The sequence below is a fragment of the Vicugna pacos genome, chromosome 16 (assembly GCF_048564905.1).
Source record: "Vicugna pacos chromosome 16, VicPac4, whole genome shotgun sequence".
Taxonomy (NCBI): domain Eukaryota; kingdom Metazoa; phylum Chordata; class Mammalia; order Artiodactyla; family Camelidae; genus Vicugna; species Vicugna pacos.
Window position 1 is genome coordinate 62,307,523 of NC_133002.1, and position 131,246 is coordinate 62,438,768.

Consider the following 131,246-nt stretch of genomic DNA (forward strand, 5'->3'; position numbering starts at 1 on the left):
TGACATGTGGGTGGGGGTGACCCGGGGCCTCGCCCGCAGGGGAGCTGCGTGAACCCTGGGGCAGAGCTGACACTCCCAGGATGTGGACACTCCAGGACAGGTCCTGGGAGCCCCAGAAGCTGTCTAGACTTGGGGGTGACTGTGGCAGGCACAGTCATGGGAGGCCTGGCCTCTCCAAGTCCCGGGCCCCCTGACACCTCTGGGCACGCACAGCGGCCACCAGAACCTCACTTAATCTTGAGGCCGCAGATAGAGGCTGGAGGGGAGTTCGGAGGGGGTGGTCCCTGGCTTCAGGAGGAGAGTGGGCGTCCAAGAGGCACAGAAGGCCCGAGTGAAGGCCAAAGAGGGGCAGCCTTAGCCGGATGGGGGCTCACGGTTTTGGACATGTGTGGGTCTTGGAGAGGGGCTCAGGCCAGCGTACAGCCGGGACCACGGCAGCGGGGCCTGGGAAGGCTGCTGAGGCCCGGAGAGCAGCAGGACCCCTGCACACCTGCACATGTTTCTTTTGTAATAAAAATCAAGGCCAGGGAGGGGAGGCGTCAGCAGGTCAGGAGGGAAGGATGCTGACCACCTGGGACGAGGTTCAGAGAGGAAGGCGCCGTCTGCTCCCCGCACCCCCACAGACGTGCACCCACACCTTCATCCCCCGCCCCGAGTGGAACCTGTGGGGTGTGCAGGGGACAGACGCAGGATGTCACTGGAGCCTCCAAGAGCCGGGCCTTCGTGGAGTGCCTGGCGGCCCCTCGTGGCAGCCCCCAGGGCATCCTTGCTCCTCCAATGCTTCCAACCCAACCGGAGACTTGGAGAGGGCGGTGGGCATCCGGGGGCTTCCGGAGGAGGGGTGGGCTGGGCAGTGGCAGCTCCCCTGGGGCCACACAGCTGGCTCCAGGGTGCCGGGAATGGTGCCAGCAGCTGGCTCCCAGAGGCCTTGGCTACGAACTTACACGACTAAAGAGCCCCGCTGGGAGGGAGGCCTCTTGAAGGGTTTTTAAATCTCTGCCTCTGGTAGAATCCGAACCAACTCAGGCTAGGAGAGGAGGGGCCTGGGCTTGGCGCTGCCCCAGTAGGAGGGGTCCACCCCACCCCAGACACGTTTCTGCCAGGCAGCGACCCCGCACCTCTTTGCTTTACTTTAAAAAAATACATTTGCACGCATTTAACAACAAAATAGAACCTAGTATCGGTGAAGATGGGTAGCAACCAAGAGTCCTGCTGTCGGTGGAACCAAGGACCGCCCGCACGCTCCCGCCTGCGCCCTCCGCCTGCGCACCCCCCCCCCCCCCAGCCCGAGGCCTCTGAACGGCAGCGGCAGCAGGAAGCCAGTGCGGCCTCTGCTTAGAAAACTGACTCTGCAAGGGCGTGCAGCTCAGCGGCAGACTGCGTGTTTAGCACGAGGTCCTGGGTTAGCTCCCAGTACCTCCACTGGAAAAACAAAACGAAAAGTTTTTTAAAAAAATTGAATTTGCAGTTAAAAGCCTTCCCACAAAAAGACAGCTCCCGGCCCAGTGACCTCTCCCAACATCTGAGGAGGCAGTAACACTGGCTCCGTACAGACTCCCAGGAAATAGAAGAGGAAGGAGTCATTTCAGCTCATTCGACGGAGCCAGCACCATCCTGAAGCCACGGCCAGACAATTTTCTTATTACCAGAAAATAAAATTACACACTAACATCCTTGATAAACACAGATGCCAAAATCCTTAATAAAATTTTAGCAAATCGAACCCAGAAATATACAAAAAGGATAACATTTCATGACCGAGTGAAACGTATTCCAGGAATTCAAGGCTGGAACAACGACTGAAAACCAGCATAACCCGCCGCAGCAACAGACTAAGGGAGACAAACGCAAAGATCAGCTCTTAAGAAAGAAAAGACGTCCGAAAAAACTCAACACCCATTCGTGATTGAAAAAAAGACCCTCTCAGCAAACTGAGGATGAACAGAAACATTCTCAAATCAATTAAGGGCATCTCTGAAACCCCTGTGGATGACGTCATACTTACTGGTGGAAAATGGAATGCTCTTCCCGCAAAGACTGGGACTAAGGCAGGAGTATCAGCTCTTGCCGCTTCTTCTGAACTTTCTTCTGCAGGTCACAACCCACACGATCAGTCACTGAACAATAAGTAAAAGGCAGACAGCTCGTAAAGGAAGGAACGTCCCTTCTCACAGACTGCACAGTCCTCTTTGTAGGAAAACCTAAAGACTCTACAAACCCAAGGAGAACTAATAAAGGGGCTTAGCAAAGTCATAGGATACAAAACCAATATACAAATACATTAATTGCGTTTCTATAGACTAGCAACGAGCAACTGGAAACAGAAATTTTACAAAATGACCATTGACCATAGCATCAAAAATCATGAAATGCTGTCCCTTACAAAAACATATATAAGATTTGCATACTGGAAAATACCAAACATTGCTGAGACAAATTCAGGAAGACTCGAATAAATGAAGAGATACCCCTTGTTCACGGACAGGAAGATTCAATGTTAAGATGTCTTTTCCCCCCAGATTAATGTATAGATTCAACTGAAATTCGATCAGAATCTTAGGAGGCTTTTTTTAGTAGCAGTTGGCAAACTGATTTTAATATTCAAATAAAAATACAATGAACCTACAATACCAAACATTTTTGGAAAAGAATAAAGTTGAAGTCCCATTACCTGATTCTAAGACTTAGCTGTAAAGCTAGGTAACCAAGAGGCTACACACAGCATCGGCATAAACACGGACAGAGTAGAGTCCAGAGAGAGACATGGCGTTTACGGTCAAAGGTGCTGGAGTAATTCGGTGAAGCAAGGATAGTCTTTTCAGTAAATGATACTGGAGCGACTGAAGGCATCTCCCGCTGTGCCACGTGTGCACCAAGTTAGCGCTCCTGACCATTTTAACAATATTGATTCTTCCAATCCAGGAGCATGGGATAGCTTTCCATTTTTTTAAAGTCTTCTTTCATTTCCTTAATCAGTTTTTTTATAGTTTTCCATGTATAAGCCTTTCACTTCCTTGGTTAGATTTACATGACGGAAAAGTCTGATATTCGGACTTCATCAAAATTAAAAACGTCTGCTCTCTCTGAAAAGCCATTAAGAAAACGGGAGAGCAAGCCACTGAATGGGAGAAAATACTTACAAAATGCGTATCTTTGAAGGACTCATCTCGGAATGTAGAAGTAATTTGTAAAAGTCTATTTTTTAATCACTATATATAAAAATAGATATAAAACAAATTTGTGCTGTACAGCATAGGAAAGTATATTCAATATCTTGTAATAATCTTTAAGGGAAAAAATATGAAAACAAATGTATGTGTGTACATGCATGACTGGGACATTGTGCTGTGCACCAGAAACTGACACATTGTAACTGACCGTACTTTAAAAAAATTATTAAAAAATACAAAAATTTTTAAAAGTCAGTTTTTTTGGGGGGGAGATCATTAGGTCTTTTTTAAAATAATTTTTTGGGGGGGAGGTAATTAGATTTACTTATTTATTCTTGGAGGAAGTACTGGGAATGGAACCCAGGACCTAATGCAGTTATGCATGTGCTGTGCTACTTAAGTTATACCCTCCCCCTAAAAAAGCCAATTTTTAATGAGAGATTGTAACAGGTGATTTATAAAAGAAGACAGCAAAGAACCCATGAAGAGATGCTGACCATCATTAGTTACCAGGGAAACAAAAGCGAAAACCGCAGCAGGGGTGGGGAGGACACAGCACAGCGGTAGCGTGTGCTCAGCGTGCACGAAGTCCTGGGTTCAATCCCCAGTGCCGCCATTAAACAGACAAACCTAGTAACTTCCCCCCTCCAAAAAAAAACCCCCCAAAATAATAAAAATTAAAAAACAAAAGAAAACAAAAAAAAAATCGACGAACCAGAGAGGAGGAGGGTGTAGCTCAGTGGCAGAGCACGCGCTTAGCATGCAGGAGATCCTGGGTTCAATTTCCAGCAACCCTATTAAAAAAACAAACAAACAAAAAAGAAACTAAAAGAAACCCAACGAACAAGAGCCACCTGGTCAGCACGAACCCAGCCCCAAAGCACAATGTTGAGCAGAAGAGCAGCTGCTGGCAGATATATCATCGGCCCTGTGCCTTGAGAGCACGCCTGCCACGGACCTCAGGCGTCCTCTCCACAGTCACTCACGTGTAACCGGGGTAGGAACACCCAGTGCGGGGCAGTGGGTGGCGTGGGGGGCGGGGCGGGCAAGGAAAAGGAAAAGACCCCTGAGGGCCGCGGTCTCCTCTCTCGCCGCCCCCCCCCCACCGTCGTACCTCCTCCCGGCGCTCAGCACAGCCCGTCGCCCTAAGGGCACACCCACCTGCCAGGTCCTCGGTCTCTGCCGACGTCCGCTGCCTTCTGCGTCCCAGCGCCCAGGACGGCGCCTGGCACACAGCAGGGGCTCATGAACATGCGCTGGAGGAATGGATGCAAGTCCTGATTTGTGCTGGGAGCAGCACACGTGATTCATGAGATACCTCCCGTTCTGTTTTTGTGCTGAGCCTTCAAAATCCAATGTCTTCTCGACTGGACGGCACCCCGCTCTGTGCTGGGAGGCTCAGCCCCGGAGCTTCTTAAGAAGGGCCTCGTGGGAGGCAAGCCGCGTCCTCTGGTGCCTGCCCATCTCCTGGAGACCGAGGTTCGCTTTCTAGAAACCCCCAGTATCTTCTCCTTCTGATGACACTGAAATTTCACAACAATGCAACATCGTGGGGTTTTTGAATCCGTTCCTTGGTCTGCAGTTTTTATTGTGCTGGGAGCTTGGCAGCTCTTCCACTATGGAGGTTCTGGGAAGAGCCCTGTACTATTTCTTCACACTGGTCCTCTGTCTCTTTCTGGAACCTCTGTCCCTTGTCAAGCACTAGACCTTCCGCAGAGACCCTCCACCATCCCTCGTCTTCTCTTCCCCGGTTTCTGTCTCTCAGATGTTTGTTCTTTCTTCTGTGAGTTCCTCAACTCATTCTTCCAACCCTTCTATTAAGTTTTAACTTTTTTCAGATACTGTATTTTGGACTCACAAGGACTCTTTCTTGTTCTCCGAAGTGGGTCTCACGGGTGCCTTGCCCCTTCCTGTCCGAGGTGATCCCGGTGCTGAGAGCGTCTCTGTAGCTTTCTCCTGGCCCCCACTCACTGTCCTCCTGTGTCCGCTCTTCCGCTGGCTCTCGGTCTCTCCTACGTCCGAGCGAGGCCCCAGGATGCAGCTTGGTGCCCATGCCATGGGCCTCTGGCTGCACCCTTTTTGATTCCTGTAGCCTGTGAGTGGTTGAGGAAAGCCTCGTAGATCCACACAACAGAATACCAAGTACCCAGCTCTCTGTATTTTCTGCTCAATTCTGCTGTGAACCTGAAACTGCTCTAAAAAATAAAGTATTAATTAAAAGAAAAATTTGCCAAAAAAACCCCCAAAGCAATACCAAGTGCCCAAGGTGCTTAGAGGACCTGTTATTAAGATGGGGAAATGAACGCTTATGTCACCAGCTGCGCTGAGAAAAGCTGGATGCAAAGCTCTGCCAAAAGCAACACACTGCCAACGCATAGTAAAGGGGCCCTGTGACGCCAGCAGCTGCTCCGGCCTCCTTACCTGCAGCCCTGCAGTTTCTGGGCCCTGGCGCTCCCTCCCCAACCCCCGGTCCCTCTGCCCTGGGGTTCTGCCCAGCGCCACTCAGCCTGGCCACTCCTTTCTCGGCCACCTGTCATCTCCCGCCAGAACTTGAGCAGCAGGCAGGCAGGCAGGCAGGCAGGCAGGCACCGGGCCTCGTGGGCAGTACCAGCTCGCAACCCTCGATCAGATGCCTAAACGGAGCCCTGCTGGTGCTCCCTCCGGAGCCCACCGCACAGACAGGCAGAGAGCACCCCCGTACCTTGGGGGAGAAGCAGGCAGACGGCAGCCCTCTCACCCGGGCCTGCCCTGGACCCAAGGGCCGGCACACTTCCAGGGAGTGCGGCCTCCATCGGGACCCCTGGGGACTCGGTGGTGGACCAGCCCCTTCTTCAGTCCACAGGCGTCCTGTGCTCCGTGAGGAGGCCCAGCCCCTCCAGTCCCACTTCCCGCTGTTTATGTCTTATGAATTCACTTATGCACACAGAGGGGGCCCAGCGCAGGGAGGGGCCCTCACCCTATCTGTTCCTCCCCCTCCACTCCCCACTGTGTCCACACATCTCAGGTATGTTCTCCCCACATTTCAAACACTCCACGTGTGTCCTGTCACACCTCTTCCCTCCTGGAACCCAGCTCGGCCTCCCAGTGCCTACCCCAGACTGCTGGGCCTCCACCCAACCCGAACGTACTCAGGAAAACAAGGTCCAGAGAGGGAAGGGCCTTTCTGAAGATCACACAGCCGGGAGGACCCTCCCAGCTGCCCAGATCCACCCCATGTGCATGAAGAACCGGGAGCATCTCTCCGATCCTCACAGCCCCCCAGAGCAGTCCCAGTCCCCCCCTCACAGGCCAGAGTGGCCCAAGATCACAGCCACGGGGAGAGTCGCAGGCACCTACCCAGATGGGTGCTGCCTCTCTCCCAGAGGTGGGGGGAGAGCTGGAGGAGGGGGGCGGGGGGGGAGAAGAGGGGGAATGGGGGACTTAGGGCACCAGCCTCAAAGGCTGCCCTCCCCCAGCACGTGCGAGGACAGTCTTTGCAAGCAGCACCAGACCTTCTGACCTTTGCCTCTGTCCTTTGCCTCCAGCCTGTGCAAAAACCAAGACAGAAAGGCTGCTCTGAGGGCAGGGCTTCAGGAGGCCTGGTAAGAATGGGGGTCTGAGGGCACCCCAGGAGCGCCCTCCTCTGGGGCCTTCAGACAGTGGCAGGGCAGGCATGCGGAGGCCAGGTGACAGAGCAGGAGTTACCTGGGGCATCTCGAGGGCCCTGGGGCCAGCTACAGCTCTGCTCTTGGGGCTGGAGGGCGGGAGAGCTGTGGACGGCGGGGATTACCGGTCCCAATGTCCCCCTGAAGTAGAAGCAGAGTCGGGAGAAGGGCCCCCAAGACAAAGGGCAGCACCTAACAAAAGAGCTGACCCAGCGGGCTGGGAAGGGCACCCCAAGGTGATGGTGGCCCAGATGGTGGTTGACAGCGGAAAGGAGGCCCAGACGGATTCCAGAGAAACGCGACACGGTGAATTAGGATGTGGTGATGCCCTGGAGACCTCAGGAACCCTGCCAGGTGTCTAGTAGGTGGGTGGGCAGGGGAAGTGCGTCCAGGAGGTGGGAGCGGGTCAGGGGAAAGGGATCCCGGTGGGGGCCTGGGCATGTGGCAGTGGAACACAGGGAACTCTCTGAAGAGAGGAAATGGTGGGGGTGCCAGCCTGGAAGCCATAGCCATGAGAGAACTTTCCAGAAGGAGTACTTGACCACGTGTGTCCTGGGAAATTGAAGGCCAGGGAAGATGAGGACCCAAAGTGTCCACAGGGTTTGGTGACCCTGAGGTCACTAGGGGCTGAGCAAGGACTGCTAGGGTGTGCATGTTGAGGGGGGACAGGTGGCAGGTGAGGAAGGGAAGGGGTCCTACAACAGGGGCTGAGACGCTGGCTTCAGACGTGGCGTGGGAGGCGAGGACGTCCTCCTGATGGTGAGTCTGGGAGCAAGAGTCTGGGAAACGACTGAGCGACCCCTTGCAACAGGCCCTTCGGAGGAGGAGCGATGGGGGTGCCAGCCAGCAGGGAACAGGAGGGACGCGTGTAGGTGCTGGATGAAGGGTGCTGAAGGGGGCTTCAGGGAGATGACCCGGGGCAGGCGGAACCCAGGGTTAAAGGGGCACCTCGGGGATCTTTCTTCCCTGCCTGGCCTCGGCTCAGCCAGTGCAGGGCCTTGGCCCCGGACTCCAGTGCAGCCTGCTCTGGCGCGGTGGAAGGGTCACTCCGGAACCACGGTGCGGGGAGGCGGGGAGTGGTCAGTCTTCCCAACAATTGGCGTGGCACCCGGGAAAGAAGCGCTGAGGGCCTGGGAACGCACAGGGAGCGAGACGAAGGGGTGCGGAGCCGCAGCCCCCACCCCCGGCCGCGCGCCCGCCGCGCACCCCACCTGTCCATCCCCGGCTCCTGTCCCCGCCGGGAGCCGCAGTCTGCCGGACGCGGGTCGCCGGGGCGGGGGCTTTGGGGCGGGGTCCACGGGGCAGGAGTCTTCGCGGCCGGAGTCGCAGGTGTCCGGCACAGGGGCGCGAGGAGGGGTCTGCGGCAGGGGCTCCGGGGCCCGGAGTCGCTCCCCGCGGCGCGGCGGGAGGACCGAGGCGCGCAGAGGGGCGGGCGGGGACCCTCGGCCGCCGCTGCCCCGCGGGCCGCCCCCGTCCCCGCCCCCTCCGCCGCCGCCCCCGCCCCCGCCCAGCGTCGCCGCCGGAAACTTTGCGCGGAGCCGGCGCCGACCCTGATCCGGCAGCGCCGCGGAGACGAGCGGCCGCCGGCCCCGGACCGGAGCGCGCGGAGGACGGCGGGGAGCGCGGAGCGGCCGCGAGGGCGCGCGGTGAGCACCTGCGCCCGGCCCCGAGGGCACGTTCCCGGAGCCGACCCGGCAGGGGCAGCCAGGCGGGCGCGGCCCGGGGCCAAAGGCAGGAGCGCGGGACTGGCCGGCGCGGACCCCCGTCGCAGGCGGGCTCCTCGGGCCCTGGCTGTCGCCCCCTCACCTCCGTCGGACATCCCGTTCCCAGCCCCAGGATGCGCCCTTCCGGCTCGGACGGTCCGCCCGGTCGTGCACTGTCGGGAAGGGTGGGGGTCTCAGCGTTTCCTCCGTCTCCTTCCCGGGGAGCGCGTTCCCAGGAGAGAGGTGGGGGTGTCTGTGGCCGCCAGGGCTGTCCTGCTGTCCCTCTCCGCTCCTGACTCTTCCCTCCGGCACCCCACTTTCCCCCCACCGCGGGCGCATACCCAGAACCGCGGAGACACCCCGGAGGCGTGGGGACCTGGACAGTCCTGCTTCCCTCCCGCGGGCTCCTGCTCCCCAAAGCTCCCCAGCAGTATCCTAGTTACCCCGGTTTCCCCGGAGGGGCCTAGGGGCTTCAGCACCCAGCCTGGTCTGCTCACACTTGGCACTTTGACCCGCGGCGCGGTTGGGTCACTGCCCTGGCTGCTCCCTCCTCTGCAGCGGCCTCGACTCCCACTTTTGGACTGGGAAACTGACTGACTGACCCCTGAGGTCTGAGCACCCGCATCCGCAGGGCTATTTTCCATCCTGTAGTGGGGGATGAGGGTTGGTGGGGCAGTGGCACCCTGGCCCACAGCCAGGCCCGCCCTGCCCCCACTCCGTGGGGGGAGGACGCAGGAATCAGGCTTTGTCAACAGCCTATGGCCCCTGATCCCGCGCTGGGGCCGTGACCTTCTGCTACTTGCTCTGGTTTCACAAAAACACCCACCCCGTCCCCTTCGGAGGCTGGGAGGCCTCAACCCCACCCATTCAGATCCTGGGAGGAGCTGGGGTGACCAGTGCCGGCCTTTCCTGGTCCATGGGCCACCCACCCATCCCTTAGGGACCCTCCCCCAGCTCCAGATCTGGGAGATTCCCCCCCCCGCCCCTGGCACCCCGGGGGAAATTGGGCAAACAGCTGAGCTCTGAGCACCCAGGAGAGGTGTGTTCTGCCAGTCAAGGGGCAGAATACGTGCCAGCCCAGCCCTTGTGGGGGAGGGGGTGACTCTTTGGGGGAGGGGGAGGGCTGGGAAGAAGAAGGGAGCTGAGGACTGGGGGAAGGCTCACCCTCAGACACTGGCACCGGGCCTTCTGTCCCCTGTGCTGGGCTCACCTCGCTGGGGTCTCCCTCCAATCCTGGGCTATCTGCGGGCTCAGTCCAGGGCCAAGAGGGTCCAGGTCCTGGAAGGGAGAAGGCTTGGTCCCTGGCCAGTAGTTCCCCACCCCCACCTGCTCTGCTTGCTTGTGCCAGGAGGGTAATAAGGTGGAAACAGGAGCCCTGCTGCCCTGGCCAATGGGTGCCTCAGAACCAGGGCACCCCTGCATCCTGGTTTCAGTCCTCTCATTCATTCCACAAATATTTATCCCCAGGGCTGACAGGCCTCTGGGGTTTCAGTGTCCCCCAGAGAGGGAGCCTGGACACAGGAGTCTGTCCCTCCCTTCAAGTGGCAAAGCTCAGCTCATCTTCTCCTGCATGATGGGGAGGCAGGGAGCCCCACTTCCTGGGAAAACCCAGGCTCTGAGAAGTTAAATTATTTGCCCTTGGTCCCAGGACCAGAACTGGGCCCCACGATGTCAGCCTTTCCTGTGGGGCCAGCCTCACACCTGGGTGCCCAGGGTGGGGACCCCAGAACCTCAGCCTTGCACAGCAGAGAATCCCTCCACACCCCCACGCTCTGCCCACCCCCAATTCAGAGAAGGGTCTAGAACTCCCCTTGCCTGCACTCCCCTGGAAGGCACAGAGGACTCCACGTCTGACCACCTTCAGCCTCTTGTATTGGAGGAGGTGCTGAGGCCCTGACCCCTAGGGACCTGGGGCTAAGGGTGCCTCCAGCCGGGGTACCCAGCCTGTGATCTACAAGTGCTGAGCTGGAGGAGTGGATCTTCAAGGATTGTCAACCCCACCTGCCAGACCAGGCGTGAGAGTAGGGGGTGAAAAAGGTCTGGGAGGGGCAGCGAAGATGGGGCCCAGGGTACCCATCCCTCTCTCTCCTCTATCCCAGGAGTCTACTTCTCCTTGGGGTTCCCAGACTAGCTGACCCCTCACTGGAAGGCAGGCTACCCCAGGTGTGGTCCTGCCCACCCTCTGTGCACCTGGGCTCATTGGCTTCTAACAGCCCCAGAAGGTCGGCAAGGTGAACTCCTACTTTTCGGATGGGAAAGCTGAGGCCCAGCCAGGCTTGCCCTGGCCACCACGCGGATGTGCGGGCTCTGAGGGGCTGACATTTTGCCTTGGAACTACTCACCCAGCTGTCCTTGCAGTCTCATCCTCTGCCCGCGTCCAACTGCAGGGCCTCGGGGCAGGGGAGAACTTATTGGGCAGTGTCCTTCCTCCCCACGTCCCCTGCCTGCCTGCTCCACTCCAGCCAGCCCTCATCCCACTCCCCCAACCCTGCCCCCAGAGCCTCAGGCCACTCAGGCTGCCTGTCCCCCTGAACCGGCCCCTTCCTTGCCCTCCTCGAACAGCTGGGCCAGTGCTCTTTACCTGCTGGCTCAGTGGCCTGGGAGGCAGAGGGCCGAGCAACAGATCCAACTGTTTGATAAGAATCCAGAGATAAGGCCCCTTGGGTGATCCAGGGGCTGGGGACTCCTGAACTGCCCTTTGTCCTTCACCCGCCTGGGGGCTACTCACCCAAGAGACCTCTCCACTCTGGCTTCTCTGCCCCCAGTCTTCTGACAGCTTTGGGACCAGTAAGATTGTGGCTGCCACTAACACAGAGAGGAGGGGCCCCGGGGTGTCAGGGCCCCCAGACAGACAGCCACAGTCCGTGAAAGCCAGCTCCACTCAGGGGAGATGGCACAGCCCCCACGCCCCTGGGCAGGACCCCCAGGCACAGGCCAGACCCTCAACCCATCACTGGCAGAGTGACTACTTCTGGGGTCCCCCCTCTCCCAGCTCCCACTTCATCAGTAGGACCTGGAGGTTCAGAGGGGTGGTTTTAGGGGGGAGCAGGACACCCTGCTGGTCACGATGGTGCCCAGCCAGGCCTCCTCACTCCTGGGGGTCCCTGCACAGACCCTGCTTCTCTGCCACTCAGCAGCCCCCAGAGGAGCGTGCGCCCACGAGGACCTCTTTGTCCTGACGGTGCCACCCCAGCCAGATGTGGGAGGCCGCTGCCCAGAGGCATGCCCCGCCTCCAGCCATGCTGCCCCCACCTGCTGCTGCTGCTGCTGCTGCTGGCCTGGCAGGTGAGCACTGCCCTTAGCCCCCCTGCCCAGCCCCCAGGCTCCTACCAGCCTGCCTGCCCCTCGAGCGATGCCGGTCTGTCCCCTGTTCGCCCACCTGTGCCCCCAGCCACAGGCCCCCTCCGCTCAGGTGATGGACTTCCTGTTTGAGAAGTGGAAGCTCTACGGGGACCAGTGTCTCTACAACCTGAGCCTACTGCCCCCACCCACGGGTGAGCCCCGCCGCCTGCCCCGTCCAGAAGCATTTACTGGGCTCTGGTCATGGGAAAGCCCTGTTCCCCCCTCCCCCCATTTACAGTTGAAGAAACTGAGCCACAGAGAGGTTAGTGACTGGCCCAGGACCACATACCAGGATGTTTAAAAAATGGTAGAACTGACCCAGAATTGCGGTGCTTTGCCACCTCCCCTGCTGCTGGGCGCCCCCAGGTCTGGGCTAGACACCATCTTTGCTCCCGTGGAGCTCGAGGCCCAGTGGGCACACAGTGTTGGGAGGGAGAGGGGGAGGGAGGGAGGTGGGCAGGAGGTGTGAGCCCCAGAGCTGGTGCTGGATCCAGAAGGATGCCCACAGAATCAGGGTTCAGCTTCCCGAGAGGACACTCGGGAGAGGGGAGACCCTGGGTGGAGGCGCAGGGTGTCTGAGGGGACGTGGCTGGGCAGAACTGGGGCTCAGGACCAGGCTGGACGGTCAGAGAGACCTGGGGGCTGCATGCGGGGAGCGACCCTGTCCCCACCTCTGCAGAGCTCGTCTGTAACAGAACGTTTGACAAGTATTCCTGCTGGCCGGACACCCCTCCCAACACCACGGCCAACATCTCCTGCCCCTGGTACCTGCCCTGGCACCGCAAAGGTAACCACAGTGGGGGTGTGGGGGGTCGGCTGAGAGGACCCAGCCCGGGAGTGGGGTGCTGACCACAGCCTTTCCCCCAGTGCAGCACCGCTTCGTCTTCAAGAGGTGTGGGCCCGACGGGCAGTGGGTGCGCGGGCCTCGGGGGCAGCCGTGGCGTAATGCCTCCCAGTGCCAGGTGGATGACGAGGAGCTCGCGGTCCAGGTCAGTTGCGGGCGCGTGCAGCGGGGACGGGCGGGCAGCGCGCACGCGGCCCTGAATGGCGCTGCTATTTGCAGAAGGAGGCGGCCCAGATGTACAGCAGCTTCCAGGTGATGTACACGGTGGGGTACTCCCTCTCCCTGGGGGCCCTGCTCCTGGCCCTGGCCGTCCTGCTGGGCCTCAGGTACGCCCGGCGCCTGGCGCCCCGGGGGTGGGGGCCACAGCGGGCAGGGGCTGACTCGCGGTCCCCGCAGCAAGCTGCACTGTACCCGGAACTACATCCATGTGAACCTGTTCATGTCCTTCGTGCTCAAGGCCAGCTCCGTGCTGGCCATCGACGCGCTGCTCAACACCCGCTACAGCCAGCGGATCGGGGACGACCTCAGCGTGAGCGTCTGGCTGAGTGACGGGGTGAGCGCCCGGGCCCGGCATCCCGACCCCGACCCCAGCCCCGGGTGGCAGGCGGCTGTGAGGCCCGCACTCATACTGTCCCTGTGGCCAGGCGGTGGCCGGCTGCCGGGTGGCCGCGGTGTTCATGCAGTACGGAGTCGTGGCCAACTACTGCTGGCTGCTGGTGGAGGGCCTGTACCTGCACGGCCTGCTGGGCCTCGCCGCCGCCCCCAGGAGGAGCTGCTTCGGCCTTTACCTGGGCATCGGCTGGGGTGAGCGGGCCGGCCAGGGGTGGGTGCAGGCCGGCCAAGGCCGGGGACCACAGCTGTTCTCCCCCGTAGGTGCCCCCATGCTGTTCGTCATCCCCTGGGCGGTGGTCAAGTGTCTGTTCGAGAACATCCAGTGAGTGTGAGCTGCCCGGAGGTCGGGCCGGCTGGGGGCTCGCGGCTCCTGGCCCGTGGGGAGTAGCCGTGCGGCTCAGTGCACGTGGCAGCCAGGGTAGGGGTCTCTGGCCAGAGGCAGTGGGGGGCAGTAAGCAAACCTGATGCCCGGGCTAGAGGTCCCTCCTAATCTTCTCCCTTTCCTGAGGCACTAATTAGATCCCCACCGTCAGGGGGTGTGGGGCTGGGGGGCTGGGGGGCTGGGAGGCTTCCCGACAGGAGCCAGCCCTGCCCTGCAGGTGCTGGACCAGCAACGACAACATGGCCTTCTGGTGGATCCTGCGCTTCCCCGTCTTCCTGGCCATCCTGGTGAGGAAGGGAGGCACCTGCTGGCACTGTGGGGAGGGGGGAGGGTTGGGAGGCTGCTGGAGTTGGGCCCCCAGCCCCTTCTGCCCTCGTTGGCGCTAGGAGACAGCATCCTGCCTGGGTGGACAGGGAGGGAGGCCCTGGCAATGAGCCAGGACACTGGCTAGTGCCCTGGACTTTGGGCCAGGCTTCCCATCCTTGGTGGGCGCCCACCACCCCAGGGCCCCAGGAGCCAGGCCCCACCTGGGCTGCCAGGCCCACCTCCAGGAGGGACAGGCAGGGGGCGGGGGCCGCCCTAAGCTGTGACCTCCACACGCAGATCAACTTCTTCATCTTTATCCGCATTCTTCATGTCCTGGTGGCCAAGCTGCGAGCCCACCAGATGCGCTACACTGACTACAAACTCCGGTGGGTGTGACGGTCAGGCGGCTTGCAGACCCTGAGACGCCTGGGGGCCAGAGCGGGGGTGGGGTCAGGGGTGGGGCATCAGAGCTCTGGGGTGGGGCGGGGCCAAGTGGCTCAGGCTCTGCCCCCACAGGCTGGCCAAGTCCACGCTGACCCTCATCCCCCTGCTGGGGGTCCACGAGGTGGTGTTCGCCTTCGTGACTGACGAGCATGCCCAGGGTGCCCTGCGCTCCACCAAGCTCTTCTTCGACCTCTTCCTCAGCTCCTTCCAGGTGCCTGCCCCCCCATAATGGCCTGACCCCCTGCCTAGCCCAGGCACTGCCCTGACCCCTCCTCTCTCCAGGGCCTGCTGGTGGCTGTCCTCTACTGTTTCCTCAACAAGGAGGTAGGTGGGGGGCTGGGGTCAGAGGGGAGTGGGGATGCCAGGCCCCGCCCCTGCGCCACGAACCCTTCCCGTTCACTTGCACTCAACGGGCTCAGCTGCCTTGATGCTGGGTGACAGGCCTGCCGAGACAGGTCAGCCTCAGCCCATCCTCAGGGTGTAGCATGAGGGGGTCCCCAGACGCCCACAGCCCCCAGCCTTCCACGGTGACAGAGCCCGCCTGGCTCCACACTCAGGGTGCCACAGGGCCCTACGAGGCCAGGAGGTTGGAGGTTGGGGATGCTGGGAGGTGGCACAGGCCGGCCCTGGGACGGGACCCACCCGCCTGCCCGCCCGCCCCAGGTGCAGTCGGAGCTGCTGCGGCGCTGGCACCGCTGGCGCGAGGGCAAAGCCCTGCATGACGAGCGCCACATGGGCGGTGGCCACATGGCCCAGCCTGCCCGCGGGCCCCCCAGCCAGAAGCTGTTGCTCTCAAGGGGTGGTGGCAGCAGCAATGGGACCAGCCAGGACCCCTCTGCAGAGACCTGCTTGGCTGGCGGCCTCCCTGGATTGGCCGAGAGCCCCTTCTGAAGCCCCCTGGATCTCCAGCCGGGGCTGGACTCAGGCGCTCAGGAAGGGAATTGCCGGACAACCCAGAACCAATGCCTGGAGGAGGCTGGAGGCGTGGGAGCCAGACAGTGGTCCCCCTCCATCCACACGTTCCCCGGTGTCGTGGCCTGGGGGACACCTGCTTTGTGCCCAGGGCTGGAGAATGGACCGTGGTGGGGACACTGTTCTGTGAATGCATGCCGTGTCCCCGTGTGTCTCCAATGTTAGAGGAGACGCAGGTCCTCCAATAATAAAGAGCCCCCTGCACACCTGGAGGAGCGCAGGGCTGGAGGAGAGGGGCCACCGGGCCTGGCACCAGGTGAGAAGGGAGCAGTCGTGGACCGGCCTGCACTGGTGTGTTCCCTCGGGACCTCTCCTCGTTGCCCCGTCGTACAGGTACATTGGAGATGGAACCTTGGGTTGTGTGTGAGGGGTGGCCTGCGATGCCCCACCAGCACATGGCGTCCGCACCGGAGCAGGTTCTAGCCACCCTCCCACCCCAGTGCAGGTGGGCTTACCCCCACCCCGGGCCTGGGTGGACGTCCCTGCTTAGACATGCTCCCCAACCCCTGGAGTGTCACCATTCACCAGCAGAGGGACAGGAATGGGGCCGATAATGGAGGGAGGCCACAGACATCACAGCCCCCTACCAACCCCACATGAGCACCGCTGGCCCACCTAGAGCCACAGCCAGGGCTGCAGTCAGGCCCAGCAGGGGCATCACTGGGCAGTCCAGAACCGGATGTCCTCTACCAGCTTCTGCTTCATCCCTGCTCTAGCCACCCCAGCCATGCTGAGGCCACGTAGCCGGCTGCAGTGGGGGGGGGTGGACCCCTGAAACTGAAACTGTCCAAGTGAAGGCACAGCCCGACACAGCCCCACCTCACAAGGTGACTGCCGCCCTTGCTGCACCAGGCATGTGTGGAAGGGCAGCTGTGCACAGCGAGGGTGCCGTCCACACGTGGCGCGTGGGTGCCCCGCTCGGCAGGCCGTGAGGGCCTCTTACTGGGGAAGCACTGAGTGCCGGACGCAGGAGCCAGGCAGTGCGCTGGGTGGGGACCCCCATTGCCTGGGGTGCTCTCTGACTCCAAGCTGCCCTCTGCGGGACAGTGTGTCTGACACAGAGGGTGGAGGCACGTGCAGGGCGGGAGCCCAGCGCTGACTGGTCGCCTCTCTGGAGCCCCGCCCGGGACAGTGCCGGATGCCTGCTGGGGGCGTGCATGGAGAGGAGAGGACCAGGACAGCCATCGAAGGAGGAAGGGGCCGCAGGAGCCTCGAACACAAGCCCAACAGGCCAGCCAGGTGTCCCTGCTCCGAGGAGCTGGTGGGTGGTGATGGCAGGGCCCTGGAGGAGGGGGTGTCCACGGCCACGTGGGCTGGAGCAGCTCAAGTGGAGCCAGGCTAACTGGAGCAAATGAAAGGACAGGAGGCCTCTTGGGAAAGGTAAATAGAATTACTCACCTGCCAGGCACTGGGGCCTTCAGAGGGGCCCTCATCCCATGTTCACTGCAGACCCAGATGGGGCAGGTGGGGCGGGAGGCATTAGGGGAGACTGGGCTCTCCTGTGGCCAGGACAGCCCCGCGGGGCCTCCAGGTGGGATGTGTGCGGTATTGCTGTGACTGGTGGGGGCTGCGGGGCAGAGAGGCCAGCAGCTGGCTGCACCTCTGAGCTTGAGGCTTCAGGCCACTTCTTGTCCCAGACCCCCCAGGCTCCGACATTCCTCTGAGCCCCTGCCCACAGGGGCACCCCTGCCAGCCCTCCACCCCCAGCAGCCTTGTGGGCACAAGCTAGCACAGGAGGGCACCAGGTCTCCTTCACGCAGGCTGAGCTCAGGGCTGGTGACTGCCTTGGGGGGGGGTGACGCTCACCTAGGGGACTCCTGACTGCCCTCCCCATCCCAATTCCCTCTGCCCTTGTCCTCCTTCACCCTGTCCCTGTCCCCGAGGGAACTGGAGCAGGCCGGTGGAGTCAGGGGTGGAGGCTGAGGCTGGCAGGGGCTGGGCTCAGCCAGCCAATAAACACTGGCTCTGAGCAGGTGGGGTGAAGGGGGTGTGGGTGGGGGAGCCCACCATCCACCTCAGGGCCCAGCGCCCTCACAGTATCACTCTCCATCCAGAAAGGCAACAGCCCAGGCCCTCTGCCCCTCCCCCACCGCTGCTTCCCTTCCCACTTCCACCCCAGGCCTTGCCGCGGGCCCCTCCCCGAAAGAACGCATGGAGCTGCCTAGCACGCGTGTGTGCCCGTGCGCCCCCAGACACATGCTATTAAAATGAGTGTGGAGACCAAAGAGGAGGAAAACACAGACTGCAATAAACAGAGACCAAACCTAGCAGAGCGGAGGGGCCTCCCCAGACAGCAGCTGCGTGCCAGGCAGGGTGGCACTCCCACCGCGGGGAGGGGCCTCAAGCAGGGCAGGGGGTTACAGGAGACACGCCCTCGAGGGGATCGCAGCAACTGAACATGCCCGGAGACTTAGAAGACCTGGTGGAGCGTTCAGGACTTAGTACACAGGAAACCAAACAAATCAGAAGAGAGAACAGTAACTCCGAAGAAAACACAAAGTTGGGGAGAAAAGAAAAACCAAACACAGTTTACCACACGGCTCAGCTCTAGAGATGCCACGATGTAAGTACTCAACACCAACTCAGTGAGAGGACCGTCCAGAGCAGTGGCGCGTGGCGGGAGCACACGCGTGGAGCAGGGGAGAGGAGGATGACACGGGAAGATTGAGAGGCAGCCGTTCACGCACGCTATTTAGACACAGAAATTCAAACCAAAGACTCGGCGGAAAGTGGCCGCCTCCAGGTGCGGGGCGGGAGAAGGCGAGGGCTGCAACCCGCTGACCTCTCTGAGCTGCCCGTCCTCCTCTGGGCGCCCAGGAGCCAGAGCGACCCCCCTGCATCCTCAGCCTCCGCACCTCCCTCAGTTCACGGAAACGCCGGGGATGGGGAGCCTGTCAGCTCTGCCAGGACGCGGCCAGCCCAGCCCAGCACTTGGGAAACCCCATCTTCAAGTTCCCAGGGGCGTCAGTCACAACTGGAAGGAAAACGCGGGGAGAGCTAGTGGGGCTGAGACTTCAGAGACATCGAGCAGATGCAGGCAGCGCGCTTGGCCTTTCCAGCCTGAGTCCCTGCCCTGAGCGGACTATTATCCTAGACACTAGGGGACGGTGGACTGGGTATTAGCTGCCACCAGGGAACTGCCCTTCGTGCTCAACACCCGTGGATGTGCGCAAAGTACGTGTTCAGTATTTAATGAACTCAAATTGTGATAAAAATAAAAGCTTAAGAATCAGAAGGTTAGTCTCTTTCAGGTCACTGATTCTTCATTTGTAAGATCAGGGTAATAAAAATTTCCCATAGTTGTCAGCAGTGAACGAAAGCAGTGACGTGTGCACCGTGCAGCGTGGGATGTGATGGAGGAGTGGGTACTCCACCCCCGAGGGCCCCGGGCTGCAGAGCGACACACCACCTCCAGGACCTCCGCCTCCCACCGCCCCCCAGGAGGCCCAGGCCCCCGGCACCCCAACCTCCCCGCCCTCCCTGCATGAAGGGAAGGGTTCCGTCTCCGCCCCAGCACAGCCTAGTTACCCACGTTCCCTGCTCCAGGGTGTTCGCAGCCAAGACCCCAGGCCTGGAGCCTCTGTCTCACAGAAGTCTAAGTTGGCAGGGACAGCGGGAGTGACGAGGCCTTGAGGGGTGTCCTGTGGGCCCACTCACTCCAGGGTAAGGCCCAGGCTTAGAGCAACCACCACCAGTGCATGAGGCCAGGGAGGGTGGCAGGGGAGATCAGATGCAGGGGCCCACTGTGGCCCAAAGGGAGCTGAGGGCAGGCGCCCCACTCCCGCCTTCCGGCCCCAAAGGACAGGGGAATAACCCTGAGAGGATCTGGAGCAAAGTCAGGTGGACTTTTAACTAACGCCTCAAGGTATCAGACATTTCCCAGGGCGCTGCCAGGGGCCCGAGACCTTTCCAGGGAGGGTCCTCTGAGCACTGCAGCCCACACCCTCACCTTACAGACGGGGAAACCGAGATGGGACAGCCTGTGACACGCCTGAGGGCTCACAGCAAGGCCAGGATGGCGACCACCACAGTGCAGACGTCCAGGTCCCCAAGGTCTCATGGGCTGAGGGCCCTGCTCGCATACTACAGGGTGGCTGACGGTGGCAGCGGGGCAGCCACCCAGGAGGCAGCCACCAACCTCCACTTGAGGAGACAGGTGTGGAGACTCGGCAACTTGCACAAGGCTGCACCAGCAGCAGTGGCCAGGCCGGGCATAGCTCCCCCACCCTCTAGATGGGGTCTCATTCTCACAGGACCTCTGCTGGCCGGCGGCCCCATCCTCAGTGGTCGAGGACATGCTGCCTAGGGGAAACAGGCACTGGTGTAGTCACGCAGCCTGTGACACAGCCCTGGCCTGCCCACTCCATCCCAGCCACAGACAGTCGGGGGCGGGGGTCAGCTGCTCAAGTGACCTGCCGAGCAGGCACTCAAGCCCCCAGCAGGACGCCCCACAGGTCCCCAGGGAGCACACAGGTCTGTGTGGCTACAGGAACTTGGCTCTGGGCCCGGCACCAGGCCACAGCTGCTGTTACCACGGGAACCATCCTTCCTGCCTGCCCGCCTGTCCCCGGGGACCCCAACCCCCAGGAGAAGAGGTTTCCCAGAGCTGCCCGTAGGGCCGCTGGAGCCCCAGAATACTCCAGGGAAAGGGTGCTCCTGAAACAACTTCTGGTGGCTTGTCTCTGGCCCCCAGGGTGTGCCCAGGTCTGAAGGTTGATATACCTGGGGCTCTGGTTCCTGGCAGCCCCTCTTCAATACCTGGACAGCGGAGCAGCCACCCCCGAGGGCCCAGGGCTGCAGAGCGACACATCACCCCCAGGGCCTCCACCTCCACTGCCCACCGCCCCCCCGGAAGCCCGAGCCCCCGGCAAGGCCCAAGGAGCAGACGCAAGTTCTGGGCCTTGACCATGACCTTGGATTTCCCGTCCTGCGTGGACAGCCGGGACAGGGGCCTCACCACTGCCAAGAGGCCGAACCAATGCCATCTCGCCTTTATTCACTGGTCCTCAGGTTCCAGTCACAGACACTTGGATTTGCAGGGCACAGGAAGAACAAGTGGCCCTGAAAATCCTCCCAGCTCACTGTACGGAGCAGGACACACTGGGCGGCCTCACCAGCTCAGGGCAGCCCCATGCCCTTCCCAAGGTGGGGCCGGGCCTGGCTGCCCAGGACCCTTGGAGGAGGTGCCTAGCAGTGTCCCCGGCTGGGAGATCTGGTGCCATCCGGAAGCTGACACAGGGAAGGAAGGGGCCCGGCTGGACAGGGTCTGGGGGGGCCAGATGCTCCCTGCGTCCAGGCCAGAGAAGCAGCAAGGGTCAGTGGGGAACCCACGTGGGGCTCGGGTGGGATAGCCCTTGTCCTGTCTCCTGGACGCCTCAGGGACAAACCCAGCCCACTCCCACCAGCACAGAAGACAACAGAGGCCCCTTCATCTCCTTCCTGATCCTACAAGTGGCCAGGGGTAGGGGGTAGGGGCAGGGAAAGGTGGTGGGAAAGGGGAGGGAGCTCAGGGTCAAGGTCCTGGGGGGCAGGCAGGGCCAGGCAGCTCCAAAGATGCAGCCAGGCCCAGGGGAGGGCAGGGGCTGGCAAGGCCAAGCTCTCCTAGTGACAGGGGCAGCTTGAGATCCCCCAAGAGAAAAGGAGGGGGCTTGGGGAGGAGGGGAAGGCCTCGGCCGTCAATCTTGCCTGTCCTGGTCCTGGGGTTTTCAGCCCACTGGGAGCAAGGCCTCCTCCCCTCCCAGGAGCTGGGCCCACAGGAGAGGAGGTCCCGGCAGCAGGCGGCACCCAGATCTCCCAGAGGCCAGGGGAGGGCCCGGCGCTCTAGGACTTCTTGGCGTCCTGCGTGTTCCGGCGCTTCAGGTCGCTCAGGTCGATGGGCTTGAAGGCTGCCGGGCAACAGAGTGCTCAGCGGTGGCCGCAGGTGGGGAGACAGGGTCCCCCCTCGTCGTGCCCCTGCCTCTGAACGTCCTGGGACCCAGCCCACTCCCAAGCCCTGCCCCTGGCCGGGCCTCTCCCTCCTAGGCCGGCCCCCCCACTCACTCTTCAGGCTGGGGTTAGGGACCTTCTCCACGTACTCCTCCACCAGGCCCCGCTCGCTGCCTGACATCTGGCTGCGCAGGTCTCGCTCCACACCCTGCCAGGCTGCGGGAAGCAGGGCAGTCAGAGCCCCCAGCCCATCAGGCCGACGGCCCAGTCCTACCTGTCCCTCTTCTCAGAGAGGCCCTGCAGCCCCTGCCCGCTCTTGACCTAAAGTTGCCCGCTGCACATCCCCGGTCCCTCGGCGAGCCCTGCCTGGACCTCACCCCTTGCAGCCACGTGACCCCGTGGCACCGTGACCAGTGCTGCCGTCACAGAGGCACGGGTGACCCACTGGGGAACAGCACATCTTCCTCTAGGCCAGCCCACATCTTTCCCGCCTCCTCCACCCACCACGTCCCGGCACAAAGGTCATGCACACGTGCTCACACACTCCAGCCATGCCGCTTCTGGGACAGCCCCGGGTCTCCCCATCTGTCTTCCGCGTGGCCCCCCTCCCTGCACAAACATGAAAGGCTGAGAACGCCACCTCCTCCGGAGTGCTGGCTGCCAGACCCCCAGGACCAGGAATGGGTCTCCTCACCAGACAGTCCCACCCAGGCCCGGAAGGCTGGGGGGAGAGTGAGGGTGGCGCCCGCGCACCTTCGTAGATGAAGCGCACATTCTCCTCATGGGCTGGGGTGAAGATCTCGCTGCTGCTGGGGGGGGAGCGGGGGCTGCTGTTCCTCTTGCCGTTGTAGACAACTCTGGAGACAGGGGAGCTGGGGGAGCCCAGCCCGTCAGGGGAGAGGGGAGCGGGGAGCGGGGGGCGGCCCCACCCCCAGGCCACTCCGCTGCCTGAGACTCACCTGGTCATCGCTGGGGTGTCTGATCCTCCTGCTCCGCTGCCGGATGCCCTCGGCCTCTGGAAGGGGAAGTCCCACGACACAGGAGTGGGACGGAGGTCACCCTCTCCAGAGGGGCTGCCTCCTCCCTTTAGCTGTGCCCTCCCTGCCCCTCCCAGGGGACTGGGTCCAGCCACAACCCAGCTGGCTCAGGGTGTGGCAGGGTCAGCTTGATGGGGCCGGGGGGTGGCGATGCAGGACCCGGAGCGGCCTGGACTCTGGACGGCCCCCGCACTTGGACCACTGCTGCTCAGGGAGCACCTTCCCCGGGGTGGGGCAGCTCTGCTGACACTCCCGGTCCCCGAGGCCCAGAACAGCCTTCCCGGCGGAGCGTGAGTCTGCGGGGAAGGCGGCAGTCGTCCGGTGCCCTCGCAGCCTGCAGGGCCTGGCTGTTGTTTCCACCAAGCCTGTTTCTCACCTGTAACATGGGGTGTGCTTCCCAGCGGGAAGCAGCCCAGCAGAGCCTGCCCAGCTTCCTGGTCCCCGAGGCTGTGGTGTGACAGGAGGGCTGGGGGAGGGCTGTGAGCCGGGAGGAAGCCGCCAGGCCCAACAGAGTGGCGGAGACCCCAGGATGCATTCTGTTTACAGCCTCTGAGCCCAGGGAACTCTACAGCCCTGGATGGGGCTCTATTTTTAGGCTTACAAACTGGCCACCTGGCCAGCTTTCCCTCTCTGGCTGAGGACACACACCACAGGGTGAGGACGCTGGCTGCAGAGGCCCAACCCCAGGCCCGGCCTTGCCCCAGAGCTGGGCACCCCAGGTGCTCCAGGTGTGGGGATCCTGCGAACGGCCTCTGGGCACAAGCACCTCGGCCACCCACCCCAGGAACGCCGGGCCCCCAGACTGCCCAGAGCAGGTAGCCACAGCCCCTCCCGAAGGCCAGGAGACCGACACATGGTGGGGACTTCCTCACCGGCAACCTCGGCGTTTAAACACCTGCACAGGTAAACGCAGCGCTCGGACCGAGGTAAGAACAACAAAAAAGCGTAAACGCAGCTTCCTGGAGGCACATGTAGCCCTGTGCCCCTCCCAGGCTAGGGGCCCAGCTCCTTGCAAAGGGACTTCTCCTTTCTTGGCTTGGGGAGTTTCGCTGCCCATGGTTCCCCTGCCCAGGCGCCAGCCCCACAAACACCAGAGTACAGAGGGAAAGCCCTGGGGACACCCATCTCGTGGGGCTGCCAGCAGTGCGGTGAGGCAGGAAGCTCCAATTACGCAACAGGAGGGAGGCGCCCGGAGGACCTATGCTGGGCGGCCCCTCCTCACGGCCAGGCTCCCTGCCGTCCTGCAGCCTGTCCTCTGGGACCTGGGCGGCCACTCTTTCAGGGCACCCACCTTCTCAGCCTTGCCCACGCTGGGGCCTCTCCTCCCAGGGCAGCCTCTGCTTCCGCCTGCTCTGGCCATAGCCTCCAGGGGCTGCCTGCGTTCCCGGCTCAGCTTCAGGCCCAGGCCAAGCCCGGCGGTCGGCGCCCTGTCTGCACAGCGGCTCTGTGGCTCGCCGGTAGCCTCACTGGCCCCCCTCGGCCCGTGCAGTCCCAAGACCTGCGCCCTGGGCCCCTGGAGCACTTGGTCTCCACGCTGGGCACCTGCCCCGCTGCCGCCGGCTGGGCTTCCCAACCAGACCAGGAGCTAGCTGAGCTCACACCAGCTCCAGACCTAGGTGGACGCCAGGCTGGAGCTTGTTAACTGCCAGTAGAGTTGGGCCGTCCCCAGAGGCGAGTGTGCCCCGCAGGCTGTAAGCTGTGGAGTGGGGCACTTGTCACTCAGCGCCCGCCCAGTGGATGTGCTACATCAGGTAAGGGGCTGCTGGTACCCCAGAGAGTGGGCCGGGAAGCATCTTGGCCAGGTGCCGGACACCCACAGGTTCTCATGTCCTCAGGACTTGAGAAACAAGTAAAATGACTTTTTAAAAACCCACCGGCAACCTCGACGGGGGAGCTCACACTCAACCAGGCCCAACTTCACAGGCCCGTGTCCTACCAGCCTGTCCTGGACACGAGGAACCTCCAAGCCCTCTGTCTTCTGCCTCCACAGGCCATTCTCCCCAGGATCTCGTGCTGGCCCTGCCCTGACCCTTACGAGACCTAGGGACACCGAGGCTTCTCCTGACCGTACCAGCTTCCTGAGAAGCCGGGCCTGCTGCTCCCCTGGGACAGAGGTACAGGAGGCTGTGCTCGCTCACTCTCATCACCTCCTGGGGCTCCTTTAAGGAGCCAGGCCCCTCATGCTGACCCCTAATAAATACACAGGCCTCAAGAGAGCCATTCCAGTCCTAGGCATGTGGCCGCCAAGAGGTGCACAGGAGCGCCAAGAGGAGTAGCACTCATCAGTGGCCAGAGGGAAGAGACCCGAAAGGGTTGCACACACTGGGCCCACTTCTGCCACGGAAGGTGACAGGGTGAGCACGAGCCTTGGCAACAGCGGGTGACCAGGCCACTAACACTGAGCAAAGGGAGTGGCCCAAAAGGACTGAAGACAGAAGCTCAGGGACTCGCGGCTGCGGGACGTGGTGGACGAGGGCCGAGCCACAGAGAGTACAGGGAGGGAGAACGAGGTGGGGAGAAGTCCACGGGGGCAGCTGGAGTCGAGGAAGACCTGGATGGCGAAGGGACACTGGACCGGCATGACAAAACCCCCACTGACCTAGCATGAGCAGTCTCAGTGGAGCGAGGGGAGGAAGTGGGACCCTCAGCTAACGGCCTGTCTGCCACGGTGGGCCGGGAGGGGAGGCCCGAGGCCTGGGCCGACCGGGCGCGTCTGGCCAAGCGCAAGGAAACCTGAGCATGTTTGCCACCAGGGGAACGCGCTGAGTGGCGCCAGGACAGAGTCAGGCACGGGGGGGGGCAGGTGACCAGTGGGCTGGGGAGCACGGCACGCCTGGAAAAGTGCCCGGGACACCTAAACAGGCCCAGTGGCCTCGAGGGCCCCGCTGGGAGCTCCGAGTCTGGAAGGATGGTGACTACTGCTCACACCCGCGTTACAGCCCACCTGGCCGGCTTCCCAAACATCTCCCGCCCCGTTTTCCGTCCAGTTTTCGCTCACAATAATCACCAGACACATTTCCTCAAGACTGGACCAGCTCGAGCCTCAGCACTCACACTGCAGCCCGTCAGCTCTAAAAAATTTTCTCATACTTTAATGGCTTTGAGATTGGGTTGCGCCCGGCAATCACTAGCACAGAGGTTAATGGTGCTCTTCCATTCTTAGAGGACCACGGTGCGTCACTGCTGTATCAGATCTGAGAAGGCAACGACCATCTCCCCTCGGCCCACAGAGCCCAAGCCGGAAGCCCAGAGACCTCCCTCCCAGAGCCTCTCCCGTTACTCCATCCCATTCCCAGCCACCCCCGCCCCTCCCCCCGAGCCGGGACAGCCTCCTGCACTATCCTCCTCCCTCCCTGAGACACGTGATGCCAGCACCATCTTTCCCACACCTCCTCCCCACCCAGACACTATCCGGGCCTTCTGCTATCAAGCCCTCAGTCTGGCCACAACCTGTTCATCCGGTGTCACCAGCTACTGGGTCCCCAGCCCACGCCAAATACAGCCTATGCCACAGAGCCATCTTGCCATCTCTGTTGCTGCCAGCACCATGGAAAACCGCACATCGCCCTACAGTGTTGTCCACGGCTGCCCAGCCCACAGCGCCAAGCGGGCTGCACGCTTGGCACACGGCAGGGTGAGAACCACTCTGTGGCTGGAGATCACCCAGCCCTGCTCTGTCTGTCGCCCCCAGGTGAGTCTCTTCCCTCCCTGGGCCTTGGAGTCTTCATCTGAGCCAAAGTAGCCCCCGAGAATGTCCACCAGGCCCTTCAGTTCAACAGGCATCCAAGCACAGCCACATGGGACCACCACCTCCAAGGCCTCTGTGGCTGCTTATCCAACAAGACAGTGGACAGGGCAGTTGCAGAAAGAACGTGTCATCTAACTGGGCACTTCTGGGAATGAAAGGGATGCTGCTGATTATGGAGCGTGAGCCAGGACAGCTCTGGGCAGGCCGAATGCAGAGACAGCCCACTTGGGGCTGATGGAAACCCGCAAAACTACAGGGCACAGTGAAGGGGCAGCAGGGCCATCAGCCACAGCAAACACCTGCCAGAGGCTTACTGTGGAGCAGCCACTGTGCTGGGCCAGGGAGGACCCTGACAACCCCCATTCTGAACGCTCGGTGGGTGCAACAACCTGCCACCCAGCAGGGTGGGGTCTGGACCCCAAGGGACCCTCAGCCTCTGGGCTTCCAGGGCCACTGCAGTCAGGGCCAGGCCAGGATGGCTCGGGTGGCATGACCACCCCAGAGCCTGCCTCTGTCCTTGCCTGCACCCCTGGCAGGCCCCTGGAGCCCTGGCATCCTTGTGGCTCTGCTCAGACACAGGGAGAGAGCCTTCCTGGGTGGATCTACATAGCACCTTGCTCTTCCATGGGAACAGAGGGCTTAGAGACCTCCTGGGAGGAGGCAGGGTGTGGGGGGACCTGAGGCCCAGTCTGCGGATCTCATCTCGAACTCTTTCCCCACACAGAGCCGTACACCTAAGGACAGGCGGTGAGGTGATACTCTGTTGTCTGGAGAAGTAACAAAGGATATTCCAGAGTTAGAATCAATGATGCAACAGAGACCATTCTGTGTTTCTTTAGAACTTTTGATCCACACTCAGATTTTCTCTGACCCCACTTCTCCTCCATACTCAGTGTCTCTGGGGCTCTCCACAGCCCAGTTTCTGCCCATGAGACTTCTAGAAAATAATCTACCACCCCAGCAGGCGCCAGGAGGATAAGCACTGGACTAGATGCCACATGGGCCTGGTGGTCCCCTGAAGACCCCAAGGCAACGCCTCTAAGCACTGCGCCACCCCCTCGCCCTCCTTCCTGGGAGAAGTCGCAGCTCCCCTGTTGTTACAGACCCAAGTGCCTCACCCCCTCCCACGGCCAGCCCTTCCACTCACCCCAAATCAAGCCTGTCTTCAGGACTCAACTCCGGCACCCTTCCCTCCCCACCTCTACCGCTCTCTAAAAGCTCTGGACACTCCTGGCGGACACCTCCGGCCCTTTGCTCAAGAAGTCCTGTCTGCCCAAAACGACCCCCGGGGGTCCCGCTAACCACCACCTTCTCTGGGAAGTCTCCCTGGGGAGACGGAGAGCACGACTTCTGCACCACCGCGGTACCTGAAGCTTCTGAACCGGAGGTCTGCGGCCGCGCCCCGCGGCAGGCCCCAGCCCACCTCGGCAGCCCCCGGGAACCGCGAGCTCCCCGAGGGCGGGCAGCCTCCCACCCCCTTTCCGCCCGGCACCGGGCACCGCCCCGCCTGGTGGGAGGCCGGGGGCGCGGGACGGGCGGGACGGCGGCGGAGGGCGCGCTGCGGGGGCCCGGCCGGCTGCGCCCCGGGGTCGGAAAGCACCGTCTGGGATGCTCCCCGGAAGGCGGGGCGGCGGCAGCCTCAGGGGCTGAGAAGGACAGGCCCGCGGCCTCTCCAGGCCCGCGCCCGGCGGGCCGGCCCCGCCCCTCCGCCGCGGCGGGCCGGGCGCCCCGGGACCCCGCCCGGGGCCCTCCCCTCGCGGCCTCCGCGCCTGGGCGGGTCCTGGCCGCGCCCGCCCAGCCCCGCCCCGCCCCGCCGCCGCCGCCGCCGCCGCCGCCGCCGCCGCCTCACCTCGCCCTCTCGGCCGCCGCCGCTGCCAGGGGCCCGGCCGGAAGTGACGCGCGCCGCCGCGCGCGCGCACGCGCACGGCCACGTGACCGCCGCCGCGCGGGGGCTGCGCGAGGGCGGGGACTGAGCGCCGGGGACTGAGCGCCGGGGCCTGGGTCCGCGAGGTCTGCGGCCTGGGTCCGCGAGGTCTGCGGCCTCCGGAAGCCGGGGATGGCGGAGACCGGCTCCTGGGGCAGCGGGGATCTAAGGGGTCGGGGCCGGCGTGGTCGGGGTCTCGGGGCGGACAAGGCGGGGAGGCAGCGGGGTCGACGGACGGCGAGGACCGGGGGTCGGGAGCCGCGGGACCCCGAGACCAGAGTGGACGACCAAGTCCACTGACCACCGGAAGCAGCGGGAGCCGGAGGACTGGGGCGGGCCGGTCCCCAGTAATCAGGCCATCACCACGGGCTTGGGGATCACGTTTATTGAAAAAGTAAAAAGTATCACAATAAAAAATCCACCTGGAGAAAAAGCCAGGCCAGAGGTGTGGGAGGAGCAGGGGTTGTGCCCAGGTTTGGGGTCGCGCGGCCAGCCTGGTCGGCTCCCAGCCGGGCTGGCCCGGCACTCCTGGCACGTCGGGGAGGTGGGCACCTGACTTGTGTGTGTGAGGAGGAGGGGCTGGGCCCTGGAAGGGCGGGGCTGGGCTCAGTCCATCTTAGTCCCTTTGAAGAGCTCCACCAAGTCCTTGAAGTCAGGGTCAATGAGGTCCGAGGGCAGGTCACCATCATCGTTGGCAGCTTCTCTGTCTGCCCCCAGGGAAATGAGGTACCTGGGGTGCAAAGGGTGGCCCTGGTTGCAGAGCGGGTGACCTGGAGGATGTTCACTCCTACCCCAGGGTAGCAGGCTGGGGTCCTGAGGTCCACCTGTTTTTTATTTTTCCAGGTGGGGTGAAGAGGAAAAAACCGGACCCTTTGGAAACTACGGCTGACTTTTGCAGTCTGCTCTGGGGAGGGCAACAGGGCAGAAAGGAGATTCTAGAAACCCTTAGGATTCTAAGCTCCACTACCAGGGCCACGTTTTGGGAGACTACATCCTGGAGGCCACCCTCTCACCTGGCTATATCAGGGTACCCGTCGCTGCAGGCGATGTGCAGGGCCGTCCAGCCCGTCTCGTCACGCTGGTGAATGTCAGCCCCGTATTTGACCAGCAACTTGACACACTCCAGGTTTCCAGAGAGCACCGCTTCATGAAGGGCAGCCAGGCCTGGGCAGGGTAGGAGGGGTCAAGGCTGAGGCCTTCCTCTGCTGCCCCAAAGACCCTCACTGGCCTCGTAGGCACTCACCTGAGGGGTAGATGGTGTCCAGGGAGACTTTCCGAGTCCTGATGAAGCGCCCCACCTGCTCCAGGTCACCCTGGCGGATGTGGTCCAAGAACAGGACATCATTAGGGAAGTGCACACTTCTATTGGCCAAGAGCCTCCGGCGCCGCTGCCGTGGGCTGTAGCGGGCATAGCGGGCTGTTCTGCTGGGCATCCTGGTGGCTATGGCGTGGGCTGCCCCTTCGGGGACCCTACTGCTGGGGGGAGGCAGGTCCCCAGTCCGGATCAGACCTGCCAAGGGCAGGCTCTTCTGGCTGACGATGACCTGCAGTGCAGCCACCGCAGGGCTCCTGTGCTCCCTCTGGCCCGGGGGCTTCCCACTTATATAGGGCCCTCAGAGCTATATAAAGCTGCGCAGTCATGCTCGCACCCGAAGGGCTGAAACTGAGCCGCCCCAGCCCTGCCCTCAGGATCATGTTAAGTGGTTCATCTTTCAGCCCACCTGTCGCTGTGCCCGGCCAAAGGGGTCAGATCCTTCCTGGCCACCGCTCCCTGCCCACAGCTGGACCTAGAAGGTGCCTGACAGAGGGCAGGAGAGGTGCTGGAAGGGCAGGGCCATTAGGAAGGCACACAGGTACCAAGGTCATCAGGGGCGGGGGTCTCCCATGGTCCCAGGGACTTGCAGGCGGTGCGTGATGCATGGTGAGCACAGCTGCCTCTCCCTCCTGCAGGGCGATGGGGCCGCCCACACCTAGGAAGCCCAGGGTCCTGGCCGTGCCACCCATCCCCTTGCCACTTGTCACCTTCCATCTGGCTTGCATCACTCATGGGGCAGTTTTCCCAAATGCCCATTAGGGACCCTCTGCAGCCCCCTCCCCGCCCAATGCCCTGTCCCCCATGCTCCCCACCCCCTCCATTTCTTCTGTTTCCAGTCTGGCTGCTTCCTGGCAAGAATACACTTGCTCACCCTTAAGGTGGCATCTAGTTGGCTCCGCAAGGACTCAGTGCTGTGTGCCCTCTGCCCCTGGCCCAGTGCAGACTTCCCTGCAGGAGTGTGACCAGTGGAATTTTAAGACATCCCAGCAGGCTGGGCCAGTGCTGGCTGTCTTCACCACAGCAGCCAAGGTCAGAGGTGGGGCTTCAGCTTCAGTGAGAAAGCAGAGCCGGTGGGGGGACACACACCCGGGCGCAAAGCTGGGCCTGCGGGGTCAGCACAGCCCTGCAGAATCCGAAGCTTGCTGTCTGTCAAGATCGAGGTGTTGGCGGGTAGCCCTTCCCAGGGACCACTGGCTTCAGGTCCACCTCGGGCTCCTGGGGCAGGTCCTTGACGTTCTCCAGTTTGTTGGCCCATCCCTGTCCTGCCTTCGAGCTCATGTGGTGTTTTCCTTGTGTGGCCGTCTATGTCCAGGTTTCCCTGTGTAATAAGGACACCAGCCATTAGATTAGGACCCATCCTACTCCAGCATGGCCTCATCTTAGCCTATTACACCTGCAGCGGCTCCACTTCCAAATAAGGTCACACGTTGATGTGCGGGGGTGGGGGTGGGGGTGGTTTAAGGCTTCAACATATGAACACGGGGGACGCAGTTCAACCACTAACACCGCAAGATCCTCTGGGTTGTCTCTGAAGGCCTGGATGTCCGTGACTGACAGAACCCAGCTCAGCCAGTGCTCTACAGGGCGGGGCAGGGGCTTGGTCACCAGGAGCCCTTGGGTCACCAGGAGCCCTTGGGTCACCAGGATGGTCTGGATCCGACAAAATCAAGTCACCAAATACATCCACACCCCAGGTGCAAAGCCTTGGGACCAAATGCTACAGAGGACAGGGCACTGCCCACAGCAGGCTCCCTGCCCCAATGCCCTGATGGGGTTTCTCCGCCTGCCTCGGTGCCACTGAGGTTCCATGGGAACCTCCATCCAGGCCAGGCCCCGGCTTGGCCCCAAGGGAGGGTGTTCCCAGTGGTCCTGCATGTCAGGCTCAGAGCATGGTGCTGGGCGGTGCTACTCCTGGTTACTTGGGTCACTTGGGAGGAGCCGGGTACAGTTTCTTGGGGCTTGTCTGCACGAAGCCCAGAGACACAGTCCACACTGTACACGGAGACAGAACTTTCCTTTGATATGAAGATTGCTTTTTCTGATGGAAACTTGTCTGCCTGCCCAGCTCAGAGGATCAAGTGGAAGAGCCCTGGGTGAAGCTGCCACCAAGGCCTGGCTCTTCCTTCAAATGACAGGCCTCAGGGCAGGGCACGCCGTCAGGGTGGGCCTTCCGGAGACCCCAAGAGACACCCTCCGGTCCATCCTGCCACAGGCGGGCTGAGACAGCTCGGGATTTGGGCTATGGGGTTTCTGTTCAGATATTTGGATCAGAGGAGGGGCAGACACCTGGATGGCACCTGGTGAGGACACGGGGAGCCGGTCCTCAAGCCACAGCCGTGGCCTGCGGGAACTCACTTGGAAACCTCGTGGCCCAAGCCGGCTGCGAACAGTCTAACCTCCCACGGCTGGCGAGGCCTGCTATTCACGGAACCACACCTGTATTCACACAGCCTCGTCCCTGTTCTTCTGCCTGCGGGAACTTGTCAAGTGACCTGGTTTGCATGACGTTAAGGTTTTGCCTTTTGGACAACAGAAGCCACATGGAACATTTAACTCAAAAAGCTTACTTTGAGGAGTGCAAGGGACGCAACTAGCAAAACTCCTCATCCAGCGGAAAGCAAGCCGCGCCGGCTGGAGGGGCGTCGGGTGGGCCCAGCCGCCCTTGGAGGGTCTGATGCACCGGGCCAGCAGCTGCTTTTGAGGCTCCAGGGCAACAGCTTCCTACCACCTGGAGAGAGGAAGTGAAGGTGGGGCCAGCCGGCCGCTAAGCCTTCCATGCCTGCCCCGAGCCTGCAAAGTTACTTTGCTAATCCGCCGGGTTTGGGACTCTTAACCGCCACCGCCCAGCAAACCAGGCTCAGGAATGTGCTAATCAGCTGCCCGGGCAGAAGGGGAAGGTATCGGTGACTCAGCCCCCCTCCCCGGAGCACATGACGGCGCTGCTGCGCGAGGCTGCCAGGTCCCAAGGTTTCTACGCAGAGGGCCAGGCCCCGCACAGCTGGCCTGCCGCGTCTCTGCCCCCGCCGCTGGGCGTAGCCCACCCCCAGCAGCTGCAGCTCCTGACAGCCCAGCTCTCAGTCCACCCTGGGTGCCCTCGTCCAGAGGCCACGTGTGTCTGCCTGGGGAATCCACGCACGTTCTGGAGGGCAGAGCTAACGTCTCCCCAGTGACCGCCTCCCACAGAAACTCCGAGTGCCCAAGCTCACTTTTTCTCCGATACACGCCTTGTGTCGGCAGGACCAAAGCACAGGACACACGGACCCTGGAGCAGACGAGACAGAAACCAGCCCCGGCGCCGGCCACCTGAGAACCAGGGAAGGGAGCCCGGCCACTGCAGGCCAAGCTGGGGCGCAGTGTCCAGACGCTGAGGCGCGGACAAGCCAAGGCTTGGTTGGTGCTGCCCAGGGTGCCAATACCAGGTTCTCGCTGGACACCAGCTGGACACCAGCTGGACACCGCAGGCCCAGGTGAGAGGCAGGAGCAGCCCTGGGGTCTGAGGGTCCGGATGGCCCTGGGGCGGTCAAGGGAGGACACACGGCCCTCTTGCTGAAGACATGGCTGTGCACGGGGGAAATGACACACGCACCTTCCCATGGGCTGAGACCACGTTCACGTAAGTGCCACAGTCAAGTCTGCTGGATGTGGCCCTGCCACCTCCAAGCTCCCAGCAGCATCAGAGCTGGAGGGCCCAGGGATGGGGTAACGTGTACGCTTTCTGCCGCAGGTGACACATCACAGGGATCGATGAAACACGTTGAGGGACAGGCCAGGATCCTTGGATACTCGGCCGTGTTTGCTCTGTCCTCGACCTCCTGGTGGACTGTGTCTCCACCTCTCTCCCCTCCTTTGAGGATGCCATCAACACCCCTTCCAGCCCACCGGCCGCTGCAGACGTGTGTAGACGGAGGGGAAGCCCTGGGCGCTGCTGTCATGACTAGAGGTGGATGCCCCCCTGAGCCCGGCCAGCCCCCCGTGGGCCCCTCATGCTCAGCTCCCTGGGGGCCAAAAGGTGTCACCAATCCCAGCTCAGGTGCCATCAGCCCAACGCTGCAGCCAGACTGACAGCTGAGTCTAACTGTGCTCTTCCCCATGCAGACTGTGTGAGTGAGCGCAGGTCCTAGAAGTCAAGTCATGTTTAAACAACCAGAGCTGCTACTTTAACATGACTGTTTTCAACACGGTGTTCTAGCAATGAGCACAGCGTTCCCGAAGCCCAAGCACCCCTGGTCTCTCCTGAGACTCTGCGGTGGTTCCAGGCAGCAGTGGGAAGGGACCACTCTTGCACGACAGAGCTGCCCACCCTGGCCATCCCGTGTCCTGATGTGGCACGAGGCAGATCGAAGCCATGACCGCTGGACACCCGAGGCGGGCAGTGCTGGTGGTACCCATCACAGGTAAGCTGGCCCATAGGCACCTGGCCAGGGGCAGCCCTGAGCTCCTCTGCTTGGGGACATGCAGGTGCACTTCACCCCAGGCGGTGACTCACGCACCCTTCCATGTTCTAGGAAAGAGGTCTCAACAAAAGCGGCCCCCACCAAGCCTACCCTCCTCTCTAGAAAGTCGGAACTCCGGCCCAACTCCCCACACTGGGAGATCGTAAGGCAGAGGCAACGACAGGCAGAAAATTTCAACTTTATTTGGCCAATGTGTCCAATTCCAACATCGTGGCAGAAGTGCCCGAGGAATGGTCAACGTGTGACTCTGCTCAAGCATCCTCGCCATCTCCCAGCCTGGAGACGGAGGGCCCTGTCCTGCCTGGGCAGCCCTCGGGCCACCCCAGACGTCACAGAGCGGTGAGAACTTGGGCTCGGGGAAGGAGGGGGCCGCCGGGCCTGTCCTAGGGGGGCCCCCGTGACAGACCTGAAGTCTCTGCTTAACCACACGAAGCAGGAGCCTCACTCTGCCCAGGCAACACTGCAGGATGTGAGGGGCCCGCCCAGCCCAGTCCCCACAGGGGACCCCCACACAGGGGACAGGAGTCTCCAGGGAGGCCCGGCCAAGGTGGAACAGACAGCCTGATGTCCAAAAATGTCTAAAAATCCCACAGGTGGAATATTTTTTAAGTGACAGTATAACCCTAACAGCAATAAGACATTGCCAGCGTGAGATTTCAAAACATTTCAGTGAACACTCAGGACAAAACTGTGTACAAAAAAGTACATCACAGTTAAAATAAAAAAAAAAAAAAAAAAAAAAAAAAAAACGGCCCACCAAGACGGGCCGGGCTGGCCTGGAGATAAATCCCTTTCCAAAAATTGAAAAGCGAAGGAAGACGGGTTTAGAGTTACACGTGTTGGGGTGAAGTGTGGCTTCAGAAAAGTTCCCTGCATTTCCGACCGATGCGCCCTCTCCCGGGTGGGTCTGCGGCGCCTGGAGGCCGTGCTACTGGGCGCGCAGCCCCGGGAGGTGACCTGTTCGGGTGCCCAGCTCTGCCTCTCCGCCTTACAGTTCATCTTTCACAGCTTTGTCGTCGTCTTCCTCCAGGTCAGGCTCTTCTGCTTCCTCTAGGTCTTCTAAATCCTGGGAGGCGAGAAGAGGGCAGGAAGCGAAAGTCCAGGCTGAGCCGGCCCTGCAACGGCCCCCGCCCGGCTGCACACACCAGGGACCAGCTGCCTGGGTGCGGGTTCTGCCCATAGGACAGCGTGGAAGCAGAGCCCCGCTGCAGGGCACCCAGGGTCCCAACCCTCACCACCACCCAGTGAGTGAGCACCGGCCGCCCTGAGCAGGAGAGCTGCTGGTGTGTAATATCCACCCCTCCAGCCCCGGAGTCAAGGGGCCAGTGACTGTCCAGCGGCCACAGCAGCACAACCGGCCTGAGGGCTCCCCACCAAACCTGGCAGCCAGAGAAGCCTCCCAGGCAGCTCTGCCCCGTCACGATCCCTGGCACTTCTGAGTGGGCCCTGCGACCCGGAAGGACCATTCCCTCTGCCCACCCCGCCACACCCTCTTGGCCTGGGTGCACTCCTGACATCCCCACAGCTGACCACACACGACACGGCGAACATGTGGGATGAGCCTGGGAAGCCCGGCACTCAGATGCTCCCGAAGCCCTGGTACAGCTGTCCGTCGGCCACACTTACGTCGTCATCCCCGGCCCCATCCTGGCCGCCGCTCTCCAGGAACTTCTTAAAACCGTCCAATGTCCGTTCCCCATTGTAGTCGATGACCTGTTGGGGCAGAGTGATGAGAAGTGGGAAACAGCCCCAGCCCTGCCCGCCCCCCCCAACCCCCGATGGCCACGGCGGCGCACCGTCCGGTCGGCGCTGGCAGGGAAGAACTTGAGCGTGGGGAAGCTGTGCACTTTCACCGCCTCCACCTCGTTGGCCGTGGAGTCCATCTTGGCGATGACGATGCTCTCGTGGTCCTTGTACGTCTCCCCCAGCTTATCCCAGATGGGGGCGAGCTGCTTGCAGTGCCCGCACCACGGGGCGTCTGAGGGAAAGCGGTCTGAGTCTTGCTGGACGGGCGCCCGCCCGGCCGAGCCCTGCAGTGGAGGCCTCACTTACAGAACTCCACAAAGACGTTCTTCTTCTCGTCGAAGGCGACCTCCTCGAAGTTCTTCCCGACCAGCACTTTGACTGGCTGCTTGTCCCAGTCGTCAGGCAGCTCCTGGCTCATCAGGTGGGGCTGGGGGGCAGGCAGAGCAGCAGGGTCAGGGATGTGCAGCTCCACCCAGGCTGCCCTGCCAACACCCGCTGCCCCGTGCACCCCCAGGGCTGGCGGAAGCAAGGGCGCTGTCAGGGCCCCGAGGCCACACCTTGACCTTGCCCTCCAGGAAGCGCTGGCAGAACTCGGCGATCTTCTCCGCGGTCAGCTCGTCCGACTCGGGCTTGTACTTGGTCATCTCCTCCTCCAGCGTGATGAGGCGCACGGCTGGGCTCTCCTCCTTCTTCAGGCCGAAGAACTCTAGGATGCGCTGGTTGTCAGAGTGGTCACTGTCGATGAAGATGAACAGGATCTTGGGGAGAAAAGGCAAGTTGAGCGGCCCCGAAGCCGAGGGTTCCCTCTGCGCCCACTGCCCCCACCCGAGCCGACCGTCCTCCGGCCCCTCCCAGCAGCCGGGACCCCAGGGACAGGCTACCCCGAGGCAGAGGAAGCCCGGGGCCGAGCCGCCCGCACCTTGCCCTTGAAGCCCTCGGCGGCTTTTCGGAAGTTGCTCAGCGTGGCCTCGTGGTCAGACAGACTCTTCGGCAGGAACAGCAGGATGTGAGTCTTGATCTCGCCTCCAAAGATCTTCGGGGCTGTCTGTTGTCACACAGGTCACTTGGTCTGAGCCACCAACTAAGCTACTGACATAGGCTTTCTCTCGTGACCCCCTGCCTGGACCACAGCGGGGGTTCTGCACATGGGGCCCCAGGGCTGAAGGTCACGCCCCTCTTGCACCCCCCCCACCCCCGCCATCGGGCGCAGGACCAGCAGCAGAGCCACACCTGCTCGGTGAACTCAATGACCAGCGGCAGCTGGTTGTGCTTGATGAAATCCAACAGCTTCTCCTTGGTGACCTCGCCCTCAAAGTCATTCCGGCCTTCGTCGAACTGTGGACAGAGAGGCCTGGGTGCTGAGGCTGTCCGAGAAGCCCCTGGGGCACTAGCAGGCCCCATCTTCCTGCCTGGGATTTCAGAGCAGCATGGGGTGGGACCAACGCGCCTCTGTCCAAAGCAAAGCCTGGTGATGGCTGCAAGGACTCACCCTCCAGGCACCAGGTAACAGGAAAGCCGCCAGGAGAGCCCCCAGGCTCCCCAGGAGCACAAGCAGCCCCTGCCCCCCGCCCCAGACAGGGACCCCACCCCAGCTGGTTCCCAACAAGCCACAAGAGCCCCACGGCCTGGGTGCCAGGGTACACCCTTGTCTCCAGTCCCTAAAACCGGGGCTCCCGAGGTGTGGGCCTCGCCCCCATGGGCCCAAGGCCCTTCCAGGGCAGCTCCAAGGTCAGAGCGGTTTTCACAACCCCGCTCAGAAGGCAGGTGCCCTGTCACGCTCCCCGCCCCCCCGAGAGTGCAGGACGGTGTGTGACATTGCATCACACTGAAGGCAAATGGGAACTCAGCTGTCTCTGTTGAGGCAGACGCTAGAGACCGCCAGAAACCCAAACTTCACTCTACCACTGAAACGTTGTTGTCTAGGAAAAATTAATTTTCATAAAAATTTAGTATTTTTTCCTTGTTATTTTAGAATGAGCAAGTTTATAATTTCTCAGTTCTAACCTCTAACACAACAAACAGACTGGTATGGTCTACAAGGACAGAGGCTCTCTGGGGTCCCCAGGAACCTGGGAGAGTTTCAGAGTCCTCCTCTTCTCTTCCTGGTCACTTCCCACTGCATTTCCCCAAAGTAACTTCCAGAAAAGCAGGTGGCCACGTCCCACCCCACCTCGCGTCACATGAAGCCTGGCACATGGCTCAACCACGACACGTGCTGCTGAGCAGGACGAGACAGAGGGCCGGGCACTGGGGGCCCCAGGGAGCCAAAGCCCAGCAGGCACCACTGGGCCGCAGTCAGAGACACACAGGCCACCGCCCCTCCCCAGAACCGCGGCGCCGCGTGGGACGCGACCCTCCTGGTACTGCTGCCACATCATGCCCCACTCATTGCCGACCTTGGTAAAGAGCGAACGGCTGGCCTTCCCGTATCACGGGACAGCACAGAGGCCCAGGCCCTGGGCAGAGGCCACCCTGCCAGGCTCAGTAACATTCCCAAAAGTCCCCGCACGCACTCTCTAACCCCCCAGCTTCAGAGATGAAAAAATAAAGTAGACACAGAACAAAGACAAGGGACGGTCAGCTGTCACACTGGTGGTGCAACGCCAGAGACCCATGACCCGAGCCGGGACTCACAGCCCCAGTTCAGCTGGTGTCCTGGCCTCGCCACCCGGCCGCAAGATGCAGGGCAGCTGGCTGGAGCCGCGTCCCACTCGGCCAGGCGGCCACACTCGTCCCCTGAAGACCCAGCTCGTTGGAGGACCTGGGCCAGCAGTGAAGGCCGGAACGTGGGGACAGCAGTGGCAGGGCTCCGTCTTCCTCTCGCCCACAGTGCCGTCGGTGCAGCTGCAGCTCCTACTGACCGCCCAGCACAGTGCCCACCGGCTCGGCCGGGCTCCTGCTCGCAGCCGCCTGAGGCAACCTCCCTGTTCCAGCACCACCACCAGAGCCGCCGAGTGGAAGAGGGCACAGCCTACTTACAGGCCCCAGGCCCATGGACACAGAGCAGCGAGGCCGAGAAAGACGCGGCAGTCAGCAGAACAGATGCGCTCCGTGACCAGTTTTCACAGAGCAGGGAACAATCGTTCTGACCTTCAAGGACACATGGTCACCACAGGCATCGATCCCGCGTGACCACCGCCACTCCAGGTCTCAAGGGTAACGGGAAAGACCAAAGCGGACTAAGCTGATCAAAGGGGGTTGGCCAGCTCGGCGGGCCTCAGTCTCCTGCGCCCTCGCCCCAAACTGCAGGGTGCCAGGACCTTCCACTCAGCTCCCTCCAGCCCACGCTGTGGGCCTCTCCTCTGCAGGTGTTAGTCGGCGCTTCCTGTGCACCTCCGGCGACACGAAGGGCTAACTTAGCAACCCTGCACCCTCACGGGCGACGCGAAGACCTCTACTGAGTAGGGAGAATGTGCGTGACGCTTCGAGTCCTCCCAAGGAAGAGGCTGCAGAAATAGCAGGAAGCAAGCCCCCCAGAAGCCAGAGCAGCTGGGGGCCCCCCAGCCCTCGTCCCAGCTTTCCCCCTCAGCCGCTGGAGGCTCAGCACAGTCCTTTCTGCCCACACAAGTTACGACTTTGCTATAACTTTACAGCTACTTTCATCCCAAGGAGACAAAACAGGACAGGAGTCCAGGCCCAGCTGCACCTCCTCCTCCCCCAGCACCCTCACCTCCACCCACACCTGCTAACTGAACCGCATTAATGCCACCACCCAATCCAGGGACAGCTGTGTCCCAAGAGCATGGGTGCTTGGCCGGCCCCAGGCCCCATCTGGTGGCTGAGTTACTGAGAGACCCCAGTGGCCCCGTTGGTACTGCGGTGCACACTCCAGCCCCCGCTGTGTCCCAGAAAGAGTGCAGGGTGGCTAAAAGCCGTGGGGCCCCTTCATGACAAGGAAGAAGAGGTGTGGGCTGGGGTAGCCCATGGGGCGAGGCTCTGCCAACAAGATGGAACACGCCCCAGGAGCTGATCCTGTGGAGCAGGACTGGAGTGACAGCGGCACGGCACCGCCAATGTGACTAATGCCACTGAGTCCCAACCTCGAAAGCTGTTGAAGTGACAGACTTGGTTCCATGTGTCTCACCACGGCTTTTTTCCCCCCAAAAGCTAACACTCCAAAGCAGCTCCATTTCCGTAAAACAGTACCAGACACTGCAAGAGCTGAACAAGGGGTCCACGGCTGAGGGGCTGAAGGCCATTGAGAGGCTCCTACAACCTGACACTGCAAAACGGGCCCTGGTAACAGGCCGGCTGGCGGTCCAGCAGCCAGCGCCACCCGGGCAAGGTCCCCGAAGGCCACTGCACCCCTGCAACGTGGCACCTCGGCCACCCCAAGGGCCACTCACCTTCTTAAAGAGGACCACCCTGTCCTTGTCCAGCTGGTACTTGGAGAACACGTCACCGCTGGACGTGACCCCAAAGGGGATGTCGTCGACGGCCTCTGCTGCCAGCAGGAACTGCTTGGCGGAGTCCGACTCCAAGTCCTGGAGAGAAGGGGAACCAGAGGTGGCCGCTGCGCAACACCAAGGACCCACCCGGTCAGCACAGGGCAGACGGCGGGGCCTGGGCCCCCGCGTGAGGGAGGAAGACCGGGATGGAGCCCCAGAGCCTCTACCTTGAAGAAGCCAATGACGGCCACCTCGCTGGACGCCACCAAGGCCTCGGCAGCAGCCCCGTCAGGCAGGGTGGTGGCGGCGGGGCCTGTGCGCTTCTTCAGCCAGCTCACGATGTCATCGGCCTCTCTGCCAGCTGCACCAACACACGCAGGCCCACCTGAAACCAGGGGTGCGCCCACCCGCCCTGCCCGTCCTCGCCAGAGCTCCCGGCCAAAACCAGAGAGAAACATCCTCCTGCCACGGAACACGGCTGTCCAAAGTCCAGGGCCGAAAGGGCTCCCATGTGTATGTGGGAGACGGCACTCGTGTTTAAAGGAGGAAAAGGCAGGGCCCGCCTCTGGGTAGATCACAGACCATTTCTCTTCTCTCATCTCTCTGCACCTTGTGAGTCTTCCCTGACACCTGAATTCATTAAGCACACTCACTCCCCCCTGGGGGCCCACACTAGGCTTCATCTTCATTAGGGTAGGGTAGGCCGGGCTCCGCCTGCCTTGTGTGCCCGGTTGCTCAGGGGTCCTCGCCCCTCGCGCCTCCTGACCAGGAGGAGGAGATATGGCCCGTGTGCACCACCCAAGCAGGTGTGACGTAAAGGGAGAAGCCTGCTCCTCCTGAGACTGAGGCTCCTTACCCTTCTCCTCTCACGGGGTTGGACCACCTGGTCCGACCTGGAAAGAGCTGCCGAATCTCACACTTAAAAAGAAATTAAGCAAAAGCTGCCTTAGTTACAGCTGGAGTCAGGAAGTGCTACCTCACCTCCAGGACCTCAGTGTCACTGATAGGATGGTGGGAACTATGCACAAGGCCCTTCCACGCCCGAGTGGACACAAGTAAAAGCAGGAGCAGCATTAGCCTCGGGAGGAGACCAGAGCGGCTGACGGCAGAATTAGCAGGACGGGCTGCTCAGGGAACTGGGACGGAGAAGCCACGGAACTGGTTTTCTAGACAAAGATTCTTCTTTTGTCACTGGTACCGACCAGGCTACCCAGGGGCCCAACCTCCAGGAAAGCTGCCTCAGAGGCCCCAAGCAAAGCAGCGGCCAAGGGCTTGTGCTGCAGACGGAGCTGGACTTGAACCCGACCCGGCCTGGCACCCGCTGCTCTCCGCTCAGTGGCCAGAACACCTGAGAGTCAGCAGAGGCTCAGCCTCCCCGTCCTCCCCGTCCATCTTCAGTTGAGCCCCGGCCAGCTCTCTGCACCCACCCCCATGTCCCTCTGCACTCGAGGGGCACAGGAAGGGAGCACTTTCCTCCCAGTGCCTTTGCAGACTGGACTAGACCCAGGGCTCAGTCCAAGGACAGGCTCTCCTCCACGCCTCTGGAAATGAGCCCCCCCACCTCTGTGAACTAAGAAGGGCTGCAGGCGAACCCCTCACCCGCCCACATGGGCAATTAGAGGCAGTGCAGTGCTCACACCTGTGTATTCTTTGGGGGAAGCCGTGTCTCCGTTCTTGAAGAACTTGATGGTCGGGTAGCCTCGGACGCCATACTGCTGGGCCAACTCAGACTCTTCCGTGGCATCGACCTTTGCCAGTCTGATCTCAGAACCTTCTGCCTTCAGTTTCCCAGCTGCTTTGGCATACTCTGGAGCCAGAGCCTTGCAGTGGCCACACCACGGGGCATCTGCAGGAGAAGGCAAGACACTAGGGAGCAGCAGTGAACAGCCCACGGCTCCCCTTCCCTCCTCCTTCGATACTTCCCTCCATAAAAACTTTATCTTTGCACCGCGATAACCCCTCTGAACGCACAGACTGGACTGACAGCTTGGTGCTCTTGGGCAACGTTGGACAGAGAGGCCAGAGAGGACAACCCCCAAGGCCCCTTCCTGCAATGTCGCCATCAGCACAGGAAGGCAAAGTCTCTAATGATTAGTAAGTAACTTCCTATTACCTGCAGGCAATTAGGGCACTCGTACCCCTGGAACCGCCCTTCAGGAACCAGAGAAATTAAGAAGCTAAAGCCGTGGCAGCTGGATACGTGGTGAGAACTGCCAGGAGTCCCTGTCACACATCTGCCACACTGGCCTTGAGACTCATGTCTAAAATGAGTATTTTAGACTCTGGGAAGGGGACTCTAACTCTGAGGTTAGCAGCTGTGCTGGGCCTAAGATTTCCACCCCAGACAATCGGGGCTTAAATGCTTATAAATACAAACAAAGGTTTTGGATTCTGGTGGACAACACTATCAAACAGAAGGTAGCTGTCACAGGTTGAAGGTGGTGTGGGCAGGAGCAGTGCTTTTGGGGGACCGGTCCTGGTGAGCAATTAGGGGGTTAGACCTTTATCTCTGGCAGCTCACACAGTCGACCCTGTTTTTCTTAGGCTAACAGAGGGATTCTGCCATATGGACGTCAAGCACAAAGACACGTCCTGGCTGTCGGCCCTCGGTCACCCTCAGGGTCCAGCTAAGCAGGAGGGATGCCCCGCAAGAGGCGGGCAGCGCAGGAACGCTGACAGCAGGTCTGGGGGCGCTCTCTACTCGAGGATGAGTCTCCCTAGGGGCTAGGAGTCAGTGCGTCCAGGGGTGGCCGGAAGGCTGACAGCCCCGAAGACCTCAAGCCTGGCGGGACCAGGGGAGGAAGAGTGGGGAGGGGCGCCCAGGCCCCTGCGCTCGGCCACCCCACCCCTGCCCCTCCAGCCCCTGTCCCCCGGCCCCCTCTGTCCCCGCTCCGTCCCCACCCCGCGGCAGCGGCGAGGCCCGGCCCGGGCGCCCGGGCGAGCGGGAGGCACTCACAGAACTCCACCAGCAGGTACTTGTGGGCCGCCAGCGCCTCGTCGAAGTTGCCCTTGTTGAGCACCAGGACGTGGTCCTCCTCGTCGGGGGCGCCGGCGCCCGCGCGGGGCAGCGCGGCCAAGACCAGGCAGAGCAGAGCGCGGCGCAGCATGTCGGAACGGGCACGGCGCTTCGGTTGGCGCCGCTGGGACAGCAGGCTTCGAGAGCGCGCGCCGCCAGCCCCACCCTTATAAACCCGGCCACCGCGCGCGTGCCCGCCCTCGCCCGTCCCTGATTGGCTAGCGGGCTCTGGGACCCGCCTCCGCCTTGCCCGTATTGGGCGCCCACACTGAGCCTGGCCCTGGATTCGGAATCGCAATGGGCACCTCCCTCACTCTTGCCCGGGATTGGCCGAGGAGCTCGCGCTCGCACTCTTCCCCGGCCTCTCATTGGCTCCTGGCGGAGAACTTTCTCTCCCTAGACTTGTGACTGGTGACTTTCTCCTACATCTTCCGCAGGTCTGGAATGGCTACTACCTTCGGGGGCCCTGACTCTGCGGCTCCTGATTGGCCGCGACATGCGCGCACCCCGCGCGATCCTTCGTCGAACGTGGCAGTGGGGCGGAGCGCTCACCCTCGGGGGCGGAGCTGCGCCTGCGCCTCGGAAACCCCTCGTGTTGCATTCTGACTGGACCGCGTATCCCCTACTGGCACCGCCCCCCGGCTCGGCGGGCCGGAAGTGGGACTGACGGGTTTCCGGTGCGCGTGAGGCCCGTGCGGCGCCTGCTGGGGCGGCTGAGCTCCCGCGAGGGCGTTGGCCGGTGTCCTCGGCCGACGACTTGGGCATTCCCGGGGGCGGCGGGGAGGGCCGAGGCGGGACGCGACAGGGCCGAGAAAGCTCGGAAAGAGGGCCGCCGGGGCTGGGCTTCCCGCCCGGGGACAGGCCCCAGGGCCGGCACCGTGCCCGCGGGCGCCTTCCCTCCTTCCGGCCTCGGGGACGCGCCCAGGCGCCCGAGTACACGGGCAGTGAGTTTACACACGCCGGGCGTCGGGACAGCACGGGAGAGGGGTGTAGGATGCTGCCTTAATGACTTTTTTATATTGACGTCTCGGAGAACTTTGGATACGTCGGGTTTTATGAAAGTCTGAACGTTTTACTTTTTTAAGTTTTTTTTTTAACGTTGTCTGAATGTTGTTTCTGCCGGGCGGCGTGGCTCCCGACGAAGCATCTCCTCTTCCCCCAGGGCTCAAAGCCTGACCCACCCTACTCCGACCTTGTCCACACTCCTTTCTTCTCCAGTGGTGTTCAGTTCCTCGGTTGCGGAACGCCACCACCACTGATTTGAACACTCATCATCGGCTGAATACTTTCGCAGGAAACAGGGAAACACTCCCACATTAGATGTACACGTTGCCTATGGTAACATCCTGATTTCAGAAACGATAAATTTGTCCGTTGCTCCTCAGGGCATGTTTTCTCATCTCCCAGGTGGTATTCCCTCACCTAGAACGTGAACTCCTATAGGTCGAGAACAGGTTCTCTGCCTCCAGTAGAGCAAGGGCCAGGCAGAAGTGCTTGCTCCGCTGGGATGCCTGTCTGCCTCAGAAGGGTGACTTTACGGGAGCTGGACCATTTCATTGAGGGTGTGGACGTGTCTGTGGCTGCGGCCTCCAACCAGCTCAGTGGGGTCCTGGCCTGGGTGCTGGTCCACTGGACAACAGTGCTTTGTCACCACAGCAGGCACCCTCTGCTCTCTGGGACGAGTGGGGATTGCTTCCATGTCTGTTGCCCTCTGATGTTTCTGTGATTACCATGACCCTGCTTTACAGACCACCATGTGGGGGCTGAGACAAGGGACATTTGAATTATCTGGATTTCTGAGGTACTCAGGAAGTCAGAGTTCAGATGCCTGAATTTGGGGACTTCGGGGATAGAGTGGAAAGCTCTGACACCATCACGTTGACTAGCTTGATGGTTTGGAAGCAGCTGAGCCCCAGAGCACAGGGTAGAATAGTTACAAAGATGAGAATCCTGGGCCGGGGAAACACAGGCCAGAAGCAGAGCAGCAGCGATCTGAGTTGCTGGCTATGGTCAAGCCTAGGCCTCCATGGCTGAAGCCAAAATTGGAACATGCCTTGATGCAGGTTACAACAGGGCCGCTATTCTGCAGCCCAGGTGGGCAGAGACAAGTTGTGGTTCTGTGAGAACCAGGGCCTAAGCAGGCTCTGCCCTGGGCGGGGCACGGTGTTTTGACACCTCGGCTTCACTGACACGCCTTTTTCTCAAGGCACTTACACCTGTCCTGAGTCGCTTTGCACACAGACCCCTGTAGGAACAGCAAAGTGGGGTTCCCAGTCTCCATGGGGTTGGTCAGTAGCTGGGTGAGGTGCAGGAGTGCATGGTGCCCCCAGAACACAGGCTGGTTCACTGAACCTCTCTACAAGCCTCAGCCCTGAGAGGACCCCTGAGAGTCTCCTTATTCCTCAGGCTGCTCACATGCCTTTGGAGGACAGCTCTAGGGAGAGGCCAGTGGAATATGCCCTTGCAGGTCAGGGCTCTCCCGCCCCTGTAGCTGTAGCGTCTCTCTGGACCCAGCACGGTGACCTCAGGACGTCCTCCAGGGGCCTCTCATGCTCAGAGAAGGTGCCCATTAAGTACTGGTTGAACAACTGAGTGATCAAACGTTTTGATAAATACTACTCACGAAAATAGAGTTCTCAGAATAAAACAACTCCCTTTCAACCTGTGGATCAAGCTTGAGGTCTGCAGGGAGTTAATGAGGGGGCTGGTGGACACCCCTGGCTGTGCGTGCCCACTGCGGAGCAGCAGCGGAAACGGAGAGCTGTGCCATGGGCCACGCTGCCTGCACGTGGGTGAGCTGGGGCGCTGGTGAGAACTGGGAGCAGGCGCCGTGGGGAGCGTGGCCCAGAGGGACTGAAGTGGGCCCTGACTGCAGAGCCGAGTGGTGCTGGATACGGAGATTCTCGTAAACTACAGTAACTGCTGGTTAATCACATTAAAGGCCCTGACCTGGTGTCACTGCCACACTCCTCAGTGGAAGAAGGAGCCATCTGGGGGTGGCTGGGGAGGCAGAAGCTGGGGGATGACTGGGAGGCTCGGATGGAGGGAGGGAGTGGAGAGGGAGGGGCGCAGGCAGGGGCTCACCTAGCAGGGAGGCCAGGCCCCAAGCACTGAGCTGTACAGAGGGGTTCAGAAGGGACCAGGAGAATCAGCTCAGACTTGGGACCTGAGAGACACGTCATGCAGGTCCAGCAGGTGCCACCTTGTGTCATCCTTCACCAGGGGAAGAGCCAGAGCAAAGTCCTGGCTGTTGGCAGTGTGCCTGGACAAGCTGGCACTCAGGGCCCGAGTTCACACATCTCACAAAGGCTTGGAAAACCCAAGCACAAAAATAGTAGATCTTTTGGCCCGACAGATCCTCAGAAGGCCCCGGCCCAATAAACCAAAATGCTGTCAACACAGGCTGACCCTGGGTTTGAAGATGTTCACTGGACGTTTCAGGAACTGGACTGGGAGAGGGAGTGGCTGTGCCTGGCTTGGGGCTCCCTCCAAATGTAGGGCTGAGCTTAGTGGGACGGGCCTTGGGCCTTACAGCCCAGAGCTGTGCGGTCTCCCTGCCTGCTCCCATCAGGGGCAGGCCAGTTCTGGGAGAAGCCGGTTGGGGTCTCTACCCTGTGGATTTCAGGACCAGGGACTGTGGCTCTTGGGTTTATGCCTGGGCCAGCTGCTGCAGGAAGTGGCATTTTGTCCTGTCACCCATCACAGGGCCGTCTCCAGAACCCCACAGGGGCCCTGGTAAGGAAGGCCACGGGAGCCCTGTGGGAGCCATATCCTCCTGGCATAGCGCGTCGTCCCCGACATGGGGGCTGGGGGTTGCTTCCTGGTCCGCCCCAGCTGGTGGCAGGCTCCTGGGAGGGCTCACCCTGCCGACAGGCCCTGGGAGGTGTGGTCAGGGCAGGCCCTGCCCTTGCTGCCTAGCCGTGACACTGCTCACCAGCTCAGACCAGAGGGAGGAAATTCCGCAACCAGCATGAAGCTATTAAAGGGGGTTTCCTGAACAGACTGTCTGGAGCTGGAGTTTCCCATGGGCCCTTTCCTGTTTAGGGGCTGGGGAGGTGGCGTCTTACTGGGGGCTCTTGGGGTGGTGCTCAAAGAGGGGGCAACACCGTTCCTGCCACCCTGAGGTCCTAGAGACCCCACTGGTCAGCAGGACCACCTCTGGGGCATGCACGGCACCTGGCAGCCCTTCAGGCCCCCGTACCCCCGCACTCTACTGCTCCTCTGTGCAGCGAGGGTCCCAGTCTCCCAGCCCCTCACCTTGTCAATTCCAGCCTTGGACCCTTGCCCCTGCCCAGCAGTACTGAGTGCTGGGGCTTGGCTGGCCTCCCACGTCACCCTCTCTGCTGGCCCTGCGGCCCATGGCACCAACTTCCCCTCCACACTCCTGCTGGCTTGGAGTCCTTGCTGTGGGATCCTTTGGGACCCAGTCATTCTATTTGTGCCTGAGTCCTGCCTCTTGTGGGGCTCCCAAGCCTCCAGCAAGGATTCCCTTCTCTCGGGTTGGGGGATACTTCCTCCCAGAGACTCAGTGCCCAAGGACGCAGGAGCCCGCCCCGGGCACTGGACGGCCCAGGAGGCTGGGGGCCTGACTGTGCCCTGCACGTCCCCTGCAGGACCTGTGCACAGCCGAAAGGGCGGCACCGGCCTGGTCCGCCTGGTGTGACCAAGGAAGGACTTTAAAGCCATTCTCCTTCAGTCACAGGGGCAGAGACTGCTGCACCCGCCCTGGTCATCCTGCCGTGCCCTGTGCCCCAGGGCAGCAGAGACATAGGGCCCAGCTCCCCCTTCTCCCTCCAGGAGATGAGAGGCACACACCCTGGCTCCTTACGGGGACTTTATTTCCCGGTCAGAAAAGGAGAAGCAGGGACAGGCTCCTGTGTGTTCCAGGCCCGGGCCTGACCGGGGAAGGGACAGGAGGGGAGGACCAGGGGGCGGCTCCAGCTGTGCAAGCTTGGTCCCACAGTTGTCCTGTCTGGGTCCGGGGAGGGCCTGCTGGGGACGGTGGCACCGAGCCTGGGGGCAGAGGCGGCAGGCCGGCGGGCCCAGAGAACGGCACATATGGAGGCAATAAATACTGACAGGCCAGGCACACGACTCCAGGCCGGGAGGCCCAGGTGGGACGAGTAAGGCTCGGCCGCTGGCTGTATCCGCCGAGGGCTCTCTGGTGGGTCTGGGGGCTCTAGGCACTGCCCACTGGGACAGAGAAGGCAGAGGCGTGAGGTCACCCAGCATCCCAGGTGGGACTGGAGGCCACTTAAATTTTGGCAATTTGGCTTTCCCAAGCCCCTGGAGCCGTCCCCGAAGCCCTGGCCGAGGAAAGGGGGTTGGCCAAGCCCTGGCAGGTGGGGAGCAGCAGGGGCACATCCCACACCTTCCTGGGCCTCAGGGACTGCAGACAGGGTGGGGACTGGGGGAGACCACATGCTCATGCAGACACAGGGTTAGAGGTCAGTGACGCCCCCACGGCACACGTTCCACATGTTAAGGCATCATGGTTAGACGGTTACTGACAGTGATGGGTGGACTGACCAGGAGAAGTGAAAGCTGAGAACAACCCCTGCACAAGGCCCTCCATGGTACACCCTACCCCCAAGGTGGGGAGACAGATCGGGAGTCGGGGCAACCATAAAGGCCCAAGGGACCCGAACACCCTGAGACCTCGAAAAAGCCAGGGCCTTGGGGCATGTCAGGATAGTGGGGGAACCTTAAGTAACACAGAAGGGGAGGTGGAGGCCTGGGTTGGAGCCCCCCCCCACAGCACAGGCGGAAGCAGCAACGACACGAGACCACCGAGGAGGCTGGGGCCTGTGGGCTGGGAGGAAGGAGGAGGGACGGGCCGGCAGGAGGCTGCCCCGGGGAATGGTGGCGGTGTGGGCCGGGCCCTGTCAGCACTTTGGTCTGGGGTCGGGAGGGGTGGGGGTAGGGTGGGACACGTCCGTCTGTCCGTCCGTCCGCCCGCCTCCTGGCTGGGGATCAGTCCTTCCACTCCTTCTTGATGGTGAGGTTCCACTCCCAGGACAGGTGGTCTGTCCTGTCATCGTCTGTGAAGCGGGACTTGATGTTGTAGCTGCCGCGAGCCAGCATGCCTTTGGGAGCCTCCTCCATAGGCGTCAGGAACTCATACTCCTCCGCCCGGGGCCCGTAGCTCCCTACCATGTAGTCAGTCTTGTCAACTGCGGTGCCAGGAAGGTGACAGTCAGGAAGCAGGATTGGGCCTTCCCCACAACCGATCCCCAAGTCCCTGGGTGGCCACTCCCCTCCTGGGGCTGGCCCCGCCCTCACTCACTTTTGACGCCTTTCCTGTACGTGTGCTGGATGTACTTCATGCCGGACACGATCTCCCGGTTCACCTGCAAGGAGACACCCCGAGCGGGGCTCAGCCAGGCTCTCCAGCCCCGGCGCCCCACCCCTCCCAAGGCAGCCCAGACCCCCGGCACCTCTCCTTACCCGGAAAGAGATTTTTATCCGGTACTCCACACCCTCCTTCAGCACAAAGGATTGCTTCTTGAAACTCTCCAGATCACCTGCGTTTGAGAAGAACGCCACGCTAAGAGGATGGGCCAGGGAAAGCCACCCAGCCCCAGCCCCAGCCCCAGCCCCAGGTCACTCCAAAGCCAGTGCCTTGCAAGACCACATGGCTGCACTTCCTGTGCTCCACACAAGAGGGCGCCCATGCTCCTAAAAACTATTTTTAGGGGATGCAGCAGGGTGCGCAGCAGCAGTCAGGGACCTTAAGAGTGCCCCTCACCTGTCAGGTCCAGCTCCAGGGGGCCCGGGGCACTGCTACACACCAGAGTCAGGCGGGTCACCACGACGTTGGGGACGTTGGGGTCTGCGGAGTGACAGCAGGTTAGGGCTCCACCAAGCAGGGGAACAGTGGTGGACACCTGGGAAAGCGACAGGTGCCCGTGCAGTGCACCCCGGCTGGGCCCACTCACCGGCGGACACGGCCACGCGGCCCAGTAGGGCCTCCTTGTACTTGCGCAGACTCTCGTCATCCTTGTCCAGCTCCTGGATCTCCTGGATGCTCTTCTGGGCCGGGGGCTTGTAGTTGACCGAATGCTCATCCTCCTCATTCTCAGCTGCAATCTGTGCCAGCTGCTCGGCTGTGGGCTCCTGCTCAGCCATACTCACCTCTAGCTGCGTCTGGGACACCTGTGGGTTGGGTGGCAAGGGCTGTGACAGCCAAGAGAGACCCACAGCGTCTCCCCTTCCCACCCTCTGCAGGTCCTGCCGCCGCCCAAGGGGGCCGTGTTGGATCTGTGCAGGTGACCAAGCCCCGACGTGGGCCCCAGGGGAGGTGCATCTTCTGCAACAGGAAGGCAAGGACAGCCAGAACTTCGCAAGGGGTCCCCACACAGGCTCCTGCGACTCAAGAGGTCACGCTTGCCTCCTTGCCCTGTTCACCTCAGGGGAGTCCACTTCAGGTCCAACACCCAGGACTAAATGGGACCTGCAACCTGCTCCTTGGGAAAAGCAGTGACAGCTCCTCTGTTGCCCAGGAAGCTGCAGCACCCCAGCCCCACCAGGCAGGGTCAGGACCAAGCCCTGCTGCTTGTTCTGAGCTGCCCAGGCCCTCACTCCGAAGGACTCCTCCTGCTAGGCTTCCCTGACCAGCCATGCTCCTTACGACCTGTCCTAGCTGCAACGCAAACCCTCGGTGCAGAACACAGACTGGTTCTGTCTCAGCCTGCAAACACAGGGCTCTCCTGGTGGTCAGATAACAGGGCCAGCCTAAATCCCACAGCTAAGTCCTGAAATAGCAGAAGGACCCTAAGTGTCTGCCAAGCTTATCTCCAATTGTGATGATCTGCCGCCTAGAATTTGAAAATTGCTGCAACCATGTGGTAGCCTCAAGACCCTCCTTCTGGGCCCTGGCCCGAAAGAGCCTGGAGCAGTGCTGTCAAAAGGAGGAGCAGTGCATGGAGCAGCCACTGGGCTTCCTTCACTAAGGTTGACCCTCGCACCGCCACCCCCCCAAAATCCCTGAAAAGTACCTAAAACCTGCTAAGACCCTACCCAACAGTGCGGGAGGCGGGTAAGGGCCACTGGTTGCCTAGAAAGATACTCAATACCTTTGCCCCACAGGTCCAGTCTGGCAACCGGGACATGCGGAAGGTCCAGATTTTACAAAAGGCCACTGGGGACCCGGAGCCGCCCGGCCGCCGCAGCGGGGTGGGGCCGGCCCGCTTTCTCAAGCCTCCCGCAGCTTCCTCTCGAATTCCTCTATAAGGATCACGCCCCAACGCCACCCAAGCGCGGCCGCAGGCGACAGGATCCTCCAAGTGCGATCGCCGCGGCCCGCACTTCCGCACGGCCCGCAATCTGGGCGCGGCGCGCAGGGTGGGGCGCAGGGACCACAAGGCCCAGGAGACGGAGCGTCCGGCCTGGCCCCGGCCACCGCGAAACGGCAAGGAGGGGGCTGCTGGGCACAAGCGGCAACCACAAAGAGGCCTGCACGGCCCCCCGCCCCCGCCCCCGCCCAGTGCCCCCGGCCCCCCGCGCCGCACCCCCGGCCCCGCGCCCCCGCCTCCTGGGCCCGCGCCCCCGTCTCCCGCACCACGGCCCCGCACGTGGGCCCGCCCTAAGCCGGGGCCACCGCCCGCTGTCACTGCCGCCCCCGCCCCGCGCAGATCCCACCGGCTGGGCCGAAGGGCGGGGCGAGCGGGGAGAACAAAGGCGCGGCCACCGCCCCCTCCCCCGCGGCCACCCGCCGGCCCCGCCCGCCGGCCCCGCCGGCCCCGCCGCCCGCGCTCACCGGAGTCTCGACCGCTCCGCTCTCGTGCTCCCTCCCGCACGGAATGACGAACGTAGCCGCCCCGCCCGCGCGCTCCCGGCCCGCCACTTCCGGGGTCAAGCGACTTCCGCTCGCGCTGGACGGGCCGCGAGGGCGCATGCGCGCGGAGGGGCTGCCGGGAGCGCGCTGCCGCCATCTTGCGGGGCTGGCCTCGTGGGTGCGTCCGCGTGGGTGGCACGGCGCGGCAGACGGGGCGCGTGCGGACACCCGTCCGGCTGCGGCTTCTGCGCCTTTTGCCGCCGGCATTTTTCAGTCCCAGGCGACCCAACGGGTCAGCCCGCGAACTCAGGGGGCGGGCAGTGTCATGGTTTCGCTGCGACCCACGCGGAACGCGGGCGCGGCGTGGCATTTCCGCGAGGTGCTGGGACGCGCGTCTGTCGGGCGCGGGCGCGTCCCCGGAAGCAGGCCGCCGTCGCTCCGCGGGGACGAGCGGGCCCGGCCGCCTGGCCTCCCGGAAGTGACTGCCGAACGTTCCGTCGTCCGCGGGTGACGGCCCACGGCGCCCTTCCGGGAGCGGAGTCCGTGCGCCGCGGGCCTTCCCCTTCCACACGGTCAGCGTTCGGCCGCCCTGCCCGGAGCGCCAGCCGCTTCAGGGAGTCTCGGCACTGGGAGCTCCTGGCTGAGATGCCGCCGTCCACGCAGGTTCTCCACCCGCGTGCTCCGACTGTTGGCGGATATCGGACGTCTCGCACACGCTCACCCGGGAGCGCTCTGTAGCGCCATAAGGGGCTCGTGACTCGTGGCCCCCGTGGCCGGCCCAGCCGAAGCCCGCGCTGCCGACACTTGGCCGCCACCCCTCTTTCTCCTTGTGGGGTCCTGGCCCCCAAGTGCTGCACACCAGATGCTGGGCGTGGTGCGCCTCCTGACCTCCACCCGCAGCCCTTGTGAGAACTCGGAAACGGGCCCCTGCCCCCTTCGGTGGCTCTTCAGCCCCAGGAAGGCAGGACCCGTCTGTGTGGCCTGCCTTCAGCGAGTCCGGGTCGAGGCCGCAGTCGTCAGCAGCACACGCGCCTGCAGGTTTTAGGCAGTAGAAAGTAATGTGAAGTCCTGAAGCTTGGTATCTTTGGGAGATGTCTCGGTTTCTGAGGAATAAATGCGATTTTCCTGTGACTAAGAGTCACACTGTCAGCGCTGTGTGAAGGACGTTCAGTCGGCCCAAGGCAGAGCGTTCTCATCTGGTGCTGGGTGTGTGCTTCTGAGGCACCCTGTCCCTGAAAACCAGACCACCAGGGCCGCGCGACCTGCTGCACTGCTGAGTCACTGGCGGAGGAAAAGTCTGCTTTCTGATAACCGTAGGGCTCTTTTAAAATTTCCAAACACCGTTATATTAGTAATCTACTGCTGTGTGAAAACTTACCAGGAATTTAGCTTAAAACGATCAACATTTGTGTGGGAGTCAGGAAGCAGCTCCGCAGGGTGGTTCTGGTTCCGGGCCTCTCCTGAGGTTGTGGTCAAGCTGTGAGCCAGGGCCTGGATCTCTGAAGATCTCCTGGAATTCCAAGCTCGTGCTCGCGCTGGGGGCAGGAGACTCTTTTCCTCGAGGGCTGTTGGCTGGAGGCCTTGATTCCCTGCCACCTGCAGCTCCTGGCCTCTCCATAGGGCTGCGCCCAGTAGGGCAGCTTGCTTTCCCTGAAGTGAGGCCTCAAAAGCAGAAAACGAGCAAGGGAATCAACAAGTACTCGGGATGCAGCCACGGTGGCTCTCACAGCCTAGTGTCAGAAGTGCCATCCCTTCTGCTGGTCACAGATCCTCCCCAGTACAGTGGGCGGGGCCCACCACCTGGCACCGGGATTATGAACCCCAGGGGCCCTAGCTCCTGGCTTCAACAGGTAGCAGCTCGTGGTCGCTCTTGTTTCATCAATGCCTTCATCTCCCAACGCACAGCAACGTTGAAACAAACCTCAGATGTCATGTCCACTGTAAATATTTCAACATGCATTTATTTTGGAAGAAAGGAATCCTTTCAGGGTAAACAACAGCCAGGGTACTGTTATCCCCGCCGCCCCTTGTGGCTTAGGAGACCTCTCCAGACACACTGGCCTGGAGCCCGGATTTATGCTTCTCCTCCCCGTGGGCTGAGCACAGGGTTTCCATGCAGCTGTAGTCTGCTGGGTCCGCGCCGCAGCCTCCTGAAGACTGGACGGCAAGACGGTTGTCAGCCGAGGCTCTCCCACACGCCCCCCGGTTGTTTTGGCAGCTAGTCTCCAACAGCAAGTGTTTCAAGAGGCCCATCTTCTGTGACTTCGAGGGAGCCCACTTGGAAGGACCAGAACTATGCTGCGGCTCTGCTGGGCAAGCCCGTGACTCAGGCCAGGCCAGGTTCCAGGGCAGAGCCTCTGGGCCCAGCAGGAAGGGCCAGTAGGAATCACGGAATTGGCGATGCACGAAACAACAGCCAGTGTTCAGTTCAGGAGTCTCCTGGTGTGTCACCGCTACAAGTAGGGAAAGGGGGGTCACTGACCACTCCAAGGCGGAGTCCCGGAGGTGGCGTCCCAGCACAGCTCCACCCTGTGACAGGGGAGTTGCTGGCTGCCCCAACAGGGCGTCGGGCAGCATCCAGACCCCGGAACAGCTTTCAGCAGCGTGGAGTCAGGCCCTCCGGCAAACAGCCTTCAACTCACTCAGCTCAGTGATATCTTTCTAAGGAATAACGGTTCCCCTGGGGAGGGGGCTTCACTCTCCCCATTTTTCCTTCTGTGCCAGTGACACACACGGCCTGTCAAACTTCTCATCTAAAGCAACACTCTCAGTTTATCACTTGGGACACTCCCAGTCCTACAGTGTACATTACATTTCAGAACAACCAGCATGGAAGCTCATGTTGGCCACTGTGACTCCACTTTGAACTACTTAACCTGTCTGAACAGAGCCTACTTAAGTCCTGTAAGTTTCAAACAAGATGAGCAGAGATCCCAACACAAAAGAAGTGACATCATAACAGACACTCCACCTGCCAATGGGAAGAGAAGCAAAGGGTGTGTGGCTCTTCAGCCGTGTCCCGGCGACCCACAGCCCTCTGCGGGAAAATACCCTTGCCACCCACAGGGCCCCCTAACCTCATCCCACTGTGGCTGCAGCTCAGGGCCCAGCTGAGGGTGAGGCTGGGGTGTGGCTTCTCAATCCGAAGACGGGCTGAAGACCTAGGAGCCCCGCCCTGTGGTGCCAGATGAACCATCCCGTCTCACTCCCTTACCTTCAGAATCTGTAAGCACAATAAAGTATGTTTTACACCGGGTTTTGGAGTAATTTCTTACAGAGCAGTAGGTACCTGGAATACCGGCCAATAAAATTTACAAATAACATTAAAGATCTAACCAGTATTTTCCTTGCTTGTACTGAGTTCTTTTACTTTCTATTTGAATCAGAATCTAGTTAAGCTTTTTATGTTGCATCGATTGTGTGTCTTCATCAGCAAGATCATCCTCTCTGCTCCCTGCAGTGTCCCGTGGGAGGACCAGGGCCACTCCCTGCAGTGCCCTGTGGGAGGACCACGGCCACCACGGCCACTGGTCCTATAGAGTCTACCACAGCCGAGACCAGCTGTTGACACCACACCCCAGTGCTGACACCAAGTCCCTGCCCTCCGTCCTTTCTGTGGGTGCAGGTAGGACCTGTAGGAACTAGACCCCTTGGGATGTGACATGACTCTGCACCACCATGAGGGAGGAAGGATGCTATTTTGAACCTTTTTAGCTAATTAGCAGAGACCGTGAGAGATGGGAGAGCGCAGGATGGGGCGGGGCGGGGGGGGTAGTGCCAAGAAGGTACAACTTGAACCTTAATGGTGTTCTGAAGAAAGATCGGTGGCTGTGCACAAAGGCTTCCTTACAAGGATGTTCACTACAGCACTTTTAGGATATCAAACATCTCCATAGCGGATCTCAAAAGTGTATTACTGCACAGCCCAGGAGCATTTGCACTGTAATTAATATTAACATGTTCATTTAAAAAATCCGTGATGAATTAAATCTTTTCACATGATTTAAATAAAAATACTTAATGACATAGAGCAGCAAGGTAATTTTTGTTTTTTTTACAGCTTGATTGAGGTATAATTTACAAAATCCACCCATTGAGTTCACAATACAGGGGGAGGCTGTAGCTCAATGGTAGAGCATGTGCTTAGCATGCACGAGGTCCTGGGTTCAATCCCTGACACCTCCGTTAGAATAGTAAGTAAGTAAATAAACCTAATTACTCCCACAACAAAACAAAATTTACAGTTCAACTATTTTCCAGTAGATTCGTAGAGGTGCATAATCATCATTCTGACCAAGCTTCCCTTGCACAACTGAGTCAGTGTCCACTGCTGCAGCCACCCCTTCCCCCTCAGACCCTGGCAGCCACTGCCCTGCTTTCCTGCAGCTGTAAGCTGGCCTTTCCTGGGCATTTCGTTTGTGTGGAATCACACAACATGCAATCTGGGGGCCTGTGATATCTGACGTCTTGCCGTCCATCTGCGGTCAGTGCTTTTGTTCCATTTGCTGTGCAAGTGTTGCACATTTTGTTGGTATTCATTTATCAGCTGGACCTTTGGATTCCTTTTTGTCCATTGTGAACAGCGGCATCTGTCTTCGCGTGAACATATGTTCATTTGTCTTGAGTAGATTCCTCACAGTGGAAATCCCCATGTTTTCCAAGGTGGACGTCATTTTACAACCCTGGCAACAAGGTGAGAGGGTTCCAACGGGGCACACCTTTGCCAACACTTGGCATCGTCTGTCTTTTTGATTAAACCTGTCCTAGTGGGTGCGACATGGTGTCTCCTGGGTTAATTTGCATTTTCTTGAAGAGTCTTCTTTGGTAAGGTATCTATTCAAGTCTTTTGTCCATTTTAAAATTTGGTTAGTCGTCCATTGTAAGACGACTAATGGGTCCTGGATAGCAGTCCTTTGTCAGATGTATGGTTTATAAACATCTTCTGTGGCTTGACTTGACTCTTCCTAAAGATGTCTGTTAGAGCAAAACCTTTTATTTTAGTGAAGTTTATAAAAAATTTCTTCATGGCTCATGCTTTTGATGTTGGGTCTAAGAACTATTTACCTAAGGCAAAGCTGCAAAGATTTTCTCCTATTATTTTTACAATTTCAGCTTCCATTTAGGTGTACGCTCCATTTTGAGTTAATCCCTGTGTAAGGCATGAGTTGAGTCAAAGTTCTTCCGCGCGTGTGTAGGGATATCTGATTGTCCCAGCACAGGTGGAAAAGCCTAGTAATTTCCCCCACTGAACTGTCTTGGCACCTCTGTTGAAATTTTATTCGCCATAAACTTCAGGGTTCATTTATAGACTCAACTTTGTTCCTTAATCTATATGTTTATCCTTAACACCACAGTCTCTTGGTTACTGTAGCTTTGTTGTAAGTTTTGAAACCTGTAGTGTGGGTTCTCCAGCTTTAACATTCTTTTCAAAATTGTTTTGGCTATTCTAGGTCCTTTGAATTTCCATAGAAATGTTAAAATCTATTCTCAATTTCTGCAAAAGCATCTATTGATAGGGATTACATTGAATCTGTAGAACAATCTGGGGAGACTTAACATTTTATTGATACTGAGTCTTCCAACCCCAAAGCGTGAGATTTCTATACATCTATTTAATCTTAAATGTCTCCCAGCAATATTTCATAGTTTTCACTCTATGGTCAGGTCTGGCACTTCTATTGTTAAATTTGTTCCTAAGAATTTTATTCTTTTTAGTATTGACATGAATAGAATTTCCTTAATTTCATTTTTGAAGTTCATTCTGAATTTCATTTTGAATTGAATTTTTCATTTTGCTTGATTATTTGTATGTTGACCTTATATTCTGCAACCTTGCTAAACTCGTTTACTAGTTCTTAAAGTTTGTGTGATTCCTTAAGATTTTTTACCTGTAGGATCATGTCATCTATATGAAAATCCCTGGTTTTGCCTTTTCCAAGAAAGGTTTGTGTTAATGTTTTAGAATATATGTGTGTGTATCTCTTTAGAATATATATATATTTGCCAATTTAACGTCTAAAATGATGGCATCATATAATTGTAACTCCTTTTCTTGCAACACTAGAAGAGCGAGCATATTTGTCTTACTTCTTTTGTGAACTGCTTGTTCATGCCCTTGTGTTTCCTACTGTTCGGTTTATCTTGATTTTCTGGTGTTCTTTGGTTTATATAAGCTCTTTAACAGTCCATGTTCAATTTCCCCATCTCAGAACTGTTGTTCCAGTTGGTTTATCCACAGCAGGATCCAGACAGAGTCCACGCCATGCACTTGGACAATGCGCCACTGACAGGTTTTTTCCCTCACACCAATTGCCTGAAACCACACGTGCCACATTTCAATTAAACGCTGAGTATCTGGAGTGAGCCCAGACCCTGCAAGTTGAGGCCTCGGTCCAAGACTGCTCGCATTTCAAACACCAGTCATAAGCTACCCAGATTTTTGCCAGCAAACTACAAATTCAAGGGTTCCCACAACTGCCCCCTCAGGTTCAGCAATTCACTAAAACTCAGAGAACTCAGAAAAACACTTCATCTACAGGTACCCATTTATTATAGAGGACACAACTCTGACACAGCCACACGTGAGACACATGGGACAGGGTGTGGGGTGGGAGGTGTGCGTGGGGCTACCCCGGCCGCAGGCACACAGCAGGAAGTGAAGTTCACCAAAAGTGGTTTCCAGCGGATGCCAGAAACCACCTTAAAAAAGTGTGGGAGAGACTCACTCGCCTAAGCAACCTTGGGAACCAGTACCTTCACTGGGTACCCTGACTCCACACATTCAAGAACCCAGTCCTGCACCCTGGTTAGCGAATGTCTCTCACAGGTGTGGGTCAGCAGCTCTAAGATCAGGTTAGGCGGACACTTAAAGGACTGACGTCGTCTAAGCAGATACCACGTGGACCACGAAAGCCAGGCTTCTCACTGCCAGAGAAAGAATTTACAAATAAGGGGAGGTGAGAGTGAATCCTCGGGAGTTGGGCTGGAATCAGAGACGTCAGTGTGAACTCACAGTTTTTTTAATGTGTATATGCAACTAGATAGGTTCAGAAACAAATACAGAGGTATACACGTGAGTTAGTACGTGTGTTTCCTAGCTCTGTCCTGAGAGGACTCAGCAGTGACAGCAGCTCAGTGGCAGTGAGCACAAGCAACGTCCAGATCTTGGTTGCTAAATCCCAGTCTCCACGAAGTGAGCCAGAGAATAGAAGGTGGGCCTGGAGTCTCCCCTGGGGCCAGAAAGTCAGGAAGTGCTTTTAAGGACATGGCACGTCAAAAGGGCACACGAGGATCCCTAACCGTCGGAGCAGCAGAATAGCAGTCACCAGATTACGTCTCACAGAATCACAGGTCCACAAGTCCATGCCGATACAAATGACTGAGTAAATGGTAGAGAAGGGGCTGCTCTGTCTTAGAAAATAGTTCCAATTAATGTTGAAGGAATGAGGGAAATGTAAAAACTAACCATGAAACACCAGAGTAATAATGACTGCACCACAGGATGCTAAAATTAGCAGGCAAAACTGTGAGAAACAAGTGTTCTCTTAGTCTCAAAGTTTCTCCTCCAACAAATTGATGGATTACCAAGGGGAGAAGTGTAACTGTGCAGTCGAGAAACCTGGCAGCTCCCACCTGAACCACACGCGCAAACTCACACCGCGGGAATCAGACAGACTGCCGTCCGGTGCGCCCGGGAACCCCCATCAGTGATATTCTTGCCGAGAATCCATAGCCCCGGTCTAATCAGACCTGAGTGAGACAATCCCCAACAGGAGCGACCTTCAGAAAGTGTCAAGGTCATAAAACACACAGAGGGCTAAAGCAATGAAAACAGCTGGACACTCTCACGGCCCAGGCCTTCCTTTTCCACGTGGACCAGGAGAAGCGCTCCCCACACAGGCTGCTAGGACAGCCGGCCAGACTTGAGCAAGGCCTGCAGTTCGGGTAACGGTATCGCTGTCAATGTTCACGGCTGACTGTGGAAGAGGATGCCCTTGCTTTTGGAGATACGCATGGGCACGGATGTATGGGTCAAATGGCAGCCTGCTGCAGCCTGCTCTCCATCAGTTCCGGAAAAACAGAGGGTGAAGAGGAATAGGGTCTCACCTGGGGTCTGGGTGAGGAGGGCACCGAATTCTTTGTCCAATTCTCACTTTTTTCTATAAATCTGAATATCAAAATTATAAGACATTCACAGTTAAATGGAGAAAGAGGTGGGTGTTCATATAAATTATTAGGGAAGGTGCTAGCTATGTCCATTTCAGGAATATCACATTATTTTTTATTACTTCTATAAAATTTAAAGAGTACAAAGCAATATAAAGAGATCTTTATATTTTTCTTTGTAAAACTGGAGTCGTGGCACTCACCACATTCAAACAGATCAGTGTGTGGGAAAAGTCCTCCGAACTGCACAGGGAGCAATGTCCTACCCAGGGTAACTGTTATTCAATCCGGACATTTAAAAAAGAAAAACAGGTTATAAAGAAAAGAAATTACAAAGCAAAACCATGATGAGATGCCACTTCGCCCCCCACAGATGGCCAAAATAAAAAAGGCAAAGTGTTGTCAAGAAAGTGGGGAAACTGGAGTCTTTATCACCGCTGGGGTGAACGGAAGAGTGTGTAGCTGCCGTGGGAAGACCCCTGACTCCTCAAAAAATTTAGCTCAGTTGCTCTATGACCCAGCAATCCCACTCCAAGAGAACTGAAAATGCATGTTTACATAACAAACGTGTGCATAGATGCCCACAGCAACATTACCCCAAAAGTCAAAACCAGAAACAGCCTAGGTGTCCATCACCTGGTGAGTGGCTAAACTGTGCGTTAGACAGCCAGCCTAGAATGTTCGGTGAGAAAAAGGCCTGAGTGCTGAGCCTTGACGACATCATGCTGAGTTAATGAGGATGGACCTGGAAGTCGCACACCCTACAGCTCAGTTTGTCTGAAACACCCAGGACAGGCAGGTCCAGAGATGGAAGGCGAGTGGACCAGTGGACGCCAGGGGTCGGGGGAGGAATTGAGGAGGGGCTGCTGGTGACTTTCTTTCTGGGGTGATGAGAATATTCTGGAATTTCAATGTGGGGGTAGATTTGTCACTCTGTGAATATAGTAAAATCACCATGTGCATGGGCAAGCTTTGCAGTGTGTGAATTATACGTCAGTGAAGCTCCCGCTTTTTGAAACCCCTGGAGTAACAAGGGCTCTGTCTGGACAGCGCTGGGAGGGCGGTTCTGTTTATGGCAGCTTCTTTATGCTGATCGGGTGTGTTATTTTCTCAGGTGAAAAGCTAGTTTTCTTAAGAGTATTTCACACTCAACACTCACTGAAACTGAAACACTAAAGCCACTCCAAGCGGCCTTTTCGGTCACTGTTTGTGGCTGTCCCTCACTGACGTCAGTCCCCACGTGCTGGGCCCCAGGCCCTTGTCCCACACCAGGCTGCCCCTCTGGTAGACGCCCCCACAGGGCTTCCCTCGGGGCCCAGCAGAGGCCATCAGTGAGGCCCCAGGTCCTCTGCCTCGTCCACCCAGCCACGCCGGGGCTCTGGCCTGTCCCAGCGTTCTCACCTCAGGACCTTGGTGCTTGCTCTTCTGTCGGTAGCTTTCCCCCAAAGACTTTCGTGGGTCTCTGCCTCCGCCTGGGCACCCTCTGCTCTGTTCTCCTCCACAGCCTTAGCACTTACCCTGACACCTGACGATGGTGCCTGGCACCTGCCCTTTGCTTGCTTCCTCCTGTGACCCGCTCTCCACTAACGACATCCCTCAACGTGTTCCCCCAGCCACTCCTCATGCTGCCCCATGAGCCCCCAAACCCCAGCAGCCACTCCCTCCAAAGACCCAAGCGCCCCACAGGGCTCCCCATCCCAGGGGCCGTCAGTGCCACCACTTCCAGCCCCGGGCCCAGCAGGCCCCAGTCAGATGCTCTCGTCAGCTTCCAGGTGGAACGAACAAGCAGAGCAAGGTGTCCTGCTGCCTCTCCCGACGCCCCAGAAAGCAGTGTCCCACCTGGCACCTGCCTGCCAAGCCCAAGGCCAGCTCCTCAGGGACACCGCCCAGCTCTGCCCAGGTGTGCAACCTCAACCACACCCACTCCTCACAACCACAGCTGCTAAAGCCAAGCGCACAACGACCCCTTCCGGCTGGACCAGCTCCTCTGGCCAAGGGCAGGGATGGCCCATCTTTCCACTCGGTGCCCAGCGCGCCTCGGGCAGCTCAAGCGGCAACCGCCGGCCCTGCAGTGACAGCGCGGTAACCCCTTCCTCACATCCATCCCTTGTGAGGCACCCCAGCCCCCTCCCACACAGGGAAGACGGGAAGCCACTCGAGCTGCAGGCAGTGGCAGCTGCCTAGGGATGAGGCGAGGCCGAGAGCTCCCCGTGTGTCTTGCCTGCTGAGGGCGCCCCTTAGTACAGGCCCCGTCCCGGCCCTCCCCAGTCCCGCCCTGGAACGTGCCTGTGAGCCCGGAACAAGGATCCTCTCTCCAGCCTGGTTTCAGGCAGAACCGAGTAGCAGACAAGCGTGCCCTAGGAGGGGGCGCACAAAGGTGTCTCCGCCCCTCCTGAACCGCAGGGACCGCATGGCTGGGCACATGGTGTAGAGGCAGGTGACGTCACTGCCCTGCTCTACCGTCCCAGAAGGGGTCTGGGCAGGCACCTGTGTCTGCCAGCCCCTGAGGTTCTCTGTAAGTCAAATTAGATTCTGCCACAGCTCCCACCAGCTACGTCACCAAGCGCGGAATTAAAAAAAGGACACCCTGACACCATGCTCCTTCCCTGATGACACAAGACACATGAGACAATTACATTGCAAAGTCACAACTGCTGAATCCAGGTTCCTGAGGACCACAAAGGAACGGCCCAAGCCAGCAGTCAGCAGTCATCTGAAGGCTGGCAGAAACACAGGGTGGCAGAAACACCTCGAAGTACAGGTGACCAGGCGGCTGCGGGCGTAAGACACTGCTCCACGTCCTCCCATGCCCACCCTACCGGGTGGGAAACAAATTAGGGTCTGCGGAACAGAGACGGAAGAGTGGCCACCACCAACCTCCCGCAGCACTAACTCCAACCCCTAGGCCGGGTGCCACACACCCGGCAGGCCTGCTGCCCACATTTCCTCCTCAGGTCTGCCGTGTCCCTCCCACCCCCTGGACTGACACCAGCGCTCCAGCCCAGACGAGGACTCCGATGGGGACGAATTACACAGCTCCAGTTCTACACACATTTCTATTTTATTATGGCAAAGGTGAAAACGCCACCTTCTCCACAACAGCAACCAGTAAAATTTATCCCAAAAATAACTCGGTACAAAACAGGTCTGTTTCAGAATTAAAAAAAAAAAGAAAAAAAAAAAGAAAAAAAAAAAGAAACCTTTACATGAACTTTAAATTCTATTTTAAAACATAAAAGAAACAAATCCATCATTGGCCACGCAGCCCCAGTCTGTCACCCGTCCCTCCAGGGAGCACGGACGAGACATCTGGGTCCTGGTCCATGCACGGATCTGCTGGTCTGTTTAACTGGTGTCCATCTGAAACAGAGGAAGAGAGGCTGTCACCGGAAAGGAGGCCCTCAGACTCAGTGGTAGGCCAGCCCTAACCCAGCCTCCTCAGGGACATACTCTGGCATTGTAGGCGTCCAGCTGGGCATCCAGCTCCTCTGCAGAAAGTTGCTGCTTTGAACTCCGACCGGTGCCTCTGCCTCTGCCCCGGCTGCCTCCACGTGCACCTCTCCGGGCACCGCCGCCACCAAAGCCTCCAGAACCACGGTTTCTAGTCATCCCGCCTCTGTTTACACTAGTAAGGAAAAGGGAATGCGCTCAGATGCCTGGAAAGGCTGCAGGGTGAGCGGACCCCCCACAAGCCAGCCCCGCCACTCACCTCTGTGCAGGTCTCCGCTGCGTGTCAATCTGTGAGGTGACGAGCTGAATGTTCATGGGGCGGCCTGCGCAGGGAACATGAAAGGGCCGCTACCACCAGAGGGCTCTGAGACCACCCGCGCCATGGCACCCACACGAGGGCAGTGGCCTGGAAGCGCCGACGGGAGAAGGAGCCGGCGCCAACACCAACCCCACTAGGGCCCCCTCACTCCTCCGTCCACTTTAGGCGGGTGTCTGTCAGGTGTCCGAGGTGCTCATGAGCAGAAAAGTACCTGTCTTTACGACTACAGCCCCACACTCACAGGTCTGCTATGGTGGTTCTGAGAAGGTTTCACACAAGTGAACCTTCCAGAAGGAGTTGAAGGGGGGAGGGACGGGGCCCACTGGATGGGGGTGCACAGGGGTCGGTCCAGGCGTGCGGACAGCACGAGGTGGCAACGCAGAGGAGACAAGGGGGAGCACAGAGCATCCTCCGGCAGAGGGCCCCTCCTGCAGGGATGGGACCAGCCGACCCCACAACCCAGCCACAGCCCCGCAGCCATCCTGGGTCCACTGCCACACGCACCATCCAGGGGTACGCCATTGTACTGTTTCATAGCTTTTAGCGCATCTGCCTTCCGCTCAAAGTGCACGTCTGCTGTTCCTAAGCTGCGGCCAGAGCGGTCGTAGTGCACAGCTGCCTTCTTCAGAGTCCCGAATTCAGCAAAGAGCTCCTGAGAGTCAGAAAGAACAGCAGTCAGGCAAGCGATTTTCCTCCTGGCAGCCCAGGGACACTCCCTGGGAGTGTGAGCTGCTCTGGGGTGTTTCCCTGGGAGGCAGACATACGTGTGAGGGGCAGGGCCATGGTAGTGGGACCTGGGGGGTGGGATGGGACAGGGCAGACGGGACAGCCATTCCAGGGGCAGCCGGGCCCGAGGGCTCCTGCCGACCTGGGGACCTCCATCTGTACCAGGATGCAAGTATAGGAGCGCAAAGCCCACCAGTGAAGGGCACAAAATTAAATCGCTATCTTCTTCACCAGAGGAAAATTTACAACACACCCAAGGGCTGCGCCAAGAAGCAGCAAAGGCCAAGATCACAGAGCAAGGGACTAACCACTTGTGGACCAGCTCCAAGGGCCCGCTGACTCGGGAGCCCTGACCCAGCCCCTCCCCCAGGGCAGATTCTGGCTCACCTTTCCCTCTCCTCCTACTCAAGCCTGCCGCAAAGTCTGAAGCCAAGCGCTGCCATGGAAACTGCCCTGACCTCAGGCAGGCTGGGAGTTGGAGAGGGAACCCAGAGTGTGGGGCTACTCCGGCCGCAGGCACACAGCGGGAAGTGGAGTTCACCAAAAGCGGTTTCCAGTGGATGCCAGAAACCACCTTAAAAAAAGTGTTGAGACACTGTGAGTGCTCACCGGCCTTGCTCTGTCCTCCCACGGTCAAGTAAAACAATGGGGCTCTGGAAAGTTGAACCCTGGAAGGCCCAGCACCCTGACCCAGCCATCTCCAAGACTGACCCCCAAATGTTATTACTTAGCCAGAACACAAGTTTAAGCGCCTTTGGGGTTCATACAAAAAAAGGGGGGGGGTGAGAAGAAAAAAAAAGAATAGAAAAGAAAGAAGCTTCAACCAAAGATAAGTTTGAGAATCGTATCACTAACAAGACCCAAAGGAACGAGGACGAGGGAGAAAACAGGGCACGACGTTCTCTATAACACACAGGGCTTAAGGCAGAAGGAGCCAGAGAGACGCCAGCACCATCCTGCTTCTGTGCTTTGTCAGGTCTGTAGAGGAAGAGCTTTCTCCTCCAATAAACCACCGAAACAAGCACAAAATAAGGAAAACAAATAGCCTAGCTCTTCCAGCAATACAGGAACCACACACGTCCACCAGTCTTCCGTTAGAGAGACTTTCTGACAGCAGACTTTCATCCACAGAAGACGTCTCAGTAATGAAGAGCAGCGGCTCCTCACACTAGACTGGGGGCCCGTTTTTCCAGCACAAACTGACCCGCTAGTGGGGCTTTCAACTGTAGCCTCACCTCTGCTTTGCATTCCTGCAGCCCTTACAGGGGACGGTGGCTAGCCCTTGGGTGCCTGGGAGGGCTAGCTGTCCTAAGGTGGGTGGGGATTCAGGGCCACGTCCCAAACAAAACCAGTTCCGTGCAGGGTTAACTATTCGCCGAGAAGCTCCGTCGCTTACCTGAATATCGGCGTCGGACACTCCAAAATCCAGATTGGATACCAGCAGTTTCCCACCGGTCTCCACGCCGGCACCACCCCCAAAACCGCTGTCGAAAAGGTCGTGTTGCCATTTGTCAGGGAGTTGTTTCGGCTAAAGAAAAGGAAACAACAGAAAAAGACCCGTGAGTCTCAGGCCGAGGCTCGCCCTCGCCCTCACGGCCACCGCAAGACCTTCCCCCACTGCGGCCCCGGAGGAACGCGAGGAGAGAGGCTCGCAGTCCCGCTTCCCGCCCGCGCCGGGCCGCAGCCGACCGCCGGGGCCTCACGTCCTGCAACTTCTCGGTTTCCTCCAACTAACTTCCCGCCGCCGGGGCGGCCGCGCCGACGTACCCTCGGCCCCCTTGCGCCACGAGGCCCGGCGCCCGGCCGAGACAAAGGCCGGCAGGGTCTCCACCTCCGGGCCGGGCCGCTGCGCGACCTCCCCCCGCCCGCCCGGCGTCCGCGCCCCCGCGGCCCGGGGCCGGCCATCCCCGTGCCGCCCGCCGGCCCGCTCCCCCGCCGCCCAGGGCCCGCCGCCCGTCCTCCGCACTCACTCTGCTGTAGGGCGCCGGCCGGTTTCTGCCGCCGCCGCCCGCCGCGCCGCGGGCGATAGCAGGCCGGTTCCGGATGGGCCCGCCGCCTCGGTTCACTCGCGCGGCGGCCTGCGCTCCGCCGCCACGGCCACCCTGGGAGCCGGCCCGGCCGCGGCCCCTACCCCCGCCGCGGCCGCCTCGCTGGCTCCGGTTCAGCTTAATGATGTCGTCCAGAGACATATCCATTTTGTCCGCCATGGCGGGCGCGGAATCGGCCTCGGCTCGAGCCCGCGCGTCAGCACGCCGGGGCGTCACTTCCGGCGCCGCGCGGGGTCTTCCGGCGCCGTGTCCTCGGAGCGGCCGTGGATTGGCTGCGGGCCGGCGTCGCCCGGGCGGCGCGTGCGCACTGGCCGCGGGGTTCGGCGGGCGCTGCTGCGAGGTGCCGGGCCCCGGCAGCGCTCGTTTATATACCTTCCCGCGCGGGCGCCGGCGCTGCCAACGGAAGGCGGGTGGGGCGGCGCGCGATTAGGTTAGCGAGGTGCGGCCGTTGGGGCGGGGCCTGGCGGGGCGCCCCTCCCTTGCTCCTCCCCGCTCCCGCAGCCGGTCCCGCGGCGGGGAGGGGGCGCGGCCCGGTGGGGGCGGGCTTGGGTGTTCGGCCACCCCGGGCCAGTCGTGTCCCTTTCGGAAGTACTGATCGGCACGTTTTCCCGGTGTCAGCGGAGGCCAGCGCGCCCTTCCGTGGACGCTGGGCCAGAAGTGCGGGGTCGCCGGACACCCTGGGCGCCCGGGCCTCCCGAGGACCCGGCCCCCACCTCCGTCCCCTGGCAGACAGTCTGTGCTGCTCCTTCGGCCACGATTCCTGCCCGCGCTGATCCTCCGGCTCGGGCAGCACCCCTTCTTTGGCGCCCAGGTGCTGTGGCCCCGCGGACTCAGCGCAGCTCAGTGGTCTCTTCCCTCTCCGCAGGCTCCTGCGCCATGAAGGTGAAGATCAAGTGCTGGAACGGCGTGGCCACTTGGCTCTGGGTGGCCAACGACGAGAACTGCGGCATCTGCCGGATGGCCTTCAACGGCTGCTGCCCGGACTGTGAGTGCCCCCTGCCCGCTCTCCTGAGCTCTGCCTACTCGCTGGCCCTGGCGTGTCTCCTAAAATACCTGCATTAACGTCCCTGGGGTTTGATTTCCTTTCGCCAAGAAAAGTTACTAGAAAAAGCCAGGCGATTTGGGCTTCTATTTGTATAGAGACCTCTTCCAAACTTTTATAACAAAAATAGAACAGGTTTCTATCCTGATTAGCGTCGCTGGAAAACAAAGCCTCTTATTTGAAAGTTCTCAAGCAGACACAATCGCAGTGGTCTGAGGTTGCCCCCCATCTAGCACATAGAAGGACACTGAGTATTATCTTGCCACGCATGTGTGTTTCCCCCAGTGTTTTACAGTGAATGCTAGGGGAGTGGATGTGGCCCAGCGGTAAAGCACGTGCTTAGCATGCAGCAGGTCCCGGGTTCATAAAAAAGAAAACAAAAGGCAAAAAACAAACAGAAAAACTAGTCATAAAGTAAATGCTACTGTCACCCCGCTCACCTTACCTGCGTCTCTAAATGTGGTGCTGACTTTTTACCTGTCACTGTTGTCACATCAGACGACATGACAGTAATTCTTTATTGTTGCCCATCCCCTTTCCTAGTCCTTGTTCAGATTTCTTTAGTGTCCCCAAGTGTCTCTTGATCAGAAGTTGGTGTGAGCCAGAACCTGAGGTGTGATTGCTTGTCCCTTTGCTATTTAACCAAAATAGTTGTGCTTTGACTTTTCTCTCACATTTTAAAAAGACAGTCTGACTCTTTCAGAAAGTGTTGTCTTGTAGAATGCCTGCCGTGGGGTTTGGTCAGGTGTCTTTGTCGTCTTTTGCGTTACTCCTTTGTCCCCAGTGCTGTAAAGTGAAAGTGCGTGGTTACATATTTAGGTCAAAAACAGAGTTTTGCATCAGTGACTTTAGTTTTTAGTCAGACCCAAGTGAACAGGACACAGAAGAAAGGATCTGAGCCTTTGCCTAGGGCACAAGGGTGGCCCCAAGAGGGAGGTGGGGCTTGGGGACCACTGAGTAGCTCTTGGCAGCCCCATTAGTGACCAGGCCTGTCTTGTGGGGCCAGGTGAGCACCAGAATAATAATGAGAGTTTCCTTCTCACACTGAAATCCAAATCATTGAATTTCAGTGCAGACGTCATCCTAGGCGTGATCTTCACGTGCGCTTCAGCCAAGAGGAGGCGTCACCACCTAGGAGTGAACCCCTCGTGACGTAATCAGGCCAGTGCAACGTCGTTTAGGAAATCACCGACTGCTTCTGCTTGATGGGGTTTTACACGTTACAGTGAACTGGAGAGTAGGAAGTACTGGGCCTGGTCTTGTTTAATCCGTTTAAAACCGCCCTTCCTAAGGGTGCATCACAGGCAGTGGGAGCCCTGAGGGGCATGTAGTTGCAGCTTCCTCAGCAGCAGACTGGGCCTCTGAAAAGTCCTCGAAAGCAGTTTTGTGGCTGTGCCACAAAATGTGGGGAGTGGGCCTGTGTGTTGGAGGTGGCCCCGGGGGGGGATGGGGCCCGTGGCTGAGCATCCCCAGTGTGCGGGCCTGGCTCAGGTGTGTCGGTTGCCGAGAAGAGGGCTTTGGACCTGCTAGTTGTGAGTCAGAGTGAGCCAGCTGTCGGGAGCAGAGTGTTTGGCAAGCCCAGCGTGCCTTCTGCGCAGGTGAAGTGACACTGGGTTTCTCTGCGAGTCAGCGCCAAGGTTGGCCTGTGCTATCAGACGTCCCCCACAGGCTGCCTGCACACACTGTCACTAGAGAGAAGGCGGCTCTTTCGCCCAGACGAGCCCTGTGGGAATGGACGGGACGGCCTGGCTCACAGACCCCCATCAGTGGGCTCGCCGGCCCTGCCCACCCTTTCTGTCCTCCATTTTTAAGGGACTCTCATGTGTTAGAGGTGATTCCAAACATAGTTCTGCTGAGGTTGGAAGGGCTCTGCAGGTGGGCGGTGGGGGGCTTGTTTCAATCAGGCGTCACACTCTGTGAGCCCAGGGTCCTCTCACACCATCCCCATGGGCTGGGAAGCGGAGTGAGGTAGATAACTTTGTATATGGCAGGTGTATGATTTTCTGGTTGTTTTATCATAAAAGTTTCAGAAAGGGAGTGACATTTTTGTTACAGAAAGGATTTTTTAAGATTGAGGAACACCACCCCAGACAAGCAGACGAGCAGATGGCAGCGGCCTTTTTCCTCTGACTCTGAGGGATGTGTGTGTGCCACGGAGCAGGGGCTGCTCGGGGGGCTGCGTAGGAGGTGCATGTTTTCAGTTGTCGAAGGACCCTTGGACCCAGCGCCCACACCAGCTACCTGGTTCAAATGCTCCCCTCAGAAGCGGCAGCTCCCGCATCAGCCGTGTGGCCCTGGCCTCCTGTCTGCCGGGCGGAGGGACACGGAGGCTGCAGACCCCCGTGAGGCGGGCCTCGAGGCTGGCTTCCCAGCTCCCAGTTGAGCGTGGAGCCAGCGCTTCGTGGGATTGTGAGAGCGTCGTCCTCTCTGTGACATGTTGCAGGATCACGCATCCCTGGGGGGGGGGGGTTGGTGTCTAGAGTGAGGACCAGGAACACAGGCCTCCAGGCTGGCCCTATGGTCACAGGGGTTGGTCCCAGACTTGCACTCAACCACCTCCTGGACAAGATGTCCCCTGCTCCTCCAGGCCTGGCCTGTCCATCCTGCCCCCTGTGTTTGTGCACCAGTGACATCTGGATATGGCTCATGCTTGATGGGCCTGGAGGCCCAGGTCAGTGGTGGGGAGCACCCCTGAGAGAGCGAGCTGTAGCTCCTTGGTGCCCACAGCCCGGCTTGGGGCATGGGGAGGCTGTTGCACTCTTCTGGCACCAGCTGTTTGATAGGGCTTTCCAGAGTCTTGAAAATCGGAGGGACACTTGCTTCTCTGGACCATGGGCAGTGCCAGTCCCCTCCATGTAGGTAGCATTTCCAGGTGTGTGGGGTGGGGTGCCAGCAGCGGGTACCCTGGCCTTTGAGCTGGGATCCTTTCAGGCTGGGGGCAGAGAGGGGAGGTCCTGCCGTGCTCACTCGCAGCTGCTGGCAGGCGGGGCCGTAAGCACCAGTGTTCCCAGTCGGCTTCCTGCTACTGCACTGGACCCCTGCTGCCTCAGAAAGGAGCCCTCGGGGTCCTGAGGCCTCTTAGCCTTCACCAAGAGGTGTCTCCTCTGCGGTCGCCTGGGCACATGGACACGGTCCCCTTCCTGGCATCTCAGGTGCCAGATGGCAGGGCTGCAGTGTGCAGGTGGGCCAGGGCCCTGGGAGGCTGCTGGTGGGGCCTGTGGGCCGGGCCAGAGCTCCTCCTGCGCGGAGCCACTCGAGCTGCCCCGGCCCTGCCTGGGGAGGGGGGAGAGTGAAAGTGGGAGCAGCCGGAGGCTGTGGGGGTGGGGGCGGGGGAGAGTGGCCACATCATTGGTGTCGCTCCTGATGTCTGAGGCTCTGGCTGCCATGGGCTCACGTCCCCGTCCCCCAGGGTCAGTGGGCTGGCGCCCTGGGCCTCCCGGCTGTCACTCACTGTGTAACTCCCCCGCCCCTCCCGCAGGCAAGGTGCCTGGTGACGACTGCCCGCTGGTGTGGGGCCAGTGCTCACACTGCTTCCACATGCACTGCATCCTCAAGTGGCTCAACGCGCAGCAGGTGCAGCAGCACTGCCCCATGTGCCGCCAGGAGTGGAAGTTCAAGGAGTGAGGACCAGCTGCCCAGACGCCCCCCCCACCGCAGGCCCCTCTCCCTGCGACGGCCCCCTTTGGGCTGGAATGGGGTGAAACGAGGCCTGGCGTTGCCTTTGTGTTTTTTTTCATTACAACGTTGACAGTTTATCCAATAAGTAAAACTCATTAAACCCCGAGTCTGGCTGGAGGCCTCTAGCTGCTTGTTTTCTTGGCGCTGATTCGGCCTCTGTGTGTGTTGATATGAAAATTCTCATGAATAAACATCTCGATGCAATGCCACTGAGGCCCTGAGTCACGGCTCCTGGAAGAGAAAGAGCCAGAGGAGCAGGGGGCAGGAGTGACTAGCTCAGGGGGCTGGAAGAGCCTGGCGGTGCCAAGGCCCTGGGGCATGTTCCTGCCAACGGGGGAGGTGGAGGAACAGTGGAGCAGAGGCCTGCAGCCCAGGCCCTGGGGACCACCCTTCAGGCTGGTCTGTAGGACCTTTGCTGGACACAGTGGGCAGCCACGGGTAGGTTTACTCCTGCCGGAAGGCTCTCAGTCCCCTGGTTGACTCTTCAGTGCTGGTGTCCTTGACATCAGGATGTGTGTCTGCAGGTGTCAAGGGCCTCCCTACTGAGAGAAAGACAGCTCTTGGGAGGTCTTTGGGCATCTCTGTTCTGCCACAGCTCCATGGGGTGGTGGCCCTTCGGGGGCAACAGTTCCAACCCCGGCAGTCTCAAGCAGCTTCTGGATGGAGACTGCTGCAGGCTGCGTGTCCCATGAGCTGCAGGGAGTCTCTGGGCACTGGCTCCTTCCAGTCTCTTCTGGATAACCTCCTCCCTTGGGGTCACCCTAACCCTAACCCCTTCTGTCCAGTCACCTCCACCTGTCTGCAGTCCACAGAGGAGAAGACCGGGCGGTGCGTGGTCCCCCGTGTGCCAGCATACTTCCCATCAGGCATTGTGCCCAGGGAAAAGGAGGCCTTGGGACCATCACCTTCACAGAACCTGGAGGTCATGTGCCCCCTACCCAGAAACCCAGCTACCAGGGTCCCTGTGCTGGTGTCTGTCCTGGGAAAGGGAGGTGACCAGGACGTTTGGAGAGCTCACTGAGGAAAGCCTGTGGCTGACATCACCTGCCGGGTGCCCTCCCTCTCAGGCCTGGGCTCAGCCTCCTGGGTGCCCCCCATTGGCTGCTAGGTTCTAGGCAGCAGCTCCGTATTCTAGGGCCCTCTGTGTACAGTGTCCAGATCCAGGGTTAGCAAGGAGCCCTGTAGGCCAGCCCAGCAGGGAAGACCAGTCCTCACTGGAAGGTGGGCTGTGGTGGCTGCAGCGTCCCATTGGTGGCCCCCCAGCCCACCACCCCTCCCTGGAGTTCTGCCTTCCCTGGGAAATTTCCTCTTGTGTCAGGAAGTAGCAATGTGCCTGGGGCACCAACCCCTGAGCCCCGCCTCTGGGCTTTTAGCACGCGTGTGGGGACATGCACTTCCCTGCAGGGAGGCCACAGCTTGCGGCAGGCCCCACTTCCCTGTGGGGCTCTGGGGTGCTCCTCTCCACACTTTGCTGGGATCCAGCCTGGTCCTCCCAGGGCCTGATTGGTCCTCTTGAGCTGGACGGGCATCTGCCCTGCCGGGCCCTGCACACATCTGGAGTCCAGCCCTCTGCAAGGTCCTCTCAGGGTCCCTTGAGCTCAGCTCTCCCTCCCACAAGGAGGCACAGGGTCACAGCACCCACCTTTGCAAACATTCTCAACTCCCCTAACGCCCCCTCAGCCCGGCGAGCTATCCTGGCTGTCCTGCCACCGGCTCTAAGGACCAGACCAGTGGTAGAACCTCCGACAGGTGTGAAGTTGGCCACTGCCCCCAGGACTTCCCTGCCTTCTCTAGAAACTCTAGTCTCCTGTGGTCAGTTCCCCTTTAGGGTGCGATCTGCTCCTTTGTCCCCTGTCCCTTGGGCACAGTGCGGTCAGTGGTTCTCCAGCCTCATGAGAGCTGGGGACCCCTCGGGGTGACTCAGGGCTGGGGCACTGATTGTGGGGTTTCACCTCAGCACTGCTGCCCCTGCTCCCACTTAGGCTTGACTCAGGTTGGACTAAGGTCAGTAGGGGGAGCCTGGGGCCCCTCCCAGCAAAAGCAGGCAGGGTCCAAAAGGGGAGATGATGGGCGGGCTGGAGAGGATGGGGGCATCCCACCCCCACCGAGCCCTGGGCCCGTCTGCTGCGCCTCCAGGGCACTAGCCCTGTGCGGCTTTTCCCTGGCTTCTCCCTCTGGGATGGGGATGGGGAGGCGTGGTGGCCCCAGCGCCCGCCTCCACGCCCCGCCCCGCCCCGCCCCTGCTGCAGATATAAGGAGCCCGTGCTGCTGTTGCGCGCCCCGCTGCTCGCCGCCACCGAGTCCCCATGGCCCGGCCTATGACGCTGGTGGTCGCTGCCCTGGCGCTGTGCCTAATGCTGACGCCTGCGGGCCTTGCGTGGTACAAACAGGCAGCGGGGCTGGGCTACTATTCGGTGGGCCGCGCCGCTGGGCTGCTGTCCGGCCTCCGCAGGTCACCGTACGCACGGCGCTCCGAGCCCCCCCTGGGCACGAAACCCCCAGGCCAAGCCTTCACCTTCCGGGAGCTGCGCCCCAGGCTGCGGGGCCTCGTGAGTGCGGGGCACTGGAGGGTGCGGGGTGTGGGGGTGCAGGGCGCTGGAGTGCTGGGCGCCCCCTCATCCCCCTCCTGCCCCTAGACCGTGTGCGTCGAGGACGTCACCCCGAACCTGCAGAGCTGCGAACGGCTGCCCGACGGCCGTGCCACCTTCCAGTGCGAGGCAGACGTCTTCTTGTCACTCCGCGCAGCCGACTGTCACAGTGCCTGAGCCCTAACCTGGAAACCTGGATCTGGCCTGGCTCCCGCGGGCACCCCGGCCCCTGCCCCAGCAGGAGATGGTACCCAGTACCACCCACCTGTCCCCGCAGTAAACAGCTTAATGAGTAGTGACGTGCAGCCTCTGAGAGGGGTGGGTGCCACGGGGAATGTGGGAGTGGACACATACCCGAGTCTCCAGACCCCATTCTGCCCACCTGGGAGCACAGACAGGCCCCTCAGGCCCGAGATGCTCCCCAAACCCTGCTGCTGGGAACCCCACTGTGACTGCTCTCCCAGTCTTGTCCCGCAGCTCCTGGGTCCTCCTGGGACACGTGCCTGTGTCCCTCAGGAGCTGTCAAATCTACTCAGCCAGCCCAAATGTCCTGCTTCATAGGAGCCTCCCCAGAACACCCCACACCAGGAGGCCCTCCTGCCCCCAACCCTGGGTCTCTTGAGGCCAAAGACCTCCCTTACTAGAGGGGCAGCTCCTGGGCCGCTCCTTTCCAGAGCCTTCCCAAACGCCGCAGCACAGCACCTGGCACCAGTGAGACCCTGTGCCAAACGAATGGCCAGGCTGGGTGCAGCAGGAGGGACTGACAACTGTGCAGACAGCCCCGGCTTGCAGTCCAGAATCCGGTGTCAGGCAGACAGCACAGCCCCCAGCCTGGGAGCTCCTCCTTCACCCCTCCTCTGACCACAGGGAAGCCAGTGTCCCCAAAGCCATGGGTGCTGCCCTGCCTAGAGGGCCCGTGCAGGGACATGGGTCCCCTGAGCGCAAAAGCCGTGTCCTGGGAGTGGCCTCCCCCGCCCCACACTCAGGCTAATTACCTCCTTTTCTCATCAAAGTTTTAGCAGGCTTTTGAATTCCCTTCAGAGCATGAACTGGGACCTGTGGGACTGCTGGGTCCCAGCGGGAACAAACATGAAGTGGGGACCCGAGCGCTGGTCCCTTGCCTGAGTGCTGTGGGTGGGACCCAAAAGCCTGCTGCGCACGGGTGGTCGAGTATTCAGGGCGCCAACCTCCTGAACCCCCGGGCCTGGAGTCTCCTTCACCCATGGCCGAGCGGGGGCTTCCTGTCTGCTGCTGCAGGCAGTCCTCCAGGCCCGTCTTGGGGTGCCATGCAGTCTCGAGAGGAACCCACCGGCCACGCCTGTGTCCTTCCCGTACTAGGTCTACAGCTGGCAGGCTGATCCCTGCAGCCCAGGGTTCTGTGCATGGGAAGATCTGGCACCACCGGACTCCTAAAGCTGGGGGCCAGGTGGGGTGGGAATGAAGGGAAGGCCCGCCCCTGACCTGGGAGGAAAGGAAAGCAGGGTGGTCCCTGCCCAGCCCGTGTGTCTGAACCTTCACGCACAGCCACCTCACTTCAGTGTCCTGCAAGGGGTTCTCTATCAGACTTTGGAAACTAAAAAGACAAGACAGGGTCAGTCACCTTCTGGAAAGAGTGAATGTTGGCCCAGGGTTCCCATGGCGCCAGGCCACAGGCCACTCCGGCCCCACTGGGCCCAGTTGCTGAAGGGCAGAAGCCACTCTGGACGGAACGGGGAGTAGGCTGACAGAGCACCACAACCCTTACTTTTAAACACCAGGAGATCAGACACACCACTGCCACCCTCCCCAGCACCCTGCCAAGAGGGGGCCAAAGCCCCTGACTTGGGTGCAGGAGACCCTGAGATGCTGTGGGCCCAGCTCAGGTGGCCTGCACACTGCAGGCGCCAGCCCTTCGCTTCTCCGTGGCAGACCCATGGCCGGGCGATTCTGCCCACTCTCACCTCCTTTCCTCTCCCGTAGCCTGCCATGTGGGAGGCAGCCCGAGGTGTCTGGGGCTGCAGATCTGGGGGTTCCTTGATGCCTCCTGCCCCCACCCTGCTGCATGGGCCCCGGGGAGCAGGGCCAAGGTGCTGGGTTCCCTGGTCCCGCCCAGCAGGGCTGAGAGCCGGACGCGGAGCACCTCACAGCAGGTTTATTCAGTTGCAGGCCAGCCAATCAGGTACAAAATCGAGAACAGTCTGTGACAGCAGCGAGGCTGGCCCGGCTAGCAATGGGCGTGGCGTCTGGGCGCCAGGCTCTGGGGCAGAAGGGACATGCCGCGGGGCAGGGGCCGCCCATATGGGAGGGGGCACGCTCTGCACTCCGAGGAGGACGGGAGGGGCCCCCTGGGGCTCCCCCAGAGGCTGAGTGGGCAGGAATGCCGTGAGGAGTGGGGGGGGGGCGGCTAGGGTCCGTAGGAGCTTCCAGGGGGCGGGACGGGGAAGCAGCTGTGGAGCCGGGCAGATGGAAGCTGGGCCTCCCTGGCACACAGGGTGGCACCCCTCTGGCCGAAGGTGCCCCTGCTCATCCTGCCTACCGGGCTGCTCCTGTGCCAGACACCCTCTCTGGCCGCTTAGCAGGAAGGGCACGAGGGCCTACAGGGAGACAGGCCCTGTGCAGGCAGGCCGGGAGGCAGCATCCTCCACATCAGCCCTTCCAAGGCCGAGTGGTCGGAGGAGAGGGCATCGCAGCTTTGTTAAAAACTGAACCACGCTCTCGAGATGCGGCTGGGCGAGGGCCGGTGCTCGGGGGGCCCCTGGTGACCTCCTGCTTCCTGTCAGAAGTCACAGTCGCTCTCCCCCTCGGGCCGTGCCTCCTGCCGCCTCATAGCCTCCAGGAAGGCCAGTTCCTTGGCCTCTTTCTTCTGGTTCCGAGCCTCATACTCCAGCCTGGGGGCCAGGCCAGGTGAGCGGTGCGCCCAGGCCCCGGGCCGCGGGGCACCCCACCCCCACCAGCTTCACCGAGACCTCACCTATTCTTGATGATGCGCTGGACGATGAGATCGGTGGTGAGGTCGTTCCCACTGTCGATCTGACAGAAGATGCCCCTTCTCTTGGGCTCCTGGAGGTGGAGAGGAAGTCAGAGGCGGTTGCTCTGCCGCCCTGGCCCAGAGGCTCCCACTCCCCGACTGTGAGGGCAGTTATTCCCCCGTCAGCCGCCTGCCTCCTCTAACTGTGAAGCCAGAGTGGCAGCCGTCACCACACCTGGCTCCCGGACGCACGGTCTGCAGCTGGGAAGCACCAAACGCCAGCAAGACCCACCTGGTACGGATCAGAGCCGTCCTTGTCAGGCACGATTTCTGTCTTCCCGTGGCACACCAGGTCCACCTGGAGAGCAGGTGGGGGTCAGGCAACCTCCCAGCATCACCCCATATGGCCCCCTGCCCTCAGAGAGCTGCCCTTCCTGGAAGCCACCCCGCTGGGGCCCCAGCCTCACCTTGAAGTGGTCCAGCAGCTCCGCCGTGACCGAGTACGGGGCCCCAATCACCACTTCGGACACATACTGTGTGGACGGGGAGACAGCTGGTTAGCCGGGACAAGCCAGGCCGCGGTGGGGTAGGGGTGCTTCTGGTGAGGAAGCAGCAGGGGTGGGGCTGAGGGGGAGGGGGCGCCGCTCCAGCCTGGGAAGGAGACAGACCAGGCCCGCACCCGTACTCACCCGGCAGGCCAGCACGCTCAGGGTCCGCTCGTGCAGGTTCATGATGGGGTAGTTCTTCCCCTTGTAGTGGTTGACCTCCTGGAGCCAGAGCAAGCTGAGGTCAGCAGGCAAGCTGCGGTGGAGGCGGGGGCCGGGGTACTGTGCTCCCACCCGACAGTCCCTCACGGGAAGCGGGGGGACAATCCGTCAGCGCCGGGTAGCCCTGGACGGGGGCTCTCTCAGCGGGAAGAGGTCCTAGCTTATCCCTTCTGCCCTCATCAGCACCCTGGGCCTCGCCGGGAGCCCAGCCCTAGGAGCCCCTCCAGGGACCCCCCCGCCTATCAGCTGCCTGGGGGTGGGACCTGGTCAAAGTGCAAGCCGGCGATGACGTAGGGCCTCTCCGCCAGGCCATACACCTTCTCCAGGAAGTCCACGTGCCCGATGTCTGTGCCCAGTTAAGGAGCGGTAACGGGTGGGGAGCAGCTGCCCACCACTTGTTCACGCCTCTCCCTGCTGACACTGCGCCCCTGCACCCCGCCCAGGTCCGGACCCCTGAGGGCCAGGGGGACCCCACCAGATCCCGCAGCCCACTGGAGCAGACACGGAGTCGTGGACGACAGGCCTGGGGCAGTGGCCACCCCAAACCGGTCCTGAAGGATACGGAACAGGTCAAAGGCGCCAGCCACATAGATAACCGTCTCTCCTGGCTGGGGCTCCTTCCCGGAAGCAAACTGGATGATCTTCTGGGATGTCTGCAGAAACTGGGACACCCCCGTCCAGGGGTTCCGCCCACCTGGACACTGTAAGCCAAGAGAAGCCTGGGTTGGTGACAGAGGACTCACAGGCACGTCCTTTACCTGTGCCCACCCCAGAGCACCTCTCTTGAGGCTGGGCCTGCCTGCCCCGCCTGTCTGTCTGCTCTGGGAAGCACAGGCGTGGGATGGAGGAAGCAGGTACGGGGGCTACAGGCCACCACTTGGAACCCCTAGCCACAGCCTGCCAGCTCACTTGACTGCTCTGGTGTTGTTTCTAGGCAGGCATCTCAGGCAAGGACGCCACAGACTGACCAGTAGCGACCAGGCTGGGCCGGTGGGACTGTGGCTCTGTCCCATGGCCACAGCAGGTACCGCAGCCAACACCACTTCGGCCTGGCAACTGGCCTGCAAGGAATGGGCCAGCGGACACAGCCCTCTTGGGGACTTGGCACCCTGAGGCCACCATCTGGTCACCTGGGAGGAGCCTTCTGAGCAAAGTGTCTCCCGGGTGGGTGTCGGGTGAGGGAGCTACGAAAGGAGAGGGGACCAGGCCGCCTGGTCAGAGACCACCTATCAGCGGGTAGTCCCCACTCCTCCTGCAGGCAGTGGCCCTGAGACCCGCCAGCCAGCAATCAGGACCCAGTCAGTGCCTGGTCAGCAGGGAGCGCAGGGCAGGGGGTCAGCTCCAGGCCAGCTTTACCCAGGGGGACCTGGGGGTCAGGCAGTGGCCCAGGCAGCACAGGCGACACTCACCTTGCCAAAGCTGTCCGCGTACTCCCGGTACTCGGAGGACATCTCCTGCACAGAAGGGCGGGGGTTGAGGGACCTTGGTCTGCAGATGTGGCCAAGGGCAGGACCCCAGGCCTGCTGTGCTGGGGCCCTTCCTTCCAGCCCCGGGACCTCGGGGACCCTGCTCGGGCCCCCGGAGCCTCACCTGGCTGCTGTGATGGGCCTTGGTCACCAGCAGCATGCGGCCAACGAGGTCCGTGGTAGACACGCCCTGGGTGCGCTTGCACTCTCTGGAGACGGAGGTGGGGTCGGGGCTCTCATCCGGGACAGGGCCACCAGGCTCTGCCTCCACTCACCCAACCTAAGGGCAATGCTGCTGGTGGCAGAGCCCACCATGGTCCGCCCCTGCCATGCTGTGCACGGACAGGGCGTCTCCTCACCACTCTCGCCCGTGACAAAAATCACGGCCGGGACGGTGGAGAGACCACTGTAATTCTATCAAGCAGAAAAGACGACAAGACAGAGGAACACCGTACCGAGCCCCAAGCCTGCAGTGTGGGGGTGGGCAGGCCATGCCCGGGCGTGGTTCTGGTACCCTTGTGCCCACTGTCTGACGCCCCAGACGCCCTCACCCCAGGCTCTCTGCTGAGGGGACTCCAGGCTGTGCTGTCCCACACAAACTGCTGGCCACAGCAGCCTCTTCGGTTAATGTCACTTACATAAAAGCCAGCTTCCCAGTCCTACCCCCATGTTTCTGCTGCCCAGTGGCCGCCTGTGCTGTGACCACCACACCAGCCAGTACAGACACACTGCCCTCACAGGCAGAGGGAGCTCGAGGGGTGCTCTGAAGGGGTGGGGCCCATGGCAGGTAGACCTTACCTGTACCTCCCAGCCTGCTTCACTTCCTCGTAGGTGTCCCGGCCATCTACAGTCAGCGTGATGTCATCTAAGGTGATGCACATGTGAGAACGAGGACCTTAACCCAGAGCCATGAAGACCTCCAGGGCCCACACCCCCTGCCACAGGCCTGCCCTAGGGTTCACGGGCTCCTCTCTAGGGAAGGACCCAGAGCTTCCTCAGATCCTCAAACGGCTCCATGCTCCCCCAGCGTGAGGAAGCCAGCACCTCCAGATGCCCCTCTGCGGTCAGATCCTGAGCCCGCCCAGGTCCCCAGGCCTCTGGGCCCCAGCCCCGCCCACTCACTGCCATGGACACAGAAGTCGCAGTTATACTTGTCCAGCGTCTCCAGCGTGGTGACATAGGGAGCTGCCGGCACGACTTCATCCACCCACTTGATGGCCCGCACCATCTTGTACCTCTCCTCCTGGGTGAACACCGGGGGCCCCTTGTGCTTGGCGATCTCCTCTAGGGAGAGACAAGACAGCAGAGAACAAGGCTGGCGCCTCCCTGGAAGCCCTCCCAGCACTGAGCAGGGTCTGCAGCCACAGCAGGGGCTGGCGGCGGGCAGCTATCTCTCTCCTGGGGCCCTCAGCCCCCGAAGCAGGACCCCACTGAGCAGCCACTGCTCTGTCCTCTGTACACACTTGCTGGGAAATTGCATGGCCCCCCACCTCAGCCAACCAGAGTTCCAGGCACAGCTGGGTACTCTGCCCTCAAAGGCCTTGAGAACCAGCGGCAGGGTGGGAAGTGGGCCCCCCTCTTGCTTGAGCTTGGGACAGGATTCAAGACAGCAAAGCTCTGGGTGGCATGGCCTGGGCTGGGCTGGGCTGGTGGAGCTGTGCTCCTAGCCTGGCCCTACCCGTCATGGGAACCCACAGGGTCTCAGTCACAGGGGCAGGGGAGGAGAGTGAGTGCGGCAGCCGACCTTACCGTCAGTGTGTACACCCACGATGAGGTGGTCGCCCATGGCCCGTGCCTGGCGCAGCTGGTTGGAGTGGCCATAATGTACCATGTCATAGCTGTGGAGAGGACAGGGTGGTCATCCCTGTGCCAGGAAATGTCCCTAGGAAGTCAGCACTGGGAACTGCTCCTGGGGTCTGATGGGCCCCAGCTCTCAGAGAGAAGAGAGAGCTCAGGGCCCAGGGCCACATTTAGCAAGCACAGCAGGGCCCAGGGACAAGGCTACTGGCAGCCTTTAAGGGGCGAGCAGACAGAACAGCCCCTGCTCCCACACGTGGGACGGTGCTCTGCACACAGCCTGGCCCCTCACCAAATGCAAACTGTCAACGGCAGTCCCTTTAAGGTGCAGGAGAAACTGACGTTAACTCAGCAGCGGACAGGACTCTGCACTATCCTAAGGGAGCAGAACAGCCCCTGGGGCCAACGGGAAACAAAGTCCAACTAAAGAACGGAGGCGCTGCCTGGCTTTAAAGACTCTGCCTGTTCCCCTGTGGCCTCAGTGAGGCTTTGCTTCCTGGGGCCAACAAGCACCTCCCTGTCACCTGGTTCTAGAGCTTCTATCTTCAAATGCAGGCCCGGTTACGAGTGAACTCTCAGCTGAAGGCCAACGCAGCACCCATGGCTCCACTCGGAGCCTCACTTCTTTGCAGGCCCAGACCTGGGCCCTCGTGCTAGATCTGCTCCTTCCAGACTTGTGTCACCTTCCGAGCAGGTGGAGCTGCCCCTGCTTCTCCAGGTGACCCAGGCTCCCAGGTGTACAGAGCTGTTCCACTCACTGCCACCTGCTAACCCCACCACAGCACACCATGTTCCAGTAGACAAGCCTGCAGGGTCATGGGGCTCTGGTCCTGAGGTAAGCGAAGGGGGAAGTCCAAATTCAGGAGCCTGACCAGACCCTGTGCCCACTGTGCAGGAGGGGTCAGAGGCCGGGCCAGGGGCTGTACAGCACAGAACGCAGGGCGGGGCTGGGTCCAAGGGGTATCCCAGTCACCGTGGCCTCTGCCAGTGGAGGCAGGGGCCTGGCCTGGTCAGGGCCAAGGTCAGATTCCATGGACACGAAGCCACACCTCCTTCCCCAAGGTGACTCAGGTGCAGGCGTGGGAGTTTGGCAGCCTGGCTGGCTCGCCTCTGAAGACCTGAATTACAGATTTTTCTTTCTCTGCTTCTGTTAAATAAAGGTCTGAGAAAGTACCGAGGATGGCAAGTTACCAGTAGAAAGTAACTTTTCTCTTGTCTGCTGACAGCCTCAAACCTGCCTTAAAACCACTCCAGCTATCTGATTTGCCAGAAGAGGACAGATGGGACCAGTTACCCTCCTCAGCCCCTGCGGGCTTCACTAAGGTCCTGTGCAGATCGGGCAATGCCTACGCCAACCCTGGCCGGGACATACAGAGAGAATCTTCCTGGTTTCGTGCTGGGCAAGCTGGGAGCCGGACAAGAACTCCGCGAAGACATTTTGGGTGCATGGCTCCTTCGCAGGAAGAGAGCTGCTATGGCACCGAAATGACCATAGTCACCAAGGTTGGACACGCAGCTTTCGCCAGCACCGTGCACGAGTTAGGCGAGACCAATGGATGCGGCTCCGACTCAATGGCAAACACGGGGGAAGGAATGTCCGGGACAGGCGCTCGTATCGGAATCCGCAGGAAGCGTCCAGCGACCCTGGGGAAGGCTGCCCGCGGCGGGCACGGTGGCCGGGTCCCAGGCGTCCTCCGCCGCCCGCCGCCCACTCCCGCGCTCGCCGCCCGCCCGGGCCTGGGAGAAGGCGGCCACCACGGCCCCGCCCCGCGCCCCTAGCCGCGCTCACCAGCCGTCGCACCACACCCGCACGGCGCGCCTGGACCCCGGGCCCGGCCTTTCGGCGCCGCCCGCCGCCCCGTGCCCGTTCCGGATCATGGCCCCGTAGCGGCGGCGCTGCCCGACAGGATCCCGACTCCCCGCCGCCGCCACCGCCGCCCGCCCGCGCACGCAAGCGCCGTCACGCGGGCCTCACCCGCCGCGCGCGGCCAATGGCGAACGCCGCCCCGCCCTGCGCGCGGAACCACGCCCCCTCACCCCCAACCTCGAGACCAATGGCAAGCCCCTCTGGGGCCGGGCCCCGCCTCCCCGCCCCCAACCAATGGAGCGCACCGCCCTACCCCTGGAGACCCCGCCCCTCGGCGCGCGGCCAATGGCGGGCGCGCACCATTGCTCCGCTCCCACCTGGGGAAGGGGCGGGACAGGACCACGTGTCGCGCGCCGGCCCCTCCAGGAATCTCGCTGGGCTTCCGCAAGGCAGTCACTCGGTGACGCAGGGAAGACAGTGCAGAGATGTTTAATAACAATAAAAACGTCTGCTTGAGAGCCAAGGCTCAAAACCACTCCTTTGCAGCATATTCAATACGGAAAAAGGCTTCTATAAAGTTAAGAAGTAGTAGAAATAGGGTTGAGGCCCCTGAGACTAGCCTGGTGAACGAGGTAAGGCAGCGTGCGCTTCCCCTTGGCCAACCAGGTGTGAAATAACCCGAGTTCTGTTCTCACTGAGAGCATGGCTGCCACCTCTTCATGAAGAGGCTGCACGGGTGAGGTGTCCTCCACCCTCAGGCCCATGCGGGGGCAACCGCAGCAGTGCAAGGGGGCTTCCCACAAGGACAGACGGCTGGCTACACGTGTCAGGGTGAAAATGTCACCCCGAGAAATCTCAGGTGCAGTCCTAGCCTTCACCGTGCCACGTGCCCCTGAGTAAGTTCCGGCCATTTGCAAAGTGCCATCATTGTTCCCGGTCAAGCACCAGATTACGTTGCTTTCTTCCTTTTTGTGCGCTTGGTGCAGCCCCTGCCAAACCAGCCGCCCAGGACAGGGGCGGAGCTCGGAGGGGTGCCCCGGTCACAGGCTCCAGGCTCCTCTCGGCTTCTGCACAGCAACTTGCGACTGTGGCTGCCTTCCTCACCTGCACGCAGGGGAGTTGCCAGGGAGAAGATGGGGTCCTGCCACCTACAGAAATGGAAGGCTGGGTCAGGTGTGCCTGGGAGCCCCTCACAACCACACCCGCCCCAGGACGGGAAAGCTGACTGAGGTCACCCTGCTTCCCTCCCACATCTTAACCATGGCCAGGCTTTGCTCAGTGGCACTTCCGGATCATCCACGAGGGGTAAGCTCCCTGAGTGACTCAAAGGCCAGCACCCAGACTAGCTCAGCCTCTGCAGAACTCGGTGTCCTCGCTGGTGACTGAAGGGGCTGTGTCCACACAGGGTGGGGTGGCAGTAGCCCCAGGAGGGAGGAGTCACTAGCCAGCTCTGGGCCCCACCTTTCACTTGTACGGCCAGGGGCAAGTGGACCAGACCCTCTCCCCGTTCCCAGACTGCAAGACTTGATGGGAGGGAAGCTGACTAGGGAGGTGCGGCCTCGGCACTACGCCATGAAGAGGTCATGTGTCTGACTGAGATGTAGAACCACATATTATAAACTTAAGATACAGGTAAGCACTGATCAAAAAAAAAAATGAGCTAAGTTAATGTAAAATGAAAAAGAAAAAGGTACAGTACACAATAGGCCCACATTACAGAACACCACAAACATAACATACAAGAATTGCCAGGCCCAGAAGGTGAAGGGATCCTTAATTCTTGAACCCTTTGATTAAAAGAAGTTATTGATTTCCCCTATAAGACCCTGAAAATTCACAGAGAAAGAAAGTGTAAACTTTTTACTCAATACACACACCACGTCTAAATTATCACACATTCTGCATTAAGGCACAGTTTAAGCTTCCCCAAAGTACACCAGCTCCCACACCAAGAGCACCAAGTCCTGCTTGAACTGAGTTGCCGAGAGCACGTCTCTTCAAGGCACCTTCCCACCCCAGCTGTCTGGGGTGAAGGGGGACATCCCGGCACACGCTGGCAGATTCCCTCTCCCAACAGGGAGACACACCAACTAGGGCACCTAGGCCAATACTGGGCCAGTCCCTGCTGAGGCCACCATGCTGCAGTCACGCCTCAGACGCCATCTGCGACAACCCAGAGCTTTCTCGACGCTCAGCTCACAAAGGATGACAGACATGGCCCAAGCGCCTGGGGCGGGAGGGGTGCGCCCACGCCCTCACCTGCTGTAGTGGGGGATGTCCAGACCGAGCTCGTCCATGAGGAGCCGCATGACGTCATCACACTTTCCGTGCAGCTTCAGGGCAGCCCAGTCATCCTTCGGGGTCCACTGGGGACAGAAGGCGAGTGAGGACAGAACCTCACAGCCTCTGCTCAGCAGACCTCCGTGGCGCCTGAGTGTGGGACATAAACGTCCCAGGAACGTCAGGCTCTCCTGTTCTAAGGCCCAGGTCTAAGGAGGCAGCTCTGAGCACCCGAGTTACCTGCAAGTTCACGATGTAGAGCTTGGGCCGCCGGCTGGGGGGCTTGGTCATGCACCAGAGGTGGGGATACTTCTTTAGAACCTGGGGAATGGATAGACAGACAGACCACACAGACACCAGGGAACAAGGCTATAGGAAGCTGGTGTCTAAGGCTGAGCTGGCCAGCTGTGGGCAGGCTCACCCCATCCCACATGTACCTTTAAGCTGGAGCCTAAACACAGGATTGTGTCTGCTTTGCTGGCAGCCTGGGTGGCTGCCTCCCAGTTCAGAGGCTGCCCCAGCGTCCCCCTCTCCCCAAAGTGCACGATGGTGTCACGGAGCTGGGCCCCGCACTTGTGGCAGGTTCGGCCTGTCTGGTGGCGGTGCAAGGCGGTGCGCTCCGTCACATCAAACACCCGCACGTACTCCCTGTTGGGTGTGCAGGCCGTGCAGACCTGAGGAGAGGAGGGCGGGTGAGCGGGAGCCGCTGGCCTGCCCGGGTCCCTGAGCCCCCGCGGGACCGCTCACTTCAATGTACATGTTCCCGTGGAGCTCCGACATTGCCGAGCGCGGCAGCCCGCTCCGCAGGTGGAGCCCGTCGCAGTTCTGTGACACCACGTGCTGCACCTGGAAGGGAAGTGGGGCGGGAGGAAGTCAGCAGGAGTTGGGGGGAAAGCAGCACTGTGGAGGGAAGCCACACTGGGCTCAGCCAGACCCACCACCCCCACACCTGGGGCAACTCCAACCCTGTGCAAACCATTGAAGGCAAACCCAGAGCAGAAGGCTGGCCCAGCAGGACTCAGGAGGTGCCAACAACTCAGACACCTGGAGCCCTGGGAGGGCAAGTGTCTGCATGGCCACCCCTCGGCTGGGAAGGGGTTTATGTTTCAGGTCCTTAAAGGCCCAGGAGGATCGACCCCTTCCCCACAGGAGGTGCTTAGCAGAGGGTCTCCAGAGGTTTCCTCCTTGCCTCCCCTGTACCTAGGGGGCTCCTGAGGTCTGTGGGAACAATGTGGATAGGGTGGGGGGGCCCTATCCGTGATGATGCTGCAGAGAGGCTGCCACTTCTCTTGGAGAGGAAGCATGGGAGGATGAGGAGGAGGCTCAAACCAGGAGTCTAAACTACTCTGGGTATTCATCACAGGCTCCACTGGCCGACAGAGGTAGGATGCAGGGGTCACCTGGGCACCAAGGGGGCGCCATGAGTCGGCACCATGGACCCACTGAGTACAACTGGACCTTGGTATCTGGAGGTTCCACACCCTTGGATTCAACCAACAAAGAATCAAAAATATTCTGGGGGGAAAATCCAGAGAGTTCCAAAAAGCAAAACTGATTTGCCACACGCTGGCAGCCATCTGCACAGCCTTTACGTTGTACGGACAGCGGTTTATGCAGCATTTACACTGTGTTCATTAGGTATCAAGAGTGACCTAGAAATGATTTAAAGAATGTGAGCAGGTTATATGCAAACACTATGCCATCTCAGACAAGAGCCTGGAGCATCCTCAGATTCTGGTACCCAAGACGATACAGAAAGGGAACTGACAGCAGCTAGCCACCCTGCGCTCTTACCAGCTTCTGCTCATGTAGGCGGGCGATGCTCATGTGGGTGAGAGTTGGCTCAGCCTCACTGAGGTCGCCAGCACTGCCGGGTGGAAAGGAAGCCAAGGTGAGGGGAGCCGGAGGTCAGGTCTGTGCCGCTCCTGCTCAGCTAGATGGGGAGGCTGGGCCAGGCTGCTTACCTAACACTTCTTCCTTTCTGAAGCAGTGTCCATACGCCATTAGGGCCCCGGTAATCTGGGATGGAGGCTGCCTGCGTGATCAGAGAGAGAAGCGCAGTGAAAAGGCATCACAGTAGGTACTGGCAGAATTCCCAAGACTTTCTCCCAGCACGTTCAAGCCTGGCCCACAGACCGGCCTCAATTCAACCCACATGGAGTGTACCCCTGGGGCTCCTTCTCTCTGCCCGGACCCCGCCCGCCGTGGGAGCCTTTCTAGAATGGAGTTCAACCTGGGCTCTGTGGCCACATCTGTCCTCTACACTGAGGGGGAGGACTTGTCGGGCTCATCTGTGTGTCCCCAGGGCCCAGCCGGCGCTCAGGGGCTAGCAAACAGTGAGCCCACAGGCACTCCTCCCTCCAAGTTTTTACATCCTGATGCTGTGAGTGGCTCCTGTCCTCGTAAAGATAGGCCATCCTTTTCAGATGAGTAAACATTACTGAATTTCCCAAGTACCCAATCCAGGGAAACCAAGCCACCCCGAGAGAAGAAAACAAAAAGGTGCCAGGATCAAGTTGTCTTGTGTTCCCGAAGTTGTGCACAACCTCCCTTCTGGGGAGCTCTCACCTGCTGCTTAAACTCAGAAAAATGCCCACCCTGAACAGTGGTTCTGACTCACATCGAAAAGGGGAACCTCAAACAGTAACACTCAGAGCAAAGTAACGAGCAGCATGTGGTTTTAATAACCACTTACAGTTCTTTGAAAGGCATTATTACTGCTTTTATACAATTTCATGATGGGAATGCACATGTGCCTGTAAGTTAAAGCAATAAACATACCTTACACGTTCTTGCTACTGGGCCTCTTCAGTCATCCCTATTTCGAGTGTCTTACTTCGTAAGTGCCTGTAAAACCTTACTCGTCCTTCAAGGCCCAGATTCAGTGCTACATCCCACAAAAACACCAGCCAGATGGGTTTCCCAGCTCTGTGAGACCACAGAGTGTATTTGTGTTTCTATTCTAATGACCTACCACTGCCAACTTCCCAGTACAGCTGTTTGCTTACATGGCTTCTTACCGTCGCCTACAGGCTTCTCTTGGGACGGAAATCCTCACTCTCTGCCTCTGCTGGGCCTGCACGTAGGTCACACTCAACTCACACCCAGCCATCAGGCAAACAACGTGCTATCCAGGCCATCAAAGCCATGTCATCGTCCACGGCCCAGGTAGCTTCTCCATAAAGCTTCTCCAACCGAAATCATGCCTGCTCCTTACCTGGTGCCCTCCAGTTCATACTGCCTTGTTTTCTACTTCCCTTTCCTCAATATTCAGAACACTCAATGAATGGAGAATCAGAGTTTGGGGCTTAGCTCTGCCCACACAGCCTTGAGACACTGAATTAACCTCCTTAACTTTATTTATTTTTTTTTAAATTGAGTTATAGTCGGTTTACAACGTTGTGTCCTTAACTTTAAATCAGGAGGAGACTGTAAGCACTAAACTATTGCCTTCCGTTTTCATCCCTCTTCCTTTCCCTGGGCCTCTAAGTGGGTATTACAGAGTTAGAGCGCTTAAGAACGTTTATTTACTCAGTGAAGTCCTAAATTGAGTCACACCGAGTTTCTGTATGAAAAGAAAGAACCTCCGAGGTACTTTTAAGGTGAGTTCTTTGCGCATTTTAGTGTTGCTCAACAGAGTACCGTGCTCGGTCCTAGACAGCCAGGAGGGGGCGCCCCCGCCAGCCCGCGTCCCGGCAGTCCCGGATTCCCCGGGACCTGGGATCCGACCTGGGGTGCGGCGATCCCCGCCTCGCCTCCCTACCGTGCTGATCCCCGCACCCGTGTAGACGACCAGGTACTTGGCGTTGCGGACGGCGCCGGCCAGCTCCCGGACTTTCCTACGCAGCTCCTCTGGGTCGTCGCACACCTGCCGAGACGCCGAGGCCGGCCGTCAGCCGCCCCCGCCCCGCGCCGCCGCGCCCCTGCCCGCCCGCGCCCGGACTCGCCTCCTCTTGCCGCCGCTTCAGGCCCTCGCGCCGCCTGCTCCGGCCCTGCAGCTCGGTCACCAGGTCCTCGCTCTCAGCCAGGAGCCGGCCCTCCTCGGCGCTGCGCTCGGCCACCGCCTTCCTCAGGATGCGCGACACCTGCGGGCGCGGGGCGGGCGGTGAGGGCGGCGCGGGCCGGGGACGCGGCGCGGGGCGGGCGGCGGCGGCGTACCTGGCGGAGGCGCTCCCGCTGCTGCTCCTCCCGCAACCTCCGGACCCGCTCCGCAGCCTTACGCTCCGACCGGCTCAGACCCCCGGCGGCCATGGCTCCCGGGGAGACCCGCGCTTCCGCTTCCGCCTCCCGGCAGGCGGCGCGCCGACGCATGCGCGCAAGGCCCCGCCCCGCCCCGCCCGCGCGCCGCCCCAAGGAAGCACCTGCCAGTCTCTTTAAAAGGTTTTTATTGATCATATACAAAATAAAGAAAACCTTATATATCACAAACATACACTATGTACAGCAATAAATACCCGGGGCCCGGTCCAGTGCCGCCCCTCCTGGACAATAATTTAGCAATAAATACTGCACAGGGCAGGGAGGGCGCGAGGCCACCACCACCCCAGGTCAGCCCAGGTGCCCCAGCTGAGGCCCCTCCCCACCTGGACCTTCAACAACCCCACCTGCCCTGGCAGATCGCAGGTACCCCGCCACCTCCTGTCTTCAGTCCTAGGCAGGGCAGGAAGGGTCTGATCAACTCCGCTTGGCCCACCCTCTCAGTGCTGGGAGGGCAGCAGGACGGGACACTGCACAGCCTTTGTCCTGCCGCCCTCAGATGCCAGGAGAAGGCTTTCTGTACCCACTCCTGTTTGGTTAAAGGCTTCAGGGACTAGCGGACTGAGGGGATGGGGAGAAGGGTGGGGCTGGGACATGAGGTTATTGGAGGGGTCCCCCTTAACAGGTCATCGGGAACCTGCTCTCCGACACTCCAGCTCAGACTCAAGGGACACCCACGTACCAAGGCTGCTGCTCCAGGGTGGGGAAGGAATGGGTGCAACTGGCCCAACAAGTACAGCACACTCTCAGGACACACAGGCCAGAGCAGGACAGGCCATTAGTCTCAAGGGCACACCCCTGCCTCTGGGTGTCCTCCGCTCTTCCCATCTGCTCCAAAACCAGACAGCCAACAGGAAGGTGAAAACGCGCCAAAAAGAATTATTCAGTGGCTTCTGGGGGAAAAAATCGTTAATGTGTTGGTTCCTTTCACCAAACCACAGCCTAAAAAAGTAACTTACAAGATCCTACAGCGGAAACTGTGCTGCAGGCTGAGGCTTCCCAGCTGTGGACTGGAACTGTGGCCAACCGGCCACTCCGCCACCCCAGAGAGGGAGGCAGGTGAAATGGGATGGAGCTTGTCCCAAAGCAGGCTGCAGCTGATCAGAGCCCTGGGCCCAGGCACTGACCATCGAGGCTGCGGCTGACAGCCAGGGTTGTGCACAGACCTAAAGCATGGACCAGGAGGTCTAGCACTCAGCAGAAGCCAACACCCCACACAGCAGCCGTAGCATCTCACCTGCACAAACAGCGCCACCCAGAGCAGGGGCCAGGGGCCACGGAGAGGGCTCCCTGGAGCCACACTCTGGGCAGGGGCTGACCTGTTCCCAAAGGGTTCTGCTCTGAAATCTGTGTCCACGTCCAGATAAGGGTGGAGTCAGGCAAGGGCAAGGTGTGTAGAACGGTGAGCGTTATACTTAGCGAACAAGTTTGCAAGACTTGGCCTCAGCCAAAGCCCTCAGTTCGCCGTGTCAGAAAAGTTGAGAGAGAACACAACACGTTCACACTGGGAAAAATGAATCAATGAGAATCAGAAAGACGCCAACCATTCACATGTGGACACAGGATCAAGGTCAAGAACCAAGGTAAAGGGGAGAGGGGGCTGAGCGGCCCTGCGAGGCTGGTTGATGGGAGCAGGATGCTCACCAGACCCAAGGAATAACTGCTCCAAATGCAAAAACCTCCAAAGGAAACACAGCCTAACTCCAGAAGCATCTGTAAACCAAACCAAGGACCTGCAGTTTCTGTTCAGCACATGCCCACCCTCCTCTCTCCAGGTCTACAGCCTGGCAGGGGTGCACAGAGATGAACCACCTCCTCTCAGCCAGGAAAAAAGTGGGGAGCATACTCAGACATGGGGAGCCCGTCCCTCCCCAGTCCAGGACAGGCCATGACCTCTTTACGGATTCCTAGGATGGGATTCCAACTCGCTGCGACAACCAACATCAACCACTCTCATCCAGGCCCCGGGAGACAAAGCCAGACTGCAGGAGGCGAAGGAAGCCACTCAGTGATTCAGAGTCCACTGTCAAAATCTCCACTGGACGTCACCAGGGTACAGCCAGGAGTCTCTGAGCATCTAGTGCCAAGAGCAGCCCATCAAGGCGACAGCAGCTGACAGCGTGTCCCTCCTCCTACCCCTGACCTGGGTACACTGGGTCAGACTCTGGGGTGAAGATCTTGCTGCCCACAATGTCAAACCTCACCAGGCCACATGGTTCTTCTCTTCATCAGCCCACTTCTGTACTTTTTCAGGGGTTCAGGGTCCCCAATTAGTGACCCCAAGGAGTGGCCAAGGCCCACGTGGCCAGAGTCAGGGGAGTCGCCTCTTCATGTGCCTACAAGCAGCTGCCCAAGCCAAGTCTGGAAGACTGGTTGCCTCCCCTAAGCGGCCAGGAGGGGGAGTTGACTCAGCCCCGGAGAAGCACCTCCGCCAGCCAGGCGGTGGGCCCCTGGAAGACACAGACCCCACAGGGAGGTGGAAGGAGGCCCAAAGCTGAGAGCTGCCAGCATGTTTGGGGGAGACGAGGGACAGGGCCTGTCCCTGGAGACCGTAGCCCTTGTCTGGCACTGGCGGAGACCCCCAGGTCCCCAGGCAAGGAGAAGGGGCTGCCCAGGTAGGCCCCGAAACCACCTGGTTCTGCCTGGGAAGCACTGCCCTGCAGCATGGAAATAGTTCTGGGACGAGTGGGCAGTGGGCTCCTGGGGTTCCCCTGCCGAAGCCCACGTGAGACCCACAGGGACAAACCCTGGGTCGGTGGCTGGAGCCTGAACTCGTTGACTGGAGGCCAGGAGGAAGACAGCCGGGGGCAGCTTGGCTCTGGCCCTGTGGGTACAAACAGGGACTCCTGGGTCCTTGCAAAACTCCCACCAGGACCAGAGGTGGTGGGCAAGGAAGTAGTGCCGGGGGTCCCGGGGATGGCCCCCATTTCACAAACCCTGCTGCTGGATCAGCCTGAGCCTGAGACCCACATGCAAGGCCAAGGGTCAGCAGGTGGAGGTGGGGGTGCCCCACATCTGACCCCTGGGGCAGAAGAAGCCAGGCTGGCAAGCCCAGACCCCCAAGCTCTGTTGGATTGAGCGCGGCCTGGCCCCCCAGCCTGGGCCTGACAAGCCGGCAGAATCAAAACCACAACCAGATGCGGAACACAAACACGGGAGAACAGACACAAGAAGTGACACCCACAGGTCAAAGGTCACCAGAAGCACCAGCACGTGACGCTGCACAAGACCTCACCAGGCACGGACGACACCACGGCACCGGCAAGAGACGGAAGCAGGAAGGGCAAAGGAGTAAGTCACTTTCGGTACAATTGCAAAAGAGATAGCAGAGAGGACGCGCCTTGGTCGCTCGCGGCTCGGCTTTTTTTTTTGTCTTTTTTTTTAAACTAAGTTTTATAAATAACATCTGATAACTCTGTGTATATAAAAACTAAACTCCAACAGCCACAAAGACTTGTCTGCAAGTTTACAAGAAAAGGATTTTTTCTTTTTTTAAACTAGCAAAATTTCTATTATACTTTCTTCCCTTTTCTGTTTTTGTGGTCAAATGTTGTTGCTTTTTTTCTTTTTTTAAAAAGACAGTTTTATAAATACTCTGCAGCTTTTTTTTCCTTTAACTTTTAAACATATAATTTAATAACTTCGTAAAAGGAACTTCTCTCTTTTAAATAAAGGGCTATGTAACCACACAAATAGGTCATGTAAACAGTGACACGGGACCCATCGCAGGACACTGGACACACCCTTCACTACGCTCACAACCAGTGATTTGGTCTTATTCAGTGCGACGCGTCAGGCACGAGCGCCAAGGCCCCTGGCTCACAGCCACACGACGCCCCACCGCCCCAGCGCCAGACAGGTGGCCTGCCCATCCAGGGCCCTCGGGGACACCCTACTCTTTTGAGCAGTGCCCACCTCTGCCCGCCAGCCGAGCTGAGGGTGAAGCACCCGGCCTCTGGCTAGCCTGGGGGCCTCTCTTGCCCTGAAGCCCTCCCCGCTCAGGGACACACATGTCCCAGAGCACCTGCTCAACTCTTCCCTCCATGCCTTCCCACAGGGCCAATTCTGGATGCCAAGCCCACCTGCCCTTGGTACCAAGGAGGCTGGGGCGACCGCACGTCACCACCGAACCGACCAATCCCAACGTACAAAACACACGATGACAACGACGAGGTCAAGGGGCTCAGCCCGGCGCCCCTGGGGTACAGGTTGTGCTTTGCAGGGGAGGGAGGAGGGAGGAGGAGGGGAGCGAAGAGGAGGACAGGAAGGGGGAGGAAGGGGACAGGGCTGCCGATTCACCACGTGCCAAGTGGCCCCTTGCAAACCCGCCTGGGCCAGCGCGCGTCCCTACGACCGGGCGTCCGTCTTGGACTTGACTATCGTGATGACGCTGGTGGCGGCCACCTTGCCGGGGACGAGGGGCCCCAAGCCGGCAGCCAGGGGGCCTCGAGCTGGCGCCACGGGGCTTCGGGCCACGGTCCTGGCGAAGTTCTGCAGGGCCTCGTACTTGGAGCGCAGGGCGTCGAGCTCCAGCTTCATGCTGGCGTTTTCCGAGGCCAGCTTCTCCACCTCCTGCTGCAGCTCCGCCTTCTGCTTTTCCAGCTCCTCCTTCTGGGTCACCCGCTTCACGCGGCAGCTGGCGGCATAGCCGCGGTTCTTGAGCGTGCGCCGGCGCTGCTTCAGCTGGATGATCTCCTCCTTGGACAGGCCCCGCAGGTGCTGGTTCAGCTCCCGCACTGACATGGTCACCAGCTCCTCATCCGTCAGGCTGGTGCCATTCTCGCCCGGCTCCCGCTTCACCTGCGGAGAGCACAGGGCACGAGGTCACGGGCCAAGTAGGGGCCACCCGCCCAGATGCCGCCCCAGCCCCAAGACAGTGCCCACCCTGTCTGCTCACCTTCAAGGCCTTGTTTCCTTTATTGGGGGTCGTCATAACCTGGGGGCACAGCAAACAGGCACTCTGCGAGATAGGGAGCAGAGGTCAGGACCCTGGAGGCTGCCCCCTGCCCTGCCCCAGTCCACACACAGCCCTTGAGCCCTCTCACACCCCCAGATACCTGGCCTCAGGCCTCTCCCGAGCTGGGCTGCTCCCTGTCCACCCTGCCCCTAGGGAACCAGGTGGGAGGCCAGGAGGGTCTGATGGGGGAAGGGGAACTGGACGACTGTTAAGGAGGCAGAAGCAAGAAGAGGGGCCAGGAGAGAGATTAGAAGGATGCGGGAGGGGCCAGCCTAGAAGGAAGCCGGGAGCTTTAAAAATAACCCCAGTGCGCCCCAGAGCTTGGCTGTTCCTGGCGAGTCATGCTGACTCAGCACATCGCTCCCGCGCACTCTCTCACCGGCCTGGCACTCCCCAAGGCCACCAGCCAACACAGCCCCAGGGGACTGTCAGCCCAGCAAGCTGCTGGGGCCAGAAAGGCCAGCCTGGCCAATGGCAGGTGAGGGCTGGACCAGAGACCCTGTGCGTGTGCACTCCCAGGCTCTACTCACTGCAGCCACCTCCCCTAAGCCAGCCTGGGACAAAACCCTGCTCCCACAAAGGCTTGGGGGGCCGTCCTCACCGGGGAGAAGTGGGAGAGTGACTCCTCCCAGACTGCTCACTGTGAAGAGAATCACCCAGGGTTGTCCAACTAGCTCTGACTCTGTCTTCGCACTGGTGGGAGTCCCCCACCTCCCGGTGGCAGACACCCCTGCCGGAAAAGCTCGGGCCCCACGCCCCTCCGTCCTGTCTGTCCACCTCTGCTGCTGATGGAGTAACCATCCTGTGGCTTTGGGTTACAGCCTCTTGTGCCCCTGCCCCACCCCATCCAGGGTGTTTCACAAGAGCGCCCACAAGATGCCCAGAGGGGGCCACCTCAGCCCCTCTCTGGGCCACAAACTGTTCTCCAGTACCCTGACCAGGGTCAGCACCCACAAGGCAGGGAACAAAAACCAGAGGGTCCCCTCCCACCTACTTGGTCACCCTTTCTACACCCTGCCCTCACTTACTGCAGCCCTGCCAGGAACATTTTTATCCACTTAACCCTGGGATTCCTGGTTCCCCTCCGCCCTCCACTCCAACCGTGACTTCCGAGTCAGACACAGGGAGGTAAGTGGAGGCCTAATGCGGACCGGACTGGGATGCCTCCTTGCCCTTGTCAGGGAGCAAAGCGTGGTGAGGGGGAGGCACACGCTCACTCAGGGCAGAGACCCCTCCTCACCCAGCCTTGCGCCAGGGATGGCGCAGACGAGCTGGAGGTCAGAAGAGCCTCAGGACCCCACACCTACCCAGGGAGCAAGGCCTCCGGGAGGAGCTGGAAGAGACCTCCTCGGGGCCTTGAGCCGGAGTAGGGGTACAGGGTCACCGCACTGGTCCCACCACCGACAGCCCACAGAAAAAGCACTGGCAGCAGCTTCTCCCACCCGCCATCCTCCCTCCACCCCCGGACACTGAGCACACGGTGACTTCCTGAAGAGATCGCACAGAAAAGTGCAGAGCGTGGCGGCTGGGAACCGAAAAGTGCCTCCTCGACAGATTTCACCCTCCACAGAAGCCCTGAACTCAGCACAAGTGCAGCCAACGGCCTCGGAATCAAAGGTGTGCGAGTGTTGTGGTGGGGGAGGGGCAGGTCTCAGCAGAGCCGGTGCTTCCAGCCTCCTGGCCCAGTCTCTGCTACCTGGGGACACACATGGCAGGACAGAGCCAGCCTTTGGGCATGGGTTGGGACTGATGGCTCAGAGTATCTCTAGAAGCCAGAGGGTGAGGATCCCAGAGGCTGGATCCAGGAGAAGCTGCCCCCAACCCTCCCAGGCTGAGCCCACCTTGTGGAGTAAGCATGGGTGGTCCAAAGGGCCTGAATCCTCCAAGGTACCTATGACCACCCACTCAAGCTGAGCACTCCAACCCCTTCCCCTAGGCCCAAACTCCAGAGCATGGACACCAGAAAGGAAACCAGACAGCCTCTGCGCCTTCTCCTTTCCTGCAAACACCATGGCCAAACCTCCCAGGTGGGCATGGCCTTGGGTGCTCTAGCACCCCCATCTAGCCTGCCACACTCCTACCCTGCCCTTCAGAAATGCCTCCTCCAGAAGCCCTCTGGAAAAACTCTAGAGCTTAATTTCCACCAAAACAGAAGTAACTGAGAAGATTTAAAGAAATAACCCTCCAGGAATCTGCATTTTTCTAGGGCATAAAATCCAGCCAAAAGATCAGCAGAAATGTTAAAACATCTGGCATCTAAAAGCCCAGGGCTCCGTGGGGGGGCACGGTGTTGGGGGGCATCCCCAAGAACCAACCACAAGGTCAGCCTTACCCAGCCACGAACTCCTGGGCAAAAAGGATCAGCTCTGGTCTAGATGAAACACTCCTTCGCCTCTGGAGACCAGAAACCACCCACACACCCGGGAAAGGTGGCTCAGGCCACACCACCCTCAGGCTGTCACTCCCCGGGAGTCCCCACCACCTGGTCCAACACCCATCAGGGCCACGTTCTTTGCCAACCTGCACAACACTGAGTCCCAAACTCAAGTGGGACAACTGTGAGGTGATTAGGATTCTTGGACTCATGCCATCCACACCGGCCCACCTGCTACGCCCTGAAGGCTAGGAGGCCTCAAAGCTACCACCATCCTCAGCCTCAATCCAGACCACAAGGCCAGGCTACAAAGAGAGGCAGGGCCTGCTCACCAGACACCTCGCTCCCCTGAAGTCTAAGTCCTGCTGCTTCCTCTCATTTGCAATTTCCTGGTACAGCTGCGCCTACTTGTCCCCTGCCCTGTCCACTGTCACCCAGGACAGGCACCCGTCTTTCTCCCTCTCCTCCCTTCCCAGAGGCTGCCCAGCCTAGCCAACCTGACCAGTCATAAGGGAGGCCTGCTTCCCGGCCCCGCAAGCACGGCCCCCCTAAGCTCCTCCCCTTTCTTACTCAGAGAACTATTTCCCAGTTTGGGGAACTGTCCCAGACGCAGGTCAGAGACCAGTAGCCTGCGAAGAGCCTGCCTGGGAGGGGATGGACAGGCCAGGGACTTTACCTGCCACCCTGGGGGAAACCTGCACTGAGACCCCTTCATTTACTGCCCACTCACCCTTTTTTCAACCCGCACATCAGCCCAAACTTAAACAGGAGACCGAGCTCGGGGCCTGGCCCCTTCCCACTCCCCACCGTTTCCCGCTCACCCCACGTTTCCCGGCCTCTCAGGCCCCTAGCTCAAATCCCCCCAGGCACCAGGACAAGCATCGAGTGACCTCATGCTGATGACTCAGCAAGTCTCCCTCTGGGCTCTGGCAGCGTGTGACGGAGCGAAGCCGGCGCGAGCAGGGTCTTCCCAGCCCCCTCACGTGCCGCCTCCTCCCCCAGCCCGCCGAGGACCCCCGCGCCGGGGAGGCGTTGACACAGACACCTGATGAATCAGCAGCTCAGGCCGGGGCCGACGTGCTCTTCGGTGGAGCCCTGGGTGCCCCGCTCGACCCCACCCTTTCCTCCCGCCACCCCCACCGCCCCTCCCTCCAGGACGCCCGGGCTCCACGGAGCCAGCCCCACGCAGCCCCGCGCCGCCCCCCGCGGACCCCCGCGCCCACCCCAGCACCCCGGGCGCAGGGGCCAGGAGCCGCTCTTGACCAGTGGGGAAATCGAGGCACGGGCCGCCAGCACGGCGCGGGGCAGACCCGAAGCCCGGAGCGCCCAGCCCGCGCGGCCCCAGGTGGCCAGGAGGAGCCGCGGCTCCGCTGGCCTCTGCCCCCGACTCGGAGCCCTCAGCCGCCCCTGACCGCCCCCAGCCCGGCCCCCGCCCCCGCCCCGGCCCGGGCGGCCGCCGCACTCACCCACCACACTGCGGGCCCGGCGGGCCGAGGCCGGGGCGGGGCGAGGCGGGCACTCCGAAGCCGCGCGGGGCTGGGCCGCGCGGGAGCTCCGGGCCCTGGGTGGGGGCTCGCCGCCTGAGCGGGCCGGGCCGAGCGCGCTGGGAAGGCCGGGTCGGACCAGGCTCGGGGCTGGGGATCCGCCGCCGCCGCCGCCGCCGCCGCCGCTGCTGCCGCTCCACAGACGTCACATGATGTTTGGTCACGTGGGCTCCATTCATGAAGCGGCGACGCGACCGACCGAGGCTTAAAGGGGAAGGCGCGGCGGCGGCAGCGGCGGCGGCGGCGGGGGCGGGGGCGGGGGCGGGGCGCGCCCGCACTACGCCTGCGCGCCCGGCCGCCGTTGCCTGGGCAACGCGCGCCGCGCCCGCCGAGTGAGGTCTCGCGGGACTAGCACGGGCGCGCGCTCCGCGCTGGCCTCGCCCCCTCCGGGCGGGGCCTCCTGGAGCCGCTCAGCTGCTTTCCTGAGCCTTGTGAGTAGAGACTTTAAAAGCCACGTGTGCGGGGGCCAGGTGCGGACCCGAAGTACCCACGCATAATGCAGAAGATTCTCATGGTGTTTCTGATACCACCTGGCAGGCTCTGCACGCACTGCCTCTTCAACTGTGGAGCGGGCCTCAGCCCTGCCGGGAACAGTGGCTTGGCTCACAGATGACCCGCAGGCTCCGGGTGGTGAAGGGCTTGTCCAGGATTCAAACTTAGGTCTCAAGACCACCTCCAGGGTCCTCTGAGTAGCGTGGTCTGCCTTCACCCAACGCCCCGAGATCTCACACTAGTGACAAGGGCTCAGGCGGCTCCTAGAACGACTCCTGCTCAGAGTGGGTGTGCGGTAAACATTCGTTGAATGATAGTTGGTGTAGGAACTGCATGTTTCCTTTCCCGTTTCATCAACATCTGCCTGGAACTGAGGTCACCAGTCTGTCTGCTCCTGCGCTTTCTGTAAGGAGTTCTCACCGCTATTTGAAATTCCCAGAGAAAGAGGTGGCCAAAAGAGGAAGGCAATTTGAAGGGATCCCGTTTCTACTTCCAAATTCTGGACTTCCCTTCCCAGGCGTAAAACCAGGTAGGGTGACCCACACTGCCAGGGAGGCTTGTGTGATCAGGTGAGCTGAAAGAGGAGGAGCGAGGGACAGGCTGCGGAGTCCTCAGGGGAGTTCAGTGAATGAATGATGAGGGCCAACCCAGGAGGCCCCCAGAGCCAGGGGGCATCGCGGGGTCAGAAGCTCCCCCTACCGGACTCCAGTAGCTTCCCTCTGAATCCCACAGCACCTTGTCACCTGCTTTGTAGGGTTGCATGTGGTTGTCCGATCATCCTGTGCTCTTTAAGCGCCAGGCGTGTCCCCCTGCATTGGGTGTAGCCCACATCTCATAGACTCTCGGGCCTTCATATACCTGAGCCATGACTTCTAAAGCCTGCAACTCTTCATGTACTAAACCACAAAGACTTACTCCTGATGCCAAGAAAGAGGCCCCGTCTCCGCCAGCATCCTCACCACCAGCCACTACCTCCTTCTCCTGGATCTGCTCAGCAGGCATGTGGGTCTAAGCTATCCTTGGGTGGTGTACACACAGTCCCTGTGGCAGGGCTTTGGCAGGCCACACGGGTTATGGTGGATCCTGTCTCTTCACTTAGTGTCACCCCGCCTGAGCAGGGACAGTGGTGCCATCCAGAAACACTGATGCCCAGGTGATTGGCCCTGGGGATGGTGGATGCTCACTTAAAAGTCATAGCCTGTCTGACTCTGCCCACTTCCCCACCCCTGGCCTTTGCTTTGTTTGGGACCAAGGCTTGCACTCCTGCCTGCTGAAATCCGGAGTGTTCTTCATGGGTTGGTGCAAAGCCTCTGCAAAGCTCGCCCAGGCCCCTTGCCTCCTGCAAGGCTGTGATGTGTGATCGCTCACTCCACAGTCACCTGCTGGCTTCCTCCAGACCCTGGACCCTGGGCACCTGTTACAGCAGCACGCCCCCCTCGTCTTATTGGTCAGCACCTGACACGCAGCAGGTGCTCAAACAGTGAGGCTGGCCTCGACTTGAAGGGGAAAGTTAGGGGACAGTTAGGGGACAGCTTCGGTCCTGGGCAGATGTGTGGCCTGTGGGACAATCTCTTCCGGGAAATCTTTTCCTCAAAGGGAGGGTGCCAGGGTTTCCCTGCACCTCCAGGTCTCTGCCAGGGAGCTCACAGCACAGGGTGGGGGCCTGTGCTGGGGGCTCATGCCTTAGGAGGACCCTGCAGGGACTCCAGGCCCCACGAGAGCCTTCGGCAGTTGGGACATGGGGACTGACTGGGATGAGGGATGCAGTCTTGCCTCTCGCTTGCTCTGTTACGTGTTTTCTTGTTTTCCGTGTCTCCTTTCTCCCTTAGATTTGCAAGGCTGTGTCCCTGTCCCCAGAGAACTCCCCCTACCCACCCAACATGCACTGCGCTTTGGTTCTAAGTGGGCCCAGGGGAAGGAAATGAATCGGAGATGTGACCTTGCAGTGTGTTCCTGGAAAACTTCTGCCTGGAAGCTCTCCTGAACCCCACCCCTACCCCTCAAGGGACCCAACACGTCACCTGGGTACCCCCCACCTAATGCCCTACAGTCACTCAGCCCCACTCCTCTGACATACTCGCCCAGGTAGGGGGTGTGTGTGTGTGAGTATCAGCCTCTGGAGGCAAGGGGCCTTGTTTTACTGTCTCTGTGCTCAGTAACTGTTTGTTGATTGAACAAATGTGAGCCATCCTGGCCCCATAAAGGGTTCTGACCCTCAGCAGCTCCTCTGTGGGTCTCCTGTGATGGTTAATTTTATGTCAGCCTGACTGGGCCATCTCCTACAAGTGGTTGCTCTGGTGAACCCTAACACACCTTCCTAGGGTGTTCCTTCCTCACCTGCCCCTGGCCTTGCCTTGGTGAGCTGGGGACATATCTGCCCCCACCAAAGTGGGAGGCAAGGGAGATGCTGCGGCTGGGCCCCTCCCACAGCAGGGTATGCCAAGCCCAGCCTACAGTGCCCACTTCCAGTCATGCCTCTAGTGACCACAGCCCAAGGGGCAGCACCCTTCCAGAAGCTCCTTCGTCCTCTGCTCACTGGGAAACTGAGCCCCACCAGCCAGGATGGCTGCCTCAGGACACAGAGCTCCAGGCCTGTGGGCTGTCGGCTCAGTCTCCAGCATTACACTGGGCAGCGACAGCCCTCTGGCACAGGGCGGGGGGGCTCCCTCCACATGTGGCAACAGAGTTAGAAGTCAGGGCACTGGGACTGGAAATCAATTTATTTAACCTAAAGTCAGACATCTGCGGGTCGGGTCAGGAACAGAAGATGATGGTGTGAGTGTGCTGATGGCCTCGGAAGTTGAACCATTCTGAGAGCCCTTTTTCAAATGTCCAGCTGGCCAAGAACCAGAGTCCCTCCTGCTGGATGCCAGGGACCCTTGGGTCCTTCCCACACTGAGGAAGGAGTTGTGACTGGAAGGTGGAGAGAGGTCAGGAGTGGGTTCCCTCCTTGGCTGGGCCTTCATGGTTGGGGGGTGGGTGGAGGGGGGACCTTGACCTTTTGTGCTCAAGGTCAAGCCAGCTGACCGCGGGGGGTGGAGACCCCCAGGCCTCCTGAGCTCTGGAGGAAAGTGACTTGGTTTGAGGGTGGAGGAAGAGGGCACTGAGCTGAGAGAATCCTTCCCTGTTCTGGACCAGGACAGTCAGGGGCTGTGGAGGTTCCCACTGGAAAGTGGCGTGCCCCCTCCCTGGCTCCAGCCCCACTGAAGCGAGTGGACCAGAGCCGTGGGCAGTGGGCCATGATGAAGATACCCTGTGCGGCCTGGAGCTAGACACCCAGCGAGGAGCTCTGAGCCCAGGAGGAGAAGGCAGGTTGGGCACCTCACTCCTTCTTGCCTGCTGGGGCCAGGCTACGGGTGAGCAGCTTGGAGTGGCCAGAAGGGGCCAGTGAGGCCCCGGGAGGGGAGTCCAGCTTCACCTTGTCCAGGATGGTCTTCTTGATGGCGGCTGGTGAGACCTTCTCCCGGTCGGCCATGGACTGCAGCTCTCTGGGGAGACAGTTGAGGAGGGCTGGGTCCAGGGCCCCGCCTCCTTCCGAAGCCCAGGTGTCCAAGGGGAAGAGGGAGGAAGCCCCAGCTCCCAGCACCTGTCAGCCCAGGAGGCTGCTGGCTGTCACTCCTGACTCAAGGCCTTTGCTCCTGCAGGCCCCTCTGCCAGCCACCCCTCCCCTAGACTGCTGCCCAGCTGCCTCTCACCTCGTTCGTGTCAGCTCAGGATCCCCAGTCTACCAGCAGCCCCTCAGATGCAGAGCCCCCATGGCCTTGACCAGACCTAGGCTCACCTATCTCCCCAAAGGCTGGTGCCAGGAGGGCCGCCCCATGCCAGAGCCTCACTGTCATGGGGTAGCACTGGGGTACACATGGGCTTGGACTGGAGAGCAGGCAGGGTGGTGAGAAAGGTGCCTGTCCACCCTGCAGACCTGAACCTGGGGCCGTGACTCCGAGCCCAGATGTCAGACTGTGTCGGTCCCCTGCTCTCTGGTTTTCTCTGCTCGCATCGAGCCTCCCTTGTGCCAGCGCACCTGGGACTCTCTCAGTCTCCCAGGAAGGCCGAGAGGAAGATGGTACCACCCGCCCCTGGTCCCCCTTGCCTGCCTCCCCATCTCGGGTGGTCACCCCAGACTGAAGCCACAGGTAATGTAATGACGTGGGGCACACAGTCCGGGCCCAGAGACAGCCCCTCCTCGCAGAATGATGGAAGGTAGTGAGGGATGCTGCCCACTGTAACCCCAGGGAACCTCAGGGCTCCCCGTGCCCTGCCTGGTGCCAGGCCAAAGCTTGAGAAGCAGCTGCTGCGTGAATGACTGAGCAGGTGGGCAGTGGCGGGGGCCCACCGTGTGCGGATGCAGGAGGCCTCCACCGCGTTGATGAGCAGGGAGCGGAAGCCCCCGCTCTCCAGGACGTGCAAGGCATGGATGGTGGCCCCACCAGGAGAGCAGACGTTGTCCTTGAGCTGGCCTGGGTGCTGTTCAGAGTCCAGTAGCATCTTGGCGGCCCCCTGAAGCCAGGCGGGGTTGCTGAAGGCTGTGAGGGCACTGCCCCCAGCCCCAGCCCCCCCAGCACCCACTGATGCTCCACCCATCCGCCCCAGTGCACCAGCCTTGGTCCTGGCAAGCAGTGGCCCCCACCAGAGGGTTGGGAAAAACACTGACCAGCAGAGCCTGGGCCCCGAGGCGGACGGCCAGGCGCCGCGGGAGCCCCATCTTCACGCCCCCGTCAGCCAGTGCGTCCAGGGCTGTGAACGCCTGCCGGGAGAGAGCACCCAGGCTGCTGTCCCAGGTCTTGTCTCCTCTTCCTCCGGGCAATAGTGAGTCCAGCAGCTCTGTCCACAGTGGCCCAGAGCAAGGAGGAGGGTAGAAGACCAGCAGGTGTACCCTGAGGTCCTGGGACATGCCAACCACCGCCCACCCTCCCCAGTCCTCACGTAGGCTGGGCCGCTGCCACTGAGCCCTGTGACGGCGTCAATCAGGTCCTCCTCCACCTCTGTACAGAAGCCCACGCTGCCCATCAGCTGCTCCAGGAGTCTACCATCCTCCACCTGGGCGTGGGTGCCCGTGGCGTACACAGTGGCCCCCTCCCGCACCACGACCGGCGTGTTGGTCATGCAGCGGATGACTTTGGGGGCTGGCTGGTACACCATCAGCTTCTGGAAGAGAAGCCGGCTATGTGTCCATCCCAGCCCCTTGCACACCAGGCCGTGCCGGGTGCGGGTGTGAATGTGCTCTCCCAAATGCATTCACACTGTGGGCCGCACCAGCACACCCACCTCACAGATGGAGAACCGAGGTGCAGAGCGGGCCAGCGCACACGTCCACCCTGTCTCCAGATCCCGCTGGGCCTCGATCCGCAGCACCCACCTTCTCAATGGAGCTGATAGTGACGCCAGCTGCGCAGGACACCATGATGTGCCGCTCCTCAATGTCGGCGCCGATCTCATCCAGGATGAAGGGGATGATGTGTGGCTTCACGGCCAGGAAGAGCACGTCGCTGTGCTGCACGGTCTCCTTGTTGTGGGGTGTCAGGTTCACCCCCATCTTCTGCAGGGAGCATCAGGCAGGCTCAGCCTCCCTGATGGCTGGCTGGTCCTCTTAGTATCCTCCAAGGCCGAGGGCCCCATGTGTAGAGCAGCAGAGAGGATGCTAGGAGTGTGGGCACTGCAGGGCTGGCGGCTCAGGGCATGCAGCTCTGACACCCCCTAACTGCCCTTAAAACCCAAAAATGGAGGAAGCTTCTGGAAGGTGTCCTTTTTGCAGCCAGAAAAGGGAAGCTGCATCTGTGCCACAGTCCTGGCGCACTCCACCTAGGGTTGCAGGCTGCAGCCCCCTGACCCCTGCTTTCCCGATGGGAATGGTAATGCGGGTAGGGGTCTCAAGCTGGGAGCCTGTCCCCACCCTTGGACCTGGGGCCCTAACTCAGCTGTGGCAAATCAAAGCTGTGTTCAGCCCCCAGGTTTGTCTCCCCTGTCCCCACTGTGGCCCTCTCTGGTGGTTCCACCTGAGGAACCCCATTCCAACCAGCACCCCCTCCCCACCAGCTGCACAGGTGCCTGTCACCCAAGTCCCAAGAACTGAGTGAGGGGGAGGTCAAGAGGCAGGGTCTTTGAGATACTCCAGCTCAGGGACCCTCTTCTCACTGGGGTGGGGGGCTGTGCCATGGAGTCCCCCTCCCCAACTGGGGGCTCTACTCCTGGTCCTCCAGGGCTAAGAGTCACACACCTGCCTCCAGCCACTGACTGACCACTGTGGGCACAGCTGCCGATCACCCTCCATGGTGCACCTACCCTGAGAGCAGAAACGGTGGCCAGGTCCATGTCTGGGGAGCTGGCCATTATCTTGTGGGCAGCCAGCACTCCTGTGGGAGACGGAGTTGCTCCCTCAAGGCCAGTCCTGACGTCCCTCCCCCACATTCCCAGGAGGGAAAGCAGAAATTCCACCACCCAGGTTATGAGCCACCCCCACCTTACTCCAAACATCCCAAGGCTACCTTTTCTCACGGGCTCAAATGAGGCAAGTTACCAAAACCTCACTTTGACCCTTCAGGCTAGTGAAGGGTAACTGGCCGACCCTCTCACCCCTGGACCCTTCCTGGCGACAGGGCCTACCTGCTGCTGTGAAGCCCTTGGCCAGGGCAAAGGCCAGCTGGCCAGCTCCGATGAAGCCCACACTCATGGTGTCCGGAGGCTTGCGCCCACGCCCTCACAGCTGGCACCGGCTCTGCAGGAGCAGATGCGGGACAATGGGGCAGAATCCAGCGCAGGAAGTTAGGCGGGCAGTGCCAGGCCTCCTAGCCACTCCACCACCCCCATCCCAGCCGGTCTAATGCTCCCCTGCTCCGATGCTCCCGCCCACCATAGCCTCCCGACCCGCTCCCGAGGGTCCCAGACAAGGGGCAGGAAGGGGCGCGCTCGCCTCCGTAAGGGGACAGGAATTGGCCGTGGGCAGGGGGCCCGATCGGCGCCCGGGCGCCCCCAAGCCCTAGTCGGCCTCCCCACGCCCAAGGACCCTGTCCAGGTCTGGGAGCCCCGGTAGAGCTCTCTCCACGCCGGAGCCGAGGGCGCGGGCGCGCATCTCCCTCTGCCTAGCGGAACCACCGCCCGCCGGAGCCGGACCGGAGTCTGGCTCCGAGTTACCCAGTTACCCCGCGCGGGTCGCCCCCTCTCCGAAGCACTGCGCCCGCCACGCGGCACCCGCGCCCAGCGGCCCCGCCCTCGGCGCTCCAGCCAGTCCGAGGCGCGGTCGCCTTGGCGCCGACCAATCCGAGGCCGCGGGCGGTGCCGAGGAGCCATTGCATCATCTGCTCGCCCCGCCCCCTCCCGTGGGGCCCCGTCTCCCCGGCGGTCCCGATCCCGCGCCCTTCGGACGCCGGCCCCCAGACCCAGTCCCGCCGGAATCCATGCCCCCGAATCCGCGCCCCTTCGGAACGTCCCGCGGACCCGCGCTCCTCGGGACCTACGCCCCTGGATCCGCGGCCGCGGACCCTGGTCCACCCGACCTCCGCCCTCTGGACCTCGGCCTCCGAATCCCCCCTCCCCTTGGGCCCCTCCTTGGGGACCCAGGACCGCTCCTGGGACCTGAGAGCGCCGGGGGAGGGGCGGCGGGAGCCCGGCCCTCAAAGAGCGGCCCTGGGCGGGGGCTCCCCACACGGGACCCTGTCGTTGGCCACGGACACCGACAGGTCAGGCTGCGTCCCTGACCACGTGGCCCGCGCTTACTGTTACTAACTTGATCGTCGCGTTTGGAGGAGCCCAACTGAGTAGCATTTTTTCTTTCTCTTCTTTCTTGTATTGCCTTTTTTTTTTTTTTTGCTGTTTTGCTTGCTTTCTTGCTTTTTTGAGGGGAGAGAATTGAACACAATTTACAAAAAAAATTTGCGGTATATCACTGTTTTGATACTATATTTCGTCACTTAAATTTTTTTTTTATTGTTCCAGGAGGCTCAGAAACGGTATCTCATGCCTTCTCGGGATATCAGAACCGGGAGGCACCTGGGAAGTCTAGGTCATCCCCTGAGAGCTGGACTCCTTCCCGCCTGGAGTCTCTCCTCTGCAAGTCTCTTCTAAGGCTCAGGGGCCCTTTGGAAGCTGCCTGACATGGGGGACCACAGGCCTGTTACCACGTGGACCTCCTCAAGCTCGGGGTGGGTGGTGTCAGCTAACAGACAGGAAGATGATCCTGTCGTGCCCTAGTTCCCACCGAGCACCCTGTGTCTCTTGACATCTTGTCTGCAGCATCTGTGGAACTTTTTTGGCCCTGGGTTTTTAGGAGAACAGGGCTCCAGTCCTGTCTCCCTGAGGATGTGTGCAGGGTTCATATGCGCTGAGTCTGTTTGGGCTTCAGGATAGTCTGGGGTCCCAGTCAGCAGCAGGGTTAAGAGCAATCATCATTGACAACCCATCCCCCACCAGGGAGAGAGTGAGCAGCTTTATTCTCTCTGTTCTCTATCTTAAGTGATGACAGGCTGTTCTAAAGTAATTTCAGCATTGCTTGGACGTTTGTGCCCCAGAAGCAGGGCTGTGAGTTCTCCTTGACACAATAACCAGGAGCACCAGACCACTGTGTAGTGAGCATGTGTACATGGCTGATTTCCAGGTCTCCGCAGATGTTCGTCTGTCCTGGCCTTCAGTCCTCACCCTCGTATGCAGGTGCAGGGGAGAGCTGTATTAAGTTCCTGTCTGGGATGGACTGCTCGGGGGAGTGGCCCAGACTCAGACCCAGAGACACAAACCTGGGCGGGGTTCCCACCACTTCTCACCCAGATGTTTACCGTCAAAGTACAGAGCCCCTCCTTTAAAAAGAGTTGTTTCTCAAGTGGCAAGAGCAGATAAGCCCCTCCCCCAGGAAGTGAGAGTCCCCGGTCCAGGGAGCGAGAGTCCCTGGTCCAGGGAGCGGGCATCATCAGGACGATCCCCAGGCCAGCCTCTTAGAGGACAGAGGACATCTGCCGTGCCTGTCATGAGACTGGAACCACTTCCCTCCTCCATCTCCCCCTACCAGGTTCTTAGAAGCTTAGGGTGGATGGAGCTGTGAGAGCAGAAGTCCACAGGACAGTGAGGAAATTGGGGAGTTGGTGACAGATAGCTCATTTCAGAAATTTGGTTAGACAAGGAAGGAAAACCATCCCAGCCTCCCCATGGTCAGGGTAGGGTGTGACCCAGAAATTGCTTGGTCACCTGATAACGCACCCCACCCCGACGTCAGGCAGGGTCCTCAGGACACCTCCAAACACAGTAGCAGCTCCACACCTCCAGGATCTGCTGCTAAACTCAAGCCTCTCCAGGTTAAAGGACCCTGTGCGTGTGCCCTCCCCAGTGGGCGGGTGGGCAGTTTCTCTCTTGCTGGGCACAGCACCAGCACAGGGAGCCCTGGGACCCTGTGCCTGTAAGCTGCTGGGGCTCTGCTGCCAGGAGGCAGGAAAGCCCAAGGGGCGGAGGAGGGCGTGTGGGGCTGGTGAGTGCCTCAGGTTCCTTCCCCCTCCTCCTCCCCTTGCTCCCCACCCAGAGGACACTGCTGAACCCCTTCCTTGGGAGGCTGCCCCTCATCGCCAGAGGACCCTGGCCCCTGACAGCTGCCTCCTTCCTCAGCCAGGCCCAGTCTAGGCCCTTCTCTGGCAGCACCCAGGAGCTGCAGGTGGCCCCCGCGCCCTCTGGCCACCGCCTCCTCAGCAGAAACTGCTCAGCGCAAATCAGCGTTGGTGTTTATTTCCTGCTCAAGGCCGTGGACCAGACGGGGTCAAGTGACTGCTGTGCTCGGTTGGCCGGTGGGCTGGCCCAGTCTGGGCTTTTGAGTGGGAGAAGCTGGCTGCAGTGTGGGGGACAAGGGCCCCAGCGGGCCCTGGCTGTCAGTGGTCAGGCAAATGAACATTTGAGTGGAGGTCGTGGGCCTGTGAGCACCAGTGAGGTGTCTGGTGCCCAGACGCCATGTCCCAGTGGCTGCCCCAGGTTGGCCCTCCTCTGGGTCAGGGCTGCCCCAGGCCAGCCCCTCGGGACTCACGGTGGGCACTGCAGAAGCTGCTGCATGAGGGGTGGGTAGACGATGGGAGGCCCCGGGCGTCAGCTCCAGCATCCTTGCTTGGCTTCAAGAGACTGTGATGAGGAGGAGGCCGGCGAGCCATGAGTCCTGATTCCCAGCTCCTTCTCCTGGGGCCGGCCCGGATGCCCCAGTAGGGCCCTCTTTGGGCAGCTGTCCTTCCAGGGTTCCGGGCACTGCTCCACACCCCTGCGCTGGCCCAGCTCTGGCCCCCTCCTGGGCTCCCTTCCAACTCCTTCCCACACCTCTGGGAACTGTCCCCTTTTCAACTCTACTTAGGTCACTCAGCCCAAACGTGGGCTCCAGACCCTGGTGGACAGTTAGGGCGGACTCCTTAATCCCAGCCTCGGGGTCCCCATCTGCAAAGCGGGTCATAACAGCAGCTGCTTCAAAGGATTTTCATGTGTTACACTGCCCAGCACTAAGACAGGGAGTGCCAGCAAAGGGAGAGCGACGGAGACAGAGACAGACAGGGAGCGGGGAGAGGGGTGGGAGCCGCCTGGCAGAAGCCTCACCTGCCGCTCTGGCCCCCTCCGCCCCACCCCAAGCGCAGCTGCTGGGGCCGCCAGAAGTCCAGGCCCAGCTCTCCTGGCTACCTCCCTCTGCTCATCCTTGGGGGTCTGGGTTCACCTGGGTCCCTTCGTGACCTCTGAAAGCAGAGGTGGGTGGATCGCTGCCTGTCCAGCTACAAGGTGGGCACAAAGCGGATCCTCTGGGAGTAGGCCAGGTCGGCGACGTAGAGGAGCAGGTTGACGTAGGTGAAGGTGGCCACCACCAGCTGGCTGTCCCAGGGACAGCTGCCCGTCAGGCAGTCGGGGGGCCTCCTGGGCTCCCCGTACTTGGGGTCGAAACAGAAGACGGGCCAGATGACCGCAGCACTGAGATAGAGGAGCACGGCCAGGAAGGTGTACATCACCACCACGCGGTCGAAGGGGCAGCCCAGGTTCCCCGTGTGTCCCATCACGCTGAGGGCCACCACGGCCACCGTGGCCAGGAAGCACAGGCTGTAGACGGCCACACACCACTGGGTGGCCATGTAGCGCCCGTAGCGGCTGTCGTGGACCAGTGCGCCGAATATGATGCAGGCTACGAAGGCCTGGACGATCTTGAGGAGCCCCGACACAGTGGCCATGTAGCTGGCCACCTGGCCTGGCCGGGCTCGGGTCAGGGCCACCTCTGCGGCATAAGCCAAGAAGAGGAGCCCCGCGAAGACGCTGGCTGCCAGGCGGAAGTCCCTGGTGGCACAGCCCTCGGGCTCGGGCGGGCACTCCAGCCGCGTGAAGTAGAGCGGGTAGATGACGGCGGCCGTGGCGGACAGCAGCGTGGCCAGCATGGCGAAGGCTGCCGTGAAGTTTCCCCAGGACAGGCGCAGGCAGCCGTGCAGCCGGGTGAGCTCACAGGCCACCACCAGGACCGAGAGTGCGAAGCAGAAGCCCCAGGCGGCCATACAGAAGGTGCCCTGGACGCCCGCAAAGCCGCCCCGGTGGGCCACCAGGCTGAAGGTGGTGCAGCCGAAGGCCAGCTGCAGCGCGCGGGCAGTGCCCACCGGGGACGTCACAGCTCCCAGGTGCAGGTAGCCGCCCCCGGGGGGCTCCATGGTGCTGCCCATGTGGCCGGCCGCTTCCCCACCCCACACAGTGCCTGGCGGCCCCGGGGTCTCTTCTCTGTATCTCCTGCGGCAGCGGCAGGTGCCGGCAGCCCGCAGTGGCGGTGACGCGGGGTGACATTGCAGCAGAGCCGCCTCTCTGCCGCCCGTGTGGGGAGGGCCCCCCAGCGCTATAAATAGGTGACTGTGATCAGAGCTCTGGAATAGCAGCCTGCGCGCCGGTCCCCATCCCAGAGGAACATCTGACCCTTGCGTCCCACGCCCAGCCCCTGCCCAAACCATTAACCCCTTGGCTGCTGGCACCGCCCCCACCTCCAAAGCACCTGCGTCTGTCGGTTAGTCGCTCCACTGCCAGTGGGAGAGGTGAAGGGAGAAGGGCAGAAAGGGGCCGCCTCCAGGGCCAGCCTGTGTTGGAGTGGGGGAGGGGCGCAGTGGTGGTTGGGGGTTGCTCTGGGAGGGCTGGGCTGGTATTCCCCTGGTGTCCTTCCTCGAGGGGGGCTTGGTTAGGAGCTGGGGTGGTTTCACGACCCCACCGTCTTGTCAGCTGTGATTCCTGGGAGGTGGTGGGGAAGGGGAGTGGAGATCCCATGCCCCACTCCCAAGGGTGCTCGCCCTCATTCTGCACAGCCCCAGCCTGACCTGGGAGGTGGAGTTCTAGTTACCATTTGAGGGGGCACAATGGAGCTCTTTGCTCGTCCCTCCTAAACATGTAAACACTTAGGAAAAAACTCAACCCTCCCATTTTTTAGGCAAAAATATTTAAAATATAGGAAATATCTTTGAAGACTACGTGTTTTTGACTATAAGAGTAGAACCTGCTCAGGCCCAGTCAGGACAGGAACAGGTAGAGGAAAATGACCTGTAATTAATCTGCCTGTAATTCTGTCTCTTGGCTCAACCGGGATGAACATCTCGTGTATGCCGTTGGCCCTCCACATGCACAGGTTCTCTATCTGCGGGTTCAGTCAACCGCAGATTGAAAACATTCGTGGGAGAAAAACTCCAGAAAGTCCCGAAAAGCAAACCTTGAATTTGCCCTGAGCCAGCAACCATTCACATAGCAGTGACTTTGCATCAGGCATCACAAGTCATCCAGGAATGACTTAAAGTCTCTGGGAGCGTGAAAACCACAGGGAAACAGAGAGACTGCTATGATGAGCTACCCGCCAATCAACTGGGCAGCCCGGAAGAAATGGGTAAGTTCTTAGAGTCATGCTGTCTTCCAAGACTGCACCATGGAGAAACTAGAAAACCTTAACAGACTGATCACTAATAGAGATTGAAACATTAATTAAAAACCTCCCCCAAAATAGAAGTCCAGGACCAGACGGCTTCATATGTGAATTCTACCAAACATTCTATCTTTCTCAAAATCTTCAAAAAAAATCGAAGAGTAGGGAAAGCTATGAGGCAATAAAGATAAAAGATTAAAAAAATGAAAGATAAAAATTAAAAAAAATAAAAGATAAAATTGAAAAATAAAGTCTAAGGAGAATGTGTATAAGTTATATGCAAATACTACGCCATTTTGTACAAGGGGCTTGAGCGTTGGTGGATTTTGTTATCCTGGGGGGTCTGGGAACCAGTCCCCCTCTGACACCAAGGGACGACTGTATGCACATCCTTATGAATGTTTCCCCAACTTTTCATTTAGAAAAATGTCAGATTTACAGAAGAGTTGCAGAACAGTGCAATGAAAATTCATACCTCTTTCTCCCAGATTCGAGAATTATTAATATTTTTCCCTGTTTGTGGTCTGACTCTCCCTCTCTCCAATGATAATTCATAACAAATAATATTAATTAATTCTGGAGATACAATAATTCTCCCCAGGTACTTCCACGGACACCTCCTGAGAACAAGGCAGTTCCCCTACAGAACCTGAACACAGAGACCGCATTTGGGGAACTGAAGCATGATCACCTAGAACACAGTCTGTCTTCAGGTATGCCGACCTGTCCCCAAAATACACTTTATAACTCTTTGAATTTTTGCTCCGGGATCTGATTGGAATCATGCATCTGGCTGTTGTGTGTGTCTGTTCCCTTTGTTCTGGAATGGTCTCCACTATTTCTTTTCTTTTCTTTCCTTCTTTTTTTTTTTTTGCTAAAAATACCTTTATTTTCTTTTGAGAAAGTCCCTCCTGTGCTCCATGATTGCATGCAGTCTTTTTTTTTTTAATTGAAATGTTGTCGGTTATAATGTGTCAATTTCTGGTGTACAGCACAGTGTCCCAGTCGTGCATGTACATGCATTTATTCATTTTCATATTCTTTTTCATTAAAGGTTATTACAAGATATTGAATATAGCTCCCTGTGCTGTACAGAAGAACCTTTTCTTTCTTTCTGTCTTTGCACATTTTTTGGTTTGTTTTTATTTGGGGGGCAGGTAATCAGGTTTATTTGTTTATTTTAACGGAGGTGCGGGGGATGGAACCGAGGACCTCCTGCCTGCTGAGCACATGCTCTGCCCCTGAGCTGCGCCCTCCCCCTCCACTTCTCTATTTCACAACACTGTTGCTTTGAAGAGCCCAGCCAGCAGCCTTGCAGGTTCTTTCGATGTGTACTTTGTTTCCTCATGGTTGGGTCCTGGCTAAACACCCTCTGCAGGAAGACCACGCGGGGAGATGTGGTGTGGGAGGAATCCTGGGTGTCAGCCATGCCAGACTCGGCACCAGCTGCTGGAGCTCCCCGGGAAGGGAGGTGCGTGCCCTCGGGGCTCCTTCCTGTCCTCTTCACACAAGGAAACAGGCTGCTTGACCTGAGCTGCCTGGTCTCGGCGGGCAGCCACCCATCCCCAGAAGGGGCATGTCTGGAACTCTCCAGGGAGCCGCACCCAGACCAGGGTCTTCAGAGCCTCTCCTGGGACCAGATTTCCTGACCCAAGTGCCACGAACCCCTGGGGAAAGCTCTTCCAGCTCCACTGGGTGGGCAGGCCATGTCTTCCCCTGAAATGCAGCCGGAAGATGCAGGAGAGGGTGAGGGGAGGACCCCGGGCCTGGGTCCCACCCGTTCCCCTTTTCCCAGTTACTCTCAGCTCCTTCTCTGAAAGGCGCCTTCAGAATCTGAGAACAAATCCCCAGCAGTCACCTTTCTTCACTTTGCCGTCCTGGCTCCCTGCCCTTAACCAGGCACGGCCTCCCCCTTATCAACAGCCCTACCAGAGTGATGCATTTTTTTACCATCAATGGACCTACACTGACTCATCTCCATCCCCAGAGTCCGCAGTTTACATCAGGATTCACTCTGAGGGTTGTACCTTCCGTGAGTCTGGACAAACATGCGACGACAGGTCCCCGCCAGTGCGGTACCACGCAGAGCTGTTTCTCGGCCCTAGAAGCCCTCTGTGCTCCCCGTCTTCATGCCTCTCTCCCCACTCCCACTCCGGGCAACCACTCCTCTTGTCACTGTGTCCATAGGTTCACCTTTTTCAGGATGTCACAGAGTGGGGCTCACACAAAGCGTAGCCTTTTCAGATTGACTTCCTTCCCTTAGTCACATAGATTTAAAGCTCCTCACGTCTTCTCACGGATTGGCAGCTCATTTCTTTCTAACGCTGAGTAACTGTTGTCTGCAGTTTATTTACCCACTCATCTACTGAAAGACATCTTGGTTGCCCCTGTCCAGAGTGTTGTTGCCGCTACAGGAATCACATGATGCAGAACACGTACAGCAGCAGCATTGCCAGAAAAGCCGGGTCGTGGGTGAGGAGAGCTCGGCCGGTCCCCTCGATGGCCACGCCGAGCCCTGCAGGTTGGCCGGTCCCCACTGTACTCGTGGGCCCTGGGTTCCTTTTGCCGCTGGTCCCCCAGGGAAAGCACAGAGGCCGGAAGTAGGCTGAGCCTCTTTCCTTCTTTGTCAGGAACGTGGGAGGAAGGGTTTATTCACTGGGTGGAATCCCCTCGGGCCTGACCCACAAGTGTCGTGTTCTGTGTGCCTGGCACGCCCGAGACACGCAAAGCCGCCCTCTGATCCTTTTCATTGGCCTCGGATGGAGCGAGGACCTCTGAGTGTGTGATGTCCCCGCCTGCTGACAACAGACAACAACTGGTGTCCAGCCAGCGCCTCTGGGGCCCCCAGCCCAGCTCCGACCGCAGCGCGGCTGCTCCCTCCGAGCAAAGCCTCCCCAGGCTGGTGATGGCCAGGCCCCTTTCAGGTCCTCCAGCCTCTCCTCCCGCTGGGAACCCACGGCCGGTGGGTTGCACGGAGAGTCCTGTTCATGGTCCTCCTGGGAGGCCGAGGAGGGGCTGCTCTCGAAAACCAGCAGCCACACTGGGGAACTCTTCTTTCATCTCCAGCGTTTGGCCACTCCATCCCTGACCTCACCATCTCCCTTGGCCTTGGAGACTCCGTGGGTTCCCCCAGGAGACTGTGGAGAAGTGAGTGGTCCATGGAGGAGACCACGAATGGGTCACTTGGTTTCCCCCGGAGAAGCCGATGCTGGTGCTGAGTGGGCCCGAGTTGGAGCTGAGCACCCGCAGGGCACATCCTCGGTCTGGTGGGGGAGAGAGGACGGCCGGGTATCTGGCAATTCTTCCCACTCTGGGACAGAGCTGCAGAGGCGGCAGCTGGGGGTGGGGGTGGTTCAGAGGCTAGGAGCGGGGCCCAGGCTGACCTGCTGACTCCTTCCTCTGTCCCTCTCAACACTTCACAGAACCTCTCTGGGCCTCAGCTTCTTTACCTATCATCTGAGTTTATCATAAGACCTACTTGCAGGGTGACAGGGAGGAATCGTGCACCAATGCACGTGGGGCCCCAAACGCAGGGAGCAGAGCACCCAGGGCACCGTGCCCATTGGCCAAGCCACCTCCAGGGAGGGCCCGTCAGTGTGTCGTCCAAACCGCAGGGGTGTCTTTGACCTGCACCCCATGGATACGCCGGCCCATGTGCAGTGATGGCGACTCGGGCCCGCCACACAGCATCCCAAAGAGGGTGAAGCATGACGCCCGTTGCTGACCCGGAAGGTGCCACCTGCCTGCAGCTCTCTGTGGCCCCAGGATGCAGGATGAGGCGGAAACCAGGCATGCAGTCGCGTGTGTGTGTGTGTGTGTGTGTGTGTGTGTGTGTGTGTACACGGGGAGGCCGGGATCCTCTGGAACTGGCCACAGATGCAGCCCTAGGGGCCGGACTGGAGGGAGAATGTTCACCCTTCCACTCTTTGCACCTTTCAGATTCTGGACCCTGTGCACGTGTGACCGAGGGGAGTAACAGAGTTCAAACTTCTAAGAAAGTGTTGGCTGGGTAGGGAGCGTTTGTGGCAAAGTTTTGAAACTGGAGGTTGCTGGTGGAGACATGACGTCGTGGACGTGGAAACGCTGAGTCGTGCACTTGGAAATGGTTGTGACTGTCACCCAAGAGCAAAATAAAGACAGGGAGCTTACTGCTCCCGGGGGCTGCCTGATGCAGGCCTGTGACCTCTGACTGTGGAAATGGATGAACAGAAGGAGCATGGGTCAGAGGTCAGGAGGCTCCAAAGTCACCCCCAGCCTCCCTGCTGCCCTTGGGTTGGGGGAGGAGTCAGGGTTGGGGGAGGGGTGTGAGAAGTGGGCAGAGTGTCCCCTCAAATAAACACATCTACAGGGCGAGTCTCTTTTGTTATCCTTTTTTTCATTATTTAAAAAAAATATGTTACAAAACAATATCATTCACCATATATTTCTTATTTTTCTTTTAAAAAAATTAAAGTAATAAAAAAAGTCACTTTATAAAATAATACAAAAGGGTGGGAGAGGGTGGGGGCTGGCTGGGAGGTGGCTCCTGGGCCAGGGGCTGAGGGATCTGGTGCTTCTGGTTCCCCAAGGTGGGGGGAGGCGGTGGCGGGGAGGGGGAGCCGGGGGAGGTGTCCCAGGGCCGCAGAGGGGCTGACTGCAGGTCCACCTTCCCCGAAGGCAGGGGGAGGCAGTGCAGGCTGTCGGCAGGTGGGGGGTGTCCAGACCCAGGGTGGGGTCGGCCTGGCCACTGTCCCAGGAGGGAAGGAGAGCCTGGCAGGGCGGCTGGGGACAGGCCCACTAGCTCTCGCTGCTCAGCATCCCGAGCAACTTCCCGGGCTCCAGGCCCTGCTGCTGCGCCACCTTCTGCACATCGAAGCCCATGTGCATGAGGAACTGGGCCACGTTCATCTCCTGCCCCGTGAACTGGTCCCGGATGGTGGGGCAGGAGGGGTTGCAGTGGGGCCAAGGGCAGCTGTCCACCAGGTGGACTGGGCAGCCCTGCAGGGGGGCTTTGCGGGCCTTGTGGTTGTCATGGAGGCTTCTGTCCCAGCAGTGCAGCGCCCGGGGCAGCGAGGTCCCTTTAACCTGGACGTCTGTCCAGTGGCTACAGACAGAAACCCAGGTTGGGGGTCACTCAGGGAGGGGCCAAGCAGGGGACGGCCTTGCTACCGCAGAATCCTTGCTACACAGCTGGTATGTAAGTGGCTTTGAAAGCCCCAGAAAGGAGCCAGAGCCTGGGAGGGCGGAGGGCAGGCATGCTGGGGTGGGGGTGCCTCATGTTTGGAGCAGAGCCAGGGATGCGAGCTATCCCAGGGCAAGGGCCACTGACCTCCGGGTGATGATCTCGTGGGAGAGGCAGGCAGGGGCAAAGCTGGCCCTGTTGAGGAGAAGACAGCCTGTGAGCAACCATCTCCCACCTCAGCCCCTTCCATGCCCCAGAGCCCACAGGTCTCAGTTCCCCCTGCCCTCGGCCTGGCTACCCCCTCCCTCTTGCCAGGGTGCCAGCCCTCATGTTCCCTTGTAAGCCCTGTCCCTGCTGGCCTCCACATCCTGCTCGGAGTGGGGGCTCTCCTGGACAGGTGAGTACCTTGTTTTTCTTCTTTTTTAAAAAGATTTAAGGTTTTTAAAAAATATTTATTTATTTATTTATTTGGGGGAGGTAATTAGGTTTATTTATATTAATTTTTTTAATGTTAGATTTTTTTGTTAGTTTTTGGGGGAAGCAATTAGGTTTTATTTGTTTATTTTTAGAAGCAATGCTGGGGATTGAACCCAGGACCTCCTGTGCCTGCTAGGCACTCACTTCCTCACTGAGCTATGCCCTCCCCCCGACTTCAGTTTTCGTAGAAGTTTTAGGTTCACATCAAAGTGGACTGAAGATGTAGAGAGCTCCCCTTTATCCTCTGCCCCCTGACACACACAGCCCCTCATGAGCAACAGCCTCCATCAGATGGCATCTTTGTTACAACCAAGGAACCTACGCTGACTCATGACTCATCTCCATCCCCCAGAGTCCACAGTTCACATCAGGGTTCACTCTGGGTGTTGCACCTTCCATGAGTCTGGACAAGCGTGTGATGACAGGTCTCCACCAGAGTGGTACCAGCCCAGCTGTTTCTAGGCCCTAAAAGCCCTCTGTGTCCCCCCGTCTTCATGCCTCCGTCCTCCAGCCCCCAGAAACCACTGATCTTCTTACTGTGTCCAGGGTTTTGCCTTTATCAGGACATCACAGACCTAAAATCACACAAGCAGCCTCCCCAGACTGGCCTCTTCCGCTTAGCAGCATGCACGTGGATCTCCTCCGTGTCTTTTGGTGTCTCAGTGGCTCACTTCTCTCTCACTCTGGGTCCCACTCCCATCTAGGGAGCCACAGTTCATCACCAACTGAGGGACCACTTGGCCACTTCCTATTCTGCCATCTTGGAGGCCTCTGTTTTTCAGTCGAGGGGTTTACCGCACAGGGGTCTGAGGGGGATCCCCAGCACTCACGGCACGTCCTTGAGTGTGTTTCGAAGCTCACGGCCCAGGTTCTGGATGTAGAGCCACTGGCCCTCCTGCACCGGCTGCCCCGTGAGGTGCACATTGTCCACAGTCAGCTGAGCTTCGTCAAACAGCCACTGTACCACGAACACCGGGCCTGGGGCCAGGGTGACGGCTCAGCTGGGCCCCAGCTCCTGCTGAGCACCACCCCCCCAGGCCCGGGGTCCCGAGGTGGCAGCCAGGCTCTCCCCGCAGGGTGCCAGCTGCCAGACCCCCAACCACAGCACCGTTCCTTGAAGAGGTGTCTTGTTCCACCCCCACCTTCGCCTGGTTCCCAGGGACTCTGCTTTGACCAAAATGTGGTGACAACGTCCCCCCAAGTGTAGAGCTGGGATGCCAAGGCCCCACGCAGGGGCATGGAATCCAGGCTAAAGCACATTCTCAACTGTGGGTGTGGCCGGGTGACCTACCACCCTGGTTTGCCTCGAACCGAGTGGACTTTTTGTGTCAAGACTGGGAAAGTCCTGGCCAAACTCAGATGACTCTATCACCCTTCCCAGGTGGGGCAGTGGCCTCTGGGCCCTGCCTCCTAGGGCTTGACTCCAGCTGGGTTGTCAGCAGGGGGAGAAAGTCTGGACACCGTCCCCCCCCCGCCCCCCGCGCTGCGTGCCCACTCACAGCGCAGGGTTGGGTAGACTTTGTAGCCGAAGAAGCAGTTCCACTCCTCGCCTTCCTTGAACTGGCGCCGGCAGCGCTCTGGGACCACGCCATTCCAGTACCTGGGCCACACGCGGCAGGTTAGCTGCCCCCCGTCTTCCACAAGCTCAGCCACCCGCTCTGCACCCACCCTGGGCCCTCTGCACGGGGGGCCACGAGGCCAGGCAGGGCCCCAGAGTGTGGGACAGGCCCTCCCTCGCGGGGCACCTGATGCCCCGGCGGATGGCCTCCGTGGGAGCGCAGGTGATGGTGTCGATGCAGTCCGTGCGGCGGTACTGCTTGTTGTCCAGGAACCAGCCGGAGTCAGCCAGGCCCCGCACCTGGATGGCCGTATAGCCCAGCTCCTCCAGCTGCTCGGCCACGCGGTCCACGTTCAGCAGCACCCCCGTGGCCCCCGCGCTGCAGGGAAGGTGGGACGTCAGGCCAGGTGGACGTGGAAGGATGCTCACCTCCCACAGAACCTACCCAGCCCCAAGCCCATCCCAAGGGGACAGGGATCCCCGTGCACTCTGAACTGCCAACATTGTCTGGGTTCCTGGCAAGACTCGTGGGCCCATCGGGGTCCTGAAGACAGAGAAGGGCCGGGGGAGCTGCAATGAACCAGGGTCAGGTCATACCACTTTCTCCCACCCCTCCTTCCTTTCCTCTCTGTTTCCTTATCGGAAAGTGAGAATGACCTGTGTGGCCCAGGCCCCTTCATCTAGTTCTCGGATGTCCCCCTGGGTCCCCTACATGCCCGCAGTGATACAGTGGCCAACAGGTGTGATCCTGCCTGCAGGAACCCCTGGCCTTGGAGGTACATTGGTTCACAGATAACCCCTAACCAACAACCGAGGTCACTGCGGTCCCAGGCTTCCCTCACATCCAACAACCACAGTTCCAGAAGAGTCCTCTGGACAGCTTCTCCTACACAGCACGTGGGGACCAAGCCTCCAGGACACCCCAGGATGCTGCTCTCCCCGGCCGCGGGTCTGCCCAGGCTCAGCCCCCTCCTCTCCCTTCCATGGGCACCCTGCCGCCCCAGCCCCAGCCCGGCCCACCTGCTCCCTGCCAGCAGCAGCACCTTGGCCCCGCTCAGCCCTTTGCCCAGAAGCTCGCGCACCACCTCCTGGATGATGAGGGCGCCCATGAAGGCGTACTCGTCTGCACGGGGAAGGAGGATGCTTCGAGTAGGGGCCTGGGCAGAGAGCAAGGCCTCCTACCCCCAGGTTGGAAGGGGGAGGGATAGAGCTGGGGGCTTGGAGGGTCTTCCAGGGGATGAGGCCAGGGGCTGGGGTAGACTGAAGGGAGGTGGATCAGGTATACAAGGCTGTTCTGGGGGCCCTTTCCCAGGGAACACCCAGAAGCGACGCCCCCCCCCAAGGGTCAGGCCTGCCATGTACAAGCCAGCCAGTGGGTGCTGGAGACGGGCACCCTGGGACACATATCAAAGGGTTAGAGGAAGTGACGAGGCTGAAAGTCTGTATTTCCCCAGAATCTCCATCTCCCCTGCCCTGGCTCTGGGAGGGGGAGGGAGGGGGAGGCCAGGGGACTCACTCTTCTCAGACTTGGATGAAGCCCCACTCCAGACGTCACTGGAGCAGTAGGGGATGAAGCTGTGACACAGGGACGACGTGAGCCATGCTCCTCTGTTGCCCAAGGACCCCAGGAAGGACCACCTTCCCCAGGAAGGACTCCTGAGGTTAGGACCCCTGCCCCAGGAAGGATCTTTCCCAGGACAAGATCCTCCCAAGGACAAGACCCCTCAGATGGACTCCCCCTAAGAGCCCCCTTAGGAAGGACTGTCCACGAAGGACTCCCATGGACAGGACCCCCAGGAAGGACCCTTTGCCCCTTCTTACACCATGTTGGCGTTCCACCAGTGGGGGTTCTCCTCTGGTTGGGAGGACAGGATCCCCGTGCCTGTGGCCGGGAGGACAGAGGCAGTGGGTCTTTCTGGGGGGAGGGGGCATACAGGGATGAGGACGGCAGGAAGGCTGGGGACGTGGGGGTATCCTACTTGGTCCCAGCAAGGAGGTGGGTGGTGACACCTGCCTGAACCAGGGTGGCCAGGGAAGTGGGGAATGGACGGGTTTAGTTACTCCACAGAGTCACCAGGGCCAGGATGCCCAGCCAGGCTGTGATATCTGGCATGGCCACTCCACCAACTGCTTTCATTTAGGGACCGACCACGTACCGCACAGGCACGGTGAGCCCTGGGAAGTTACCTGTGGAATAAGCACGAAGAGCGAGTGTGAGCGTTCCCTACCCTTGGGGGAGGGGAGGGGTGGATGGAGTGGGGCCTCTCTGGGGCTCTAGGGAGTGAAGGAGGGGGGCTTCTTCCAGAACTTCAGATTGTCAGCCCCCTTCCCCCAGCAGGGGACTCCTGGGCACTCCATGGCCTGCTGACCTGTGCGAGTGCGTGGCCAGTCCTTGGAGCTCATGAGGCGCCTCATGGTGTCATACCGCGAGTCGCAGTTCTCCCGGTTGAAGCAGTACCAGCCTCCTGCGTGCATAGCCACCACCTCAGGGTCCAGTGCCCAGGGGACCCTCGCCCAACCCGCCTCCTCAGCCCCTGGGACTCACCTTCCAGAAAGAGTAGCCACCGTCGGCTGCCCTTGGATTCCTTCAGGTAGTAGCTGCAAGGGAGGTCGGGCAGAGCGGGTGGTCAGCTTGGGCTGCAGGGCCCAGCTCCGGGGAGGAAAGGGTCATTCCACCTGTCGCCGAGCGCCCGCGCCGCACGGGGGCGCCAGCGGCCAGGCCCCTGCAGAGCGCGCCCGGCCCGGCCAGCATCGGCCAGTTCCGGGAGATGGCGCTCGCAGGGCGGGGAAGGGCGGCGAGGGGCTGTGTGGTCCGTGGAAAATCCCCACGGCCCGCCCCGCGCGGGACGCGCTGTAACCTCGGCGCCCGCGGCCCGGCGCGGAGGAGGGGGGTCTTCACTGGGGCTCGGGATTCTCCTTGAGGCTCGCAGTGGCGCTTGGAGAGTGAAAAGCGCCCTCGCTGGAAGAGTGTGCGTGGGGCAGAGGCACTGGGGTCGGACAGGCGGGCGTGGAGGGGCGCGGGCGCCACAGAGGCGGGTCGCAGCCGTCCTACCGAGGCCCGATCTAACTTTGCGTTCCTCGTGTTGTGGAGTCGCTGAGGGCATGGGTGCCCCCAACTCCTCCCCAACCCCCAGCCTCGCATCCTTCCTTCCATCTACTTCGGGCTGGAGATGGGCGAATGCCGCACCCCAGGTTCTTCCGTCCCACCTGCGCCCCCTGCCTGTCTCTCCGGCTGGCTGGGATCCCTGGCAGTCCAGGCAGCCGCAGGCAGCAGACGGGGCGAGTCGAGCTGGGGTGGGGGTGGGAGTACGGGGGAGGACTCTCCCCGCCCCGCTGTGTCGCCTCCTCCTGCTGGAGCCAGGGCCACTCTCGGACCGCCATCTCCCCGCCCAGGGACCGAAGGACGCGAGCACGGGGGCTGGGCACCGGTGGCCGAGGGGTCAGTGCCCGGGCTGGCCTGGTACCAGGGCTTCAATCGCTGCCCCACCCCCCGCGCGGCGGGTCGCCGAGCCGGGCCTCTCCGGGGCCAGCGCCTCCGAGGCTCGACGGGAGCCCTCTCCCCGGGGCGAGCACCGCTGAGGCCAGCAAGGAGGGTCCAGCGCAGAGACTCCGTGCGTCTGGGCGGAAACAGGGAGGCGGTGGTGCGACCCCACTGGCGACAAGACGGCCCGCGGCCCCGGGGCCACCGGCAGGGGCGCGCCGGTCGCGCGGGCGGCTGCGGACCTTACCCGGCGGGGCTGCCGTCGTTGCAGGTCACCGACGTGTTGAGCAGGAGGTGCAGACGCAGGTCCTCGTTGAGCTGCTGCGCTGAGCAGGGGTACAGGGACTGCGCCAGGCTCTTGACCTGCGCCATGAAGCTGTCCATGTTGCCCTCCACGGCCGTGAAGTCCAGCGGGAAGCTCTCCACCGGCTGTCCGGCCGCCGGCGCCGCCTCGGCCCGGGGCGGAGGCGGCGGCGGCGGGGGCTGCTGCTGGCCACGGCGCCGCCAGGTCTTCCTGCCCTCGCCGCCCCCGGCCCAGTGCAGCAGGCCCAGCAGCAGCAGCACGCGCACCCCTCGGCCCATGGCCGCGCCGCTCGGGCCCGCGGCCACCTGCGGAGAGCGGGCGGCCTTGAGGCGGCGCGGTGGCGGGGACGCCGGGCCGGGGGTGCCCGGGCCGCGGGGCGCCAGGCGCGCCTGCTCGCTCGCACCGCTCCCCGCACTGGGCCTGGCCGAGGAGGCGCGAGCGGCTTGGCGTCGAGGCTCTCGGGGCCGGGCGCCGTCGGCCTGGGCAGCTCGGGCTCCGCGCGCAGCCGGCCGAGGGCAGCGCAAGGTCTGGGTGCGCTGGCTCCGACCCGCGCCAATGAGCGGCGGGGGCCGAGCCTGGGCGTAGTTTGCGGGGGCCGCGGCGGCCCGGGTGCCCGCGCGTTAGATGTGCCGCCGCCGCCGCCGCCCGGGCTCGGCGGAGGGGGAGGGGGCCGCGCTCGCTCTTTTCTTGGCGGAGGCATCGCCTTTTCTTCCCAAACCGCAAGCCTGACGGAGGGGCCTGGACTACCCCGCCGCGGCCGCCGGAGGCGCTCCCGGCCCGGCTCCGTGGGGGGCAGCGCGGCCCGGCGGCCCCGGCGGCTCATTCACCGCGGCCAGCCCGGCGCCGCCGCCCCCGCCCCCGGGCGGCTGGAAGGGGAGGCGGGGGGAGGCGGGCGGGGGCCGCCGGGGAAGGAGCGGGGCTTTCCCGCGCGGGGGGAGCTCCGTCCGCCACGCAGCCGGCCGAGCCCGTCGAGCCGGGGACTCAGGGGGCGCGTTCACCTGAGCCGCCGGGGTCCCCCTCGCCCCCTCCGCCCAGGGCCAGAGCAGCCCGCAGGCGACCGGGACCCCGGGCCGCAGCCCCCACCCCGAACCGTCCCGGAGCCCCGCGCTCACCGCGGCCGGCGCGGGCCGCCCCGCGGCCCCGACTCCTCGGCGTCGCTCGCCCAGCGCCAGCCCGCTGGTACTCCCGGCTCGGCTGCCTCCCCTCTGGCGCTGGCGCGGAGCCGCCCGGGACTTTTATCCAGCGGGGCCCCCGGGATCAAAGCGACGGCGGACACAGGGCTCCGCGCCGAGGGGCCGGCAGCAGCGGCGCCGGGGCCTCCCGAAGGAGCGGACAGGTGTGGCGCGAGGCCCCGGCGCCCTCGGCGACCTGCGGGAGGAACCGGGCGCCGCGGCACGGCGCCACGGGGGAGTCGCCCTGTCCCGCGCCTGGGTGGACAGAATCTGAGCGGCCCTCCGAGGCAGCGGGGGCAGACGGGGCGCTGCCACCTACTGAGGTCGGTGGGCCTCGGGGTGGGGTCCTGGATCCTCCCCGCGTGCACCCTGGCTTCGTGCCCCCCTCCTCCAGGAGGATCCCCAAGAACCCCTCCCTCCGCAGCCGCCCCTGGGGCGTGGGCAAGGGTCGAAGAGCTGCAGGCTTGGTCTCTGTTCAGTGACCTCCGCCGAACGTAGCACCTCTGCTCCATCATCTCACCTTCCCAGCGCGCTCACTGGTGGCAGAGGAGATGCCTCCTCAGAAATCAAAATGGGGTGGGGTGCAGGTGTTCACTTGGGAGGCTTCCGCCCTGGCCGGCTAGGTGGACGAAAGAAAGAAAAGCATTTATTCCGCCTCCACACACACCAAGTGCCATCGGCAGCTTTGGTGGACACCTCATTCCCCTCCCAGCCGCAGCTCCGTGAATGTCATCATGCCATTTTAGAGACAGGGAATAGGTCTTATGGCACTGGGATCTAGAACCGGGGCCGGGCTCCCTGAGCCCCCTCCTAGTCCAGGGCAGTGGGGAAGCTGTCCCCTGGGAGGCACCTGCAGCCCCTCTGGGGCAGGAAATTAGAGGTTGCGGGAGTTTCCGGCAGCAACGGGGACCCCGCTCCTGCCTTGCTCCTGCCCTGTCGGCCCCGAGCACGGTCCTCACCAGTCCTGGGGCCAGTATCGAGCTGCAGGTTAGAACGTTGCAACACCCACCCTGCACACCACACAGCAGGCCAGGCTCTTGGAAGACACTCCAGGAGACCAGACAGGGCCCTTGAGAGCTGTTGGGTGAGGTTTAAGCTGGAGCTTAAGCCTCAGAGCTGAAGATCAGGCTGAGGTGCCCTGGAGGTCGGCCTTGCCTGGAGTCACGCAGTGAAGGAAAGGGCAGGTTGTGAAAAATACAAGTCCTCCCCACTGGCACTGGGGAGCAGCTGTGCACCCATCTTCCTGATGAGGGAAACTGAGACTCAGAAACACTAGCGGAAGAGTGGACGGGGAGTTCTGTTCATCTGGAAACCCACGCCTGCCACCCCCCTGTAGTCAGGCCATCGTAATGGCCACGTGTGGGGCTGGCCAGAGGCAGGCACTTCAAACAAAGGTCCCCCAAACGGCAGTGTCCCCCTTGCCCACGGCTACCTAGGCATCGGGAGAACCTGTCCCAAGAGCCCTCTACTCTGGGAGCCAGTTATTCCAAGTCCTGGGCAGGGAAGCTCTGCTGCCAGTGGGACGTCACGCCTGCCTAGGGTTGTGCTTCCTGCTGACCTGGCTCCCAGCCATTTCCTGGCAGGGAGATCCTGCGCAAGGCCCGTGACCTCTCTGTGTGCCTCCATTTCCTCTTCTTTAAAGCGGGGCAATGACCGTGCCTCCGTCAGAGGGCGGCCGTGAGATCGCGGGAGCCCGTGCGTGAAAGCGCTCGGCCCTGTGATGTTGGCTGTGATGCCGGCCAGTGGAATTCCAGGGCAAGCGGGGAGCATAGTGCTGTGCTCGCTGGCATTGCTGGAAGGAGTTCTAGCCTGCACGTGGACCAAAATGAGTTCCCGCTTGGTTGATTCCATGCTGCGGGCAGAAGTGGAGTGGCTTCTCCAGCACATCCCTGTCTTGCTGTGTCTTGCCTCCTCGTTCCCCCTCTGATGAAGCTTGGACCTCGACCCCTACCCTTGGTGGCGACAGCCCACAAGACCCTGCCTGGGCTGCTCACATTTTGCCCTCCTCTTGACTAGCACAGACTGGCTCTGCCTTTGGGCTCCATTCCCCCAGGGGCCAGCTCTGCCTTGTGCTCCTCAGACTCCCCCACTCAGAGTTTTCAGCACCCAAATTCTGGAGGGGGCCGTTCCCGAGACAGAAGATCCTTGGAGCCACTCAGGTCTGGGCCTCGGCTTTCAGGCTGCCTGCACCCAGCCCAGAGGCCACTAGGACCCTGAGAAGTGGGTTGAAAAGCAGCAGGTCAGAGGCCACCTCACACTCACTCAGAAGATCAAAAACATGGGCAGCAACAAGTGCTGGTGAGGACGTGAAGGACCTGGGCCGGCACGCTGCTGGTGGGAATGAAAAACGGTGCAGCCGCTGTAGGAAACAGTATGTTACATGCAGAATTAGCACATGACCCAGCAATTCCACTCCTGGGTATGGTCTCCAAAGAGATGAAAACAGATGTTCAAACAAAAGCTTGCACATGGCTGTTCACAGCAGCAGTACTCACTTCAGCTGAAAGGTGGAAACAACCCAAATGTCCACAGCAGATAAAATGGATAAACAAAATGTGGTCCATTGATACAGCAGAACTCCGTTCAACCGTAAAAGGGAACAGAGTGCTGACACGTGCGACACATGGGGGAACCTGAAAACACACGGCTAAGTGAAATGCGCCGGACGTAGAGGGCCACATACCCTAGGATTGCATGTGCATGAAATACCCAGAGCAGGCATGTCTGCAGCGAGAGGAAGCAGCTTGCTGGTTGCCAAGGGACAGGGAGGAACAGAGAATGACGGCTAATGGGTACAGGGTTTCTTTTGGAGGTGATGAACATTCTAAGATTGATGGTGATGATGGTTGGGCAACATTGTGAATGTACTGTTATAGAACTGTACAAGTTAAAGTGGTTTTATATTATGAATTTTACGTAAAAAACCCCCAAACACCAATGAGTCTGACCAGTGATGCACAGCAGGCCGGGTCTGAAGCACCAGGTGACTGGAGAGGTGGGATCAGGTGAGCGGAGCGTGGGGCTTGGAACGTAGTGGGCTCGCCCCGCCCCGGAGAGCCCCCGCTGGGGCATGGGATGTATGTGCCTCCCCCGTTCACTCCGTAGATGGATGTCTGTGGGGCTCCCACACTGCAGGGCGCATCGGGGGACCGGGACACCGACCTCTGCACGTAGGGCCTGGCTCTGCCCCCGCTGGGTCTCTTGAACTCCAGGTCTGTCATTTGTAAGGTGGGGACCAGAACAGTGCCTGCCTCCCAGGGTTCTTGGGAGCATGAACTGAGGCCAGCAACCATGGATCAGTGACAGTCATTACTCCTGGGTGCTGGCCGTCCCTTGGGGACTAAGGGAGACTGAGGTCCTGGGCATGGCAGGCTCGTGGAATGTCTGGAGAGCAGACCCCAGAGCTTGGGGAGGACAGGCAGGAACAATAACCCACACTGCCTCGTTGCCATGCTCCCGTGGACATCACAGATGCTGGACGTGGCACCCGCCCTTCTCTGCCTGCCCCCCCACCATTGCCCTGTGCAGGGTGGGTTCTGCGTGGTTCCCGCCTCTCAGCTTCCTGGCTTCCATTCAGGTGGGCGCAGGTGCTTCCAGCCAAGCTTAGATCGCATGTGTGCCCGGATGCAAAGAGGCCCAGGAAAGTGAGAGCTCAGAGGGAGCCTCTGCCTCTTTCAGAGGGGTGTCCCAGGCAGAGGATGGAGGTGCAGGGGCCGAACCTCTGTGGGGGAAGATACAGAGACAGGAGCAGAGTTAGCCGACGGGAGTTGGGGTCCACTTGTGGACACGTGCCCAATTCCTGGGAAAGGGGTTTCAGAGACGGAACATTTCAGTTAGGGCAGGCCTGGAGTCCAGGCTGGCCAGCGGGCACTGGGGAGGAGAGGGCAGTGGGGGCAGTCAGTGATGCCGGGGCTCCCACCTGGGACTGGGCCTTCGGGGCCTCAGGACGTCCAGCAGCCCCAGCCCCAGTGTCCCTGCCTGGACTTGGGACTGCCCTGAGCCACGTGGTCCGCCCCCTCCCGGGGATCCCCGAGGGCCCTGAGCCCAGGGCTACCCTGGGCCACAGCTGCTGCCTGCGTCCTGTCTGGGGCCCCCTGCTGCCTGCTGGCCTCAGACGCCCCGCCTCACACACCACCTGGGCGGCTCTGTGTCTCAGCTGCTGGCCTCTGAGGCCCAAGAAGGCAAGGAAGTGAGGCAGACCACTTCGCTCCCCACAGTGGCTGGCTCTGAGAGGAAGCCCTGCTCGCCTACCAGCTGAGGGTCCGTCACCAGCCCTGAGCGGGCAGGGGCGTCAAGCCCAGGCTGTGTGGCCACAGAGCTTGAGCCCTTTGGGTCTCCCCAAGCCCCCTATCTGTCTGCAGGAGCCCCTCTCACCTCACATCCCAGGGCCCTGATGAGAAAAGCCCTAGCCTGGAGGGGTCTGGTGCAGAAGCAGGGGAGGGCAAAGCCGGGAACACCTGGTTGGTCCCAGGCCTTCATGGACAGCTCTCAGGCCTGATACCAGAAGACACCCTCTCCCGAGAATCAGATGGCTGTCAGCAGCCTTGGGGTCACTTGCAGAAGGGACCCACACACCCCTCACCCAGGACTGAGAGCATGTGGGAGTCAGGGCTGTCGTCATTGAGTGGTGAGGGCCCCTGGGGCTCACTCTGCAGCCCCTCATGCCAGTGAACAGAGGACGCATGGGGTTCCCTGGCCCCAGGCTCAACTCCTGGGGACCCTGGACCCTACTGGTCATTTGTAAGGACCTGTCCACCTCTCAGTACCTCTGCCCCATCTCACCCTCCCCACACAGCCCCGCCTGGCTGGTGGGCAGTCTCAGCAGAGGGACCCTCAGCTGACCTGAGCAATCTGTGGAGTGTGGGTCCACCTGGGTCTGCTGGGAATGGCCACATTCCAAAGCTGGGGGGAGGAAGGGGATGGGGATAGGAGGGGCTGTCCACACCTCTGTGGAGATGGAGCTTCTTGGGGTGTCACGGAGCATCCCCAAAGTGCCAGGTGTGTTCCTCACTGTGCAGATCAGAGGGCTTTGGGGAGGTCAGGCTGCCCCAGGCCCCGCGGGGAGGGCGGGACACCTCCTCCTTAGCTCTCCTAGCTGCTGGCTCTGCCGAGCCCTAATGAGCTCCGGCTGGTCCCCATCCCTGCAGCCCACTGGTCCAGGGAGGCCTGGCTGGCCATGTGACCTTCGGCCCGCCCCACTCCCTCCCTGTGATCCGCACGTGGCCTCTGGGGAGGCAGAAGCAAACCCTCAGATCTGCCACTGGGAACCTTTCAGCGCCAGCAACTTCAAAGGGGGCAGCAGGGCGGCGGGGGCGGCGGATGCTTCTCTTAAAGGGCCACGCCACTTTTTAATTTAAAGCAGATCCTGGGAACAGCTGTCAAGCCGCCACTGCCTGGGAGGGAGCACTCTGGCGGGGAGGGGTGGGAAGGTGGCCTCCCTTGCCCTGTCCAGACCCCACTGTGCTGGCGTCCCAGGGCTGGTTAGAGGGCGGTGGGGGCCGCACTGAGCGCTCGCTTACACCCCTTGCAGGGACACCTTCGCCGTCCACCTGGGGGCCAGGATCCATTTCCTAGAGCAGGACACCAAGGGCCCAGCAAGCCCCTGAAGCCAGCGTGCTGATTTTTTCTGCCAGCCGGTCGGGGGGCAACTTAGACATGCAGCTCATTTGGGGAAATCAGCAGTGTGATCTCTCCTGCTCGTGTGAGGATGAGCCGAGGTTCTCACCTGCCCAGGTGTCTGCCCTGCCTGGAGGCCACCAAGTGACACCGGCGTGGGGCAGCCCCATGCGCTGACGCACTGACAATCACACACTTGCTCACTGGGGTCCTGTCCCAGGCTTACCTGATGTGGGTGGGGTGGGGGGATGATGTGGTGTCAGGAGGGGAGAGAAAATGTAGACACCTGGCAGAGGGCAGCAGGTGGGATGGGGTCAGGGAGGCCCCCTGTGGGTGACACGTGGGCATAGCCCTAGCGCCGTGAGGGAGCTGAGGAAAGTCCTGGGGAGCGGGCTGAGCATGCCGGCACTCAGTGACAGAGAGCAAGGACTGGCGAGGCCGTGCGGTGCAGTGGAGGGCGGTGAGGGTGGAGAGCAGGCGGCCGCCAGGACCTTACGTTTTACTCCTTGGCTGTGGAAAGCCACTGCCGTATTGATAACACAGAAAATCTCCTGAAAGACCTGTCTTGGAAAGCAAATTTTAAGCTGATTAAATTTAAAATGCAATTTTACCACACTTATGTATATATTTGCATATGTATATTTCCAATGCATTTGGCTGGACTGTAAGCAGGGCATGGGGCAGGGCCCTGCCTCCCAGGGTCCAGCTCAGAGGGGCCGAGAGGCCACTTGCTCTGAGAGGGAGCCATGCCTTTCCCAAGGGTTCACGTGGGAGATCGGTTCCCAGGCCAGCCCAGCCAGGGGATTTTTACCCCTAACCTGTGACCTGAAGTCCTAATGGAATGACAATTGGAAATATTGTTTTTTGGAGAACACAGGCTTGGTCCCACTAGGGATACCTGGAAAAAACCTTACCCCCCCACCCCCACCCCAGCACTCCGCCGGGGCCTGGGCCAGGCTTGAAGGGACTCTGTGCAGCCTGGGTGACGACCCCAGCCTCACCTTCTGACTGGGTTCAGGGCTTCCTACGGCCACCTGGGGGAACTGCTGCCTGGGATGCTCTGTCTGGCTCCCTTGCCTGAGCCTCCACCTCCCTGGGTCTAGTTTTACCGACAAAGAACACAGGCCCAGGCAGCTAGGAGGTGTCAAAGCTCCACTCACTGTGGGCAGGGGAGCCTAGACCTCACTGCTATCCACTCCCAGGGCCGCCTGGGTGCTGTGACCGCCCATATCACAGACTTTGTACTCTGGATGTACTGTGTGTAGAGGGGAACGGAGTTAGACCTAGTCCCAGAATGGGACACGTAGGCTGTAGAGAAAAGAACAAAGAAGGTATGTTCTGTGTTACCTATTGTGGAAGAAGGAAGGAGAGAAAGAGTCTGCACCTCTGTCCACTTAGCATGCTCATCTCTGCGGGAAGAAAGGCAGAAAGGCTACCCTAGAACCTGAAGCAGATGAGTTCCTCCGGGGGTGAGTGAGAATGGATGAGGAGGGGTGATCCTTTTCTGGCTATGTCTCTTCTTATACTTTTAACTTTTCAATCCAATAATATTTAAATAAAATAAGAAATATTTTTCATAATCAAAAATAGAACATTACATTTTAAAAAAAAGAAAAAAAGACCTTAAAATTTAGTAATAGATTAACTTAGGTGTCAGATTAACATAATCACACAGAAATAAAGAATTTAAGTAATTTTCTGAGGACAAAAATACCTACAAGGAGGCCTTGACATTTCCTTAGTAGGTCTGGTTGGTAGAAGGAATTCTGAAGCTATTTGGAGGGTATTTTGGAACAGAACAAGTTAATAAATATAGTAATACTGCTGGAAAAAAGGGTTCTCACTGTGGAGAAAGGGTATCAGTGGAACCATGTAGGTTTCCCATATTTTGTAGACTGAAAATGGTTGACTCTTGGCAATTTCATACAATTCCACCAAATGTAAATATGGAAGGAGGGGAGAGGAGAAAGAAGACTGAGGTGTGGTTTGGAGTGAGAGAGATTTGGGCGAATTCAGGATGCTAGCTCTGTCCCCCAAGAGGGGCCTACAAAGCAGAGGCACCCCAGTAGCAATGAGCACATTCAGCTCCAGATCTTGGTTTCTAAATCCCATTCCCCTCCAAAAGGGTCCAGGGCTTCCTTGAGAAACGGTGCATTCAAGGG

The 131,246-nt window shown here is 60.4% G+C and overlaps 14 protein-coding genes and 1 long non-coding RNA gene across 33 annotated transcripts; 3 read left to right on the forward strand and 12 right to left on the reverse strand.

The window, feature by feature from the left end:
• Positions 1–3,891: 3,891 nt before the first annotated feature.
• On the reverse strand, positions 3,892–5,470 carry LOC116279630 (uncharacterized). Its single transcript, XR_012059904.1, has 3 exons — positions 5,029–5,470; positions 4,332–4,693; positions 3,892–3,964 (listed from the first exon to the last, which is right to left on the reverse strand). It is a non-coding gene; the product is annotated as an uncharacterized lncRNA (long non-coding RNA).
• Positions 5,471–8,346: 2,876 nt separating this feature from the next.
• GCGR (glucagon receptor) lies at positions 8,347–18,842 on the forward strand. Its single transcript, XM_072939846.1, has 14 exons — positions 8,347–8,460; positions 11,652–11,802; positions 11,909–12,011; positions 12,539–12,646; positions 12,727–12,848; positions 12,923–13,029; positions 13,100–13,256; positions 13,348–13,507; positions 13,577–13,637; positions 13,915–13,984; positions 14,301–14,389; positions 14,520–14,658; positions 14,730–14,771; positions 15,111–18,842. The coding sequence occupies exons 2-14, from the start codon at positions 11,740–11,742 to the stop codon at positions 15,336–15,338; spliced, it is 1,449 nt and encodes a 482-aa protein (XP_072795947.1). The 5' UTR covers positions 8,347–8,460; positions 11,652–11,739; the 3' UTR covers positions 15,339–18,842.
• A 1,553-nt stretch (positions 18,843–20,395) lies between these two features.
• Positions 20,396–28,071, reverse strand: MCRIP1 (MAPK regulated corepressor interacting protein 1). 6 transcript variants are annotated; one of them, XM_072939851.1, is made up of 5 exons: positions 27,979–28,071; positions 22,304–22,359; positions 22,098–22,216; positions 21,459–21,560; positions 20,396–21,304 (listed from the first exon to the last, which is right to left on the reverse strand). In XM_072939851.1, the coding sequence occupies exons 2-5, from the start codon at positions 22,309–22,311 to the stop codon at positions 21,240–21,242; spliced, it is 294 nt and encodes a 97-aa protein (XP_072795952.1). In that variant the 5' UTR covers positions 22,312–22,359; positions 27,979–28,071; the 3' UTR covers positions 20,396–21,239. The 6 variants fall into 6 exon arrangements, with proteins under 6 accessions (XP_072795952.1, XP_072795954.1, XP_072795955.1 ...); XM_072939853.1 differs by lacking the exon at positions 27,979–28,071 and adding an exon at positions 27,438–27,926; XM_072939854.1 differs by lacking the exon at positions 27,979–28,071 and adding an exon at positions 27,497–27,925.
• A 360-nt stretch (positions 28,072–28,431) lies between these two features.
• PPP1R27 (protein phosphatase 1 regulatory subunit 27) lies at positions 28,432–29,879 on the reverse strand. Its single transcript, XM_006199452.4, has 3 exons — positions 29,297–29,879; positions 29,067–29,217; positions 28,432–28,783 (listed from the first exon to the last, which is right to left on the reverse strand). Exons 1-3 carry the CDS (start codon positions 29,484–29,486, stop codon positions 28,660–28,662), a joined length of 465 nt encoding a protein of 154 aa, XP_006199514.1. The 5' UTR covers positions 29,487–29,879; the 3' UTR covers positions 28,432–28,659.
• Positions 29,880–33,984: 4,105 nt separating this feature from the next.
• On the reverse strand, positions 33,985–43,144 carry P4HB (prolyl 4-hydroxylase subunit beta). Its single transcript, XM_072939847.1, has 11 exons — positions 42,913–43,144; positions 41,596–41,802; positions 40,184–40,317; positions 39,915–40,052; positions 36,799–36,903; positions 36,488–36,613; positions 36,126–36,326; positions 35,875–35,995; positions 35,619–35,800; positions 35,449–35,535; positions 33,985–34,888 (listed from the first exon to the last, which is right to left on the reverse strand). Exons 1-11 carry the CDS (start codon positions 43,061–43,063, stop codon positions 34,811–34,813), a joined length of 1,530 nt encoding a protein of 509 aa, XP_072795948.1. The 5' UTR covers positions 43,064–43,144; the 3' UTR covers positions 33,985–34,810.
• A 5,649-nt stretch (positions 43,145–48,793) lies between these two features.
• On the reverse strand, positions 48,794–51,838 carry ARHGDIA (Rho GDP dissociation inhibitor alpha). 2 transcript variants are annotated; one of them, XM_072939856.1, is made up of 6 exons: positions 51,731–51,838; positions 49,911–50,127; positions 49,721–49,804; positions 49,420–49,496; positions 49,259–49,322; positions 48,794–49,145 (listed from the first exon to the last, which is right to left on the reverse strand). In XM_072939856.1, the coding sequence occupies exons 2-6, from the start codon at positions 50,098–50,100 to the stop codon at positions 48,946–48,948; spliced, it is 615 nt and encodes a 204-aa protein (XP_072795957.1). In that variant the 5' UTR covers positions 50,101–50,127; positions 51,731–51,838; the 3' UTR covers positions 48,794–48,945. The 2 variants fall into 2 exon arrangements, with proteins under 2 accessions (XP_072795957.1, XP_072795956.1); XM_072939855.1 differs by lacking the exon at positions 51,731–51,838 and adding an exon at positions 51,048–51,422.
• An 11,118-nt stretch (positions 51,839–62,956) lies between these two features.
• On the reverse strand, positions 62,957–66,671 carry ALYREF (Aly/REF export factor). The gene is made up of 6 exons (XM_072939858.1): positions 66,380–66,671; positions 65,806–65,937; positions 64,188–64,335; positions 63,624–63,687; positions 63,365–63,539; positions 62,957–63,274 (listed from the first exon to the last, which is right to left on the reverse strand). Exons 1-6 carry the CDS (start codon positions 66,614–66,616, stop codon positions 63,260–63,262), a joined length of 771 nt encoding a protein of 256 aa, XP_072795959.1. The 5' UTR covers positions 66,617–66,671; the 3' UTR covers positions 62,957–63,259.
• An 82-nt stretch (positions 66,672–66,753) lies between these two features.
• ANAPC11 (anaphase promoting complex subunit 11) lies at positions 66,754–71,294 on the forward strand. Its single transcript, XM_072939859.1, has 3 exons — positions 66,754–66,887; positions 67,323–67,442; positions 70,978–71,294. The coding sequence occupies exons 2-3, from the start codon at positions 67,334–67,336 to the stop codon at positions 71,121–71,123; spliced, it is 255 nt and encodes an 84-aa protein (XP_072795960.1). The 5' UTR covers positions 66,754–66,887; positions 67,323–67,333; the 3' UTR covers positions 71,124–71,294.
• Positions 71,295–73,463: 2,169 nt separating this feature from the next.
• NPB (neuropeptide B) lies at positions 73,464–74,060 on the forward strand. The gene is made up of 2 exons (XM_006199454.4): positions 73,464–73,726; positions 73,814–74,060. The coding sequence occupies exons 1-2, from the start codon at positions 73,484–73,486 to the stop codon at positions 73,940–73,942; spliced, it is 372 nt and encodes a 123-aa protein (XP_006199516.1). The 5' UTR covers positions 73,464–73,483; the 3' UTR covers positions 73,943–74,060.
• Positions 74,061–75,881: 1,821 nt separating this feature from the next.
• Positions 75,882–82,722, reverse strand: PCYT2 (phosphate cytidylyltransferase 2, ethanolamine). 2 transcript variants are annotated; one of them, XM_031675933.2, is made up of 13 exons: positions 82,532–82,722; positions 80,695–80,783; positions 80,068–80,229; positions 79,744–79,810; positions 79,070–79,154; positions 78,889–78,933; positions 78,042–78,180; positions 77,743–77,825; positions 77,402–77,479; positions 77,180–77,245; positions 77,005–77,070; positions 76,716–76,804; positions 75,882–76,632 (listed from the first exon to the last, which is right to left on the reverse strand). In XM_031675933.2, exons 1-13 carry the CDS (start codon positions 82,618–82,620, stop codon positions 76,521–76,523), a joined length of 1,170 nt encoding a protein of 389 aa, XP_031531793.2. In that variant the 5' UTR covers positions 82,621–82,722; the 3' UTR covers positions 75,882–76,520. The 2 variants fall into 2 exon arrangements, with proteins under 2 accessions (XP_031531793.2, XP_072795964.1); XM_072939863.1 differs by lacking the exon at positions 82,532–82,722 and having other exon boundaries at positions 80,097–80,229.
• Positions 82,723–83,022: 300 nt separating this feature from the next.
• Positions 83,023–89,143, reverse strand: SIRT7 (sirtuin 7). 3 transcript variants are annotated; one of them, XM_072939860.1, is made up of 10 exons: positions 88,988–89,143; positions 88,777–88,914; positions 88,593–88,697; positions 86,794–86,864; positions 86,624–86,696; positions 85,577–85,675; positions 85,267–85,503; positions 85,070–85,150; positions 84,809–84,915; positions 83,023–83,697 (listed from the first exon to the last, which is right to left on the reverse strand). In XM_072939860.1, the coding sequence occupies exons 1-10, from the start codon at positions 89,138–89,140 to the stop codon at positions 83,499–83,501; spliced, it is 1,263 nt and encodes a 420-aa protein (XP_072795961.1). In that variant the 5' UTR covers positions 89,141–89,143; the 3' UTR covers positions 83,023–83,498. The 3 variants fall into 3 exon arrangements, with proteins under 3 accessions (XP_072795961.1, XP_072795962.1, XP_072795963.1); XM_072939862.1 differs by lacking the exon at positions 83,023–83,697 and adding an exon at positions 83,720–84,375; XM_072939861.1 differs by lacking the exon at positions 88,593–88,697.
• A 54-nt stretch (positions 89,144–89,197) lies between these two features.
• MAFG (MAF bZIP transcription factor G) lies at positions 89,198–98,189 on the reverse strand. Of its 5 annotated transcripts, none has more exons than XM_072939866.1 (3): positions 97,888–98,189; positions 93,984–94,046; positions 89,198–93,886 (listed from the first exon to the last, which is right to left on the reverse strand). In XM_072939866.1, the coding sequence occupies exons 2-3, from the start codon at positions 94,017–94,019 to the stop codon at positions 93,434–93,436; spliced, it is 489 nt and encodes a 162-aa protein (XP_072795967.1). In that variant the 5' UTR covers positions 94,020–94,046; positions 97,888–98,189; the 3' UTR covers positions 89,198–93,433. The 5 variants fall into 5 exon arrangements, with proteins under 5 accessions (XP_072795967.1, XP_072795966.1, XP_072795970.1 ...); XM_072939865.1 differs by having other exon boundaries at positions 97,884–98,188; XM_072939869.1 differs by lacking the exon at positions 97,888–98,189 and adding an exon at positions 97,308–97,434.
• A 2,966-nt stretch (positions 98,190–101,155) lies between these two features.
• Positions 101,156–105,665, reverse strand: PYCR1 (pyrroline-5-carboxylate reductase 1). Of its 3 annotated transcripts, none has more exons than XM_006199459.4 (8): positions 105,590–105,665; positions 105,054–105,165; positions 104,733–104,803; positions 103,810–103,989; positions 103,377–103,598; positions 103,105–103,197; positions 102,787–102,950; positions 101,156–101,941 (listed from the first exon to the last, which is right to left on the reverse strand). In XM_006199459.4, the coding sequence occupies exons 2-8, from the start codon at positions 105,118–105,120 to the stop codon at positions 101,776–101,778; spliced, it is 963 nt and encodes a 320-aa protein (XP_006199521.1). In that variant the 5' UTR covers positions 105,121–105,165; positions 105,590–105,665; the 3' UTR covers positions 101,156–101,775. The 3 variants fall into 3 exon arrangements, with proteins under 3 accessions (XP_006199521.1, XP_072795971.1, XP_031531829.1); XM_072939870.1 differs by having other exon boundaries at positions 105,582–105,622; XM_031675969.2 differs by lacking the exon at positions 105,590–105,665 and adding an exon at positions 105,361–105,575.
• Positions 105,666–109,162: 3,497 nt separating this feature from the next.
• MYADML2 (myeloid associated differentiation marker like 2) lies at positions 109,163–110,086 on the reverse strand. Its single transcript, XM_006199461.4, has one exon. The coding sequence runs from the start codon at positions 110,084–110,086 to the stop codon at positions 109,163–109,165; it is 924 nt and encodes a 307-aa protein (XP_006199523.3).
• Positions 110,087–115,810: 5,724 nt separating this feature from the next.
• On the reverse strand, positions 115,811–124,516 carry NOTUM (notum, palmitoleoyl-protein carboxylesterase). Of its 4 annotated transcripts, none has more exons than XM_072939871.1 (12): positions 123,409–124,516; positions 122,240–122,601; positions 121,057–121,109; positions 120,881–120,976; positions 120,333–120,426; positions 120,028–120,086; positions 119,532–119,634; positions 118,699–118,890; positions 118,453–118,553; positions 117,784–117,931; positions 116,624–116,671; positions 115,811–116,398 (listed from the first exon to the last, which is right to left on the reverse strand). In XM_072939871.1, exons 2-12 carry the CDS (start codon positions 122,572–122,574, stop codon positions 116,092–116,094), a joined length of 1,536 nt encoding a protein of 511 aa, XP_072795972.1. In that variant the 5' UTR covers positions 122,575–122,601; positions 123,409–124,516; the 3' UTR covers positions 115,811–116,091. The 4 variants fall into 4 exon arrangements, with proteins under 4 accessions (XP_072795972.1, XP_072795975.1, XP_072795974.1 ...); XM_072939874.1 differs by having other exon boundaries at positions 120,333–120,393; positions 123,409–124,511; XM_072939873.1 differs by lacking the exon at positions 123,409–124,516 and having other exon boundaries at positions 122,240–123,147.
• Positions 124,517–131,246: the final 6,730 nt, after the last annotated feature.

Coding starts and splice junctions, on each gene's coding strand:
- ARHGDIA (XM_072939855.1), bottom strand. CDS start 51,083: ATGTCCCGGTTGCCAGACTGGACCTGTGGGGCAAAG. Junction 49,497..49,720: donor CCTGGAGCTGGACCTGACAG/GTGAGGGGCACT, acceptor TCTCAAACGCAG/GTGATCTGGAGAGTTTCAAG. Junction 49,146..49,258: donor GTACAGGAAAGGCGTCAAAA/GTGAGTGAGGGC, acceptor CTGGCACCGCAG/TTGACAAGACTGACTACATG.
- NPB (XM_006199454.4), top strand. CDS start 73,484: ATGGCCCGGCCTATGACGCTGGTGGTCGCTGCCCTGGCGCTGTGCCTA. Junction 73,727..73,813: donor GCCCCAGGCTGCGGGGCCTC/GTGAGTGCGGGG, acceptor TCCTGCCCCTAG/ACCGTGTGCGTCGAGGACGT.
- PPP1R27 (XM_006199452.4), bottom strand. CDS start 29,486: ATGCCCAGCAGAACAGCCCGCTATGCCCGCTACAGCCCACGGCAGCGG. Junction 29,218..29,296: donor GGACACCATCTACCCCTCAG/GTGAGTGCCTAC, acceptor TACCCTGCCCAG/GCCTGGCTGCCCTTCATGAA. Junction 28,784..29,066: donor GGGTACCCTGATATAGCCAG/GTGAGAGGGTGG, acceptor TTTGCACCCCAG/GTACCTCATTTCCCTGGGGG.
- GCGR (XM_072939846.1), top strand. CDS start 11,740: ATGCCCCGCCTCCAGCCATGCTGCCCCCACCTGCTGCTGCTGCTGCTG. Junction 13,985..14,300: donor CCGTCTTCCTGGCCATCCTG/GTGAGGAAGGGA, acceptor CTCCACACGCAG/ATCAACTTCTTCATCTTTAT. Junction 14,390..14,519: donor TACACTGACTACAAACTCCG/GTGGGTGTGACG, acceptor CTGCCCCCACAG/GCTGGCCAAGTCCACGCTGA.
- ALYREF (XM_072939858.1), bottom strand. CDS start 66,616: ATGGCGGACAAAATGGATATGTCTCTGGACGACATCATTAAGCTGAAC. Junction 65,938..66,379: donor GGCCGGCGCCCTACAGCAGA/GTGAGTGCGGAG, acceptor CCTTTTCTTTAG/CCGAAACAACTCCCTGACAA. Junction 64,336..65,805: donor TGTCCGACGCCGATATTCAG/GTAAGCGACGGA, acceptor TCTGACTCTCAG/GAGCTCTTTGCTGAATTCGG.
- PCYT2 (XM_031675933.2), bottom strand. CDS start 82,620: ATGATCCGGAACGGGCACGGGGCGGCGGGCGGCGCCGAAAGGCCGGGC. Junction 77,071..77,179: donor AGCTGCTGGACCACTTCAAG/GTGAGGCTGGGG, acceptor CCTGCTCTCCAG/GTGGACCTGGTGTGCCACGG. Junction 76,805..77,004: donor ACGGCTCTGATCCGTACCAG/GTGGGTCTTGCT, acceptor CTCCACCTCCAG/GAGCCCAAGAGAAGGGGCAT.
- PYCR1 (XM_006199459.4), bottom strand. CDS start 105,120: ATGAGTGTGGGCTTCATCGGAGCTGGCCAGCTGGCCTTTGCCCTGGCC. Junction 104,804..105,053: donor CAAGGGCTTCACAGCAGCAG/GTAGGCCCTGTC, acceptor CGTCTCCCACAG/GAGTGCTGGCTGCCCACAAG. Junction 101,942..102,786: donor GCCTCCTGCATCCGCACACG/GTGGGCCCCCGC, acceptor CTGTCTCCCCAG/AGAGCTGCAGTCCATGGCCG.
- NOTUM (XM_072939871.1), bottom strand. CDS start 122,574: ATGGGCCGAGGGGTGCGCGTGCTGCTGCTGCTGGGCCTGCTGCACTGG. Junction 120,427..120,880: donor CTGGCCACGCACTCGCACAG/GTCAGCAGGCCA, acceptor CCCTCCCCCCAG/AAAGACCCACTGCCTCTGTC. Junction 118,891..119,531: donor CTGCTGCTGGCAGGGAGCAG/GTGGGCCGGGCT, acceptor CCTTCCCTGCAG/CGCGGGGGCCACGGGGGTGC.
- MYADML2 (XM_006199461.4), bottom strand. CDS start 110,086: ATGGGCAGCACCATGGAGCCCCCCGGGGGCGGCTACCTGCACCTGGGA.
- MCRIP1 (XM_072939849.1), bottom strand. CDS start 22,916: ATGCATCCTGGGGTCTCCGCCACTCTGTTGGGCCTGGCGGCTTCCTCC. Junction 21,561..22,097: donor TGTGCGCTTCATCTACGAAG/GTGCGCGGGCGC, acceptor TGCTTCCCGCAG/CCTGGCAGGGTGTGGAGCGA. Junction 21,305..21,458: donor CCCTAACCCCAGCCTGAAGA/GTGAGTGGGGGG, acceptor GTTGCCCGGCAG/CCTTCAAGCCCATCGACCTG.
- P4HB (XM_072939847.1), bottom strand. CDS start 43,063: ATGCTGCGCCGCGCTCTGCTCTGCCTGGTCTTGGCCGCGCTGCCCCGC. Junction 40,318..41,595: donor TTCCCCCAAAGAATACACAG/GTGTGAGCACTG, acceptor GTGTTGGTGCAG/CTGGCAGAGAGGCCGATGAC. Junction 35,996..36,125: donor TCCTGGAGGGCAAGGTCAAG/GTGTGGCCTCGG, acceptor CCTGCCCCCCAG/CCCCACCTGATGAGCCAGGA.
- ANAPC11 (XM_072939859.1), top strand. CDS start 67,334: ATGAAGGTGAAGATCAAGTGCTGGAACGGCGTGGCCACTTGGCTCTGG. Junction 67,443..70,977: donor CAACGGCTGCTGCCCGGACT/GTGAGTGCCCCC, acceptor CCCCTCCCGCAG/GCAAGGTGCCTGGTGACGAC.
- MAFG (XM_072939866.1), bottom strand. CDS start 94,019: ATGACGACCCCCAATAAAGGAAACAAGGCCTTGAAG. Junction 93,887..93,983: donor AAGGAAACAAGGCCTTGAAG/GTGAGCAGACAG, acceptor TGCTCTCCGCAG/GTGAAGCGGGAGCCGGGCGA.
- SIRT7 (XM_072939860.1), bottom strand. CDS start 89,140: ATGCGTCGGCGCGCCGCCTGCCGGGAGGCGGAAGCGGAAGCGCGGGTC. Junction 88,698..88,776: donor TGAAGCGGCGGCAAGAGGAG/GCGAGTCCGGGC, acceptor GCGTCTCGGCAG/GTGTGCGACGACCCAGAGGA. Junction 85,676..86,623: donor GCCTACATGAGCAGAAGCTG/GTAAGAGCGCAG, acceptor CTTCCCTTCCAG/GTGCAGCACGTGGTGTCACA.